General features: G+C 40.6%; 2 protein-coding genes and 1 long non-coding RNA gene across 3 annotated transcripts; 1 reads left to right on the top strand and 2 right to left on the bottom strand.

Moving 5' to 3' along the window:
- The first annotated feature begins 27,505 nt into the window (after positions 1-27,505).
- Positions 27,506-69,519, top strand: LOC124148801 (cell surface hyaluronidase-like). The gene is made up of 35 exons (XM_046520098.2): positions 27,506-27,865; positions 29,161-29,327; positions 30,515-30,659; positions 32,184-32,357; positions 33,713-33,937; positions 35,885-35,989; positions 36,340-36,524; positions 37,200-37,272; positions 38,713-38,831; positions 40,131-40,303; positions 42,155-42,224; positions 42,808-42,954; positions 43,633-43,787; positions 45,226-45,297; positions 46,153-46,296; positions 48,690-48,885; positions 50,015-50,227; positions 52,370-52,472; positions 53,761-53,866; positions 54,534-54,704; positions 55,950-56,115; positions 57,211-57,261; positions 58,322-58,403; positions 58,808-58,913; positions 59,616-59,791; positions 60,068-60,234; positions 61,046-61,208; positions 63,067-63,168; positions 65,222-65,367; positions 65,822-65,906; positions 66,458-66,532; positions 66,949-66,981; positions 67,439-67,529; positions 68,366-68,460; positions 69,224-69,519. Exons 1-35 carry the CDS (start codon positions 27,517-27,519, stop codon positions 69,424-69,426), a joined length of 4,833 nt encoding a protein of 1,610 aa, XP_046376054.2. The 5' UTR covers positions 27,506-27,516; the 3' UTR covers positions 69,427-69,519.
- An 8,208-nt stretch (positions 69,520-77,727) lies between these two features.
- LOC124148771 (A disintegrin and metalloproteinase with thrombospondin motifs 9-like) lies at positions 77,728-102,325 on the bottom strand. The gene is made up of 7 exons (XM_046520061.2): positions 102,239-102,325; positions 100,322-100,679; positions 99,426-99,516; positions 98,464-98,637; positions 82,773-83,050; positions 81,094-81,261; positions 77,728-80,579 (listed from the first exon to the last, which is right to left on the bottom strand). The coding sequence occupies exons 2-7, from the start codon at positions 100,640-100,642 to the stop codon at positions 80,421-80,423; spliced, it is 1,191 nt and encodes a 396-aa protein (XP_046376017.2). The 5' UTR covers positions 100,643-100,679; positions 102,239-102,325; the 3' UTR covers positions 77,728-80,420.
- Positions 102,326-115,017: 12,692 nt separating this feature from the next.
- LOC124148779 lies at positions 115,018-143,699 on the bottom strand. The gene is made up of 2 exons (XR_006863016.2): positions 143,578-143,699; positions 115,018-115,517 (listed from the first exon to the last, which is right to left on the bottom strand). It is a non-coding gene; the product is annotated as an uncharacterized LOC124148779 (long non-coding RNA).
- Between the last annotated feature and the right edge of the window lie 480 nt (positions 143,700-144,179).

The raw sequence follows: 144,179 nt of genomic DNA, 5'->3' as shown, positions 1-144,179 counted from the left end.
GAAGCCCAGGCAGCTACAGTGGTTGTCAAAGTCTCCAGGGCGTCGACAGACGTAGTGAACAGAGATGTGCACAGCAGAATTTGGGGCACAGAAATGAGCGCGCACTTCATGATCATTCTTCGGGTTGTGCCAGTGATATATTAACCAACATGTGATTAAATGACGTAGATTTTAAGGCCGCTTCACTACATTTAACCTTGGAGGAGTGAAAGGGTATGGTGTGTCTATTATTTCATAATGTGTAAAATCAGAGTTTCTTCCAGAGGTTTTATCCTTCAAGACTGACCACCATAGTGTTCAGAAAAAGTTTGATTGACTCTGAATGAAACATTTGCTATCTGCTTTTAGGAAAGTATCACATACTCCAAAATGTATTTGACCGTTCGGATGTGATCTTAAGAAATATAACAGATCTAGACCGATTACAGATTTCAGATATGTGAACAGTCACATCCGAGTGCCTAAATTTCGATATGAAGATATTCCCTACCCACAACGTTTTATATCAGCTGGTAATAATATTATCCATGGGATTTAAATTACGGGTTTCATCAATTTCATTAAATTCCGATTCACGAGGAGTTCCAGACTTGTCTCACGTGTTGAGTATTTCTGCCATCTAGCCTCACATGTGTCAAGGATCTGTTGTCCAATGATCAGGTATGTCATACAATATAGTGACGGCGGCTTACCTAGGTGTCCTTGTAGTGTCAAGGATCTGTTGTCTAATGATCAGGGGTGTCATACAATATAGTGACAGTGTCTTACCTAGGTGACCTTGTAGTGTCACGGAGCTGTGGTCCAATGATCAGGGGTGTCATACAATATAGTGACAGCGGCTTACCTAGGTGTCCTTGCAGTGTCACGGAGCTGTGGTCCAATGATCAGGGGTGTCATACAATATAGTGACAGTGTCTTACCTAGGTGACCTTGTAGTGTCACGGAGCTGTGGTCCAATGATCAGGGGTGTCATACAATATAGTGACAGCGGCTTACCTAGGTGTCCTTGCAGTGTCACGGAGCTGTGGTCCAATGATCAGGGGTGTCATACAATATAGTGACAGCGGCTTACCTAGGTGTCCTTGCAGTGTCACGGAGCTGTGGTCCAATGATCAGGGGTGTCATACAATATAGTGACAGTGTCTTACCTAGGTGACCTTGCAGTGTCACTGGCTGTGGTCTGATGATCAGGGGTGTCATACAATATAGTGACGGCGGCTTACCTAGGTGACCTTGCAGTGTCACTGGCTGTGGTCTGATGATCAGGGGTGTCATACAATATAGTGACAGCGGCTTACCTAGGTGACCTTGCAGTGTCACTGGCTGTGGTCTGATGATCAGGGGTGTCATTCAATATAGTGACGGCGGCTTACCTAGGTGTCCTTGCAGTGTCACGGAGCTGTGGTCCAATGATCAGGGGTGTCATACAATATAGTGACAGCGGCTTACCTAGGTGACCTTGCAGTGTCACGGAGCTGTGGTCCAATGATCAGGGGTGTCATACAATAAGAATAAAGTGATAAAAAAAACGTGGTAATAGGTTCACAGGTTTATTAAATAACCACTAATTGTACTATTGGTTGACACTTAAAAATGAATCCGCTCACACAGATCACAAATTAATTCTATTAGCGCAAATATACAACCAAGGCTTAGCCAAACAACTGTATTACAGCTAAAAGAAGGAGGGACAAGATACTGACCCGGTGCGTCGACTGCCATTTAAAAAACTTCTGCTGCGACCATTTAACACCTGAATCAATTAACTCCGCACTCTAATGAGTGAATAAACTCGGCTCAGTAAACAAAGGGGAAATAAACACCGAGAGCTTATCCCCAAAATGAGTCACTTAGACTACGAAAATAGACGATTACGTCTGAATATCAACTAGCTTTAAACGACTAAAGTTTCTATCCCTTTGACTGAACCAGGAAATACTAAAGTTCTGAAATAGTTAATCACGGGAAGGTTGGTTATCCACGGATTACTAGAAAAACAAAGTATTGGAAACACTAGTCACCAAGCGTCTAGTCAAACACGGGAAGGTTGGTTATCCACGTATTGCTAGAAAACTGAGTATTAGAAACACAAGTCACCAAGCGCCTCGTCAAACACGGGAAGGTTGGTTATCCACGTATTGCTAGAAAACTGAGTATTAGAAACACTAGGTACTAAGAGTGTAGAAATCACGGGAAAGATGGTTATCCACGGATTACTAGCAAAACTCGGTATTACAAACCCTAGTCAAGCACATGGTCAACACTCCTGCCTGGAGGCTGCCATTTTTGTTCATATGGAAATTGGAAAATGGTAAAGGAAACGAAATCAAATACATGTATAACAAAAGTGGAATTAAACAACGAAACGAAAAAATAGACATTTGGGCTCAAAAGGTTTTCTGACACTAGAAACTAGTTCAGTACAATCAGTCTAAGTCAGAATATAGATCGACATAGACCCGAACCCACTTACTGACGAAACCTGAGTTTCGAACGTGACCGCCCAGTAGCGAGACAATCGTGAACGATTTAACGAAGCCTGGAGGGTGAAGATTGGGATCATAAACAGACCGCGCACAGTCCTAAGGGAATATAATCCGACGGGTGTTTTTAAACACGGGGAAACACGAATAGAAAACTAACTACTATAGCTACACCCAAGACGTAAGTATCAAAATAAAACGCTGAACATAAGCTACCCAATGGTATCATTAAAAAATCACTACAAGCTATGTACAATTATTGACGGGGCAAAAATGACCATAAATACATGAGAATTATCTGAATGATATAAATTCCCCTAACGTGTGCAAATTTTAAATATAAAAATATTTTCAATACAAGAATATGGTAGCGAACATATGAGAGACAACAGACATCCAGTCATTAAAAATAATTAGGCCACAAGTTCTCTAACACCAAATGATCACACACTGTACAATGACGCCCGCCGGAGTTTACCGAGCAGTGTCGGAAATAAAGTCGGGGAACGTATCGGCACTGGACCATGACATGGATAACATCGATCCACGGTGACATCAGAAAACTGACCCAAATAGATTCGAGCATATGGGAAACAGCCTTTGAGTTGTGGGTAACAATAATCGCCAAATCGCAGGACATTCACAACTGAGAAGTCAGCTTGTCCCAGCTGAACCCGCGGTACGAATGGCAACTGTTCCCGAACTTATTTAAGCTCATCACGTGGACAGGTTCGCTTCGATAGTAAACACACAACAACGCATGTATAACAGCAGGTTCTTATAGCTGGAGTATTGGTGAGTGCGGCGTTAAACAACAAACAAACAAACAAACAAAACCAAGGCCAGTGTGAAACAGTATATCATCTGTAGCAGAACGTTTACAAAATCCACGCCGATTTAACTTCAAGACTACTTATGTTTTCAAAATAATTCAAAAGTTTGATCTGCAGTACTTTAAAAACATACATTACACATATTTACAGTAATAAATCTAATTTGAGAAATGATATGCCTTTTGTCAGTGTAATGTGCAACGTTTTTAGGGGGAAGGGTGTTGCTTGTTCGGTTTGTATGTTTGTTGTTTACCGCCACACACAGCAATATTTCAGCTATATGACGGCGGTATGTAAATAAACGAGTCTGGACCAGAAAATCAAGTGATTGACATCATGAGCATCCATCTTACGCAATTTGGATATGATGACATGCATCAACCCAGTCACCGAATCTGACCACCCGATCCTGTCAGTCGCATCTAACGACAATCAGGGGTTGCTGAAGACAGGTTCTAACCCGGATCTTCTAAAGTAGACGTACAATCGGAACAGCAAATTGTATCAACATGCAGGTAATTAAAATGACTCCGCTTGAAGAAAGAATGACCGCCTCCGTGGCCTAGTGGTAGAGGCTCCGCTCGGAGGGCGGAAGGTCCGGGGTTCGATCACCGGCCGCGTCATATCAAAAGACGTTAAAAGATGGTACTTGTTGTTACCCTGCATTAAGAGGCTAAAACAAGGACTGGTCGGCTCGGGGTAAGTATACTGTGTCTGAGTAGGGTATTCATGTTAAACTGCGGCATGGTATCTCAGTGAGCTAGCACTATAAATCGGCATCAGTCCGGACTAGTACAAGCAGCCACACGCACGCACGCACGCGCGCGCATGCACGTCGCCAAATAAGTGCAATATTTTTGGACGCGACATTAAACCCCATTTCACCTCACCTGAAAAGAGGAGGATAAGCTGCAGTTTCAAGTGTTCGACTCAACGCCAAACGCCATGCTCTCCCAAACGAAAAAATATGTTCACGTCCCCTTCCACCCTGAAGCGAGCCATTATCACGGAGATATGTCTACAATGAAATTGTATGCCAATTCTCAACAGAAAAGTTTGACGTAACAAAACATTTATTATAAATATTGTTTTGCTTGTTTTCATTGTTTGACTAGAGAGGCCTATAGCAAATGGATGTCGTGTGAACACAAACAGCGGCAACACCATATCCAATAGAAATAGTACAATTTATGAGCATGTGTTTATGAATAACTATCAAATAGTGATGATAACAGGTGTTCGCGAAAAGGTGAGCGTATCCTGCCCCACCGATGGCACCTGTCATAAACACACGCAAAGGCAAGTCAATTGTTCACCTAAAAAAACACGGGAACATATGGTACAAGTCAAACAATACGTCACAACAATACGCGTGGATGTTGAGATATTCAAGATAGGAAGTTGCTGACAGTGTCTACCCCCTCACATTTCCAAATGGAATTTGAGGACAATTTCCGAAAGAACCTGTACAAGTTCTATGACAACAAACGTGTCTTGATACCTGAAGAAAAGTATGGTAAAAGTATCGGCGAGATATAAGAAGCCACACCTATGCAGACCCCCAGCCAGTACTATCTTTATAGTAAAGGGGGCACGGATGGCCCAGTCGTCAAAAGCGCCGCGATTCGCTGTGCAGCGTTGCGTCCCTTGGGCACGCCAGAAACCTATGATTGTGGGTTCGAATCCCGATTCGTCTCGATTATGTTTCTAGGTTTGTCAGCACCATATTCGTGCTCGAGGGTTTCACCGAAGTGGTTCGGGCTTTCCTCCCACATTACACTGACACGCCGTGATATAACTGGAATACTGTTAAAAGCGGCGTTAAACCCAACTCACTCACTCACTTTATAGTCAAGCGGAAGCAAGCCCAGATGCAGCACGCTGAACGAATGGTGAAGTGCAGTAAACGTGTTTTGGTAGGACATGCTTACCCTTTTTTAGGACACTTGGTGTCATCACTGATTTTCAGTGGTCCATTCATATAATTTCCACAGCTATTTTGCCCTTTAAGCCAAATGGAATCTGTTTCAGGAGAAAATCTAGGCTGATTATTCTCTTGCAATGACAATCTATATTAATCAGCAGTGCAAGTTGGTGACAATGTCACTGCCAATTCCCAAAGTGACCGGGGCCGTTCTCATCCCAGAAACCTAATACCTTGCGAAATGCAGTGATAATGGCTTATGCATTATTGCAGTGAAAGGTGGAATACTGAATGGGAAGTACTCCTGTAACCCAGGTGACACGTGTGCGACAGTACTCTAGGCAGTTGAACATCTCGTTGCTGACAATAACGTTACACTTTGCCAGGCTGTTCAGTTTGAATCCAAGGCTTAATCCATGGCTTCACCCGATGTAACTGTGTTGGCACCAAGAAATTAGTCTCATTTTGAGAACTTGCGTCTTACTACAAAATTGACATTATTGCGTTTGAAGTAGTTTGTACTGATGTGTGCTAATTATATATTTTATCTTTTGTCAATAAGTCTTTTTCTTATTAATAAACTCATGAACATTATTATGTTGATACTAGAGTGAATAATTGTTCTACCAACCGTGAATGAAGTAGGTTCAGGGATAATGTCTTAAAGCTTTGTTGCTAAATCAGGTAATGTGTAGACTACCTGAAAATATTAGGGATTATGTATATTTCCTGTGTGAATCAAACATTCCATATATTCTCTGAAATTTTAGGAATAATACATATTCCCTGATTTCACACATTCCATGTAACATATACATCTAATAGCTTGTTCGAGTAACTCATTTTACTTATCTTTTCCTGAATATAATATTTTTTAACCACATTAGCAAACCCCATTTATTGAGTAAACATTATGTTGTACCAGCTTCTTGTTGTGTTCCATTTATGAACTTCAGTTCATACCTTAATGTATCAGATTGCTTCTGAATTAGAATAATAGAATTATACACTATATTGTGATACATATTGCAATACGGCCTTGTGCATTGCAATATATTGTGATTGAACCTCCAATACCCATACTTATCAGATACATATGTCCAGGCATTGTAGGCATTATTATTTTCATTTGGTATCATGAAACACCAGAGGTTGGTAACAATCAATACTAACGTCATAACAACTAATGTTGTAGAAATATAAAACGTTATTCAACGAAACAGATTCCATTAGGCGTAAAATACAAAATAGCGGTGAAAATGATGTGAAGGGTTCACTGAAAATCAGCGATGACACCAGCTGTTCGTTGTTCGCAAAAATCATGCAAGTTTATGCCGAAACTGTAAGATCAAAGAATTCTTGTCTGCAAGCCGGGACCTCGTCAATATCCCATGTGAACAATATATGTGCGTGTCCAACGCATTGACAGAGAATATATCTATCTGGAAAGGTTTCTCAACACGAAGTAGACCTTTGGGTTTCCAATTATGCACACGAAGTTGTTTCGTTTTTAAAGTTTTCCTGTGTTTGTTTGAAAGCAACATGCACTTTTACAGACTATTATTAACCCGACATATACACACGCGCTGAGAGAGGTAAGTTGGGTAGTTTGATCTGAAAAAAGGCAAAACTGAAATAATCCAAGATCAAATATTCATGAACCCACTATTCGATAATTTCCCCAAAAAGGATGTTCTGAAAAAGGAATTTATATTTTTGTCCTGGCCCTCCTGAAATTATATGCACAGGGTGAGAAATACATACACCTGGAAATTAATGAAGCACCACCCATTTTTTTCATGAGTCAATTTATTTACGGCCTAGTGCTAAAATGCTTTCGAGACTACAGTATTCAATGATATTCACTGCTCACCAATCAATTGCATTTAATGATGTAGGCCTTCGGTCCATGACAAAGTACAATAAATATATGTGCATCCAAAGACGTATAGGTTCTGATAGTCTTCTCTGATGTGAGACGCGCATATTGCCACAGCAGGTGAGTGAGTGAGTTGGGTTTAACGCCGCTTTTAACAGTATTCCAGTTATATCACGGCGTGTTAGCTTAATGTGGGAGGAAAGCCCGAAGTGATGAAGGTCTCAGACGTTTATCACTTCGGTGAAACCCACGAGCCCGGGTATGGTGCTGACAAACCTAGAATCATAATCGGAGCGAACCGGGATTCGAACCCACAATCATAGGTTTCTGGTGTGCCCAAGGGACGCAACTCTGCACAGCGAATCGAGGCGCCTTAGACGACTGGGCCACCCGTGCCCCGTCACAGCAGGGGTTTATCGGCCATCTGTATGCGCGCATGGCACCTTGGGTAATTCACTATCGCTAGACAACAGAGCGCAGGCATTGTGTTTGGATTTGTACTGATTGCAGCACTTACGTAGCAGTTCATGAACTGAGGGTAAGAATTATCATTACTTATAATGTGGAAGAACGTTACCAATGTCTTGTTTTAGTGATTTAACTTTTGTCCTTGGCTAGATACCACTTTTAAGTTTAGCCAGTCATTACTCGTGGCGCCGACTTCGAAACCAAGATAGTGGACACGTGCAATCAGCAAAATTGTAAATTATGTCCTATTCGTGAACCAATTTATGAAGCGGGGGATGCAGGCAGTTACTTTGGTCAGATGAAAGAACAATTTATGTTTTACCTGTAGGTGAATTTGTATCGAATAAATTATATCTTTATTTCGATATTTTCACTCTCAAATATCATTTGACATTTTTGGTTATATTGATAATGTAGCGAAATCTTCCATAATCGATTTTTAACACCAATTTAAACAAAGAACTACTGAACCAATTTGTCCAGAAATAATTATTTCGATAACTTCAATTTATGTTTGTTCGACTGACGAAGAGTTTTCTTTGTTTTCAGTCAAGTTTAACGTCAAAATGTTCAAATAATAACAACCATTTTTATCCTAGATTCTAACGCTCTCTGTCCACCCATCTCCATTTTTTCAAGATAATATTTGTCATTTTGATCAATATCTTTTATAAAGATCTAGATTCGTGGATAGTCTGTCTATGTGATATCAAATGTATGTATATATATATATGCATTTCAATATTGTATACTATCCTAATTATTTTGGTTGATGTAGGAGTTCAGCTTATGATGTTTTAAATTTTTTCTAAGATCGAACACTGGTAATATTTTAATAAACATGTGTATTGTAAAGGTCCAGATATATATTTACACAATGAAGATTCTGAAAACAATAATTAGAAATCTATTTATCTAAATTATGTCTCTTATCCATCACATAGCAGTGGTAAATTTATATACCATTTATTAGAATTGTTGTGAGGGTTTTGTTAAGTTTATTTTGTTATTATCATGTACATTAATTAAGTTTAATCATATACGTCTTTTGTCTTTTAGATGCCCCGTTTTCCTCGGCCTGTGTCAAGGAGAAAAGCAATCGGTCCCAGAAAGAAAGGTCGTCGACGTAGAGTAAAGCTAGTTGATCAGCATATTGCAGCAGACAACTGCTATTCAACTGGCAGAACCCTAGGTCCATCTACCAATCACATTCCATATTATCCTGGAATATTACGACCGGCCAGCTTTCAGAGTTATAGCCAGTTATCAGAGTTATGCTTTCCAGAGGGCACTACAGTGTGAGTAGAGACAAAAGCATGCAAATGACAGATTGGTTGACAAAAAAGTTAGGTATTCCATCATAGTTGTAAAGTATTATTGATTTTTTTTAATAAAGACAACTACGCCATAGATCGCTAAAAACACTGAAGAACGAGGCATGTGTATTTCATGATAAACAGAGTTCCTCTATTACACGATGTCATGCTTATTAAACCTGGTAACAATTTTAAAGCTTGTAAATTTTATTAATATACTTACAGCATGTATAGTGGTGCAAACAAATATTGTCATCTTTAAAAGAAATAAGGTTCGCTTTCAATAAAACACACATTTCATTAAATGTTAAACAAATCCCTCATGTAGTTTATATAAAATACTACTTTTAAAAGATATCATGTAATGTGTATGTGACGTGATCTTTATTTAATGAAATTATAATTTCAGAAAAGACTGCAATTCTGGATGGAAAACAGCTTGGGAGAATTTCTATGTGAAAGACAGCAATCAGTCAGCTTCCATCCCTAACAGCTACTACAAATCGGTTACTGATTCCGACAACTGTTCTGCCAATGAGTTTTATGTTGTACTTCACAAAGTATTCCAGTATGCCGCTGAAGATGAGTTGGATGTAGTTGTTTGTAGATTGCTGACTGAGAGGGCATGTGAACACTATCGTACCCTTCTGGATGAAGTCACACTGAATTGGAGAGCCTCTGGTGGCTTAACGTTTTTCAGCGCAAATCGTCATGGAGTGAGATTTATTCAAGCATATGATCATGAACCTAGCCAGGCAATGAGACTCAATTTGATCATCAGTCAGTCATTACAACCTACATTGTATGTCCATGGCAAGAAAGTTGACTGTGATCATGATTTTTGGACCGGTCTTCCACATATATATAAATCTGTGAAAGACATTCAGAAGCTACAGTCAAAACTGGAGCGTTGGGACATTTGCATGGGAAACTATGAGGCTCAGTATGTGTCTATGGTGCAGTCAGGTGTTGGTATTCACAAGAATGCAAGTTTGGTCAGTGCTGTTGCCTACCGGGAAGATATCGATGCTGTGAGGGGTGACATTCAGTACGAGTCAACAATACGGTCAACCAAGTGCTGTCTACTGGTTCTATCAAAGAGGAGATGCAAACACTGTGCCTTATACAGAAACACTCTCAGGAAGAAGGCGTCCCGTCAAAAGGCCCAAACTGACTCTACTTTTTCTTTGAAAAATACACCGCATAGTATGATGAACAGTCCATCTGGTTAAGAAGATTAACATTAAGAAGACATGCATAAGAACTATCACCTTTCAAATCGCATCGTTTGTGTTTGTTGACGTCATGACCCCTGAACAATGATACGGACAAATACTGTTTCAAGCATATTCGACACTTGTAGACGTTCGTCTTTGGTGTAGGTTTCGCTGGGGTATCCGTCTCTGTTTTCGATCGTTTGGAAGAGCTACAATCCTCCTCAGACCATGAATCAGAGCTAATATCTAATTCATACTCCATCCATTCACCCAACATTTCCGATAAATCAACATCGGAATATTTATATAATAATCATACAACCAATATAAATAATCTAACATCGTGTTCGCAGGGTAATTGAAATAAAAAATGACTGACAAACACATGGTAGACCTATATAACGGTCGTGTGTTTATTACATACATAATAAAATCGGTAATACACCTGCGGAACATGTGAAATGCATGTGCACATGACGTTCTCGTTGAGTAAAATTCAGACGCGCTATTATCCGGAAGTTTGGGTAACAAAGGAAGTCGATAAATGAGGCATTGCGCAAGCGCCACTCTCTCCTCACGGCAGGGGGCCTTTCACACGTGTTGGCGATTTACTTGGTCTGCTTGCGCGGCGCACATCGCCAAAGCTATCGCTGCAGGCTTCCCTTGTATATACGTCTTCGGTCCATCAGACACATGCGCTAAGACAGTAAGTTACAGCAGGTCACAGCAGGTCATAATGTTACGCTCACTCAATACACGCCGCCTACTTTATTTAATTAATATTTAATAAATAACAGTGACATTCATCACTTGCTTAGAAGCCATCAACAGGATAAAAGTTTGTAGATTACGATATTTACAACATCTTAAAGGAATGTATTTTTTCTAATAGAAAACAGTCAATATACATTACAAAAACTGAAATTCATCTTCATGGGGGTTTGTACCAAACGTGTTACCTGATCCAGTGATGGTATAGGGAAACAGGCGACTTTCTGTGGGGATTTTTTACCTTACAGCATTCAAGGGCTTAGTACAGGTTACAAAACGTTTTAAAGTAGACATGTTGAGGACATTTCCATATTTGACGCATCAGTGACAAAAATGACATCCGATGCAATTCCCTATTTTGACTTGTGCATGGTTTTTTCCTGGTGAACAATTGACTTGCCTTTGCATGTGTTTGTGACGGGTGCCACCGGTGGACCAGTATTCGCTCACCTTTTCGCAAATCATTACTTTTTGATAGTGATTCATCAACAAATGCTCATGATATAGTCGGTATCGTACAATCGATTCTTCTTCATGCGGATATTTCTACTGGATATGGAAAGGGTTTTGTCGCCTTATTTATATTTATCCAAGAGAGCAAGAACTGCTTGCATGTTCATTGTTGTTTGGTAAGTTATAATTAGAATGAAGGCAATCTTTAGACGCATCAGTGTTGACATGGTGGTGACATGTCACACAACTGGAGTAAGATCACTTACTGCTCTCTGAACTCAGCATTTCTGATTCTTTGACATTGTATTTGTTAATTTCATGGTAACTTGGTCTCTGGAGTGGAACCATGATTTGATTATCATAAAGGTGACAAGGTAACCACTTGTTTGTTTTCATAATATTTGACAAACACTCGCATGGTGTAGTAGACTTTGGATATTGCGCAGTAGATGTTCAAGACAATAATTGCACAGTGTCTGTATAGATAGAGTTAGTATCATCGCAATCGGATGGATCAGTTTCGCATTGTGACATAAACATATATGACTGTCTGACCATTGCAGATTTACCTCATCATAAAGAGTTAAGTAGTTAATAATATGTAACTCTTTCCTACACGTAAATTGAATACAGTTTGAACTTTCCTCTAATAGGTAGTCGGCGTCATGGGAAAATATCAGTGAAAATTATATGAATGGACCACTGAAAACCAGTTATTACACCAGGTGGTCGCGAAAAGGGCAACCATGTCCTACCCTACCGGTAGTACCCGCCACTCACACAATTTGCATACACTTTCTGTCATTAATTAATGAGCTATTTCCAACTAACTGCATCTACAATAAAGCCTTTTGAATCACGACCCCACTGCTGGCTTGTGTTTAGATTATCGAGACCGCCTCCGCGGTCAAGTAGTAGAGCGTTAGCCCGGTGAGCGGAAGGTCCGGGGTTCAATCCCCGGCCGCGTCATACCAAAAGACGTTAAAAGATGGTACTTGTTGTTACACTGCCTGGCGCTCGGCATAAAGGGGCTAAAATAAGGACTGGTCGGCTCGGAGTCAGTATACTGTATCTGAGTGGGGTATTCGTGTTAAACTGCGGCATAGTATCTCAGTGGGCTAGCACTTTAAATCTGCATTAGTCCGGATAAGTACAAGCAGCCACACACACACGTGCATGCACGTTGCTATATAAGTGCAATAATCTTGGACGCGACGTTAGAACCAATTTCACCTCGAAAGAAACCCAACTGAAATCGGACCCGCTAGGGACTCCAGGCTGCTTTCATTTGGTCGACTCATAAGGAATTCCAGTGTCACCAAACGAGGGGGGATTGGCTAATTTTAACACAAAAAATGTGGAGGGGAATGAGTGATATGTACTTTTCCGTGACGTCATACACACAATGGTGGTACAATATAAAAATATCAAAAGGGCACGGACTATTTTGGGAGGGAAAACAGTGACGGGTGTGTGGCTTATTTGGTCATAAACATACGTACGCTATCGCACCCCCACCCCTTCATCAGATGATTATGCTAAATCGTTCAGTATCACGAATGAAAAAATGAACTTCATTATTACAGATTAAAATAGAAAAATGCAGCAAAGAGGGTTTGGGTGATCACACAGCCCAGACAGCGAATGGGACTTCTCCCAGGAAGCACTGCCTGGTGGAACCACCCAAAATGGAGATTGTGGAGACTCCCCAACACTGCTGCCTTCTGTATTACCAAACTTGGCCCGTTCATTATTGACTGAAATATAGCTTGTTTGTTTGTTTGTTGTTTAACGCCACACTCAGCAATATTCCAGCTATATGACGGCGGTCTGTAAAATAATCGAGTCTGGACCAGACAATCCAGTGATTGACATCATGAACATTGATCCACGCAATTGGGATCGATGAAATGCATCAACCAGGTCAGCGAGTCTGACCACCCGATCTTACGACAAGCATAGTAGTCGCCTTTTACGGCAAGCATTGAAATATAGCTGTTAACCTACTCGTACTCTCATATCGTATAACAGCTGTCAGATAACAACCAATACGGAAAGCTCTAATGAGTATACTTAGTTACTTCCTTCGTTAAAAATTCACCGAAACAGTTTTTACGTACTCGGTACCTGTATTGTTATGTTCTGACTTTATGTGAAGTTGTGCCCGGTTGACCGACCATGCGACTTTGCATTGATAGCTTCGTACGTAAACATCCCGGTCGTAGATGATGTCGCAGAAATAACATTGTGAGGGAACTGATGTATTTTCTAGATAGTATTCAGTAACCAACAGACCATTACCAAGTCGGAATATTGCGTTGTCAGCTGTATGTTTTATCGCTCGGAAAATCGAAGTCCATTATGTACTGCTGATATTCTGTTTAGAGAGTAAATAGAATGTGGTGTGAGACCGGGTTCAGTTTTAACTGTCACGCTCACTTATGTAGGTGATCATATTGATTCAGACAGACAGACAGGTTTATGCTGCATTAAAGGCCAAGTGACATAAAGTACAAAACTTTTTACATCATAATTTGAGTTAGCCCATGAAGATATACAGACTCAAATTAATAAGATTGTTAAGAACTTGGTAAATGGCAATAATACATTAATATCGAGCGAGGTACATTGGATTTTAAGTGAATAATACTGCTAATTTGACAATTTAGGTAATAATAGTTTAAGCTCATCTTCATAATGTTTTCAGACATAAACAACATGAATTTCATCTTCAATTGCGCTTCAATGTTCACACAGAACATCCTCATCAGTTGGTGTTGATACACCCCTACGTAGATGCTGCACACCCAAAGAATTACAGCCAATTCTAAACTTTGTTAATAGACGTTTGTACTCCCACCGCATTTGAAGAGAAACATATTTTTCACAATCTAACAATGATTTCTGGGTCTTAAAAAAAGTTAATACATTTGAGTCTAAGGAGGCGTTTCACTCTTGCAAAGAACAGTTGTACACTCTTTCTTTAAACTGGGTAATAAATAGCTTCGGATCACCAACATCCTGTGAAATCCAAGCGATACCAAAGCCGTAGGAAAATAATAAATTTCTTACATGTGTTGCCCAGTTGGGGCGTTTCCTATCCGAGGAGTTTTCGACTTTTATCAACGAGTGTTGATATAGAATCAAAATGAAAATAAAATCTTTTATTCTCCTAATACAACAAAGCGATGGTACAAGATCATATGTGTACGGTTATAGACCGATATGTAGACAAACGGGCAAAAGGTGATGGAAAAGGTTGATAATTCGTCTTCAAATATCTTCGGAATGGGAGTTAGTATCTTTTTCTTTACTCGGTCATTCACCTTGGCCTTAAATGCATCGTAAGGACGAGACCTCTTGGTGATTGTGGTCATCGTTTTCAACTCTGTGAAGTAAGTTGTTAAATATCATAAGAAAGGCACACAATGACCCGACACACTTCTATTTGGCCTTGTCTTCGCCCTTTCCCTATGTAATTGGGGGTGGGTGGGGGCAGTCGTCTAAGGCGCCGCGATTCGCTGTGCAGAGTTGCGTCCCTTGGACACGCCAGAAACCTATGATTGCGGGTTCGAATCCCGTTTCGCCCCAATTATGTCTCTTGGTTTGTCAGCACCATACCCGAGCTCGTGGGTTTCAGCGAAGTGGTAAACGTCTGAGACCTGCATCCCTTCGGGCTTTCCTCACACATAAAGTTGGCACGCCGTGACATAACTGGAATACATGTACTGTTAAAAGCGGCGTTAAACCCAACTCACTCACCCACTCAAATTGTGCTGCTGCTTTCTCGCAACGGCTTCAACTTACTTGATTAATTTACTAGCACCACAGAGTAGAGAAATTATAGAAACAAATATCCGTATTGTGATAGGGGACTATTATCCCCCGTAACCAAGTTGGGCGGGGGATAAAGGAACGGGGCTCATCCGGGCGTTCGCATCTTTCAAAGGGGGGCGGTCGGGTAGCCTCGTGGTTAAAGCGTTCGCTCGTCACGCCGAAGACCCGAGTTCGATTCCCGACATGGGTACAATGTGTGATGCCCATATCTGGTGTGCCCCGCCGTGATATTGCTGGAATATTGCTAAAAGCGGCGTAAAACCATACTCACTCACTCACTCACTCTTTCAAAGGGGACAAATTTTCTCAGAGATATAACTTTTACACGCTGATGTTACTGGTCATGATCTCAAATGAGTTCTAAATTTAGTGTCGTAAATTATTTTTGTACAGAGTTACGGCCCTTGATCCATGTTATTTTACTTGGTGCTTAGTGTCTGCAATTGGGACACGTTTTCGCAGAAACTACTGAGGTCAGCTTATCTATGAGATACTGAGTTATTTTTCCAGATTACATATGTATGGAATACTGTAAGGGACATTCTCGCGATCTCGCATTCTCGCGATCTCGACCTTTGGAAACGAAGTAAATATGCCCAAAACACGAGAATGCGAGATCGCGAGAACGCGAGATTTGGCCAAAATCTCGCGTTCTCGCGATCTCGCATTCTCGTGTTTTTGGTACATAGCACTTTTTGTCAAAAGTCGACAACGCGAGAATGCGACATTTGGACATGATGCAAAATCTCGTAATCTCGCAATCTCGACTTGTCAAATTAGGCCACAAAAACATGAAATCGCGAGAACGCGAGAATGCGACATTTCATTTTCTCGCGATCTCGCGTTCTCGTGTTCTCGCGTTTTAGACGCTGTCCGTGCGCATGCGTAATATCACAAGGTCAAGGCCCATGCGCACGTTAGAAGTCCTTTGGTCATGCTTCTTTCGTGCTCTTCATTCTCCAAGTAGCATTTAGCAAACTTATGACTTGAGCTTGAAAATGCTATGTAATTTACATACACAAAGTCTGAGTCATCTCCCGTTGTTACAGTTTTCTAGGTTCTTTATGATAAAACCCTCAACAAGCTCAATATAATTTAACAAAAGAAATTGTGTACATGAATGTCCAATGATAGTGAAAACATTAATGTGTCCGAAAGCTGGAAACAAAACTATTACCGTCAGTGAGTGAGTAATATTGCTTAAAGCTGCACCAGCAGTACTACAGTTACAGAAATAATCACAGGCCAGTGAGTTTCTCCATGAGGCAATGTTATACACGGCTAGCATATTCATGAAAGGCAAAATTCTCATAGACCAATTTGAAATACAAAATTAATTATCATATTTTCATCCGCTCCAACCTGACTACAAAACATCCCGCTTTACATTATTTTATAGTTAAAATGGATAAAATTATCATTAAACCGCCCGCATGTTATCATAAATGAGCGGGCCACTGTTAAAGAAATAAACGACGAGTGGGAGTACAATAAAACACTGCAGGGAGAATAAACCATGAGGGGCTAGTGTTTTATTGTACAATAAACAACAACCACGAGTCGTTTAATGATTATATGAGATATCAACATTATGTACAGCCTCTTTAAGGATGTTGATAAAATGTACAAGGTTTAAAAATATTTACCCCTATTTAAGGCGGGTATTTCCTGCATATGCTCACACAATCCTCAGGTCGATTACACGTACCTTTTCTCCCAAAACCGATTGTCATATTGTAACCGGGGATTGTGAAGGAAAATACAATTTCAAACATAGGCTACGGGTGTGAGTGTTTGTTGACAGAGTAGATAATGACATCCTTTAATGTACAAAACAATAACATTATAAAAACAATACTGCATAGGTTTCATACACATACATATTCACACAATCATTCAGTTCATATAAACATACGTCTACATTCTGTACATGAACATGAACTTAATAATCAATGATATACAAAATCATTATCTTAACCTTATAATAAACAAACAATTCATCAAGGGCGATAACTCGATCCCGACATCACTCATAAGATACAATATAAACCTGGTCCATGTTGTAAAATACACTTAACATTATAATTACAATTACCACTTTCTTGAAACTGCTGTATTTATTCAGTACCTCACCATATATTTGGCACGATTCACTATTTACAATTCATATTTCGAGACACGACAAACATGTAAATTACCCGTACCCTGTGGGTGACACTGGGATGTTTATCGTCTTCATGCAGCCGCCATTACGATAGGAGTGCCACAACATCCATGGAGAGCAACCTGACGGTCACTTCCCTCTCACAATTAACGTCGTCACTCACTGCATTATAATGTTACAAGATCACAATCGAATCATCAGAAATGAGGTCATGATCAATCGTATAATACATCCCGCTTCGTTCTTCGATGTTCTTAGCGATTAAACGCGTAGTCATCTATAGAGTAAGTGCGAGAGTTGGGTTTAACACTGCTTTTATCAGTATTCCAGTTATATCACAGCGTGTCAGCGTAATATGAGAGGAAAGCCCGAAGTGATGCAGGTCTCAGACGTTTACCTCTTCGATGAAGCCCACGAGAACGGGTATGGTGAAACAGGAAACATAATCAGGGCGAACCGGGATTCGAACCCACAATCATAGGTTTCGGGCGTGCCCAACTGACGCAACTCTGCACAGAGAATCGCGGCGCCTTAGACGACTGGGCCACCCAAATGAGTGTTTATATATTTGATGTCAGACCGCCGTCATATAGCTGGAATATTGCTGAGTGCGGCGTTAACAACAAACAAACAAAATCTTTCTGAAAAATACCATTAGGCATCCATGTTGGTTATTTGACTGTTAGTTGTCAGACAATATTTGTCAAATTCAGTCAGTTCACAGGCAAGAAAGGGAGCGTGTTCTTGACTTTATTATGTTACCAGTCTACATATATATATTTCTGTATAATCAAAAGACTTGGAAAATGTGCAATCTGACATTGTCAAAAGTCACGTGATTTTGAGCAGCCATTTTGAAATAAACTGCATTAATTTGCAAAGCAGTAATTTCTATGAACCTTGTGGTTTCTTTCGTCGTTTTGATGTCAAAAGACACGTGCGTGAGATTTTATTCATCATCCAACATCATTCTTCCAACTTTTTGAGTTTGTAGACAGTAATAAGCAGTGTCTTAAAGATGTTGGATACAATGGTTCGTGCGCACCTCAGTTCACGCCGTTGCACGCGAGTTAACCGTGACGAATTACCTTACAAAATAGTTACATACAACTGTATAGGCAATTAGCACAAAAACACGAGAACGCGAGATCGCGAGAATTGACCAATCTCGCAATCTCGCGTTCTCGCGTTCTCGTGTTTTTGAAAATAGTTACATACAACTGTATAGGCTATTAGCACAAAAACACGAGAACGCGAGATCGCGAGATCGCGACACTTGACCATCTCGCGTTCTCGCGTTCTCGTGTTTTTGAAAATAGTTACATATAACTCTATAGGCAATTAGCACAAAAACACGAGAACGCGAGATCGCGAGATCGCGACACTTGACCAAGTGTCGCGATCTCGCGTTCTCGTGTTTTTGAAAATAGTTACATACAACTGTATAGGCTATAAGCACAAAAACACGAGAACGCGAGATCGCGACACTTGTCCAATCTCGCAATCTCGCGTTCTCGCGTTCTCGTGTTTTTGAAAATAGTTACATATAACTGTATAGGCAATTAGCACAAAAACGCGAGAACGCGAGAACGCGAGATTGCGACATTGGCCAAGTGTCGCGATCTCGCGTTCTCGCGTTCTCGTGTTTTTGTAAATAGTTACATATAACTGAATAGGCAATTAGCACAAAAACACGAGAACGCGAGATCGCGAGAATTGACCAATCTCGCAATCTCGCGTTCTCGCGTTCTCGTGTTTTTGAAAATAGTTACATATAACTGTATAGGCAATTAGCACAAAAACGCGACAACGCGAGAACGCGAGAACGCGAGATTGCGACATTGGTCAAGTGTCGCGATCTCGCGTTCTCGCGTTCTCGTGTTTTTGTAAATAGTTACATATAACTGAATAGGCAATTAGCACAAAAACACGAGAACGCGAGATCGCGAGAATTGACCAATCTCGCAATCTCGCGTTCTCGCGTTCTCGTGTTTTTGAAAATAGTTACATATAATTGTATAGGCATTTAGCACAAAAACACGAGAACGCGAGATCGCGACACTTGACCAATGTCGCAATCTCGCGTTCTCGCGTTCTCGCGTTTTTTGTGCTAATTGCCTATACAGTTATATGTAACTATTTTCAAAAACACGAGAACGCGAGAACGCGAGATTGCGACATTGGACAAGTGTCGCGATCTCGCGTTCTCGTGTTTTTGTGCTGATTTCCTATACAGTCATCGTGGGCCTCAGTCGTCTGAGTTGTCGCAATTCGTTGTGTAGAGTTGCGTCCCTTGGATGTGCCAGAAACCTACAATGGAAGGTTTCCTCTCATTTTAAAGGGACACTGATCTACAGAAATGCCCCGAGACTGGTTGTTGCCTTAGTTATTTTACAAATTGACTGAAAATCGGTCAATTTCATCACCCAGTGACTGAAAATGATAGGATTAAAAGAAAACAAAATTCAAAGTACGTTTCTATAGTTTTGGCTTCTAATACTAGCGGGGCGGTCGGGTAGCCTAGTGGTTATTGCTGAAATAGTGCTAAAAGGGGGGTAAAAACAAACACACTCACTCACTCTAATACTAGGATAAATAGTCTATTTTTAAGCCCTTTTGAACCTCTTAAAAATTGTTAGTCAATCTGGACTTGGATTCAGTCAATTTCTATATTACTGAAATATTTAGACATTCTATAAATTGCCTGAGTGAATCACTTTTTACACATTGAGTGTAATATACATGTATACATGCCTACAGGTACAAGAAGAACAAAACTGATTCTATCCAATGCAACAACAAATGAATGAAAACAAAATGCAAATATCATAATTACGACCCACCGCAGTTTTATGTATACATTTGGGCAGCTTCCTTGTTCGAGGAATGTATCCGTGAATATTCACATACAGGAACAATATCCCATACGTCTGCAGCTGTACAAATAAACTTATTCGACGTCACATGGCTCTGTTACATTCAAATGTTAAAATATATACATATAGCGTTTCTGGATATTATAACCCGTGTTCGTTTCGCAACTGATCACTAAGTTTCTTTCAGATGTTTTTACAAAGGTGTCAAGTCTCATCGGTCAGCTAAGATAGCACGTGTGACAATTATGTTCAGGATGTCCATGGTGCTTTAAAAATATCCATGGAGTTGATGAACAATCAATAAACGTATTATCGGCTAATCCTTTGAACCAAGTATGTTGTTTTTACATCGGCACTTCACGCCATGATATGAGTGTATTCCGTCTGCTTTAGTAAACCTACACATGTAAACACTTACAAATCCACTGTGCAAGATAACAGTGATTAATCAATGAACGTATTTTCTGTGGAACTTTTGATGGCGAGGAATGATCCGTGTACAAAAAAGTAAATGAACTGATCACTCCTCTTGCTGGGCTGCCACGTGAATATTACATAACATACATTTCACCTCAATTCAAACCTGGATTCAGATGAAATAATTACCCCAGACACAAGACATGCCAAATGGGAACCGTTGTCAGGTAATCTGAGTAGTGCTACTACTAACTATACCTGTAATAGATTCATTAACTGAGCTTCTAGTGAATGGCAACAAAGACACAGGTGTAGGGTTATGCCCCAAAACGTGGATGACAACAAGAGATAGCAATCGTATTATCCGCGCAATCCAAAACCCGAAAATGCTTTCACAGCTGGGATACTATAAAAATAAACTGACGGCCAAAAGAAACGTTACCAACGATATTTCTAGGATAAAATATGACCAAAACAAATTGAAGCAGCGATAACAATTATTGTATTGTAGAAATACATCATTCAGAACAGTAAAATGCGAATTTACTAATTCAACAACAAAGTCCTTGACCTCCAACAGGGACATTTCTTGACAAGGGGTCATTCGTCCAGTATTCGATCAACAACATTGGTTACAACTTTAAGGTGACGACGGCCCAGACCGTTCAATACGGGATATGACCTCAATGAGCGGCAATGCATCTTTGAATGCGGCGTTGCACTGAGTAGACAAGGGTCCTCACATCGACTGCAGGTTTCAGATTCCATTCCTCACGGAGGGCAACGATCAACGCTTGTCTCGTGATGGGAGGATGTTGACGTTTCCGAAGACGACGCCCCAGCTGGTCCCAGAGATGTTCTGTGGGTGACAGATCTGGTGATCGAGCTGTCCGCGGCAGGACAGTCACGTTGTTGGCGTTGAGAAAGTCTCTAGTAATACGGGGTTTATGGGGTGTGGCGTTATCTTGTTGGAACACCGTCCGTTGTTGACGCTGGATGAAAGGAAGAACCACTGGCCGTAAGATATTGTCAGTGTAGCGTTGTGCTGTCAGATTGCCTTCGATGATGACAAGTTCCGTCTTCTCGTCTCCGCAAATGCCGCCCCAGACCATCACACTTCCGCTCCCTAAAGGTTCCACCTCCTGGACACAACAAGGAGCCGTACGTTCACCACGTCGTCGATACACTCGCGTCCGCCCATCAGGTTTGAAGAGTTGGAACCTGCTCTCGTCACTAAACAGCACTCGCCGCCATTCCCTTTGTTGCCATCGCTGAGTTGTCTGCACCACGTCAATCTGGCACGTCGATGTTGACGGGTCAAGGTCATGCCCTTGAAAGGGCGATAAGCCCGGAGACCATAATGTCGTAGTCGTCTGGTCACTGTTTGTCTGCTGACCGGATGTCCTATGCTGTTGGCATCTGATAACGTCACAGTAAGAAATCTGTTCCTCAGATGACGTACCCGTAAAAAGCGGTCATCCTGCGGGGTCGGGACCTTTGGTCTGCCACTCCGTGGTCTGTCTGCGGTTCTGCCAGTCTGTCGGAGACGTGCGACCAGTCTGGTAATGGTCATCTTGGAGCAGTTCATGTTAATGGCAACCGCTCTCTGTGTCGCTCCCATCTGCAGCATACCTATGGCTCTCTCTTGGCATGTTCGTTGGTGTTAATCATCGCAACCATTGATAGGGAACAGATCCCTGCGTAATTCAACCCGGAAATTGCACGATAATTTGGGGAAGATTGTTTTAAAAAAATGCTGAAAAACACCAATATTTCCCATAATCCGCAAAGCACGTGCAAAGAACGACAGAGAACATGAAGGCTGTATTCGTGAAATGTGTTCTTTACTGTTTTTGAACAGGTTGGCATCTTTGTTTCAAAGTGGCAAATCAGTTAATGTTGGTAACGTTTCTTTTGGCCCTCAGTTTATAACCATCTGGGGTATTTCCAAATAACGACATCCTATGAGCTTCCAACGTTCTTTTTGTCCGTTTGTTTAGGCTGAAGAAATTAATTAACATGCGCCCTTTGTCTGAGATTCAGAGATTACAGGTAACCAATCAATGTTCTTGAACACGGTAGTCCAGTCTCTTGTCACGCTCAATTGCGTCAGTGAGCAAATCGGCAGATGGTGAGCCCCAGCTGGCAGTGTTAGACAGCCGAGAAAAAGATTAGTGCCCCTTTAAACCGACAAGCCGGGATATAACTAAAATATACACACTGTTCAAAGCAGTGTTATGCCAAACTCACTCACTTATTCAGAGTCATGCCGGTCCCCCAGGCTGGATATTGGGGGTACTTTTCCAGTATAAGCATGCCTGTCATTTGAATGTTAAGGCCGCAATAAAATTAATAGTTACAGTTTGATTGATTTTTTAAAAACATGGGAGACAGGAGGCATTTTAGTTTTAACGTTTTGTATTTTGTTCTTATCGACCTACTTTAGGCATATGTGTACAATTGCAGTCGGCGGATGCGATTCGCATGCATCATGTGTGCTCAGTAGGGCTACGTGTACGGAGTATTTTATCAGGTAAAGAAAGTAGGAACACTCATATTAACGATACTTCTATTTCTAGGAATTTGAGGGCATTAGAATAATGTAAGGCAGGATGTTTGTTGTCAGGCGGCAGCGGATGAAAATCAATTAATTAAAGTAGCGAATATGGTATCGTATAAAAAAAAAAAAAAAAAACATCATCGGACAATATCATTTTATCCGAATGCTACAAATTGGTCTGTGAGAATTTTATTTTAATGAATATTCTAGCCGTGTATAAAATTGCCTCATTGAGAAACTCACAGGCTTGTGATTATTTCTGTAACTGACAGTGTAGCCGCGAATAACTGCAATACTGCTGATGCGGCTTTTAAGCAATATTACTCACTCACTCACTGACGGTAATAGTTTTGTTTCCAGCTTTCGGACACATTTATGTTTTCACCATCATTTGACATTCATAGACACGATTTCTTTTGTTAAATTATATTGAGCATGTTTAGGGTTTTATTATAAAGTACATAGGAAACTGTAACAACGGGAGATGACTCAGACTTTGTGTATGTAAATTACATAGCATTTTCAAGCTCAAGTCATAAGTTTGCTAAATGCTACTTGGAGAATGAAGAGCATGAAAGAAGCATGACCAAAGGACCACTAACGTGCGCATGCGCTTGACCTTATGATATTACACATGCGCACGGACAGCGTCTAAAACGCGAGAACACGAGAACGCGAGATCGCGAGAAAATGAAATGTCGCATTCTCGCGTTCTCGCGATTTCGTGTTTTTGTGGCCTAATTTGACAAGTCGAGATTGCGAGATTGCGAGATTTTGCATCATGTCCAAATGTCGCATTCTCGCGTTGTCGACTTTTGACAAAAAGTGCTATGTACCAAAAACACGAGAATGCGAGATCGCGAGAACGCGAGATTTTGGCCAAATCTCGCGTTCTCGCGATCTCGCATTCTCGTGTTTTGGGTATATTTACCTCGTTTCCAAAGGTCGAGATCGCGAGAATGCGAGATCGCGAGAATGTCCCTTACAGTATTCCATACATATGTTTGTGTGCATTATTTTCACACTTAATCATTTTTCTGATGACATGGCTATCAACAATAAGACGGCCTCACTGCACACTTTGGATAGCGGAAATACAAAATATAAACACAAACACGGTTTGAGCAGCAGTTGTAAGAAGTATATAACAAAGTCTTTCAAAGAATAGAAATTACACAATGGACATTCGGTGAGTTATCACTGCTGGGGTCAAGAGTTCTACCCACTCGTGTCAAGCTTGTTGACACCCTCCTGCATACCAATCAGTGAACTGTTTTTGGTTAAATATTTTACTGCCTTCGAACTTCCTTAATGCCAGTCAACAGAGTGAACATATAAAGTGTATGTTGTTTGAAGGGAAAATACTGTTTATTGTTTTTTACGGAAGTGACCTACTTAGTGCTAATAAGCGGTGCTATTTGCTGTTTGATTTGATTAAGGTAAGGATATGAAGAGGAAGAATGAAGAAGAAGAATGATATTTTATTAAAGTGTCACATGTTGTACATAAGCAGATCAATTATATTTTTCTTCCACTGGGGATGGCACTGATATTGAGTCGCATTTTTGGCTGGGGGTCAGCAGTCGTAGTACGGTTATAACGAACTCAAAGGGACTACTAATTTTAGTTCGTTATAACCGTAGTTCGTTATAAACATATATACAGCATAACTACAGCAAATAGTCGGGACCAAAAAAGTAAGTTCGTTATATCCGTCAGTTCGTTATAAGAATGTTCGTTATAACCGTTGTTTACTGTAATTTGGAGACGGATTAATGTCTAAAGGCTTTACACTATTTTATAGTTTATAGTCATTACTATATGAACAAACAAGATTCTAATGTGCCCAATGTCAGGGGATTGTGATAGCGCTGTTTTCTTGTTTACTTACATTGTTTAATTACTAACTCAAAGAATAAAGGAGAGAAAGAATAGACTTCATGATCAAAATACATGCTTCAGCTGAGATGCGACCGCCTCCGTGATCGAGTGGTAGAGCGTCCGCCCGGAGAGCTGAAGGTCCGGAATACCAAAAGACGTTAAAAGATGGTACTTGTTGTTACCTTGCCTGGCGCTCGGCATAAAGGGGCTAAAATAAGGACTGGGCGGCTCGGAGTCAGTATACTGTGTCTGAGTGGGGTATTCATGTCAAACTGCGGCATGGTATCTCAGTGTGCTAGCACTATAAATCTGCATCAGTCCGGACTAGTACAAGCAGCCACACACACACATGTACACACACACACACACGTGCATGCAGGTCACTACAGTAAACTACGGTTATAACGAACACGCTTATAACGAACTGACGGTTATAACGAACTTACTTTTTTGGTCCCGACTATTTGCTGTAGTTATGCTGTATATATGCTTATAACGAACTGCGGTTATAACGAACTAAAATTAGTAGTCCCTTTGAGTTCGTTATAACCGTAGTTTACTGTATATAAGTGCACTAATCTTGGACGCGACGTTAAACCCAATTTCACCTCACCTCATCTCACCTTGGCGTACTCCTAAATTACGAAAGAAGAAATTACGCATGACTTGGATTGGTACTGAGCAGATGGTTGAGAAACATCTCTGTTTTTCTGTATACATATACCGTTACGTGACTGTAAGGATATTTTTGTGAAGACCTAACATATGTATGGGTGTCGATCGCACCAAGAATATGTTCCATTCCCACATGTGTAATGTCGTGTTTACCATGCATCAGTCACAATTCAAATACAAGCGACAAAACCCTTTCCCAAATCGTAAGAAATGTACAGTTGTACAATTCCGACTGTATCATGAGCATGTGTTTATGAATCACTGTCAAATTCTATGAGACCAGGTGTTCGCTAAACTGTTTTATGTGTAACACCTGTGATTGTATACTCAACACAACCTCATTAATACACCACCATTATTGAAAAGATATAGCCAAAAAGGACACAATATATGGATAAAAACTTCTTTTTACTGTAATGGCGACTTTTACGTATAGATCCTTACACCGTTGCCAAACAAGGACAAAGATATAAGGATCTATACCGAAACGTCGCCATTATAGTAAGACAAGGAGCCGTTATCCATGAATTGTGTCTACTTTGTCACCCGTCAGATGCCTATTAAACAATTCAATATATAGCCAGGAAAATAGCCTCTAAACAACTCGTAAATCATCAACTGAATTCTTGCACCCACACTATATTGCACCAATACGCACCAGTAACAGCCCCTCAAAGGAGCTTGGCATTTCAAAAACTGAAATGGGGAAGATTAAGTTAGTTCCAGAATACAGTCAAGCCTCGTCCATCCGACACTCGTTAATCCGACGATCGGCTTTATCCGACACAAATGATGGGAACCGATTAAATCAGTGCTATTTAGACCCGTTAATCCGACAGTCTCACACTCCGACTCCGATACACCTAATTTGCAACAAATTACCGAAATCACTCATTAATCAGTCTCGTTAATCCCGACACAGTGATCAGCGTACTCCGTGGTCATCTGCCGTGAGTACACAGCCCGTGTTTTGATGCGAGACGAGTCGGCGAGTAGCTGCATATTTCAACGGCTGTAGAGATAAACTTGCTTAACAATAAACAATTACTACTTTAAATATACAAAACAGGATTAATCATGCCTAGATTACCTCAATTTAATTAAAATCGGATACAAGTTCTCGCTACCGCTGAGGACATCCCATTACAGGTCACGCCAGAATGAACTTTCGCGAACTTTTTAAATGTTTTAAAACATTGCTTCAGGTTTTACAAGAGAAATCGTTCACTGGATGTGCTGATCTTGTACAGTGTATCTGGGTCTACCTTTCAGAGAAAGAAATTGTATTTCTTGAAACTCTGTCAGAAGGAATATTCTGTCTCCAACAAGTCACGACCAATGAAGTGAATGTGCTCACCGTTGCGCATAATGATGAGGATGATACACGCAATCTCTCTCCAATAACAGCTGTAAATACAGATTAAAATCAGTTAACAATGGATCTGGGAAATATGAAAATAAAAAGATCCTGAAAATCTCCATTACTAATGAACTACACTATTTTATCCATACATCAACTCTACTGAAATAATGACCGTGTCCCTATTTCCAAATACGACACCTCATTACGGATATTAAGTCAACACGTGGCGGAATTATGCTACAGTGATAATAGTATGATTTATAAAATACATTTCCGTTTTCCATCAGAACCAGCGGTATTGTTATTAAAAATAATCAAAGTCGTTCCCAACTGTTATAAATACCAATCAATAGTGCACACTCTCTATAAATACCAGGTGCACCAGGAGTTTAGACAAGGATGCTGCTGTACGTGATCGTGGCATGGTGCTCTCTGGCACATGCTGCTGCTGCAACTTGTTCACACAGCGATTCCAGTCTTCTAGATTGGGACTCGACGGAGGCTTGGGATGGGGCGGAGAACATACCCGAGGCTAAAGAGGTAGCCACCATAGCTACTGGGAAGCACATTCGCCTCAACGTTATCCCGCCAGACCTAAAAGGAATTGTTATTGAGTCTGGGGCCAGTCTTGTTTGGGGCGATGTTAAGGATCTTGTCGTCACGACGGACTACATCCACGTCAAGGGCAAGTTTATCGTCGGGGATAAAGATTGTCCTTTTACCAAGAAGGCTCATATAAGATTGACAGGTAATTATAATAATCATAAAAAAAGTATTCACTTGAAACTTGGACTTGATGAAAACATTTTTTTACAAATGTTACTAGGCTGAAAAAACTCGCCGAAACACTGCAAACTTACGATCCAAAACGCAACTATGATACCCGTGTCAAATACATCAAATACATCGCCACCGAATTTCATTTCTTGTTCGTTTCTTTTTTAGCCACCATCAAATTGAACATGCGTGTATACTTCCGCCCTTCAGTTCAGTATATATCTGATGTCATTTTCGTGAATTGATCTCAAACCTTATTTCGTTTGTGAGTACGCTCATGCGTCTCGTGTCATCATTAATTGTAGGGGACACGGGTGGCCAAGTCGTCAAATAAACCGGAATTCGATGTACTGAGTTGCGTCCCTTAAGCACACCAGATGTTTTTCATTGTGGGTTCGAATCCCGGTTCACCCCGATAATGTGTCTAGGTTTGTCAGCACCATGCATGCTCGTTGGTCTCAGACCTGCATCACATCGGGCTTTCCTCCCTCATTAAGCTGACACGTCGGGTTCAACTGTAAAAACCAGCGTTAAACCCAACTCACTCACTCATTACAAATATGTTATTTAATGGAAGGTTCATGAATGTGTATTATTTATTTGAAATTCTTTAACTGAAATACTGTTAAAACCCAACTTACCCACATACTGATTTAAGAACCATTATGTAATGTGACGTCATAATAAGATACAGTAAACTACGGTTATAACGAACTCAAAGGGACCACTAATTTTAGTTCGTAATAACCGTAGTTCGTTATAAGCATATATACAGCATATATGCAACAAATGGCCGGGACTAAAAAACAAGTTCGTTATATCTGCAAGTTCGTTATAAGCGTGTTCGTTATAACCGTAGTTTACTGTACATCAGAACATGACCTGCTTACTTCAGCCTATCACATATAAATAAAAGTGAGAAAATCCTTTCAATATTCATAGGAAATCTCTTCCAAAAGTAGAGATTAATAGTACTGTTCCGACTATATCATGAGCAGGCCTTCATGAATCACTATCAAATAGTGATGACACCAGGTGTTCGCGAAAAGGTGAGCGTATCCTGCCTCACCGGTGGCACTCGTCACAAGCACACGCAAAGGCAAGTCAATTGTTCAAAACACGGGAGCATATGGTTCAAGTCAAAATAGGGAACTGCATCGCACATAATTTTTGTCACTGTTGCGTCAAATTTTCGAAGTGTCCTTTACATGTCTACCATTAAATACATATTTCGTCGAAATGCTCATATCTGCGTCATCTATGCAGGTAAATCCAATACTGGAAACAAAGTGCCGAAATTCGGCATGAAGGTTATAGGGGTAGACGAGGGTGGCACGATAGAACTCCACGGCGCCGTGAAGAAATCGTGGACACAGCTCATACAGACAGCACTGCCGCCCTCGGAAACATGTGGAGTCGTCTTTGATTTCCGGGTAAGTTATTTTCGTTCAAATTAAGAGATTGTGAAAGCTTCAAGAGTAATTCAGAACAAAACATCTTCATATTGATAATACGTTGATGCAATTCTCTGTGCAGAGTTCCGTCCCTTTGTTGACCCAGAATCCTATGATTGTGGTGTCGAATCCCATATTATTGTCCTTGGTTTGTCAACATTAATAGCTCGTAAGCATCATTAGTTTCATCCAAGTGGAACATCTGCAGGACCTGCGTCGAGCATGCCTCCCACGTCAAGCGTCCTGATATAATTGACTCAATATATGCTTGTCGTAAGAGGCGACTATCGGACTACGGGTGGTCAAGGCTCTGTATTAACAACGTCAAGTTGGCGCGGTAAGATGACGCTGCGCAATGAATAAATACCCACCACCGGCTTCTATGGGAAGAAAGATTAAATCGTCTTGATTGTAAAAATACTTATCTTAGGACATATTGAATACACTCAATACAGACCCGTGAACATCCTTAAGGGAGCATCCTCTAAATTTGTGTGGGAAATATATTTGAGAAAATATTTTGGTTCCCCAACCATTTCCAACAAACTATTATTTACTGAGCACCATCAAACAGTTATTAAAACAAACATTGAACAATCAAACAAACTCTTCTTTTTTGTTACCACTGTAAACAAGCTATTCATTTTTAGCATATTTCTAAACAAACTATTTATATGAACCATAGACGTCAAATGGATGCTTCCTAAATGAAAGATATTGTTTGATTTTCGTCAATCATGCCGAAAAATTGAGGTATTAATTTTCAATTTCAATTAATTTACGACCAGCTTGATTCAGTCGAGGGGGCACGGGTGGCCCGGTGGTCTAAGGCGCCGCGATTCGCTGTGCAGAGTTGCGTCCCTTGGACACACCAGAAACCTATGATTGTGGGTTCGAATCCCGGTTCGCCCTGATTATGTTTCTAGGTTTGTCAGCACCATACCCGTGGGTTTCACCGAAGTGGTAAACGTCTGAGACCTGCATTACTTCGGGCTTTCCTCCCACATTAAGCTGACACGACGCAATATAACTGGAATATTGTTAAAATCGGCGTTAACCCCAACTCACTCACTCACTCACTCACTGATTCAGTCGAGTTTACTCTTCAGAGCTATGCACCTCATACATATGGGGTTTATATTGAATGAAATCTGCGTCCTTTGTAGGAAAGTCAGTTCAAGGATGAGAACGGGAAAGGATTGTTTGCCATCGCCTTCAACCTCGACAGTAGCGTTTACGATGTTGGCGTCTTTAAAACAGCAGACGCAAGAGACACAACAGCTGAAGAAAGATTTGATGACTTTATCCGCAGTAAGTTTAGTTGTGTTAGTTAACGTCCTGTACCACAACCACATAGGACTAACGGGATCGAGTTTCTGGTTCGCCTTGATTATGTTTCGAGGTTTGACATGCCCGTGCTCTTAGGTTTCGGCAAAGTGGTAAATGTCTGAGACCTGCATTACTTCTTTAGACATTAATCCGACTCACAGATATAACTGAAATAATGTTCAAACCAGTGTTACCTCACTCACTCACTCACTACTCACTCACTCACTCACTCACTCACTCACTCACTCACTCACTCACTCACAAGATCTGGCTGCCCGTGAAGATCCAGGGTAGAAAATGCCTTCAGCAACCCATGCTTGCTATAAAAGGCAAATGTGCTTGTTGTAAGAGGCGACTAAGGGTATCGGGTGGTCAGGCTCGCTGACTTGGTTGATGCATGTCATCGTATCCTTATTGCGTGGGTCGATGATCATGTCAATCACTGGATTGTCTGGCCCAGACTCGATTATTTACAGACCGACGCCATATAGCTGGAATATTGCTGAGTGCGGCGTTAAACAACAAACAAACAAACAAACACAACCACATAGCTTGCATGAATATGATATCTGTTTTACCACGACGTTTTAAACGCGATATATTTAAGTCTTTGTTTTTGAAAACACTGTTCAAGGAACATGGATTGAGTCAAAGGTTGTGAACAGGTTGCCATCCTCCAGCAGCGTGGGTGATGACGTAAATCCTGCTGGGGTATCATGCAGGAAGCTGGGGCACCGAAATCCCATGATCCCTGCGAGGTGGCCTAGCTTTGGCTGCTTGTGGCTTGAAGTTGTGAATAGTTGTAAACGGTATTATTATTCAGGATATGTTTGACAAATTTGCTTTAAATATAACTTTGATGTATTTAAATGAAGATTGTAAAATAAATTACGATCTCTAAATAATGCCGATGCGACGTTACGTCTTAACTCACTCACACACACACACTCACGCACGCACGCACGCACGCACGCACGCACGCACGCACGCACTCACCCACTCACTCACGGAACCATCCGCCATCGCCACTAAACAACGTGTTTGGCTAGGGGACAGAAATGTATTTTCCTTCAAGTATGCTAAATGTGCGGTTATGAATTTTAGTGTGACACCAAGAACAGTATTTTTATGCATCTTGGACATCGAACCATTTCACCATGAACTAATATGCACACTTTCTATCATTGAAATATACGTGTATACCATTTCCATTAATAATACTCTAAAAATGTTATACCAGCGCAGTGTTATTGTGATTTGAATTTTCTGATTGACCGATGACATTCGAGAATTCCCAAAAGACATGACAGCAGAATTAACTTTTGACATATTCTTACAATTTCATTGAAACTCGAACTTGAATAATGGCATCATCTCTTTAGTACTTGGTTTGCGGATCCGACGATCCAAAATTCAATATTTTGAGGACAGCTTTATTTCAATTATGAAAAGCTCTTCAAAATAAGTAATGAACAAAGCCTTATATAGTGTTTCTGCTTTTCTCAGACATACCCGACGATAAGATTCTGGTCGTCGCTGTGAACAGATTCCTCGGAAGGGGAACAGTGACACGTGACTGGGACACGATCTACGCAGCCGTGGAAAGTGTGGGGGGTCTGACTTCATCGCAGCTGAGGAACGTCCGGGGTCAAGAAGCATATGCCTTTATCACGAGGACAGGTTTGTCATTCAGAATTGACTTGTTTGTCTGCAGTAAGGAACGAACATAGTTTGAAACAGTAGCATTGAAATACTGCATCAGTACAAGGAATGTCTACCGTGCCCTGTGAGCCATTGTACAAAACGATCTTAGCGCTAAGGTAACTGCCATGCCTAAACAATGACAGTCGCAGCACTAAGGTTGTTTAAACAACGGTACCATGGACCTCAGTTTATCAATACCCTGCCATTCCTGGTACATTAATGCAAGACAGCTATTGTTATCATAAGAGACCTGCGTCAACTATGCATACCAATTTTGTTTGTTTGTTTGTTGTTTAACGCCGCACTCAGCAATATTCCAGCTATACGACGGCGGTCTGTGAATCGAGCCTGGACCAGACAATCTAGTGATAGTGACATCATGAGCATCGATCCACACAATTGGGATACGATGACAGGCATCAACCAAGTCAGCGAGCCTGACCACCTGGGCCCCCTTGCACAAAGCGATCTTAGCGCTAAGATGATCTTAACTCCCATACTTTAACATAGGCTTACAATAGTCGTAGCGCTAAGATCGCTTTGTGCAAGTGGGCCCTGATCCCGTTAGTCGCATTTTACGGCAAGCATGGCCATGGGTTGCTGAAGACCTATTCAACCCCGGATCTTCACGGGTCTACATACCAATTAGTAATATACGATATCTATTTTTATTTTTATTTATTTTCATCTTGATGTTTCGTCTATACTTCACGCGACTGTGTTCACTACGTTCGTCAACCCATTGGGTCGATAAGCGGCGGCATGGTGACGAGTGCATATTTTACGTTAGTTAATGAGATTTGGCCGTGTTTAACTCGCGGAAATCAAATGTGCCCTACTCCATGCACGAACCTTGTGCGAATCGTACCATTGCCAGACATTGGATCAGCGTGTAGAGCCGATATCGCCAGGTAACGGCACACGCTGCAACACCGCATGCAGTCCCGTGTCATGGAGGAACATAGTATGTGAGAGGTGAGGTGAAATGGGGTTTAACGTCGCGTCCAAGATTATTGCACTTATATAGCGACGTGCAAGTACGTGTGTGTGTTTGTGTGGCTGCTTGTACTAGTCCGGACTGATGCCCATTTATAGTGCTAGCTCACTGAGATACCATGCCGCAGTTTAACATGAATACCCCACTCAGACTCCGAGCCGACCAGTCCTTGTTTTAGCCCCTTAATGCCTACCGCTAGGGAAAGAAAAAATTCAAACGTATTGATCACCCTAACATATGATTTACACAGCATGTATTGCAGTGTGGTGAGAACCATTGTATCTTTACATTAATAAAGTGTTCTTACTGTATGTGCGTTCACTTTGTGTTTTAGGGGATGCAAGTTCTACTCTGGAAGAACACGCCCGCAACAGGAACAATGAAGCGTCTGTTTCCACTAGCGAGCTGGCCATATTCGACGACACCAATAACCTGAAATTCTCCGTGAAAAGCACCGTGTATGCCACGATGACCAGGGGCCTTGACATCCGGGTTCTAGCAGCTGACGTAGCACGGCCTAAGATTAAGCTCAACGATGACGTCACTTCATGGGTACCCGGTAAGAGACTTTACCTTTGGTAATATGCAAAAGTCTTCCTCAGATTTACAATGTGTAACATGTATTCCAGAAGGCGACATCAAGATGGCCCAGAACAGTGGTCAATCCAAGTTTCGTTTAAAAACCCTTTACAAAATAAACTGCGGGGCAAAGGAAAATATACACCCCTGTTTGATGGTTAAAAATGAACCAAGCTAGAAATGGTGAGGTGAGGTGAGGTGAGGCACTTATATATCGCCGTGCATGCACGTGTATGTGTGTGTGTAGCTGCTTGTACTAGTCCGGACTGATGCCGATTTATAGTGCTAGCTCACTGAGATACCATGCTGCAGTTTAACATGAATACCCCACTCAGACACAGTATACTGACTCCGAGCCGACCAGTCCTTGTTTTAGCCCCTTAATGTCGAGCGCCAGACAGGGTAACAACAAGTACCATCTTTTAACGTCTTTTTGTATGACGCGGCCGGGGATCGAACCCCGGACCTTCCGCTCTCCGGGCGGACGCTCTACCACAAGACTACGGAGGCGGTCCAAGAAATGGTTATTCGATGGTATCATATGGTACGGGTATCATGGTTGTGTTTTAACACTCAACTTTCCAGTGTTTCGGCGACTGTTCCGACCCAGTAACGTTTTGATAATGTTTGGAAAATTTTGGTCAAATCCAATTTTCCAGTGAATATTTTCCTTTGTTAGGAAGTTTAGATCATTGAAGGTAACTGAAGACATCTTCGTGAACGATTCAATTACTGTGTTGTACTTCAAATTCTTTTTCCGTTTTCAATTTAGGAATATATTTGCTCGAAGTTATCGGAGGCACGGGAGGCCCAGTTGTCTAAGGCGCGCAATTTGCTGTGCAAAGTTGCGTCCCTTGGGCACGACAGAAACCTATGATCGTGGGTTCGAATCCCGGTTCACCCCGATTATGTTTCGAGGTTTGTCAGCACCATACCCGCGCTCGTTTGTTTCACCGAAGAGGTAAACGTCTAAGACCCCTCATCACTTCGGGCTTTCCTCCTACATTGAGCTGACACGCCGTGATATAACTGAAATACTGTTAAAAGCGGGGTTAAACCAAACTCACTCTCTCACTCTAGTTGTTCTCTACTTAATTACCGTGACCATTAACAGTGGGTGTGATATGCATCATACAATTTAGACTGCCGGTTTGTTAGCTTATTCTCCCCTTTTAACACATGTTGTTGAACATGCTTGTAGTGAAGGCTACTGAAAAGACAAATCAGATTGGGTTATTTGGTATGTAAGTTTGGTTAAATGCCGCTGTGAAGAATTAAGTTATATCATGGCGTGTCGCCTGAAAGTTATGTCACAGTGCTTAAGGAGCGGTCGGGTAGCCTAGTGGTTAAAGCATTCGCTCGTCACGCCGAAGACCCGGGTTCGACTCCCGACATGGGTACAATGTGTGAAGCCAATTTCTGGTGTCCCCCGCCATGATATTGCTGGAATATTGCTAAAAGCGGCGTAAAACCATACTCACTCACTCACTCAATCACTCACAGTGCTTAAAGTGATGGAAGTCGTCGACGTTTACCCGTTTGCGAAATCCACGAATCTGCACATGATCCTGACAGTCCAAGATCCATAATAGAACCAAATCACTCGGGTCTGAAGACGACTGCTGGTACGACTGAGCAACGAAGCTTTTCAAACCAAAGTGGCCAATGGGCCAGTTGTGCTCATGGATTTGATCGGAGCAGAGCTATGGTTTACTGAGTATTGACGTCTTCAGATGACATTTATGTTACAATGTGAAATATTTAGAAATGTATAAATATGTAGAAATGTGGGGTTAAGCAGTGATCATCGTCTATCTTTTCTATAATGTCCATACGTCGCCGACTTAAGAAGGTTTGATAGGAATTATGAACAAATAATGATGCTTTCTATATAAAAGACATTTATGCCCTTTTCCTTCTTTCATAGGTGACGACATTGTCATAGCATCAACCGATTTTGACTGGAAACAAGCAGAAGAGTTTACACTGGTTGAATGTAGCGACTGTCAAGCCAATGAAGTCCGCCTAGACCGTGAGTTGATTAAACTTTTTTTGTAATTTTTTGGGCAATTCTATATATTTTTCATCTCTTGTGGTCTTCCTTTTCGTAACGAGCAAACATATAACCCTTATTAATCAAACAACATGGAACATCTTCATATCAGAAACCACGTGTAGATTGTATGTCATGGGCATATATACTAAACACTGAAAGTGATTTCAATGCACATCAGCAGACCTTTTTCAGACTTAAAACAACGTTAACAATCCGTGTATACATCCTGATATAGATTGATGCAGGGCTCCGATATCGTATAGAATAGTGACAGCTGCTTCGTCAATCATTATCTAAGATTCTGACATGTTTTGCCCTGAACAAAGATCCCTTCGAATATCTTCACTATGGGGAGGTAACTGAAGGAGTAGATGAGAGAGCGGAAGCTGGGCTCATGACTCGTACCATCTTGATTGAGGGCATCATGGAGGATGAATGCTACGAGTTTGATGACAAGGACAGGTTTCTGTGCAACATTTTCACGAAGGACGTACACGGGGGACATCTAAAGGTGAAAGTGTGCCACTGAATTTCTGATACCATAGCTTGGATAAATTGATTACGTGATGCTATTTTAATTGATATTTGAAAGTGCAAATATTATATTATAAAGGTGGACATTTCCGTGCGTGATAATAGCTATGGGAGAGAGTGAGCGAGCTGGATTTAACGCCGCTTTTAACAGTATTCCACTTATATCACGGCATGTGAGCTTAATGTGGGAGGCTAATAACTATAAGAAGATTCATGGCACCACTCAAGGAATATAATTTCTTGAGACGCAGATGATGATGATTTTTTCTCCCAGAATCTTTAGAACCGAATTTGTTGACATTCTATGATGAGATGGATGTGTCACAATTTCAACAAACTAAATACGTTCAAAATGACAACTGGCAAAAATAATATTTGAGGTAACGAATGTTTGTATGAAGTTATTCTTTATATTATCAGTTTATCATTTATCCGGAAAATATTTTGATATCAAATCATCATCATCTGCGTTTCAAGAAATTATATTCCTTGAGTGGTGCCTCGTGACATGTTTGCTATCAGCAACTCATGTCAAGAGGCTGTCTTTGTTGACATTTTAAGCTGTCAATAACGTATTCAGGTGAGATGCTGTGCAGTGACACAATTTATTCACACATGTTTCGCTAATATTCCAAATGTCTTCGCTATTAAGATCATTCGAGGATTTACTGCTGCTCACATCGAAGGAGTTGAACTTTATCATATGGGACAACAGAAATTCGTAGGTAAGTTACGAAACATTTCCTAAGAAATTAATAGGGTGACAAGACTCAAATAGACTCTGCTGTATCTCATTTTTTATACAGTGGAGGATGAATCAACTACTTGCTTAACGAAACAGTCACGTCTGCTGAATACAAAACATTAACGTCAGAGAATAATCTGTCTCAAGTATCTACCAACACAGAAGGTAAAATTGTCATGAAAATAATATGAATGGATCACTGAAAATCAGTAACGAGACCAGGAGTTAGCGAAAAGGGTAAACATGTCCTGCTAAGGGCATGAGGATACAAATATGAAACATTGATATTATATATTATTTATTAACTTGTTTGCAGATGATATGATTAGATTTGTATGTTCCAGATGAACATACAAACCCAGCTAAATAGTAACAAATGTTACTCTTTGTAAAGTACAGATTCTTGACTTTTGGGGTTTGAGTCCCATCCGGGATTCGAACCCACACTGCCAGAGTGAGACACCTTATCGCCAGCACACAATGACAGCGATTTTACTCGCTCAGCTTCCACCGAAATGAAAGTTCGACAGTTGATAGTCTAGATCACGTACATTGTGTACCCCTCTGATCAGCTTAATTTGTTAAAAAATGTAGTTGTTGACTGCGGTGTACGTTGAACACTGGCAAAACCAAATTCATGTTAGTAGAAAGCTAAAATAGAATGATAACTTGGATTGGAGTTGCATTCATTCCATGTCCCGTGTCCCATGTTGTTTATGCCCCATAACAAATGGGAAGATACATACATAAAACAACTTGAACAAACTTGACATTGATAGAATGTACAGAAAATAGAGTTGCCCTGATATCGCCATATGATACGAAAACATTTAAACGAACCATTGACATCGTCATCTACGCTGTCCAAACAGTGAAAACATTTCTCTATTCTGGACAGGTCCGCTCGTACACCTTCATACCGACCGGTTTCCACTCGAATAAAAGCCACGACACACCTAAACTTGGCTAGTGTCGATCTAAAGATTCTAGGCTTCTTATTTAAAACATAAAATTCTGTCCCATACACTTGCTTGTAACATCCATACACTTGCTTGTAACATCCGTACACTCTCAATTTGTTAAGCCCATTTCGCCACACCCATTTTCTTAACACATCACTCCAATGGGTAACATACTAATTCATACGCCATTGTTCCACCTGTGTTTACACAGAAATGTTATCTACAGAACCTGTTGCTTTCAACAGGTGTCCTTAATCCATATTTCTGAACCCTGCCATTCCAATTGTTACAACTATTTACAGCCTTGAAACACGGTTGTTTAACCTACTAGGCATATTCTAAGTGCAATTTGGACGCGACGTTGAACCCAAATTTCACCTCACATCGCTTTATGTAGTGCTGACATAATCTGTGTATTGAACAACAAGGGGAATGACTCCTGTTTTCCCTGACTGCAGGAAGCTACCCGCTTCACTTTCACATGTGCGATGACGTGGAAGGTAACTGGTTCCGCAACAACTCCATCCATCACTCCCTGACTCGCTGTGTGACAGTACACGGCACCGACCATGCCGAGGTGGGTGTCTTTCTCATAAACACTTCTCCATTCCTTGGCTGAATATTAGGAAATCCTTGTTTCAAAGTTTAAAATAATTCCGGACGTCAAGGCTTTCCAAATAGGACCACAGAGAGACTCACTCACTCACTCACTCAAGGACAATCGTAATGAATCAATCTCCATGGAAACTTTTAATATTCACAATTTATATATGCTCCTTTTGTAATGTCGAAACCGACTGTCTAAATGTTGTTGAGTAACATGTTCCGACATGATTTTGAAGAATACTAGATCAAGAGTGACTGGTTGGGTTTGTGGGTTGGTTGGGTGAGCGAGTTTGGCGGAGACCTGCATTTAATTCAGTCAGGTCGTACATTGTAACCATCCTGTTCGAAGTGTCATGAGTCGGCCCGTACTATCATTCTATCCTGGAATCCATGCAGGATTCATGTCTTAATTATAAGTTTTGATTCAGCAATATTCGAGCTCTATCTGAAACAGAAAACAAAATCAAAGCGACAAAACCTTTTCATAATCATAAGAAATCGTTGAATAAAAATCATTCCAAATATCAACACCAATGCTTCAAAGTACCAGAAACTGTCCGGACACGGCGATAACAAAATAGGTTTTGTCTGAAACATACTTTTCAACTTGAAGGTTCTAAATAACAACGCTTTCAGTAACGGATACCACCAGAATGCATTTTCCACGATATACGTGTTATCTGCCAAATACACTTAACTTTCTCATCAGAGGTTTTAAGCAGTCCAATAATCTAGAATATTTTTTTTCTCCGCTCTCAGCAATATTACAGCTAAATGACGGCCTTCTGAAAATAATCGAGTCTGAACCAGACAACCCAGTGATTGACATCATGAGAATCGATCTACGCAAGTGGGATATGATGACATGCATCAACCAAGTCAGCGAGCCTGACTCCTCGATCCATTTAACTGCCTCTTACGACAAGCATAGTCGCCTTTTACGACAAGCATGGGTTGGGGAACTACAGTCTTATCCGGAATACCATCATGCTTTTGTGCGTGCATGCGTGCGTGCGTGCGTGCGTGCGTGCGTATGTATGCCAAAATTGATTATGCCTAAAAAGACTTTAAAAGACTACATTAATTCTTATTTTTTTTAAATTAAAAAATAAAGATCCCTTACTGACGGTGATTTTAAACAAATAGCTTGGGTTACTGAATATAATTTCCAACCCGATTTTTTGCGGGATTCTGGAATAGTTAATGTTGTCACGTAACAAAACACAACCACCAAGTCCGGAAAATGAGGATTTTTTAAACTATTTGACAGGTTAGCGACAACATGTGTTACCTGACACATGGGCACGGTTACTTCTTCGAGGACGGCGCCGAGCAATGGAACATCTTCGACGGTAACCTTGGCATCGGTACCCAACACGGCACCCACACTCTTGCAGACATGCGAGTAGACTGGTGTAATGACACGATGAAGCCCTATTGCGAGTAAGTGACGACATTAAATTACCTGGGACGTTGAAACGTTTGCTTGATTTGCCAAGCTTGGCTGTTGTTCCATTGATCCATGAAGCTCTGTGCATAAAGTAGACCCGTGAAGATCCGGGGTAGAATAGGTCTTCACCAACCCATGCTTGCCGTAAAAGGCGACTATGCTTGTCGTAAGAGGCGACTAACGGGATCGGGTGGTCAGGCTCGCTGACTTGGTAAAAGCATGTCATCGATCCCAATTGCGTGGATTGATGCTCATGATGTCAATCACTGGAGTGTCCGGTCCAGACTCGTTTATTTACAGACCGCCGTCATATAGCTGTAATATTGCTGAGTGCGGCGTTAAAGAACAAAAAAAAATTTAGATATGCCGAAACGAAGGGATTGTTCTATGCTTGTTCATTATGTTTTACACGCAGACAATAACACACTTGACCCAAGAGGAACCTAATATCGTAGATATAACGTTATTATCACTTAATACGTTAAAAGTCAAGATATGTCCGTTGAATATAGACTAATATGATAAATGTTATAAACTTTTGACGTCACCTACGTACGTGGACTGGAAGCGATATTAGTATGTCTGAATGTATGGAATCTCAGATAAAAGATCGCTCCACAATTATTGAACGCGTATTCCATGGTAGCCACAAGTTATGGTTAACAACTTCTTTAACACTGTAAAGACGACGTTTTGGTATACATCCTTATACCGTTGTCAAGCAAGACTGATTGAGGGACATAGTACAGAATATATAGTAGGGGGATTAACAGTAACAACAATTGCATACATTAGTGGGATGACAGAAGGATAATGCTGTCACAACACGATGGACAGAGAACACATAGGTGGAAGACAATTACAGTATTAAAGTTGTCATCCGTCAACTTCTAAGTAATACCGGGGTGGTCGGGTAGCCTAGTGGTTAAAGCGTTCACTCGTCACGCCAAAGACCCGGGTTCGATTCCCGACATGGGTACAATGTGTGAAACCCATTTCTGGTGTCCCCCGCCGTGATATTGCTGGAATATTGCTAAAAACGGCGTAAAACTATACTCACTCACTCACTCACTTTAAGTAATACCTATCAAACAGCGTATTCCATGTACAGCATTAATTAAAGCTCAAAAACGTGTAGAAATATATAGTGCAAATAGAAATGGAATAAGGTTGCAAGTTCTTTATACAATATTTAGAGTCGAAATACAAAAGGCTGATGTTTTTCTCTGCCAGCCTGCATGGTAACCAATGCCAAAGGCAATAAAGTGGACCCTCACCAAGCAAACTGACCAAGTTCACTGTGTTATCTCTTCTGGTTAAAAATCCGTTGGGTTCCGGGTATCAATATTGGTCACCAGAGTCCTATGCGTGTCATAAGAGTGAATGAGTTCGATTTTACGCCGCTTTTGGCAATATTCCAGCAACATCACGGCGGGGGGCAGCAGAATTGGGCTTCACACATTTTACCCATGTGGGGAATCGAACCCGGGCCTTCGGCGTGGCGAGCGAACTCTTTAACGACTATACTAAACTCTCCCCCCCCCCCCCCCCCCCGTGTGTCATAAGAGACAACGAAATGGATCATGTGGTCAGGCTCGATGACTTTCTTGGTTGCGTGTTGTCGTATCTCAATTGCACCTATCGATGTTCATGGCGTCAGTCACTGTCAATCTGGCCGCCCAGACTCGATTATTTACAAACCGCCGTAAAATAGCTGAAGTATTGCTGAGTGCGGCGCTAAACATTTTGATTTTGACGTCTAGATTTAGACTGTAATGGTTCCAGATTGGTGAGCCTTTAGCCCCTTTAAGATGTGATTCCAGTTTATGATTTGGGATTTTCAGTGCTTTGTCTACCTTCTGGCTGACACATCCAAACAATTACGTGAGGAACAACGTGGCGGCCGGCTCCGATGTAAGTGAACAAACAGATGCTGGAGTGGACATATTTTTTGCATGTCTGATGTGGATAATATATGCAAAGTCTCGTCAAGCATATGTCCTAGTTTTGTAAGGCGGGGTTAAATAAATGGTCCGTGCTCAACACCATTAAGAAGAAACATAAAAAACTTGAAACTTACTTACTTACTTACGATGAGAAACATGCCTCGGACCATGTGTTAAGCTGTTATCCAGCTTGACACGGATATAAATGAACATATTTTGAGAAAGCATCACTAATCATTAGCGTTTTGCATCATTCTGGTTATCTAGCTCGGTCCAAAGACGTGAACACATTGTCTTAAATAATGGAAGATGGCGTCAGTCATTGTTCATGTCGTCATAAACGATTCAAACTCCAAACTGCGCTGATGTCTCAACTGGTGACACCCACATTTTTCAATATTTCCTCATAAAAAAGACTGCGTACTTTTCAGAACAACTTACTCGCAATACGGAATAAATAAAACCACATTAATTCACTCGGGACAGATAATCCTTATTTTCTCCTAGGGTATACCTCAGTTTGAAAACACTGATCGTTCCTTGTTTCACAGAACGCTGGCTACTGGTACCTCGTCTCATCACTACCCCTTGGGCCCTCTAGGGCTAGACAGGAGGAGAGGAAGCTGGTCGGGTTCAAACACGCTTTCCATTCCAAGATCCTGGAATATAATAACAATGTGGCTCACTCCTGTAAAGGGGTAAGTTGTAAAATTGCTATAAAACCTTGGAGCAAGTTAAGAATGAAATATGACTGGAGAGAGTGAGTGAGTAAGTATAGTTTTACACAGCTTTTAGCAATATTCCAGCAATAACACAGAGGGGGGCACCAGAAAAGGTTTTGACATTACAAAAGGAGCATATATAAATTGTGAATTTTAAAAGTTTCCATTGAGTAGCAGATTGATTCATTACGATTGTCCTTGAGCGAGTGAGTGAGTGAGTGTGGTTTTACGCCGCTTTTAGCAATATTCCCGCAATATCACGGCGGGGGACACCAGAAATGGGCTTCACACATTGTACCCATGTCGGGAATCGAACCCGGGTCGTCGTCGTGACGAGCGAACGCTTTTACCGCTAGGTTACCCGACCACCCCAAATATGACTGGAATTGTGTAAGTTATGAGGTACTAGCATATGCACCGACATATCGCATTTAAAGAATGAAAAGGAAGTTGTAATCCACAGGTGGATCGTGCCGAAATGCTACACTTTCTAAGGGCCATTGACATATACAAGTTCGCGTTCCCAATTTGTTATACTCAGTCATACCAAGGCAGTTAAGGCTATATAACCTAATAGTCCATGTTTGTTGATAAATCGTATGCTATGCTGACGCCTGTATGCATGGTTAACCAAGGGCTATTTCCGTCTTACAGCGAGGACTACGTATTGATGACCGTCTGTCTGATGGCGAGTATGATGATAAAGGTGTGTGGGTTCCTCAGAATGGGGTGTTCCAGGCGCAGACCACCCACGTGCCTAAAGACCCCCCACAACCTGATGGGAAAACCGTTACCTCCTATATGAGCAGGTATGACAATGTTGTGTGAGCCGCTGTCATATCACACATGTATAAAGTTAAATAATAGACCGTCCGCCTCCGTGGTCTAGTGGTAGAGCGTCCGCCCGGAGAGCGGAAGGTCCGGGGTTCCATCCCCGTCCGCGTCATACAAAAAGACGTTAAAAGATGGTACTTGTTGTTGCCCTGTCTGGCGCTCGGCATTAAGGGGCTAAAACGAGGACTGGTCGGCTCGGAGTCAGAGTCAGTATACTGTGTCTGAGTGGGGTATTCATGTTAAACTGCGGCATGGTATCTCAGTGGGCTAGCACTATAAATCGGCATCAGTCCGGACTGGTACAAGCAGCCACACATACACGTGCATGCACGTCACTATATAATCTTGGACGCGACGTTAAACCCCATTTCTCCTCACCTAAATAATAGACCAGGCAAACCAGTACTTGACCAGTGGTTGAAACGATCCACAACGTCGGGTCACATTGACAAACAATCAGCCTGGTCACACATTGTCACCAACGATCATATTATATAACATTGCCACCAACGATCATATTATATAACATTGTCACCAACGATCATATTATATAACATTGTCACCAACGATCATATTATATAACATTGTCACCAACGATCATATTATATAACATTGCCACCAACGATCATATTATATAACATTGTCACCAACGATCATATTATATAACATTATCACCAACGATCATATAATATAACATTGTCACCAACGATCATATTATATAACATTGTCACCAACGATCATATTATATAACATTGTCACCAACGATCATATTATATAACATTGTCACCAACGATCATATTATATAACATTGCCACCAACGATCATATTATATAACATTGTCAACAACGATCATATTATATAACATTATCACCAACGATCATATAATATAACATTGTCACCAACGATCATATTATATAACATTGTCACCAACGATCATATTATATAACATTGTCACCAACGATCATATTATATAACATTGTCACCAACGATCATATTATATAACATTGTCACCAACGATCATATTATATAACATTGTCACCAACGATCATTATATGAAGCATTATCATCTACGATTATTTGATCAAACATTATCACCGTCGATCTTGTTTTATAACATCGTCACCAACAGTCGTTTCGTGAACTATTGTCACCAAGGATCAGTTTATGAAACATTGTCACCAAGAATATTTTTACGAAACATTGTCAACAACGATCATATTATATAACATTGTCACCAACGGTCATTTCATGAAATATTGTCACCAAGGATCAGTTTATAAAACCTTGTTACCAAGAATCATTTTATGAAACATTGTCACCGACGATACCTCCAACACTATTATCAATACTATCAAATTTTAAGGGAATACATGTGATACAAGAACATAAATGTCATGTTGTTTTTTTAACCAGGTCCCGTTTTTATAAGAATTCGAACCAGAATGTATGGACTAAAGGCGGGAATCTGGTGATGAACCGCTTCACGTAAGTCAACAATTTCAAGACTCTTCATTCATACCTCAAGTACATATACACTTCGTTCATCTCTACTTTACTGTAACACTTTCTAAGAAAGGAAATGTAAGTGCTCCAAATAATTCTAGGGTAATTTCTATATTAAGTATATTTAGTAAGATATATTTCAATTCAGAATTCTCGTTTACCGTTTTAGGCTGATGAATATGAAACAATTGTGGAATTGCAAGCAGGATTTCGCAATGGATAATGAACCACTGATACTATATGTATGCTGCAATCTCTTATTAATAGATTTTAAAAATAAAATGCGATGTAAAATGTATGTTTTGTTCATCGATTTTTCTAAAGCACTCGATTTAATTAATAGGACAAAATTGTGGAATGTACTCCAGAGATGATTGTTTAAAATGTTAAAATATATCCAGGCTATTTATTCTAAATACCGTTCATGTGGAACATATAATAATATTTATTCAGACTTATTTTTAATGTAACATCGGTGTTCGCCAAGGTTGTGTACTCAGCCCATATGTATTTTTGATGTTTTGTTATGAGTTTTCTTATGAAATTGAATGATCCTGTAGTCACGGTATCCAATTGCTACCAGACATCGTATATTCGGCGTAAAACCATACTCACTCACTCACTCACTATTATACGTATTTCTGACATTATTGGTGGATTACAGAGACACATTGGGGTCCTAGAAAAATGTAACTGTAACTCTAACTATCAACTAACTATTAACTATAATGTATATTGGTTGGTGGAAATCGTGTTCCTAGCTTCCAACCTATCTTGAAAAGAAGTGCAGTAGCTCTGATGTGGCTAAGAACAATGTAACATTACGTTGATTTTCAGGATAGCAGATTCGGTTCGTGGACTGACCATGGCTAGAAGCGACCCACATACATACACAGAAATAAAGAATTCAGTCTTTGTTGGAGAAACTGGCAATCTTGGTCTTAAACAGGAGCCATTTGGTCGCTCCCGGCCCGCATTGGCGTGAGTTATTTTCATGTCAGTTTTATAAAACTTTTGAAGGTTCACTAAGATAGTATGTTGTAGTAAAAAAGGGCGAAATAGATCCTTTCAATAATCATTATAATTTTCTGCAGTGAATAATTTCTAAAACAGTGATGGTACTAGGTGTTTGCGTAAAGGTGAGCGTAGTCTACCCCACCATGTAAAGGCTAGTTCACCTTGATATATTGTTAAGTCAAAAGTCAAAATAGGGAATTGCATCATTTTGATCATTGATGCGTCGCATATGTAAATGTGTACTGCACACGTCTATGGACCTTACCCAATGTCGATTTCGTTCCGCTATTTTGATTGGACTATGCAGACTTGTTAGCCCAGCTAAAAGTAACTCCATAATTCCAGCCCAACGGTGGAAACTGGACGTTTACAGTTAATTCCCCTTTAAAAGCTCTGCTAAGGCCTTGCTGTAAGCTGATCAAACAACATTTGAGCAAGAACGTATGTGCGTTGAAAGTTGTGAAATGTAGACGCCAACATATATATTTGCGTTCTACTTCAGCAAAATCATGATTTGACTCGTGATGCCACATTCATTTGGCGTTGATTTTCATATACAGTAAACTACGGTTGTAACGAACACGCTTATAACGAATTGACCGATATTACGAACTTATGTTTTAGTCCCGGCCATTTATTGTATTTAAGCATTGACTGTGTATTTTGTTTCGGTTCATTGAGGAATGAATCGAAAAACCGATGTGCAAACAAAAGTTATACATCGGTTTTTCGATTCATACCTCAATGAACAGAATAAAATACACAGTCAATGCTTATAATTAAATTCGACAACGTAATACATGTTTTATCTACAATAGTTTAACCAAAAACAGTTGTATATATCAAAACAGACAAAAATGACGGGATTGATAAACATTCAAGGTGTAGGAATACATACTGTGGCGTGACATGAATCAGGTGATCGTTTAATTTATGCACATAACTTGACACGCCTACACAGTCAGTAGCCAATCAGTGGAGGGTAGGATCAAAACAATGTTCATTGGACCTGTCTATTAAGGCAAGAGGCGAAAAGAACTGCAACAGTCAGACTGGAACGAACCGGAAGAAATATGTCCGGGGGAAGGCGGCTGTTTCAAATAAAATGGTCAGTTACCGCCAAATTCAAACATTACTTCCCTGATTACGGTAAAACACAGTTCGAAAAATTCTAGTTAGAAATGAAACCCGAAATCATGAAAGTGGAACCGAGGCGAGCGGGAAAAAAAACAGGCGAGCGACCCTGCACGCTTGTTGTTTCATTCATTCTCGGCCTTCAGTTTCAAAGGGTAGTTTGGACAATGAATATGCATGTAAGTCGCTAAATGTCCTGTGCATGACGACACACGTGAGCAGAAAGGGAATTCCCTCGACTGTAATATTGGGATTCCCCGGCATTCCGCAGTAATAAAAGTAGTGCGCCTCGGTGGGCGTGGCTTTTACATTCATTGGGAAATTAATGCAATAACACGTGACAAATTGAGCCAATCAGAATGCAGGAATTTCAATGAACACAACGGAATTTTAATTATATATACTTATAACGAACTACGGTTATAACGAACTAAAATTAGTGATCACTATTAGTTATAACCGTAGCGCATGTTGCACGGCGTGGAGTCGATCCAGAGATCCTTCAAATTTGTGTTGTGTGTTGAAATCTGTGTTGTTACATTTGATATTCGAATTGCCCCAAGGTATTTGTCATAATCTAATAGAAGCACTAGCTGGTTAAACGACGATGTAATGGTCAAGGACAACTATAAATTATGTCAAAATGTACGGAGAAATAGGCATATACAATTCGGACACATTGAAGAGAAGTGCCTGATATTGTCAGAATGCCTCTGGTATTGACAGAATGTCTTGCCGACAATTTATACAAATGTCAAACATCCTCCTCGTTCAACATAATAATGTAACACAGACATATTAACATACATGTACAGTAAACTACGTTTATAACGAACACGCTTATAACGAACTGACGGATATAACGAACTTACTTTATTGTCCCGACTATTTGTGGCAGTTATGCTGTGTATACGCTTATAACGAACTACGGTTATTACGAACTAAAATTAGTGGTCCCTTTGAGTTCGTTATAACCGTAGTTTACTGTATACCTATCACAAGGAGGTATTACCAATTTCCTAAATGTTTCCCGCGGTATTTAGCGATCCATTGGCAATGATCATTTATGTTATTCTTTGTACAGTGTACGAATTAATTATTCTGAAAAAAAGATATTTTGTAACCGGAGTGAATGCACATCCGTGGAGTCATGACGATGTCATGATCCCGATATTTCGATCAATATGTCTTATTGGCAATACGTCCCTGTTTCAACCATACAGAAATGAGGCTCTCCAGGGGGTGAGGTTCTACCAAGGTCCCGCCTACGTAACCAACTGTTTCTTTAACAAGTTCACACCCTATCAGACGGACAAACTGTTCAGACCAGCGGGAGCAATCAGCATGAAACGGATAACCCCCTACCCCGCATCTCCTACCACTGGTGTCTCGGGCATCTCCTTTGGATTTTGTGACAAGGTGGTTTCAATATTTCTCATCCGAATCAAAACAGTTAGCTTCCAAATCTTTGTCGATATTTTCACAATCAAATGAAAGAAATCGATTTGCCCAGTAGCTAAATGTTATTTTACATCCGTCGAATATTCTCTCAATTCCACTGCTGAGCAACGAGGCAACTTCGGGACAGGATGGAACACAGTCATACCTCATAATTCGGCTTAAAACGGGGGTTAAAGCGTTTGCTCGTCACGTCGAAGACACGGGTTCGATTGCCGACATGGGTACAATGTGTGAAGCCCATTTCTGGTGTCCCCCGCCGTGATATTGGTGGAATATTGCTAAAAGCGGCGTAAAACCAAACTCACTCACACTCACTATAACAAGGGGTTGGTTTGGTTGGTTTGTTGTTTAACGCCGCACTCAGCAATATTCCAGCTATATGACGGCGGTCTGTAAATAATCGAGTCTGGACCAGACAGTCCAGGGATTAATATCATGAGCATCGATCCACGCAATTGGGATACGATGACATGCATCAACCAAAGTCAGCGAGCCTGACCACCCGATCCCGTTAGTTGCCCGTTACGACATCCATAGTCGCCTTTTACGGCAAGCATGGGTTGCTGAAGACCTATTCTACCCCGGATCTTATAACAAGGGGAAGCAGGGACAAACCCCTGAAAAATCTGTTGCCTTTCGCGATATCTTTCTCGAACTTTTGTATATATAGCTTGTTCCAAAAAGTCCAAGTCACGAGGACGCGAGAATCCCCCTTTCAGTATTCCATATACTACGTACGTATGGTTTTAAGTGCGCCACGATATGTGTATGTATGTTAATATGTATATCTTGTACTTGTACGGTGATGATCGACGCGCCTTATAAATACTTATAACCATCTGCCTTTTCCTTTCTCAGTAGACAATGTGAATGTAACGCCTCCAAAATACGGGCATTACTTCCCTTTAATGCAATTCATCCAATCAAAATACTCTCGTGTTCTTCACGTGTCATGTTTTAATAGCTTGGCGTCCCCAGATGTACTGCCAGAGTCATTCCTACACTTTATTAATAATGATCCATTATGTTCAATATGCATTTTACCTGTATATATGTTTGTGTTTATGCTTTTCGTCGTTGTTTCGAGGTTGGCGGCAACTGGGTCTACAATGGCAACCTGTCCGTGACTGGGTTCGGCAACCGAGACGGCAACCGACAAGCCAGTTTCCATGACTACGACGGCAGCGTGACCGGAACAGCTGGGTCACAGGTCATCATGAATGACAGGTTCTTAACGACGTCCAGGTGCCGGTACGAGGACGACTGGAACATGGCAGTCTGCCCCTACGAATATGCCCGGGTACGTGTGGGGTAGATACTGTCAGCGTCTGCCCCCCCCCCCCCCCCCCCCGAGGTATTACTGGAATATTGACGAGAAACACATACAACCAACTCACTCGCTCATTCACAGGGCGATCGGGTAGCCTAGTGGTTAAAACGTCAGTTCGTCACGCCGAAGACCCGGGTTCGATTCCCGACATGGGTTCAATGTATGAAGCCCATTTTTGGTGACCCCCGCCGTGATAGTGCTGGAATATTGCTAAACGCGGCGTAAAACAAAACTCACTCACGCACTCACAACTTGGGCATTGTAAAGTGACCGGGTGTAAAGTGGCCACATGTTTCCGTTGTGGTTCTTGCAGCCCTCTTGACCACTCATTGTGTTGTCGTTGCCGAAGGGCGTTCCAACCACAAACGCCAGCGTCCCTGTTTCACTGGATGAGGAAAGTAAAGAACGAATGTGGTACAAGATAAGATGTTTGCAATACCAGCAAGTCCGATTTAAGTAATTTGCTATTTTACGTTCACGAAAATTTTACGATGTACATCAATCCAACAAATTAGAACCTCAACAAAACTCTGAATTTTTTTCCAATTAGACACCAGTTACGTCTATGCATTCACGTATATATTAGTGTTGGGAAAAAAATTGATAAACGCCTTCTTGTTTGAAATAATTGTCACATTGTGTCAAAACAAATTACAAAAATGGGCCAATCTCATAAAGAAATTGCATGGTGTGACAAACCTTCCACATGAGGTCGCGACAGACCAACCCTGAACTTGACCGCTAAATTCAAAGAAGAACGTGTCGGTTAATCCGATGCAAGGTATGAGCCTTGAAGGGTTCGGCTTCATTCCGTTACCTCCTCAGTGTGAAAATGTCGATCTTAGAAAATGTATTACCTGCGCAGAATTCGACCAACAGAGTCTTTATAAGCTCTTCATGTCATCGTAATGGAGTAAAATATGTGATTTTTATGGAGCTTGAACATGTGGAAACATCGTCATTTCTGTCTCATGACATTTGCCAGAAAGTGCTGAGTTGACCCCTCCATTTATCAGTGTTTTATTAACTAATATGCAGATCCTGGTATAATATTAGCTCAGTCGAACGTGGTTGTCCGGGGCTCGCTATTCTTGAACTTTGACCATCGTACCTGTTTAATGCCCCCATTTTCACTACGACCACGAATATCCCGAATCACCCCGAATAGGAAATATTTCATGTTCGTAGATAAATCTCAGTCATTCCTTGAAGATTTTAAATGAATCTTATTTGATTCCCAAACATTCGTACAGTTTTCGGGAGTTCGTCGAATCGGCGAGAAAGTTTTTGTTTGTCAAAAACATTCGTGGAAGGGTCCCCGAATTGCAATTTCGTGGCTGTATCGTAATCCATTCGTAATTAATTCGTATGTTCCGTAACAGCTTCGTAATCGATTCATTTGCATTCTTCGCTATTCTAAGCGATTCGTGGCTCCCAAAATTTCTTGTCCTCAACCCGAAAACATCCCGAAACAGCCACGAATGTCCAGAATCAACTACGAATTATGTGAGAATTAAGTAAGAACAACACGAATCCCCAAGGACCAGGACCAGAGCAACACGTGCTCTCCGTTGAACCTCCATGGTGGCCAGCCTTTCGGGCCCAAGAACATGCCGAATTGTCAGGAAAAGTACCGATTTTCGCAAACTATTCGTAAATATGTCGTATGTTATTCGTTGCGATCGTCCTGCATTCGTACATGCATTCGGTATATTCGTCACTTAGTCGTAGGGGATTCTTACAATTCGTGCATGATCCGTACATGAATCTTGTAATTCGTACATGTTTCTTAATCCATTCCTGGCATTCTTCATGTTTTTCAACCCGATTTGCCACGAGTTTTCGTAACCCCGTTGTACTTTTGTCGTAACTGCTTCGTACCTCCTGCCGATTCTCCACGAAAGTTTGCATTATTGGGCGAATCATCACGGATTTCGAAAGCTTCCGATTCGGGGTGATTCGGGATATTCGTGGTCCTAGTAAAGGGGGGGGGGGGGGGGGGGGGGCATAAGCATGAAACATTTTACTCCGTTATGTATCATTATATCTAAGAGTGAAATGTGTGGGGTGTACGGTTATGAACAATACTGAATTGTGTTTGTTCTTCTCCAGGCTATATTCAAAGGAAAAGGAGGGGTTCTGGAAAAACGATCGAAAGACTACGCAATGTACATGAGGCGGGACGACAGACCTGATGAGGACTTTCGGTTGATTGGTAAAATATCGTACCAACTCTTCGACAGTAAAATAATTACATACTAGCCACGAGGAATAAAGGATTAACCGTCCCTCGTGAATTAATGTTTAGAGCTCTAAGTTCCTAGGTAGGTCAACTGTAAAATTCCGAGATACAACTTAGAGTAACATGGCCAAGCCGCTTAGGCCTCCTCTGTACCACATCCTTTTGAGAACTACCTGTATTCATAAAGCTGTACTGTTTTTCGAGTGCATATGTATCCTGTGTATATGACTGAATAAAAAATTATAAAAACAACAACAACAAAAAAAACAAAAAAAACATGGCCAAGCCGTATCTGGCGCCACAATGTCTTGTCCTCTAGACGTGCCTGGGACCAATGGTCGTGGGTTCGGCACTGATATTATTCCTGGCCAATCGCTTGTCGTCACCAATACATACTGGTTGCTTTCAACAAATTGGTACACGTCTATAACGCATAACTTCCGGCACACATCAGTTGATCATGACGGCCTGTTATGTAACAGCTGGAGCGTCAAACCCAGCTCACTCTCATTCATAAAAATGTAGTTTGAGTCTTATATTAACAATAAAATATGATATGAATTAAGATGATGATGATTATAACCCAGTCAATGTGGTAGCATTTTCATATGAAGAGATTCTCGGCACGCGATACACAGTCTAAATCTAAAATTATTTGTTAGGGATTCTTTGACGAAGAACTTGAAATCATACGCGCATTTTAATTGCTTTGTCGTATTTTAGCACATAACATTCGTAATCTGGTAATTACTATTATTGTTTGATATATATCGCCGTATATCTGACTTCGAGTTTAAAATTCTCGAATGCAAGGTATCATTTTGGTGACTGATTGTCTTTCATTTTTAGTAGCAGGGGCGGTCGGGTAGCCTTGTGATTAAAGCGTTCGCTCGTCACGCCGAAGACCCGGGTTCGATTCCCGACATGGGTACAATGTGTGAAGCCCATTTCTGGTGTCCCCCTCCGTGATATTGCTGGAATATTGCTAAAAGCGGCGTAAAACCATACTCACTCACTCACTGAGACGACGCGATGTGGCATCTGTACCATGCAACATTATGAATTATTATCGTGACCTTTGTATCGCGATACGTATGGTATATCGTGACCTTGCTTATCGTTTCGCCTCTAGCCTAGGGTAACTCTCCCGATCATACTGGTGCCAGATTACATGACGGCAGGCAGGCCGCTGCTGTGTGACACTGTTGGCAGACAGGCATTATCTTGCTATGTATTGGGTACATACGGAATCATGTTCCAGGTGAAAGGGGCATGGACTATCTTCTGATCAAGAACATGTCCTACACCGCTTACTTCAACGGGTCAACTCCTACAGAACTCGAGGTCACCGGGCAGAATTTGAAAAAGTAAGTATTTTTTTCAGTTCAGCCAAAAATAGGGAATATAATGTAGAACAAATGATGAAGCGAAGATAGTGTCCAACTCTTTATTGACCGAGTCCTTCGTAACAGTAAATAGGTTCTGAAAAATGAAATAAATATACTCCTTAGTGATAATAAAGCAAATAAATCAATTACAGTTCTTGAAATGTATTCAAACATTCATAATTATCACCAAAGAATTACCACAATAAAGTTTACATTACAATTTGAAACAAGGATTTCTCCCTAAATTTAACTCGCTCGAAAATTAACATTTACGGTAAATAAACATATTCTTGGACTGACATTTACGCAACAAAGAATAGTAATACCATTTAGGCGATATAACAATACTTGAAAACATTAGAAATACTTTCAACATATATTTTGAGCACTCAAAGATGATCGAAAATTGAACAACATGCTCTTTGAAAAATGCAAAATGAATTATCGATAAAGTTAACATATTTTTAAAAAAACTTGCGCTTATGACATGATAATATATTAAACAAAAAACTGCTAACTCTGCAATGCACAAAAATTCTCACACATTTGACCATCGCGGGTCACTCAAACTTGCGCTTCGAGTCATTATGAACTCGTTTTCCCGCACACTTCCGTCAGTCGTACCTTCATGTTTGTTTATTTCTAGGGGCGATTTCATTCGTATCGGGTTGTGTTTCCCGATTGATACAGAAAGTTTTACCTTCAAAAGTAAGTTTCCTGAGATAACTGCCAGTTTACCGGCAACCCGACTGAACTCCATTTCCGAGCTTGACAAGGACAATTCTGGAACAGCCTACTTCTGGGACAAGCCAAGAGGGTAAGAACGTTACAATATATTAGACATGCCCACAACCATTCTCAGTTGTTTTCCAACATTCCGAAATCGTTGAGGCAAGGACAGGTAACTCTTCCGTAAATAACCGGATTGTTTTGACTTTTTTAATACAAAAGCAAAAAATATTGGTCGCCTTAATAGAACTTCTGACGCAGTATTGTTTTAAATGAAGCGCACTGTGATTTGGTAATTTTATTTAATATTTTATTTCCTGACTGATATTGAAACCTTATTTGTCCTTGAACATAATCCGTTACTTATAGCTTTCAGCAGAGATATGTTATGAATGTGGAATGGGTTTGTCGCTTTGTTTGTTATAGACCAGACAAGAAATGTCCCACATCCATTCGTCCTGGGTAGGGACCAGAGTTAGAAAAGGTCTTCAGCTCTCTATAGTTTTCCAGAGAAGTGACTAAATTTGATGGGGTTGACAGGCTCGGTGGTGACTTGGTTGAATGCATGTGATCGTACCCTGACGGCATGTGACGTTGCTCATGATGTCAACCACTGGTTTGTCAGGTCCATATTCGATTGTTTACAGGCCGCAGTGTTATAGCTTGTGAACTGCTGAATGTGACGTAAACAACAAACACATTTCCCATGGCCATCCGCATGCTTGCCGAAAAAGGCGACTATGCTTGTCGCAAAAGGCAACCTTGCTTGTCGTAAAAGGCAACTATGCTTCCCGTAAAAGGCGACTATGTTTGCCGTAAAAGGCGACTATGCTTGTCGTAAAAGGCAACTATGCTTGCCGTAAAAGGCGACTATGCTTGTCGTAAAAGGCGACTATGCTTGTCGTAAAAGGCAACTATGCTTGCCGTAAAAGGCGACTATGCTTGCCGTAAAATGCGACTATGCTTGTCGTAAAAGGCGACTATGCTTGTCGTAAAAGGCGACTATGCTTGTCGTAAGAGACGACTAACGGGATCGGGTGGTCAGGCTCGCTGACTTGGTTGATGCATGTCATCGTATTCCAATTGCGCCACTTATAATGCCTGGTAAAAACAGTATACACTTGAAAATTGGTTTTGACCCAAAACATACAAACGCTATCAAATTTTACTAGTCGCCGAAACACTGACAACTTAAGGTCCAAAAGACAACTGTGATACCCGTATCAAATACATCACCATCGTATAACCATTTCTTGCTTGTTTCATGTTCAGCCACCATGGTGTATACTTTCTATACCGTTTAGTTAACCAATGTCCTTAACTCTGTCACCAGTCTACTGTTCCTGAAGATAGTTGGATCTGCCAACCGTATCAACCACGAGATCTGCCCCGGAAAGAACTGCCCCGCCATCACTATCACACGTGTGGGTGGAAGCAAGGCAACGGTAGACTGTTACAACGACGCCTACGTTGATGGACCATACACAAAGGAAGAGGATGTACGTATTCACTTAGAAAAAAGTTAAGCACATCTTGCTATATTTTTCTAAAATCGTATACTGTATTAATTTTCTGACGGGAATTGTTTTCAGTTTTGTTCATTGTATTGAGATACAGAAACCGAACTCTATTATTTTATAACATGTTATGTGGTTGTTCCATGACATTAGTTATTTCAATCGCTGCCTCTGCTTCTTTGCGGCATATGCCGGTCACTGCATAACATACAGTGAGTGAGTGAGTTTGTTGTTTAACGCCGCACTCAGCAATATTCCAGCTATATGACGGCGGTCTGTAAATAATCGAGTCTGGACCAGACAATCCAGTGATTGACATCATGAGCATCGATCCACGAAATTGAGATCGATGACATGCATCAATAAAGTCAGCGAGTCTGACCACCCGATCCCGTTAGTCGCCTCTTATGACAAGCATAGTCGCCTTTTGATGCATGTCATCGATCCCAATTGCGTGGACCGATGCTCATGATATTAATCACTGGATTGTCTGGTCCAGACTCGATTAGTTACAGACCGCCGTCATATAGCTGGAATAATGCTGAGTGCGGCGTTAAACAACAAACTCACTCACTCACTGTATGTTATGCAGTGACGCATATGCCGCAAAGAAGCAGAGCCTGACCACCCGATCCCGTTAGTCGCCTCTGAGTCTCACGTCAAGCATAGTCGCCTTTTACGGCAAGCATGGGTTGCTGAAGACCTATTCTACCCCGGATCTTCACGGGTCGTATGATATACAGTGACCTTATAGCAGGTTTAATAGGTTGTAGCTTGAACATTTTACAGCATGAAGTCATTGTCATGTGTAAAGTTTTCCATGTAAGGACGTTTGGGATATAATTAAATAAAGGAGTGGTTCTTAACCTTTTCCCAGGTGTGTACGTTGTCGCAGTAGTCTACGCGGAATTCTCAATATCTAATAAATCGCAGTTGTTAATCTTAAATTCACAGGCAAACAAAAATCTTAATTTCGAATATTTATAATATGAGAATTGAATTTGAACGTTTTTCTGCAGTACATGTCATTGATATAAAGCAAAAAATGAGTCGTTGATTAAAGACTGTTTGTTTCAGACATCAACGCCCATACCTGCCAAGGCTACCTGCAAAATTGGAACACCCAAGGTAAGATTCACTCTTGAGTTCACTTTGGTTCTCTGTTAACAAAATGGTTGGCGATAATCTACCATCAGACAGTTCATGAAATATGCGCTGTGAGATGAATGATCCGATTTAGTAAGAATGATTAATTTATTTTGCTTTATGTTGTATCAACCTTTTATTGAATTACATATGTCACTAGCGGGATGTAATGGACTGCTCGGGTTAAAATGGCTTGTATACCATGAGATCGAGTGGTTTACATGGAAGTTCAGGTCGTAAAATTCCGTAAACCCGCTGTTGTCACATGTAACGAATATCCGTTACGAATTCACATGTAACAAAGTCATGTCAGATCGAGTTTGTGATCGCGAACGAACTCTCAGTATGTTCAGCTGTGACATGGTCAGCAAGTGACGTCACTTCAAACACAAGACGTCATGATAACCATACTTATTACCTAAAGGGGCTCTCACAGTATGGACCCGAGCTGACTCGGGGATACTCGTATGGAGCTCGTAGCGAGGTCGTACTAAACTCGGGGTAACTCGGGATACCTCGTACTGATCTACGAGAGTTTTGGAACTGCTCAAAACACTCGGGCCGCCAGCCAACTCCTAACAAACTTGTAACACACTCGTCCTACTCGTAGTACCCTCTTGGCGACCTCGTGGTGCTCGTACAGAACTCGTGTTAAATCATGTGACAATTTCCAGCCGAATTATTTAGCAGCTCGTAGCCACCTCGTACCAAAGTCGTACCAAACTCGTACAGATCGTATCGAGATCGTTGTGCTCGTATGCAACTTTAAATAGACTCCTATTAGACGCCTATGGGACTCCTATGGGGCTCTCAACACACTCGTATAATACTCGTATATATGTAGTCTCTTCCCGAGTCTTAACCGAGTTGGGCTCGGGAGAGCTCGGCAACCACCTCGGCAAAGTGTGAGAGCTGCCTAATGGCTTTTTGCAAGGCGGCGGCTTGCCAATCATAAATGCAGATATAGCGTTACCTCAATAAATATTATGGTATGTATAAACTGTTCAAATGAAATGATCAGCCCACGTTTCACATATCCCAGGGTTTAGGAATGCCAATTGCGCCGAACAACTACCCAACAGAGACCTTTAAGCCCAGGTGTCCAGCTGAGCCGGAATACCCAGGTACGGCACACTTTAGTCTCATCTATTAACATTCGCTGCCTATAAATTCTCTGGCGTTGACGTTTTGAATCTACTTTTTGCTTGTTTATTGTTACATTGACAACTGTAACAGCTGTATCAGACCTGTGAAGATCCGGGGTAGAATAGGTCTTCACCAACCCATGCTTGTCGTAAGAGGCGACTAACGGATCGGGTGGTCAGGTTCGCTGACTTGGTAGATGCATGTCATTGATCCCAATTGCGTGGATCGATGTTCATGATGTCAATCACTGGATTGTCTGGTCCAGACTCGATTATTTACAGACCGCCGTCAAATAGCTGGAATATTGCTGATTGCGGCGTTAAACAACAAACAAACTAAACGAGGTTTTATTTTTAGGAGCCTGCTTTTATGTTGTTTTCAGATCCAATTTCAAAGGGCTGTTATAAGGATGTGTCTGACCATCATGATCTTCCCCATGCTAGGACAACTCTCTTCACATCTATGACGGTGGAGTTTTGTTCTCAAAGGTAACAGAAGGATAGGGAATCCATTGCGCACATAATAAAGACATACATGTTAAATCACTAATAGCTTTAATACTATTTCTGAGATCAAAATGTACTACTGAACAGCAGAACACAAGGTGGCTTCTCTTTGGACACAGCAATGTAGTTCTACATGCATCTGATCTTTACAAACAACACTGACTTACACAGAGTTACCACTTCACCATGCCGCTTCTGAAAAATAATAAAAATAATTCAAAAATAACACTTTCAAAAGTAGCAATTTTAATCTGGGTGTCATAGGACTTTCCAGGCGCTGCAAAGGCTATTGTTAGCTACTCGCATTACTTTCATGGAGTAGACCCGTGAAGATTCCGGGGTAGAGTGGGTCTTCAGCAACCCATACTTGCCGTAAAAGGCGACTATGCTTGTCGTAAAAAGGCGACTGACGGGATCGAGTGGTCAGGCTCGCTGACTTGGTTGATGCATGTCATTGATCCCAATTGCGTGGATCGATGCTCATGATATTAATCACTGGATTGTCTGGTCTAGACACGATTATTTACAGACCGCCGTCATATAGCGGGAATATTGCAGAGTGTGGCGTTAAACAAACAAACCAACCAACTTTATGGAGCCAAATGTTCCAGATTTACAGTTGATATGTTTATTTATATGTATACATATGTTGCTCTATAAGTACATCCCTACGCTGGTCCATAGGTGTTACCAGAGGAACTATGCCTATGCGGCCCTTCAGAACGGCAACCGGTGTTACTGTGGAAATACCTTTGGGGCGTATGGAGAAACTCCCGGCGACTGTGACAAGGACTGCACGGGAAATAGCGCTCAAACGTGTGGCGGCATGGATAGGAATTCTGTATATGCAACAGGAATAGGTACAGTTTTTAATGCAGTAATTTTCATTCCGTGTTAGTGTAAGAAAAGCTATACATGTACAGCTGTCCGAATCACGATCCGAAAATTGTCATGGGTGTATGTTTCATGTTCCGATGACTTGTATGCTTTGGACGTTTGGGTTTGACACTGCTGTCAGACAAGCTATGTCATCGTAAAATGTCGAAAGCGAAACATGATCTTGAAATCTAAACAAAATATTTTTTTACGAGCGTTGTAAATGGGATATATAAAATCCGTATGATTCTATCGTTCAGAACCAACCAGCGCTGGCCAGACAGCATGTGGACCTGACAATGCTGGTGTGGTGATCAACAACATGTGTTACTACTTGTCACCTGAGAAGGGCACCTACAGTGATGGCCAACGGACATGCGTTAAACTTGGAGGGAACCTAGCAACCATCAATACAGAAGACATTCAGGTGGGATGGTGATGCAATTAGCTTTAAATTTTGGAAAGAGCTGATTTTGTACAGAATTATTTGGTCTGGTTCATTCATTTTCAGATAGTTCCCTTCTCAGGAACCATCAGTCCAATGGCCTGTATCTCTGTGATATCACCAATACTTTACTGAAATATCCCAATGTCCCATCTGAATCCTTTTTTTAATGTAGCTCAATCATTATGCATTTAGATTCTTGTTTTGAGCATTGATTTTAACCTGTATAATTACCGACGTCACATACAAGACTTTCATTGTGTACAAGTATGAGTGAGTGAGTGAGTTGGGTTTAACGCCGCTTTAAACAATATTCGAGTTATATCGCGGCGTGTCAGCTTAATGTGGTAGGAAAGCCCGAAGTGATGCAGGTCTTAGACGTTTACTACTTCGGTGAAAGCCACGAGCACGGGTATGATGCTGATGAACCTAGAAACACAATCGGGGCGGACCGGGATTCGAACCAACATTCATAGGTTTCTGGCGTGCCCAAGGGACGCAACTCTGCACAGCGAATCGCGGCACCTTAGACGACAGGCCCACCCGTGGCCCCTGTACAAGTATGAGCATAGATGTAACATTATGTTTAGGTTGACAAAAATAAAATAACAATAGATAGTCGATTGAAGGTCACAAGGTCAGTCCGAAAGTGACAAAGGATTGTCTTCGACTCACTGTCAGATGATATATCATGATAAAAACGGACCTCGCCAAGGCCACCAATAAGAGCCTTTATCCTTCCTCCTGCAATTCTTCGTTTCCGATATCTCAAACGTTTTCACAATTTTACCAGAATGAAGTGGTACAATACATGCGACCTAAAAGGGTAGATGCTTGGTTTGGCCTGAATGATATCGCAGAAGAAGGCACGCTGGCGTATGTGGACGGAACTTCTTTCGGCAACTACGACAACACAATGGATGGTCAAGGAGGCAACGAGAACCAGGACGGATACGGTATGTGAGCACACAAAACCCATCTGGGCCCCGTTCCACAAAGCGATATTAGCGCTACGATTGTCGTAAGTCAGTGTTAAAGAATGGGAGTTTCGATCAACTTAGCGCTAAGATCACTTTGTAGAACGGGGCCCTGGTCACTTTACAATGTCCCTGGGGAGATTCCGGGCACCACTTGTCCCAGCAGCGAGTGAGTAACCCTGCCTTTAGCGATATTCCAGCAATATCTCAGCAGGAGATACCAGAAATGGGCTTCGCACCTATTTGGGGAATCGAACCCGGGCATTCGGCGTGACGAGCTAGCCTGTCGCCTGTTCCCTATGCTTGCCGTAAGTTCTCAATACTTACGATCGTGTGATCTCAGACGCGACTGTGTTGAGCGTTGTTCATTCTGTCAATGGTTACATGGTTGCATGAATTTCACTTGTCATACTGATGTCCAATCACTCACTCTCCAGGATCAGGATCGAGTTTTCGCCACATCCGTGTTTGAACAGTCAGAAATAGTATTTAAAAGTATTCCATGATTCACATGATTTATAACTGCGCTTTATCAGAACTTATCTCATTGTATTGTTTACGGAAAACATACTGGTTGTTGTGATGGTACCCTTGGTCCAAGACTGTACTGAAAGATAAGTCCATGGATGTGTAGTAATTCTATCATCCAAATAGGCAAGTCTAGTTAATGCGGACAGGACTCCAGTCTCTTATAGGGACATCTTGTTCTTATTTACATAGGGGCGGCCGGGTAGCTTAGTGGTTAAAGCTTTGGCTCGTCACGCCGAAGACCCGGGTTCGATTCCCGACATGGGCACAGTGTGTGAAGCCCACTTCTGATGTTCTTCGCCGTGATATTGCTGGAATATTGCTAAAAGCGGCGTAAAACCATACTCACTCACTATTATTGACATAATCTGGAAATTATCATTAAACTAATGATTATTGCCTTAGAGACTTGTGCAAGTCTATTATTATGGTTTTAATGTTGCCTTGATATCAATCTGTAATATAAATGGTTATCATGAAGGACGTTCCTACTTATAAGCAGTTGTCCTCTGCGATGTGAGGTAACAAATATACTCGAGATAAAACAATTTAATTCCCTATGAAGGATGAGAGTCATATACTTAATATACACTCAACACATGTAAATGTAGGATTACGTGATCCGAGGACAATATCAATGACAGGTATTAATGAAGGCATTTGCATGACACTATGGAAGGTTAATCACTTTCATACACAAATATAAATTTTCAATGCAAGAGAATAACCATCCTAGACTTTCTGCCGAAACAGATTCCGTTTGGCGTAAAAGGGCAAAATAGCTGTGGAAATGATATAAATGGATCACTGAAAATCGGTGATGACACCAGGTGTTCGCGAAAAGGGTGCGCATGTCCTGCTCTACCGGTAGCACCCGTCATTCACACAATTTGCATAAAAAAGTAAGTGTTGTTGCGTGACGCCGCACAGCAGGACTCCTTCCATGCGACGTCAGGGGGCACGGGTGGCCCAGTCGTCTAAGGCGCCGCGATTCGCTGTGCAGAGTTGCGTCCCTTGGACACGCCAGAAACCTATGATTGTGGGTTCGAATCCTGGTTCGCCCCGATTATGTTTCTAGGTTTGTCAGCACCATACCCGTGCTCGTGGATTTCACCGAAGTGATAAACGTCGCAGACCTGCATCACTTCGGGCTTTCCTCCCACATTAAGCTGACACGCAGCGTTATAACTGGAATAATGTTAAAAGCGGCGTTAAACCCAACTCACTCACTCACTCACCCATGCGACGTCAGCCTGTAAACAAAACAAAATTGCACGCAGCTGTGATGCCTTGTTCCGCTCTGTTTCAGTTATACAGCAAAGTGTGCTTTACAAATGGAACGATCGTTCCGTCAATGAGAAACAGAAGGCATTGTGTGAGATTCCCCTTGGAACCAAGCCACCATCAGGAGGTAATGCTTTGTCTCCAGTGTCATTTTTCGTATCTTTTATATTTCAACGCTCATTCTTATTGTCCTACTTATTGCCAACTGTATGTGCACTTTTTACAATTGTCATTCTTCTTATTCAACACAATTTAACCAGGAGATATTCTTAATACAACATTAATAAACCTTACGTGGTTTAGATTCTACCATCTTCTCGAGGCAAGGGAGTTCCCTGGCTGTAAAGGTCCAGTGTCAACCCTTGAGGAAATTGGATGGAATTTCTTGGCTCGATTGTAGCGCCACCAGTGGCTACTATGAGTTATGTCCCTTCTATGTTCTTCCTATTGACCAATCAGATCATCTCATATCATTTGTATTTGCTTCAAGTAAAATGACATCCCCAAGTGAAGAGGGCCTGATCGATAATCAAGATCTAATCTGATCGATAATAAAGATATTGTAATAAAACGGCTCTTGATTCGCGAAGTGCGTCAAATCACGTGAGCACACTGAAACATGAAAAGATTTGGAAAAAAGCTATTGACACTAAGTTGTAGGTACACATGCTTTGCAAATCCTGCAACCGGATGTCGATTTTGTTTCTCGATTTTGATTGGACTAAGTATAGACTCGTTAGTCCAGCCAAAATATAACTCCATAGTTCCAGCCTAGTTCGGCAAGGGTGGAAACAGGAGGTTTATAGTCAGTTAACTCCCTTGCCTCGGGAAGATGAGATTCTACTAATATATCTAATATCCATCAGGGTGATATGTGTGCATGCCATACAGATCCCCCAAACAGAAGACGTTTAGCAAAGCAACGCTAGTGGCGGAAAGGAGATGGATGGTCATCATCATCATCATCATCACCATCATCATTATTATTTACAGATTAAAATAAAAAAATCAAATCTTGGCCAATTCCAAAGAATCTTGTATTTATCATTTTTCATGACGCCCTCTACATATTCTGGGTCGTGCTATGGGTAGACCTCTGTGTCAAAACCACAAGCATGGTTTATGTGCAGTGTGTTGAGAAGATCAGCCATCCTGCAGAGTCCTTTGCGTAGATGAAGTCGTCTGGCCTGAAACGTGAAACTAAAGGCTTTCTGTTTGCTGCTCAGGACCAGTCACTTCCCACTCGAAACCGTCAATGTGTAATTTTTGCATCAAAATGTAAAAATGAAATGAAGATTAGGCAATGAATTAAATGAGACTGTCCAACACATTGTCAGTGGATGCCTAGCTTTGGCACAAACACAGTATCTTAAACGACATGATGGTGTAGCTCGATCATTTTATTACCGTCTTCGCCATGCATGTGGTTTTGACACAGAGGTCCACCCATGGTACGACCCGGAATATGTAGAGGGCGTCATGGAAAATGTTAAATACCAAATTCTTTGGAATAGGCCCATTTACAGCCATAGACGTATCCAGGCCAACAGACCTGATCTTGTCCTTTTTGATAAATCCAATGAAATCATTTATATCATTGAATCTTCTGTCCCCTTTGACACTAATGTGATTGACAAGATTGAGGAAAAACGTGGCAAATATGCGGACCTCGCTTTCGAAATGTCACGCTTGCATACCAAGTACCAAGTTGTCCGACTCCCCATTGTTCTCGGTGCCTTAGGATTGGTACCTCCCAATCTGTTGACTGACAATGGGAGAGTACCAGGGTTTGCTACCAGGAATACAGCCCTTCTGACATTCTGGGTAATACAGAAGGCTGCAGTGTTGGGGAGTCTTCACATTCTCCGAAAAGTTCTGTGTGGGTTTGACTAGGCAGCGCTTCCTGAGAGAAGTCCCATTCGCTGTCTGGGCTGCGTGTAGAGGGGGCAAGGGCCCTGGGCTGATGATGAGCCTAACCAGCCTGACTGTGCCAGGATCCCCCAAACCCTCTTTGCTGCATTTTTTATTTTAATCTGTAAATAATAATAATAATAATGATAATAATAATGTGTGATTTTGCATCAAAATGTAAATATGAAATGTAGAATATGTAATGAATTTAATGAGACTGTATTATTATTATTATTATTATTATTATTATTATTATTATTATTACACAGAGGAGTGTGGTGCTAACGGTCTTGGAAAACGATTTGGATCAGGGTCGTGCTACGCTGTGGTAAACACACTGGGCAGTCATTTTGAATCCCAGTACGCGTGTTACACAAGGATGGGAACTCTTGTCACGGTCACGGACGCCAACAGGGTAGGTCGAATTGCTAAATAGAACATCAAAAAGACACGACTGGATTTACATGAAGAATGTGTTTCACCTGTTTGTGAATGTACGTTTTCAATATTTCAGTGCTACTACACAAGAAGTGTTCATTACACACGAACATTTTAATTCACAAATTGATAGGCTGCTTGCATGTTGTGCTTGTGTATGATTTGAAGGGATGTGAATAGTATCAAACTTCACAAAAGGGTTGAAACGTCCATTCTTGCCAAATTGATGCGTTTTCGCATCCTCGTGTATTTAGAAGCCTGAATATGCGAGATTTTAGATTATGTGGCGTTCTAAAATTACAATCTTCTAATGTCCCGAGAATGTGTGAGCACGACATTTTGACTTTCATCGACTTTTCGATATTTCACGTTTTCAAAAGATTGCAACAGGAGCGACAGTATTCCATTTCATGTGCATACGATTTGTTTAGGCTGAAATTCTTCAACACATCTATATGTATGGAGACTCTGTGGATTACTGGACTGAGGAGAAGGCCCCTTTAAAGAAACGCTACGGCAAGTCCCTTGTTCATGAACATTGTAGAAAAATGCAAGCATTCGATGACAAATATAAATGTAAACCGTCACTGTTATTGGGTTTATTAGTTTTTGTTTTTAATTTACTTAAAATGAGTGCAATTGTGGTCAACATGTCATTGCATGGCTATGACGTCACAATGATATACGTCATCACAAAATGATATTACGTCACGTTGTAATTGTCAATGGGATAATTAACTCCTATATGGACCGATACAAAATGAATTCTGTTAATGTTAATGACATTCTAATTGTATTTACAATTCTAATTGACATTCTAATTGTATATATATATATATATATATATATATATATATATATATATATATATATATATATATATATATATATATGCGTTAAGTACAGTAAATCTATATTTATACTATATACTATATTTATGTCACAACCTTGGAAAGGTAATATTGAACAATTATATCAGTCACATATTGTTGAGGGAGGAGAAGTAGCCAGAGGCTGAAACATCGAGTGATTGATATCCTTTCAATCCCGTAAATATATCTTTTCAGAATTAGCTTTGAAAATGCTCTACGCCAAGGCGACTGCATCGCCTAACAAGAAGAACGGCGCCGTATGTTTAATGGGTATGTGCAGGAACTACTGAACTCTCTTAGATGCATTAAGGGGGATATAGGAATAGGTGCTGTCCTTCCGTCCATCCGTCATGTTTCGTTTTCGAAGCAAAACGAAAAATCATGAGAGATATCTTAATCAAACATGGCACATAGATACGCCTGGTGGAGAACTGGTGCCTTTTGGTAGTTTGGGATTTTTGAAAACTTTGTGATTCGAGTTTCCTTGGCAACGATGTCGACTTAGACCGGACATGTCATATTGGCTAGGGATATGAGTATTTCAGGCTTATTTTGCTCTTTTGTTCTAGAAGTCCCCTTTGGTTACTCGTATATTTTCACGTGTCAGATGAATGTCATTTGTATTCAAACATACATATTGGAGGTATTAAACGAACTCCAATAATATTGAATCCCTTGTTTTACAGAAACCGTTTCAACAAGCAAACCATGCTCAACAGGTGAGACTTTCGTGGCTTGTACAAATAAGGTCATATTAATTGATCGTCTATACATATATGTGCAGAAGATGGTTTAATCTAAATACAATGAAAATATTATTAATTTGACAGTTAATAATAAGTGAGCGACTGCTCTTTGTGTTTCGGGGGCGGTCGGGTAGCCTAGCGGTTAAAGCGTTCGCTCGTCACGCCGAAGACCCGGGTTCGATTCCCGACATGGGTACAATGTGTGAAGCCCATTTCTGGTGTCCCCCGCCGTGATATTGCTGGGATATTGCTAAAAGCGGCGTAAAACCATACTCACTCACTCACCAGTGTTTCGGCTTGAGCACGGCGTGAGCACGGGAATGGTGCTGACAAACATAGAAACATAGCCAGGTTGATTCCGGGATGCGAGTATAGAGCTCCAGATTAAGCCTAAGCACTTCTAATTTATTTCTGAGTGTTATTGTTCCAGGATGGAAGTATCTGGAAGCAACCAACAGCTGCTACCTCTATACCAAAGGTTTTGCCTCAAGCTTTGACAAAGCGTATGCATTGTGCAAACAGTAAGTTGCCATACACTTCATACTAAGTCGAATTAATGAATACAGGAACATTTTTAGACTTGCCTATCGCCATATAACTGTTTTGGCAGTATCAAAGTGGTTGTTAAACACAGAAACCATTCGTGGGTGGATTAGGGGTGCAAGGCGCCTCAGTTCGCTGTGCATGGTTAAGTCCCTTAGCGCTGAAAGGATTTGCTGATCGTGAGTTCAAATTACAGATTCGCCTCTGATTAAGATCATGTGATCTCCGCACCCCTGAAACAGGCCTTTTGGAGGATATTACTTTTTATTTTATCCTTCAGTGTGATAGACTGAGCTTTCTGAAGTTGAGACAAGTGATGTTTTCCATGCACTGAACATAACACTTGATAGGTCACTGCAGTGAACATAGCACTTTGACGGAACTATTGTTATAAAAGAACTACCTCCCCGCAAATTGTCCTTTGTTATCGTCAGTGTCTGGCCCGTACACAAACTATGTTAGTTCCACATTGCCAAGGCAGAATAATGACAATGATCATTTATGGAGTCAATTTCACTTCTTGCCGTTTGTTATTCTCTTGAAAATGTTTCGTTAAACTGTAAATTTCTCGTTTAACTCGTCAATCGAGACTGCCTGTTTTGCAAAGTGCCATTTTTGTTACTTGACCAGCGTGTATTCTTTCGCTTCCAACAGCGGTCTCGTAGGTGGCTACGCCACTCCTGAAAATATCTTCTTTTCCACGTCTCTCGAGGAGAGAAACATTATATTTCACTCGACACATGAAATATCCTCTATGTACTGTAGGTATCCACAATGTTGTATCGAGGACTAGAAATTTGTTGTTGTGTTTCAGAGGCGCCAGTGCCATGTTGACTGTCCATAGTCAAGCTGAAAACGAGTTTGCGTCCAAAATCGTGAATGACCTGGGAAGGAAAAACATCTTTCTTGGTAATACAGTCATTATTGATTAGCCGTAAAATATGCGACAGTTCCGATTACCCTATTGCACCATTTTGTGTTTTACATTTGGATCGCATACTTGATAAATGTGTTTTTTTAGGTTTAAGTTCATATGTTAATTTGGCCAAATCCATGGTTGTGATATCAAAGAATGTGTAAATAAATATATTTGTGCCGAACCTTCACAGTGATAGAGAAAATAGGTAGGAAACCACACCCCAATTCATTAGGGGCAGTGGGGTAGCCTAGTGGTTAAAGCGTTCGCTCGTCACGCTGAAGGCCCGGGTTCGATTCCCCACATGGGTACAATGTGTGAAGCCCATCTCCGGTGTCCCAAGCCGTGATATGGCTGAAATATTGCCTAAAGCGTCGTGAAACCATACTCACTCACTCATGCAGTACATCATATTGACTGTATCTACTGCTTCAAATGTTTTTAAGTTCTGTCACTTTAAAATTTTACATTGACGATATTCAAGAACACCTCACGTCAGAATGTTTTGCTTAGGTACTAGTATATTATCTTGTTTTATACAAGGAAATATGCCTTTTCCCCATCACACATTGTCTTTCATACAGTTTTCTTTAAATACGGTAAGTTCTTAGTTCGCTTCATGTATAGTAAAGAGAAATGCTATTCCATACGTTAAACTGAACGTTCCATACGCAAAACTATTTTTCAAGACGTCATAGCCATTACATGAACATAATTGGTTACTTCGGGTAAGAGTTTTATAACTACCTATTTCAGGTACCAAATATAGCTCCGACTCCAAATTGTTTGAGTGGGTGGATGGATCAGAGGGCGATTATGACAATTGGAAAGCGCCGGAAGGACCTGGCAATACGGTCAAAGGGAAGTGCGCGCGGTTGCGCTCCTCTGACGGGAAATGGTTCAACAGAGACTGTGCCAAGTCAGGGAACGTCATCTGTAAGGCTCCCGCGGGAGCGTAAATGTTGCAGTTGGAAGTAAATAAAGGTTTAAATCATATGTCAATATACCTGTAATGTGTAATGATAATAAGTCATGATAAAAATTCAAGTCAATTGCTTGCCACTCGTTTTTTGTTCGTGTCTCCTGCACCTCAAGTGTCTTCCATGGTGAGTCATGTTATCAAGCTTTTCAAAGATGGACACTGCCGATTTAAGCCTTGATTCGGCACGATTCCCTCAAAACAAATTCTTGATTGGATCCCAGTCAACATAGCAGACAGACGGTGGCCCATTCCTCGTTGGCTGCAATTCGCCGACACAAAACCTAGCATTCAGTGGTATTCGGTCGATGTCAAATGAAAACAAATTGTGTTTGTTGTGAGGGCTCTTGACAAAATTAACACCAGCAGAGCAGTTGGTTATCTTATTGTATATCTCATCTTTACGCATGCGTACCAATAACCGGATATGGTTACAGATTTGAACCATAGGTGTTTGGCTCCCGCATGTTTGCTAAATGCAGCAAACGCAGCTGTAATTCCACACAGGCGCATGCTCAAAGCAACAACAACAACAACAACCTTTATTTTCTCTAGGTGACAACCAGCGATTGTACATGAGCAATGCAATTCATTAATATTAGATATATATCACATGACATAGCAAGATGACGAGTGCATAAACACAATGATGGAGTTAATTCTTTTTGGATAAACTTTAACGTTGTGGATAATATTTTTTCGGAAAAACAATAAACTCTACAGATGATCCAAATAGTGTTACATGTTTTTAGACCCGTAGGTCTTCATTTTACTTTTTTTTTTAAATAATAAGGACCAGTGTATTATTGGGGTTTTGTGCGGACAAGTATAATCTAGCAATTACTAAAGGAAATCAACAACACAATGGATCTATCTTCCACTAAAATGACTATTCAGGAATACTATGAACTTCGATAGTTTCTTCAGAACAGACATGCGTTTGGTGGTCATTAGTTTAGCAAACTTAAAGATATTTGGCCAATCGTTATAATATTTATCAATCAAGACGGCTCGTTTATTGGACAGCGATTGACAATGGAACAGGTAGTGGAAGTCGTCCCCATGTGCATTTGTATCACAGAGTTTGCATCAGCGATCTTCATGAGGTACACCTGCCCATATCATCTACCCGTCTCTATTGGCAATTTATGGTGACATGTACGGACGGATAGTAAAGGTTGTGAAATATTTCGAGGCAGTAATTTTCAAATGATGGGTAGTCTTTAAGATACTTGTTGCATTCCCTTTTGAAGAGTTGACGACACCACTTCTCCATGACTCGATAAACTGAAGGCGGAGGGTATTCTCAAGTTGAAATAAAATATACGCTTTGTTAAAATCATCAGAGAATCAAACCTATACGTGAGGCCGCAATTATCAAATATGCTTTTCATATTTTAAGCCACGCCCTTACGTGCTTAACCTTAAAGCACGCCCTTACTTTCTTAACCTTAAAACACGCCTGTGATTTCTTAATCTTAAAACACGCCCTTACGTGCTTAACCTTAAAACACGCCCTTAGTTTCTTAACCTTAAAACACGCCCTTACTTTCTTAACCTTAAAACACGCCCTTACTTGCTTAACCTTAAAGCACGCCCTTACGTGCTTAACCTTAAAACACGCCCTTACTTGCTTAACCTTAAAACACGCCTATACTTTCTTAACCTTAAAACACGCCCTTACTTGCTTAACCTTAAAACACACCTATACTTTCTCAACCTTAAAGCACGCCCTTACTTTCTTAACCTTAAAACACGCCTATGATTTCTTAATCTTAAAACACGCCCTTACGTGCTTAACCTTAAAACACGCCCTTACTTTCTTAACCATAAAACACGCCTATACTTTCTTAACCTTAAAACACGCCCTTACTTGCTTAACCTTAAAACACGCCCTTACGTGCTTAACCTTAAAACACGCCCTTACTTTCTTAACCTTAAAACACGCCTATACTTTCTTAACCTTAAAACACGCCCTTACGTGCTTAACCTTTAGTCACATTCATTCATGCTTAACTTTACATCACACCCCTGCATGCTTAACCTTAAAACACGCCCTTACGTGCTTAACCTTAAAACACGCCCTTACTTGCTTAACCTTTAGTCACATTCATTCATGCTTAACTTTACATCACACCCCTGCATGCTTAACCTTAAAACACGCCCTTACGTGCTTAACCTTAAAACACGCCCTTACTTGCTTAACCTTAAAACACGCCTATACTTTCTTCATCTTAAAACACGCCCTTACTTGCTTAACCTTAAAGCACGCCCTTACGTGCTTAACCTTAAAACACGCCCTTACTTTCTTAACCTTAAAACACGCCTATACTTTCTTAACCTTAAAACACGCCCTTACTTGCTTAACCTTAAAGCACGCCTATTCTTTCTCAACCTTAAAACACGCCCTTACGTGCTTAACCTTTAGTCACATTCATTCATACTTAACTTTACATCACACCCCTGCATGCTTAACCTTAAAACACGCCCTTACGTGCTTAACCTTAAAACACGCCCTTACTTGCTTAACCTTAAAACACGCCTATACTTTCTTAATCTTAAAACACGCCCTTACTTGCTTAACCTTAAAGCACGCCCTTACGTGCTTAACCTTAAAACACGCCCTTACTTTCTTAACCTTAAAACACGCCTATACTTTCTTAACCTTAAAACACGCCCTTACTTGCTTAACCTTAAAACATACCTATACTTTCTCAACCTTAAAACACGCCCTTACGTGCTTAACCTTTAGTCACATTCATTCATGCTTAACTTTACATCACACCTCTGCATGCTTAACCTTAAATCAAACCCCCTTCTTTTAGACTGACAGAACATTCTTTTGTGGAACAAATTAGGAAAATATACCAGAACTGTTTTTGCAGTCTGTATCTTTAGTGTGTGAGTCGCCCTTGGAGATGCACTTGGAATCTTCTTCTGTTGATGCACGGCCGCCATGTTCCGTTGCGACCTGATCTTTACACAGTATAAAACCATTTACATTTTCGTTGTGTCTTGAATTAATAATTATGGGAACATACTGACGGGAATTAATGGAAGTATAGAGCCTTTGAACGAGCAGGAATAATTGACAACGGTCTGTCTCTCAACGTATTTGTTTCAAAGGTTTCGTAAATGGAAGCCGAAATGTCACTCAATTGATCTTGGGAAACTTTCAGACTAAAGACACACTTGAAAAATTAAATAGTAATACACGTATGAACAATGCGTTTCTCGAGACTATTCCATCAGCACCCATCTTTCTTTAGGACCACTTATCATCGTCCACATCCACCATTCTCCACTAAGTATTCTGTAAGAGGGGAAGTTATGTTATTTTAATAATGTAACAGTCTCCATTGAACATCCAGCGACATTCAAGTCAGTAAAGCGACCTTGTTTGTCTGTTAAGACCTATTCTTCCCTTGGAATATCTATTGGGATTGTCTTCTTTGAAATGTTGAGATACTGGTGTTTGTTGTCATAGAACAGCTAACATACGTAAATGTCATGATCGTTTGCAATTTGAAAATATGTCACGTTTTTCGGAGGGCAAGGGTAGTCCAAGCATCTAAGGCGCCGCGATTCGATGCGCAGAGTTGCGTCCCTTGAGCACGCCAGAAACCTATGATTGTGGATTCGAATCCCGCTTCGCCCCGATTATGTTTCTAGGTTCATCAGCACCATACCCGTGCTCGTGGTTTTCACAGAAGTGGTAAACGTCTGAGACCTGCATCACTTCGGGCTTACCTCCCACATTAAGCTAACACACCGTGATATAACTGGAATAGTGTTAAAATCGGCGTTAAACCCAACCCACTCACTCACTCACTCATGTTTTTTTGACATTGTAAATAAGAACATCTGCACGCAAAGAGATTTGAAAAATTGTCCATGATATACTTAAGTGTTCACTTTGACGGGGATTGTGAAAGGCTAGTACTTAATCAGCTTCTATGAGAATGTTAGAAAGCATGATAGATTGTGTATGATATATTTTTATGGTATGTAGTGTATGGAATAAAATTGACGTTTTTTTGATCGCGTAAGTAGTTTGTTTTAATCCAATCATAACATTTGATATACTGCATCTACGATAATATCCGAATGCGATTAAATCTGTTAATACTGAACTGAGAACTGTTGAGATTCTGAAATCGGCAATCGTCTGTAAAGTTGCTAAATGAATTACCCCCTTTAAAACCATGCAACTCTCCCAGGAAATCATACAGAGCACAGTGGTCAAGACATTAATGTGCGTGTATGTGTTAGTTGAATCGTGTTAGCGGTGGGGTGGCCTAGTAGTTAAAGCGTTCGCTCGTTACGCCGGAGATACGGGCTCGATTCCCATCATTGGTACAATGTGTGAAGTCCATTTAAGGTTTCCCCCGTCGTGATGTTGATGGAATATCGGTGAAGAAGGCGTAAAACCTTCTTTAGTTGAATCCTGAACATTTCTGCCATCAATCAGTAGTAAATTCAGCACTGCCGCATCTAGTATGCACCCCTGACAAGGCTGAGCCACTGTGACTCTGATTACTCCACCTGTATGTCACTTCCCACACGAAGCTTTGGGACCAGGTTATTAACCATAATAAACAGACCGCCTCCGTGGTCTAGTGGTACAGCATCCGCCCGGAGAGCGGAAAATCCGGGGTTCGATTCCCGGCCGCCTCATACCAAAAGGACCGCCTCCGTGGTCTAGTGGTAGAGCATCCGCCCGGAGAGCGGAAGATCCGGGGTTCGACTCCCGGCCGCCTCATACCAAAAGGACCGCCTCCGTGGTCTAGTGGTAGAGCGTCCGCCCGGAGAGCGGAAGGTCCGGGGTTCGACTCCCGGCCACCTCATACCAAAAGGACCGCCTCTGTGGTCTAGTGGTAGAGCGTCCACCTGGAGAGCGGAAGGTCCGGGGTTCGATCCCCGGCCGCGTCATACCAAAAGACGATAATAGATTGGGTATTCGTGTTAAACTGCGGCATAGTATCTCAGTGGGCTAGCACTATAAATCAGCATCAGTCCGGGCTAGTACAAGCAGCCACACAAACACACACACGTACATGCACGTCGCTATATAAGTGCAATAATCTTGGACGCGACGTTAAACCCCATTTCACCTCACCTCACCTCATACCAAAAGACGTTAAAAGATGGTACTTGTTGTTACCCTGTCTGGCGCTCGGCATTAAGGGTCTAAAACAAGAACTGGTCGGCTCGGAGTCAGTATGTTGTGTCTGAGTGGGGTATTCATGTTAAACTGCGGCATGGTATCTCAGTGGGCTAGCACTACAACATCGACATGAGTCCGGACTAGTACAAGCAACCACACACACACATGCATGCACGTCGTTATTATAAATGCAATAATCCCGGACGCGACGTTAAACCCCATTCAATTCTTTATTTCAGTATAAAGGCCATAGGCCAACGTACAAATACTCATTGAAAAATACAGTATGAGGCAGATGACAGAGGGTATTAAGTGACAGTATTTCGGATTGCAAGTGCTTCCAGTATATACTTAACACAATTAGTTACAATACTAGCGCGGTTACAAGATAATAGTGTATTACATTTAAATAAAGTAGGATTGGAAGAGTAATAAATAGGTAAATACTTATTTCTTAAATATCTGTAACATGGTCAGAAAAGCATAAAATGAAACTCATCTTCAATTTCCTGTAAATTACAAAATCTGCACTGCCTATTACAGTACTCTATACCGCATCTTCTACCTAAATTTACCATCAATGGTAACTCGCCAACTAACAAACAAAACATACGTCTATAATGACGGCTTGTGATTTCACAGAGATACTTTTCAACTGTTAACAATGACTTATATTCCTTATACATTGATAATTTACGTATTTCACAAACTTTACAATACCAGTCCAGTTAGTTACAGTCTTCTAACCTTTGAATAAATGCATTAATAAAGAGGGTCTCATTACCAACTTCCTGCGAAATCCACAAGTGGCCAAATCCATAACTGAATAATAATCTTTTGACACAAGCGATTAACTTCATCTAAAGATTTCAGCATTAAATAACATTGCTTAGGGTATCTATAACTGGGTAAAGATAACAATTTTAACCAATATTTAATACATCATCAATAAATAATCCACATCTACCACATTCGCCAAGGGCAGCAACATTTGTAACATGACTTCCAATTCAAAAGTAAATTTACAGAATTTAATCTGAAATTTTTCAATTGCTGCAATTTTTGAATAGCCCCATATTTCTGAAGTGTATAATAATACAGGCTTAATTTGAATGTCAAATATTTTAAAAAGTATATGTACGGGTATGTTCTTCAAACAATGCTGTAATTTCTTAACAACGAACAGAGCCTTATTTGCCTTCTGAACAAGAGAGTTGATACCAGTCGTCCAACACAGCCGATTTGAAAATAACAAACCTAGATAATTATAATAGGTAGATACATTAACATTAACATCTCCACACCTCTATTTCTCAGTACTCCTAAGTTTTCCACCATTTCTGAACACTAAAATTTCAGTCTTACTAAGGTTAACTTCTAAACCCCATTTAGTACAGAAAGATTTAAGGATATTAAGTTTTCGTTGGAGACCAACTACAGTATAATCAATTATGCACAAATCATCGGCATATAATAACAACAAAATGTCTAGAGATTCTTGACTTACAAATATTACCCTCTCGCCGGAGGACTGCAACATTGATTCTAATTCAACAATAAGCAAAGAGAACAATATAGGGCTAAGGGTGCAACCCCATTTCACCTCATCTCATAATAAATATTAGACACAGTATAATCGAGGATATAGGATATTTGTAACTGACAAATATTTTACACCAATTCCTACATGATGTTCTGACCCATAAAGTGAGCTTGTGTTATTCCATATATGGGTGGAGTGAACAGACAGTGAGCATGTTTATCTGCATCCCTTTATAACCACACAACGCTTTGGAAGTTGTGCATGACACAACACATCCCATCTGGAAACACACCCCGAGTGTGTTGGTTGGTTGGTTGGTTTGTGGTTTAACGCCGCACTCAGCAATATTCCAGCTATATGACGGCGGTCTGTAAATAATCGAGTCTGGACTAGACAATTCAGTGATTAATATCATGAGCATCGATCCACGCGATTGGGATCGATGACATGCATCAACCAAGTCAGCGAGCCTGACCACCCGATCCCGTTAGTCGCCTCTTACGACAAGCATACTCACCTTTTTCGGCAAGCATGGATTGCTGAAGATCTATTCTACCCCGGAATCTTCACGGGTCCCGAGTGTGTACCATCTCAGCATTTGTAAAGACTACTCTTGTTTAGAAATGAAATGACGTTGTCAAATAACGGATGACAGAGGAAAAACATGTAAAGAACAGCAGTTGTCATATACCAGTGATTATACCAAGAAGATTTCTAGGCTTTGGAATCTTCGACCATTATTTACGTCATACATTTGATGAAGGGTAAACAAGTGTTGCCAATATTGTTGTCGCTATATTGAGGAATTAAGATACATATGTAATTACAAGACATAAATAATATACCTTAATTACTAGATATTGATATGTCGTACATTTCATTCGCACATTAAAACACTTTGTTGTCGCTATATTGAGGAATTAAGATACATATGTAATTACAAGACACAAATAGTATACCTTAATTACTAGATATTGATATGTCGTACATTTCATTCGCACATTAAAACACTTTGTGTCGCTACATTGAGGAATTGTGATACATATGTAATTACAAGACATAAATAGTATACCTTAATTACTAGATATTGATATGTCGTACATTTCATTCGCACATTAAAACACTTTGTGTCGCTACATTGAGGAATTATGATACATATGTAATTACAAGACATAAATAGTATACCTTAATTACTAGATATTGATATGTCGTACATTTCATTCGCACATTAAAACGAGTAGTTTCAGTGTAAAATCGTACCCAAGGAGACAAGTGAAGGATCAGTTTTCAGTGAAGACTGATCCGAGACCATGGAAATGTCAAGGTTTACAAATATATTCAAATATTCTATACTAAAAGATACCGATAAAGACATGAAGTTTCTTATTAATCTGAGATTTAGCGATTAGCTCGTTCATGCAGGGGGTACCACAGTACCACCAACCAACACAATAACACAAAATCTGAGTGAAAACACAAGAGTGTATTAGCCACAGAGTGATGAATGTTTACAGTCAATTATAGAATGTTTACAATCACTTATAGATAATAAATATACAGATGTACACAGACTGGGTGTGTAAGTTGGGTTTAACGCGGCTTTCCAGTAATATCACGGCGTGTTAGCTTAACGTGGGAGGAAATCCCCACGTCAAATGCGAGAGGTGGTTCAAACGTTCTGAGCCTAACCACGAAGGATGTATGGTAAACCCTTAACAGTATAAGCATGTATTAAGTACAATTCTTTCCATTCTAACAGGCTGCATTTGAACCAAATACGCAACCATTTATCATTGTGAAAATAGGTTTTCTCTGTTAATGAAAATGGATAAAAAAACCAACAGCCATTGATGCGGACATGGTTTAGGGGATAATGATCCTTCCGCCACTATCAAGAGGTGGACAGCAGACTTCAAGAGGGGAAGAAAGAGCCGCAAAAGTGATCCAAGATCAGGTGGACCTTAAAGTGACACTACTATATAATTTGATAAAATAGATGACACGATCATGGATGATCGACGTCTCATCACAAGTCACATAGCTAATAAGTAGGCCGATAGGCATCTATCAGAAGGTTGTTGAGGAAATGAACGGGGCTCCGAGGCTTCTGACTCCTGGGCAGAAACACTGCAGAAAATTTGGGTCGTTTTGAAGCAGACCCAGCTGATGTAACTGTCGATGAGTGTTGGGTTCACCACTATGACTTAACAACAATCCAAGCTGTGGAAGCATCAAAGGTCTATGTGACCGAAGAAGGCGAAGTCTGTTCCATCAGCTGGTGAGGTGATAGCTTCCGTTTCAGGAAAGGTCAGACTATTAAGGGTCAATCTAATCAGGCAACTATGTGAAAATATCAAACATAAACGTCGTGGCAAACTCACTAAAAGTGCGCTGTTTCTCCAGGACAATGCACACATGTACAAATCTGTTGTCATGACTACAATGCATGAACCTGGATTTGAACTCATTAAACATCCTTCGTATTCACCAAATTTGGCAACGTCAGATATCAACCTCTTCCGAAACTTGGAGAAAGAACTGTCTGGTCTTAATTATGCAAATGATGATGACCTTATGATGGGAGAACTGTTTACACCAACATTGGAAGCCTTTCACACCCGTGGAATCCAGGTGCCAGCATCGTTGACAGTAGTGTATGGTCCATTGGTGGGGATGGGGGGGTGTTATGTTGGAAAATTATTAGCAATTACATGTAAATCCATCAACGCTCACATTAGGCTCAGAACCTTCCTCCCAATCCTTGTACATTTATACCACAGTACCTATTCACACACGATACAGTATATGTCTATCAGAATAAACTTGCCAATGTAAAACCATATATAAAGTAAAACAGGAATGACATAATCAATCTATTCACAACACAATTACAAAGAGAATTTCTAAAAATATAGAGATAAGAGAAAAAAAAATTACGAATGGGTTCGCATTTAGTACATGCAAAATTCAAGTCTTGAGAAGAAACAACTGTATCAAATGTCCAGCTAGAATGACCTATGAGACTCAATAAAGTACAATACATTACAGTAAAATATAAATTAAAACACGACATAAACTAACTAAAATACATCAACGCGAACACAGTTTACATTAATAGTTACATACCATCACTCCACAGCAAGCATTCATAACATACCTACACACAACATACATACACATACGCTGCATCAACGCCCCACCCTCACCGGACAAACGTACAATCACCTATACTTACAAAGCCTCCTTACATGCAAATGCGCCAAATGGTTCCGTACACATATGGACGTACGTGTATTGCCGTGGATGTTTAAAATAGTTATATATATCTTATACGAATCTGGGTGTTTAATTTAATTTAATTTTATTTGACAGAGGCACATGTGACTTAGTTTTTTTACCAGTGAAGTGATGAAGGATATAGTGGTAAACAAGTGAAGGTGTTTGAATTTGTTTTCATAATCTCTCATAATTCTGGATCTGTACTATGTCCAAACTGTGTAATCAAAGCCTTGCCTGTTAAAGGTACTGAAACGTGGTTTGCTAGTCAGGTGATACATATGATGTGTTTTGGGATTTGAGGGTGTTATTTAGTATCAGATGTCAGGATATTTCATTTTGAACCGACGGCGTACTTTTCACTACACCTAATCCCTAACTTGTGGTATTGTGAAATGTGTATTGTGAAATATGTCCAATGTTCCAATGGTTACAGTAGCATTATTTCTGTAGAGAATCTCACCTGAGTGTCTTTGATATGAAATATATTACCACAAGTCAATAAACATTTCTTGGCGAGTGAGATTTTATTTAGCATCCAAACTCATTCCAACACAAGTATCTCCTTTTCGGTAGTTAAGTTTTATAGGTTTACTGTTTCTGATTTCTGGGCACAATCTATCCTCAATACCCCATGCTTCTGTTGAGGGCCAACAGGATCGCTATCTTTTAATGTTAAATCTGGTTGATTTTTATATGATCCAATTCCTCATATAGTGGGTATCTTGCTTGCGCCGCTAGTTTGCCTTGTCCAGATGTGATCATTTACACACCGCCTCCGTGGTCTAGTGGATAGAGCGTCTGCCCGGAAAAAAAGGGTCGGTGGTTCGATCCCCGACCGCGTCACACCAAAAGACACAAAAGGACGGTACACGTTGTTGTCCTGTCTGGCGCTCGGCATTAATTAATGAGATAAAAGAAGCAAAACGGCGATAGAAAAAAAACATATTCTACACGCACGGAACCCAAAGGGCATATGCTGGAGTCATCAACCCACTATTGTAGCTTCACTCTTGTTTAGTTGAATCTTCATCGAGCCTTCTGGCTCACAGCCTCCGCAGTTCCCACCACATCGCAGATTAACCCTCCAAGCATCAACCCAGTCGACTGTTTGACTGGCACGCCAACCACTGGTAATCCAGGTTTGCTGGTGAACGAAAAAAGAGATGTCAAGTTTAGGACAAGGTGAAGAAAATAGACGTTTAAACACTTCATGAACATTCACGTGTGCAAACTGCTGACCTGTAGATTTTACATTCTCAAACAGTTTTGAGTCTTTTAAGCAATTGAAGTAGTTATGATGCTATTCAAAGATGACCCTGAAACATGCTGCCAGAAATAACTACAGTATTTGTGATGTGGCGATTTCTAATACTCTATCACTCAGTTACATATATATAAAGATATACATATAAAATATTAAGCTTGAAGGAAACTAAGAATATGTGTTAAATGCATTCATGTCATAAATAGTTCCTAAAGCGTTAAATTATACCAACTTTCACCGATTTAACGTGAGAAAGTCAGTGAGTTTGGTGGGTACTGAACTGAAAAAAGCATGAGGTGCCTGGACCACCAAACTCGTTACCAACATGTTATCATGTTGTACATGTAGTAGTGTATTTTGAAATCTAGAAATAAATTGAAATGTATGATTTCACCGAAGGATTCAGTTGAAATCCAGTTCCTGACAGATCGATACTGAAAGTTCCCTTTGGTGGACATGCTACGTTAGGTTGTTCCCCATAACAGTCGTAGGCGCCACCGTATGGCTTCAGTTTTGTTGTGCCATCCGCAAACGTCGTATCCGTCACTACCACAGTAAAATTCTGCAAATAGATGGAGTGAGTTTGGTGCAAGGTTGCTTTTAACAACGTTCCGATTATATGAAAAGCATAAACATAGTAAACAAACAAAGTTAGGGATCATGAACATTTTTTGGAATATTTTTATGAAATTGTGTACTCAGTCTTCACTACCAAAAATATTTACGATCCCCAACTTTATACATGACCGATTCATTCACGGTTGATTAACCTGCGTATGGTTGTCCCTGGTATTGCCCGTCATTCCGCCTGAAGAGCTACCCAAAGCTGGGCCAAGTTGGCGGGTGCTGGGTACCGCCCGAGAACATCACACAGATGCTCTATTGGGGACATGTTAGGGGACTTATACGACCCCAATGTCCGTATACCTTCTCGTCGGAGATAATCGGTGACGACTTGGGCATGATATAGTCTGGCACTTTAATCATACAGTTCAAATTTTCTGCCGATAATTCAAACGAATGGAACAGTGACGGGACGCAAAGTTTGGTCAGCGTTTCGTTGATCAGTCTAATGTCCATTCACAATAAACAAATCAGTTTCCCCAACAACGCGTACGTTTTCTGCTATCTGTGAATCGGAGGCAAAACCTTGATTCGTCTGTAATCGTGGCGCACAACCGCCCCTCGTGTTGCCTAGCCTACCCCAATCGTTGCCGACAATGGTAAACTGTTAGGGTCGACCACATCCTTAACAGGACGCCTTGACTTCAGGCTGTATGAGATGTTAAAATTCGCCTTCATGTTATTGTACGGATTTCTTTTGCTAACAGGAGCAGATTTGAATCTTTTGCAGTGCAATTAATTTAATGAGACGATCTTGTCTAGTTGTCGTCTTTTAGGCCTGCCACACCCAGGTCGCATTGCAACTCCACCCGTTTGACGGTACTTGTCCCACAGTCGAGAAAGTATACTTTTTGTGATATGCCCAACGTTCGGGCAAATTGGGATTTTGACATGCACTTTTCTATCGTAAACACAGTTCGCCATTTTGTGTGTTCACTGAGGAACTGTCACGGAGGCATTTTTGAGCTTGTGCTTACCTCAATGACATTAGTTATTGTCAGTTCCCCTACTGGCACACATACTTTGCCTTCTGTGTACACCTTCATCCCGGGCTGTTCACATGCAATAAGGGGGCACGGGTGACCCATTCGTCTAAGGCGCCGCGATTCGCTGTGCAGAGTTGCGTCCCTTGGGCACGCCAGAAACCTATGATTGTGGGTTCGAATCCCGGTTCGCCCCGATTGTTTCTAGGTTTGTTAGCACCATACCCGTGCTCGTGGGTTTCACCGAAGTGGTAAAAGTCTGAGACCTGCATCACTCCGGGCTTTCCTCCCACATTAAGCTGGCACGCCGCGATATAACTGTAATACTGTTAAAAGCGGCGTTAAACCCAACTCACTCACTCACTCACATGCAATATGCAATATGTTGGTATTGAAAGTGTATACATCAACAATACTAGAAATTCAAAATCATTGTTCCCTTACTTTGGTCGGTATAATTCCATACCTGTATGTCTATTCTTATCTTCTGGAAAGTTCTTGTTCCAGCAAACATCCTTTTTTCGACATTGGTCAAAGGAATCTCTCCGGCGCATTGGTTATTCTGGATATCAGGATAATAACCGCTGTTAGGTTTGGCCAAAGTTAAGAACTCTTGTGGGTTTGTCGACGTCATGTTGTAACAGTATATCCTCGCTCTTTGGTTCTCTCCAAGATAAAGCCAGAATTCGCCATCTGTACTAGAAATACCATTTTGTGTGACCGCTGCACAAGAGGTTGGCGCTGCTGAAATAGTTTACAAACAGAACCATTGATTTTACAGTTTAGCATTTCATTTTTGGTGACCCCACCTCCAAAATAACTACGTACATGTATATAATCCTGTTAGTTAATATTTTGTTCTTCTCCAGTAGAATTAGAAAAAGAGCCTACCCAGATTCCTCAAATTATTCCGTTATTTACGGAAATGTAAATATGACTATCGCATTCCATTGAAGTCGGATCGACTCACCAAACAAATGTCAAGTGGCAGAACATTAAGTTCTGCAATTCTGTGTAAAATATGTACAGGATAATACAGGTGACACACCACTTCATAAAGCAGCAGGACGGGGATCTACAGGGTGTGTTGAAGTGTCACTGGAGGCGGGAGCTAAAGTGAATGTACAGAATAATACAGGTGACACACCACTTCATAAAGCAGCAGGACGGGGATCTACAGAGTGTGTTGATGTGTTGCTGAAAGCGGGAGCTAAAGTGAATGTACAGAATATACAGGTGACACACCACTTCATAAAGAAGCAGGACGGGGATCTACAGAGTGTGTTGATGTGTTGCTGAAAGCGGGAGCTAAAGTGAATGTACAGAATAATACAGGTGACACACCGCTCCCAACAGCAGCAGGACGGGGATCTACAGAGTGTGTTGATGTGTTGCTGAAAGCGGGAGCTGATGTCAATGTACAGAATAATACAGGTGACACACCGCTCCCTACAGCAGCAGGACGGGGATCTACAGACTGTGTTGACTTGTTACTGAAGGTGGAAGCTAAAGTGAATGTAAAGAATAATACAGGTGACACACCGCTCCCAACAGCAGCAGGACGGGGATCTACAGAGTGTGTTGATGTGTTGCTGAAAGCGGGAGCTGATGTCAATGTACAGAATAATACAGGTGACACACCACTTCATACAGCAGCAGTACGGGGATCTACAGAGTGTGTTGATGTGTTGCTGAAAGCGGGAGCTGATGTGAATGTACAGAATAATACAGGTGACACACCGCTCCCTACAGCAGCAGGACGGGGATCTACAGACTGTGTTGACTTGTTACTGAAGGTGGAAGCTAAAGTGAATGTACAGAATAATACAGGTGACACACCGCTCCCTACAGCAGCAGGACGGGGATCTACAGAGTGTGTTGAAGTGTCACTGGAGGCTGGAGCTAAAGTGAATGTACACAATAATGCAGGTGACACACCACTTCATAAAGCAGCAGGACTTTTGTGGAGCCGTGAAGATCCAGGGTAGAATAGGTCTTCAGCAACCCATGCTTGCCGTAAAAGGCGACTAACGGGATCGGGTGGTCAGGCTCGCTGACTTGGTTGATACATGTCATCGTATCAAAATTGCGTTGATCGACGCTCATAATATTAATCACTGAATTGTCTGGTTCAGACTCGATTATGTACAGACCGCTGTCATATAGCTGGAATATTGCTGAGTGCGGCGTTAAACAACAAACAAACAAACCAAACAAACTTTTGTTTGTGTAATACCCTAGGCCTGTCACTAATGTTATACTGAATAAAAGCGTCAAACAAATAAATAATACTCATATCGGGGAATTTAATTCACTGATCATCCCATCACTGAGAAATATATTGCCAACTGTGTACGAAGTGTAGTTTCGCAACTAATTGTTCATGGCGTCACAAATGAGTTTATAGGACATGTTACAAACAATAGAGCTCATGTATCCTTATTTGCAATAAAATCTAAGAATTTACTCACAGCTGGGAATTACGACGTACGTGTTATTTGTCAATAAATTATGAAAGTATGTTTGCCCCAAAATATTATAAAGAATTTAATTGAAAATGGTATATTTCATCAAAAATTTGAATTAACATCTTAACATATAATTGAATCACGTGTGAATATTCATCGATCCCGGTTGTGTGGATCGCTACTTATGATATCAATCACTGGATTGTCTGGTCCAGACTCGATTATTTACACAGACCGCCGTCATATAGTTGGGATATTGCTGATTGCGACGTTAAACAACAAACAAACAAATAAAAGACATGTAAATATTGATCAATTCAAAAGATTTACTTGACGATATACAATCTCTTGAACAGGAAAGATTTTTAAACTTTGAAAAACGTTTGATTTTTCCAACCCTTACAAACCTATGAAAAATTGAATTAGAATTGATATTCTCAAACTAATACGTTTTTCTTATTTCCATGAAAGATGTTCGGAAATTTAATTGTGTTACATCGATTGACTGTGGATGTGGTCTAGTTGATTTGTTAAGACTGAAATTAACTCTACACAGATATTTTCGGATATCCAAATATGTGAGTTGCTTGATTTCCCTATTGGCAGTACAATTGTAAAATATGCTGATATGGCAATAAGACAAATAGTAGGTATATCTATGATTACTAAAGTAACTCTGCCCTCTCCCAGTTGATGTGTTTCTCTTTGCATTCGAATTTGTTTTTCGAACTCTTTTAGTTAAATGAAAGAGGAGACATGTTACAAAAGAGTTGAAGTAGAGGGGAATGTCCGAGTAACTCTCCATTCCTTAAAAATAATTGAGCAGAGGCCCCGCAGGGGCCGAGGCCCATAATTTTTAAGGAATGGAGAGTTACGAGGATATTCCCCTACTTAAAACTCATCTAAAACAAAATATTCTGTAGTTGAAAATATTTGAAAAATTCAAATGCTGCTTCAAGATAATGTACAGTTGACAAGGAACTCTCCATTCCTGAAAAATAATGGAGCGTTCAAACAATAGAATGACGTCACAGGTGTGTTTTAACTTCAGTTTCTGTTGAATAGATGTCACAATTTCTTTAAAAAATGCCAAGATAAATGTGTATCTTTGTCACGGTGAAGTGCTCCTGAGACCAGGGTGTCATAAATAAAAACAAAGAAATAATAGAAAACGGGTAACAAAAGCAAGGCAATCTAAAGGATCAAGGTCCCAAGTGACAGTGACAATGATCACTGATTAATAAACCAGAACACATATACAGTTGCTAAGCTACTGTATAACACATACCACAAAACTAAATCACCAAAATGCACAGAGACCCAATTAAGCGAGCTGTGACAAATAAAAAACAACAAAGAAAGAATAGAAAACGGGTAACAAAAGCAAGGCAATCTAAAGGATCAAGGTCCCAAGTGACAGTGACAATGATCACTGATTAATAAACCAGAACACATCTACAGTTGCTAAGCTACTGTATAACACATACCACAAAACTAAATCACCAAAATGCATAGAGACCCAATTAAGCGAGCTGTGACAAATAAAAACAAAACAAAGAAAGAATAGAAAACGGGTAACAAAAGCAAGGCATTCTAAAGGATCAAGGTCCCAAGTGACAGTGACAATGATCACTGATTAATAAACCAGAACACATATACAGTTGCTATGCTACTGTATAACACATACCACAAAACTAAATCACCAAAATGCATAGAGAGCCAATTAAGCGAGCTGTGACAATTAATCAATATGAATTAATGTCTGGACAATCCTTGGCGCACAGTCGCAAACGCGAACAGGAATAATTGGTTCTGGGACTGTGCTTGCTGAACAAAAACAGTTTGATGCAAATGTAGGGGATGCTATTGCTTCACCAGTTGACATACTATCTTCTGTAAAGTGTTATCAAGATGTATTACAGTGCGCTCGATCCAAAGTAGACTATGTTTTGGGGGCAGGACTATACTTGTCTCTGTGTAATAGGGAACTTAAGACTGGTAAAGTTGTAGGCTATAATGATAAAGTTGTTATTGCTTCTGATCAACAAAAACGAGGTATAAATTCAGATATTAACACTTAATTAATAATACAAACCATTACAGGCGCAACAGGAAAAGTAAAACCACAGTCATCTACAAAACCACGTGTTTCACAGTCACAATTGTCACGCCACATACTGCGACAAAAAATCAACAACATATTGATGAAAAAACAGTGCTTATAGTAGGTGGAGTCACGATTTGGATCTTTAGCATCTTTGAGTCTTTAGCGGCTACATACAACAGCCCAGCAATTGCTACTATCACTGCCCACAAGTGTTGACTAAGCCAAGTGGCGTTCTTGGCTAATAAATTAATAAATTAATAGAGCTATTATACCAGGAAGTGTAAACGTGGCTTTACCAGTGAGCTTTGCTAGTGCTTCTCCTAATGCCTTTAAGTGCATTTTTATCCACTCTTTTACATCGTCCTTATCACTAGGAGGCGTGCCACCGCCTCTACCACCAGTTAACGCGAGAGCTAAAGTTGATATAATAAATCCCAATGCGGTTAAAATACTGGTAATGGTTATCCCTGTTCTCTGAACAGTGTTTAATTTTTTTCAGCTAGTGTGGTATCATCGTTGAGGACTTGGTCAATAATTTCTCGAAATCGACTGATTTGTGAACAAAGTGCTTCTCTATTAGTGGAAGCTGCTTCCAAACAGGCTGATATTTCATCTTCTAAGTTATACAATCTTTCTGCAACATGGTGTCTACTGAATTAATCATCTGCCTGTGTAGGTTTTGGTTTCTCATAAGATATATGCTTGTCGTGTTCATCTAGCTTGGCTATATTATTGATGAGTGATGATTTGCAATTAGTTTGACTCCTACTGACCTTATCAGGGAGCTTGTTCAGAACATACATGTAGGTCATGCAATTGTAAAGAAGATCATGATTACAATTAGCGGTAATGATGTTTTGAGTATTGACGACAGTGATGTATACTTCTGTTACACGGATCTTTGGAGAAGAGCCAAAGAATGGGAAAACTTACAGCATCAAGGTATTGGTAATAAAAATGTAATGAGACTGCGTGTTGGTGATAATACCATCGTAGAAGATAAGGCTGTTGCTGATGTCGTAGGTATTCTGCTTGACTTTGAATTACTAGATAGTCACATGCCCTTCTGGCAAGCATCCCTAGGTGATAGGTTAGAATATGAACTCACTTTAATGACTACAGCAGAGTAATCAAAAACGTTGACATAGGTAGCCAATCCATTGTTAATATCTTACGTCAGTATGATATGATAACAGATCCTGAATTGGCCACACAAAATCGTAACCAGTATAGCGGAAGTTTAGCCATTTTGTACGATCGCCTTCTTCAGCACCGAAAGACTTCGAGGGACAAAAGTGATACAATGTGGAATATAAATCCAAAAGTGCCGCTAGTTCATTGAAGGGTATTTTAATGTTGTTCGAGGACCCTTCTGAATCATTTTCAAGAGATACTGAGGAGTTCTATAACCAAAAGATTACAAAAGTGTACAAGGGTGTGGCTAATGAACTATATAGTCAAGGCATGCAAACAGATTAACAGTGGGATGAGATTAAAAAAACTCCCTTCTGTAAGACGAGGCCCAGAAGTTATGGCAGTCACAAAAGATCTGGCTCTTGTTGATGTATCACTGGCTGAATTCCTTACCTCGAAGTATGCGCTATTGTTCGACATGCGAACCACAGCTAATGACCAAATACACGGTAATGAGCAGAGAATTGAGAGTGAGTGAGTGAGTATGGTTTTACGCCACTTTTAGCAATATTCCAGGAATATCATGGCAGGGGACAACAGAAATGGGCTTCACACATTGTACCCATGTCTGGAATCGAACCCGGCTCTTCGGCGTGATGAGCGGACGCTGTAACCACTAGGCTACACCGACCTCCCCCAGAGAATTGAGAATAGTTGTGAGGGTGTTACTATACAGATAACGAAGAAGGCTGAAACGGCTGGTAAATTAAACTAACATTTGTACATGATTATGGATGCTCAACTTAATATACAAAATGGAAGAATCGTGCAAGTGATCTATTAATAATGATCTTCTACCTAAAGAACCGTACTGCGCCATCATCTGTGGGCAAACAGGCTGCAGAAAAACAGATTTTATTCTAGATATTTTACAAAGTCATTATCACAATTGTTTCACCCATATTATTATTCTGTGCCAGACTATAAATGTTAATAAAACATACCTATCAAGAGATTGGGTAATGAAGGATCCCAAGGTGTACAAATTTGATCGTTTATGGGTATGCCACGAAAAATTCAAAGGAGAATCGACACTTTTCATAATAGATAACTCCAGTGCGAGTGAAGAACTTACCAAAAAGAAAGACATGCTTTCATATTTAGCATTCTCCGGACGACATATGGAGCATAGCGTTAGGGTACTTACTCAAAAATACAACTCTGTCCTGAAAGATCTCAGAGAGCAGACAAGGTGGGTTGCCCTGTTTCATTGCAAGGGCCGAGATTCATTCAGAGGAATGTCTACGTGAAAAAGATGTTATTTCTACCAATGTCGAGCGAGATAAAATCATCAAACTGCTAGCAGAAATGAAACACTCTAAACTAAAACTGACCAACCAGCTGCTTATGCAATTGCTAAGCAAATTTTAGCAACTGCTTAGCAACTGCTTAGCAACTGCTTAGCAACTGCTTAACAAATTTTAGCAACTGCTTAGCAACTGCTTAACAAGTTATAGCAACTGCTTAGCAAACTTTAGCAACTGCTAAGCAAAATTTAGCAACTGCTCAGCAAAATTTAGCAACTGCTCAGCAAAATATAGCGAAATGCGGTAAACTGAACACTAGCAGCCATTTATGTAATGATGTGGTTGGAAATCCTCATTCTTTTGCAACAGTTTCTTATTTTGGGATGTATTGGATATTTCATGTTTCATTTTGTTAGACTCAAATATCATCTTTAATGAGAGTTAAACCCTCATGAAATGTTATAAAACATGACTACTCCAGTTACAGACGGTAAAATGTTGGTAAATGCAGCATATCATTTAATATTTGTTAGGGGCTTAGCTATAGGCTATGCTCACATAGGTAAAATGATTGCTAAAGCACCACTACCCAAGCTAGATTGTAAAGGTTATGATATTGGTATGATGATCCTAGATGTAGGCCTAGCTATGGCTACTAAAGATATGCTAATCAAACAAGGGCTTATCCCAGAAGATATAATGAAATAATTAAACATTTGAATATTTATAAACATAGTATGGCATCAATTGCAATGATGGTTGGTTGAGCTATTGTAAATGCTCTAGCTTTTTGGGGGAGTATTTTTTTTATTCTCTACTGTGAGAGGAGAGGAGCAGAAACAACATAATAAAGCATTAGAACAACTTGAAACCACCCAGTCACAATGGGCCAGGAAAAGAATACAGAGGCTTGATTTTATTAATGATGAGCTGTGTTGGCAAAATCATTCATTTCAAACGTTAAAGGATGTTGAAACAGCCATGCATGAAAACTTCCTTGTTTACGGAAAGACACATGACCTAATTTGTACAAACCCACCACTCTCTTAGTTTTATACACCGCCAGAGGCTCAGATAGACCGCAATATAACATTTATTGTTGTGGGATTGTCATTGGTGGGTATAATTTGCTATATGCTTGTGACACGGTATTCAGAACCATGACGGGGCAGAGACTCGGCTGATTTGCATTTAGACAAATGATACGAGAGGTGTATTAACAGACATGATGTTAAACTGGTGAAGATGGGGAAACCACTAAACTGTAACAGGCGGTGTGTCGGCTTACACTGGGGGATTCATTCTTACTCAGTCAGACAGGGTACTGTTAACTACACAGTATGTATGCAGGATTGCGGTCAAATGTCATTACTGCTCATGCAAGACTCACGGCAAGATTAGAAACCAGATCATTTACAATTAACTAGAGGGATTACATCAATGAGAGGAATAGGCTGGGGAGAATCAGTGTTTAGATATATGTATAAAAACATTTAGAGATTTGTTTTATTTTCTGTATGCCATAACATCACAATGGTTTATGTCAGAGGGCTGAACAACGTGATCTACGTGGTGTTTCTCGGAGAATCTGAAGCTCGGAGAAGCTGAATTAATTACCTTACTCAGTTTTGAATACAACAATCCCCTCACTGTTAGAGAACTCAAAGCTCAAGCGAGAAACTTTACTGGATAATCAACCAGTTGTTACACAGTTAAGATTGTACCCACAGATCATGCCGTTGGTAAATATCTAAGAGTTTGGAAGATAGATATTAATTCCAACATGGATGTTAATAATGTTTAACCCATCATATCAAGCAAAATTAATGAGGAGTTAGATAAATTAAATAGTATATAATAGCAGCTAACAGTTCAAGTGTCATTAAGTAAAAATAACGAGGATGATAGCGTTGAATATACTGAAAACAAAAATTCAGATAGACCTCGCAAACTGATAAGGTTGAAAAGCTAAATAATTTAGCTATAAGTGTTTTCGGACATTTAAAAGGAACAGTTGTACACAGGTTGAGCCCTGCCCCAGAAAATACTCCCTGAATCAATTAATTTCTGTTCGGAAAAGAAGGGGAATATCATTATACATGGATAAAATGTTTAGTCAGGCTGTTATACGATCAGGCAACCCATAAGAAAAAGAAATATATCCACCAAAGATGTCTGCATGGATACAGCAGACAAGATATTTTAGAAGTGCATAAAGAAGATTGCAGAGGTGTTAGGCAGACTGCTATCAGGATAGATATGCCTGAAGAGGATAAAAATATATTAAATTTGGGCATTATTGTAATCAAATGCCAGTACCATACATAATTTATGCTGATTTCAAAGCACTTATGAAACGGATAGAAAATACTGAACACAGTACTGAATGTAGTTTTACATACAAAACTCAAGAACATACTCCTTGTGGGTTTGGATATATATACTGAACAATAAAAGTTCCTGTGACATTGAATAAGATGCAATGCAAAGTTATGTTTTTTTACCAAATCTGAAACAAGTTCGGTTTGCAACAGATAAAAGACTCCTGTAAGTGTTCAAATGGTTTAATTTGCCATACAGACTTCAGAAAAAGCATGATTTCATAAAAATACATGAACATGCCAAAATGTCAATTTACAAATCAATAGCGTGTGTGTCCACCTCTGGTTGCGATGCAAGCAACACATCTCCATCTCATGGAATGGACCAAACATCGCACAAAGTCCTGTGGGATATCTGTCCATATCTGCTGGAGCATGTTTCGAAGCTCCTGGAGTGTCCATCTCATCCCACATGTGCTCGATTGGTGAGAGATCAGGGGAGCGAGCCGGCCAGGGGATGACATTTGTGTTGTTTTGTTGAAGAGAATCCTGAACAAGTCGAGCAATATGAGGTCGGGCGTCGTCATTTTGAAAGGTAATGCCTGGGCCATGACGACGCAAAAATGGTAGAACAACAGGGCCAATGATCTCGTCGCGGTAGCGCTATCCATTGAGATTTCCCTCTCCCACTATCAAACGGGTCCTCTGTCTTGCTGTAATCCCACCCCATACCATAACGCTGCCGCCCCCCGAACTGATCTTCTTGACGTAACATTCACCTCGACGTCGGTACACTCGAATCCGTCCATCGCTGTGTCTGAGGTGAAAACGAGACTCGTCAGTGAATATAACTTGTACCCACTGCATGGCCGTCCAGCGTCGACGCTGTTTGCACCACTGTAGACGTGCTTGACGGTGGTTTCCTGTCAAAATGGGACGTCTTGCGGGTCTTCTGGCGAAAATCACTGCACATCTGAAGCAGCGAAGTATGGTTTGTGAAGATATTCGTCAAAGGCCAGGGATGCTTCTTGCAGTCACTGTTGCTGGCTGGAATCGATTTTGTAGGTGTGTGTTGTTTGAATCCAGTTGTCTTATCGATTATTGGTTACGCGTGGGCTGCCACTCCGAGGATAGTCTCATTCATCTGTTGCCAAGGTTGCCATAAACACCAAATGGCGTTTCTGTGGACGTTAAATTGTCTTGCAACATCACGTTGACTCAATCCTGCTTCAAGCATACCAATGGCTCGCAGACGCTGATTTTCGGACAGACGTGGCATTTCGTAATGTTGAATAAATTAGTAATTTTCTTGTTTTTCTTGTTGCTCAACAATGCATATGGAATCCTGTTAACGCATATGTTTTTATACCCATTCTTGGGTAGTGAAAAGCATGGGGCATGCATAAAAGTCAACTTTTGCATGGAATGCATGCTTTTCTGTAGCAGTTGCGTTGTTGTGACTTGATTCCATATATGTACTACAATACTGAAAACGAAACTTTACTTGTTTGAAAAATACACTAAAATATTGGTGTCACATGAACTTTTGTTGTTGAGTATTGTTGTAAGGTATGATGGGAAAACAAATGCGCCCGTGATTTACAGAGGTCCTGATGCAGCGGGAAAGTTCCTAGAATCTTCACAAAATGAAGAGAGAATAATCAGGGAACATTAATCACGTAAGAAACCCATGTGAATGACGAGAGATGATTGGAGGACCTATAAGAAGTTAACGAGTTGTCATGTTTGTATGACAAACCCCTGAATTGGGATTCTCTAAGAGATCATTGTCACGTCACGGGTAAGTACAGAGGAGCCGCGCATAATGAGTGTAACTTGAAACTTAGCATGAATTCTCAAACAATACAAATCCGCGTTGTGTTTCATTACCTTGGAGGATATGATTCTCATCTCCTCATCATGCAAGCTATCTCAAAGACTGATGGTGGTTTAACATGCAATCTTAATAATATGGAAAGATATATATCATTCTCGTTGACTAAAACTATACATTATACGGACAAGGATGGGAAAGCGAGAACAAAACAAACTAATGGACTTAGATTTATACATAGTGTACAGTTTCTGTTATCTTCCCTGGACAATTTAGCTCATGCAAACAATCCCGATGACTTTGCTATAACAAATCAATATACTGATTGTTTAACATGGCATTTGTTGCCAAGAAAAGGTGTATATCCTTACGAATATATGGATGATTGGTCCAGAATCGATTAAATTTAATTACCACCCGTTGAATCATTCTATAGTAACTTAACAGAATCGAAAATAAACGGTGCTGATGATAAACACGCTCTTAATGTGTGGGATAAATTAGGCTGCAAGAATTTAGGCGATTATCATGATCTGTACTTAAAAACTTATGTACTGTTACTCGCCGACATAAACTGAGGGCCAAAAGAAACGTTACCAACATTAACTGATTTGCCACTTTGAAACAAAGATGCCAACCTGTTCAAAAACAGTCAAGTACACATCTCACGAATACTGCCTTCATGTTCTCTGTCGTTCTTTGCACGTGCTTTGCGGATTTGAGGAGATATTGGGTTTTTTCAGCAATTTTTTAAACATTCTTTCCCAAATTATCATGCAATTTCCGGGTATAAATTATGCACGGATCTGTTCCATATCATTGGTTCTGATGTTTAACACCAACGGATATGCCAAGACTGACTGCTGTCCAGAGGGAGAGCGCAAATGGGAGCGACACAGAGAGCGGTTGCCAGTAACATGAACTGCTCCAAGATGACCATTACCAGACTGGTCGCACGTCTCCGACAGACTCGCAGAACCGCAGACAGACCACGGAGTGGCAGACCAAAGGTCACGACTCCGCAGGATGACCGCTTTTTACAGGTACTTCATCTGAGGAACAGATTTCTTACTGTGACGTCATTAGCTGCCAACAGCGTAGGACATCCGGTCAGCAGACAAATACTACGATGGGACCTGTTCATAAAACATGTAACATAGGGTTCGGCTGACAGCGAGTGTTTGAACAATCTATAAGTACGAAGTTTATTTCCATTTTGTAAACATCTATTATTCCACAATGCTGAATACCAAAGATATGCTCTTAACATTCCAGCAACAAGTGAACAATTGATTCAGGCTGATTGCATGATGGTACATAATAGCGCCAAGGGTCTTACACGAGACGTGCGGACGTCGGAGACGACAACCTCCCCAAGCTGTTCGGGCAAATGCTATACTACAGTATTGTTCTCCTTAAAATAGGGAAAACCCGATTAGCAAACTTACTACTGAAGCAATATTGGAGACGTAGAAGCATGAAAAAGTTTGCATACATCTATGAAATAACTTATATCAAATGAAAACATGACAAAAGTATGCGTTCTAGAGAATAAAATGTAAAGGCGACAAATTCACAAACGATACTTTAATCAACGCAAAGACACACAGCTGTGCCGGACGGACCCGAGCTGTCCCGACCGCCGGACAGTCAGACAGAAAGGAGTTGGGGAAGCGCTACGGTCACTTCTCCGGGACGACCTTAGTTTTACGACCCGGTGACAATCTTCACCTCACCTATCCACAAGAATTTTGGAAATCGAAGATATTAAAGAGAAACCCTATGCAAAGTCCTTTCTAGATCTGAGCATAGAAATTCAAAATGACAACAGCGTCAGCTCGACGAGACGGATCATTTCGACTTTTCAATCTTAAAGTTTGCTTAGTTGCTTAGGTACTTAGAAGCATATCCAGTTTATTCAAATTTGGTGGGAAAAGGCATTTTGCTTACAATCAAGATTTTCAATGAAGCTTTGACCATGAAAGGTCAGGTTGAGTAAATCCAGAAAAGTTATGGTAGACATTCTGATGGATTTACTCAATTTGACACGTCGCTTGCTTGTGTTTGTTTGTTGTTTAACGCTGCACCCAGCAATATTACAGCTATATGACGGCGATCTGTAAATTATCAAGTCTAGACCAGACAATCCAGTGTTTGACCTCATGAGCATCGATCCACGCAATTGGGATCGATGACATGCATCAACCAAGTCAGCGAGCCTGACCACCCGATCCCGTTAGTCGCCTCTTACGACATGCATGCTCGCCTTTTTCGGCAAGCATGGGTTGCTGAAGACCTATTCTACACCGGATCTTCAGCTTGTTTGTGACGGGTGCACTGGTTATGCATGATACGCTCACCTTTTCGCAAACACATGGTATTATCACCCCTTAATATTGATTCGCCAACACATGTCATGATATAGTCGAACGCATACAATGGACTTTCAGCAGAAATCTCGTATGATTATGGAAATGTTTTTTGTTGCTTTGCAGCTATGGATTTAATTAATTACTTATAATATGCTTTCGATATCACTTCGTAATATTTTGAGATCAGGTAAAATGTCATCGTGCATTAATTCCCCCTTTGCAACAATAGACTGGTTACGAAGTGTTAGATTACGTTTGGCTTTTTCTGAGTTGGGTTTAAATATTTAATGGTTAATGCAGTTGTTGGGAGGATTTGTTTGGGATCTAATTACAACCATCCCAATTATATTGAGTTTTATATATGTCATAGCACTATAAACATCACTGTGAGGAGACGATACTGTCAAAGCGATTTAGGGATGGCAGTATTGATTTGGGTATGTTGAATAAATAACGAGTGTGGGCAGATGTGTGGAGACGGGAGCCCAATCTAAATTGATGGCTAAAAGACACTTTACCACCTTATAATTGAAACTGCAAAAATTCAAAAGCACATGTTTAAACTTAATCAATGCAAAATGCAACGTGATGTCCTGTATCAGCATGACAACGCCAGACGCCATATAGCACGACCTTCTTTGCAGCCACTCCCCAGACTTGTCCCCCCATAAAACACCTCTGGGATGTCATGGATCGTCGCGTTCGACAGCGACCACATCATCCTGTCAACTGACAAGAACTGATCCAGGCCCTCTAAAGAGAATGGCGACGTGACTTCATCAGACAACTGACTTCTGTACGCAGGAGAGTTCGTGCGTCTCTTGTGGCGGAGGGTGGTCATACACGGTATCAATGTGACGTGTCATTGAAGTTGAGCGGTTTAAGATGTGTGTGCCCTTTGTCTTTACCTGGAAAGCTTGTGTTTGCTACCCACCTTTATTCAGGCAACTGTCATGCCAATATCGGATGCTGTATGACAATACTTTTAAATGCAGGATTTCGTTCTTGTCAATACATTTTACTTCATGTATCAATCTTTTGTGGGTTTTAAACTAGAGTGATTGAAAACTATGGTAAACTTTCTTTTGGGCGTCAGTTTAGATCATGCTTAACGTACTCGACATCTGTAACGAGTCTACAGTAGGAATGACCGCTGTTTATAAGGTTTTCCAACATACACCAAAAGGGACTAATTCACTAACTGGAAACGTTAGTTCTCGCACAGAAGCACAGCCGGGATAGCGGTTGGCTGTGTGCGTTTGAGAATGTTCAGATTAATCACGTTATGGCGACGAAGCAGCTGTCCATTTATTTTGTTATTATTCTCCAAATTGAATATAAACCGTCAAAAAGAAACGCATCTATACCCAGATCTTATAGCGTTGTTGATATAACTATTTGCAGCCATACTGTACTTTTCTCAGATACAATGTTTGGACTTCAGAATCATCTGAACACTCTGTCATCGTGATAAATGGACATTAAAAATGTTGTTAAAACTGAATTATTTGTCTTTAGAAAATATGGACCTCTGAAAAAATGTGAGCCTTAGAAATATAGTGAAAGAAATAGTATACAACAAATACGCGCACTGTACGAAATTTTAAGAACCATGAATAGTTTCGGTCATTTAACCTATGAAATGTTTTTCACAATATTCAACATGATATAATACCTATAATTGTGTATGGCTCTGACATTTGAGGTTTCAGGACGAATAAGTTTCAGACGAATGCAATACTGCTTGTAAAGTCTTGTTTTCACAAACTACACCTCATGTCATGGTGAATGGTGAGTGTGGTAGGTATCCATTTATTAATCATTCTTTTATTCTTAAATGTATTAAGTACAGGTTAACACTGATTGGCATGCCTCATTACCTTCTTACTAAAAAGACTTATGGAATGCTATACGTTTTAGATGTGTGAAAAATATTCTTGGGCAACTGGGCAATTAGTCGCTGTCATAACATTAAGAAAGAATGTGCACATTCTGGAACATATATATTGTTGAAGATGAAATCTATGTTATTATAAAATGTTCATTGTATATAGAGCTAAGAAAAAATGTTCCTAAAATATTCTATAACGGTACCTTCGAATCCTTCTGATGTGTGAAAAGCGAACATTTGTTGTAGCTAACTTAATGAAATTCTGTAAACATATGGTATTATTACGTTAACAGAAAACTAAAGATAAATTGCTCATTTTCAGCTGTACTTACTTTGCCTTTTCTGCTTTTGTGTGAAAAATGTATGTAAGCCAATGATCTTGAGTACAATAAACATATCTGAATTAAATTTAAATGTGTCTATATGAATTAATCACTTGGATTTACGCAAAGGAAGTTATCCGGAATTTCTTAGCTCTTCTTGCATTCAACAAATTATTAAAAAAACGAAACCTGAAGTGGAGGACTCATTTATCTGTAAAAGGGTATAAAAACTGTATAATTGTTATCACAATTTTCCCTTAAAGGCATATATTCGAGACTAATTATGTTCTGGCGTTGGAGTTTTGAATTTGGTACTAATGTATGTATCAGTTTTGCTTGTGTGTATAATTTTAGCTCTTTATCCGACCTTTCAAATCTAAAGAGATGACGCATGACTCACGTCGACACCTCACTGATGACCATGTTCCGTTGGGTAGACATGTCACACTACTTCCCTCCTGTAGAAAACCAGGATCGCACGTGTAGTTCATGGCGCTGCCAAAAGGGGTCTCTGCCAGAGGATTGGCTGTTGCTGGTAGTGTAGCGTTATCGATACCGGGGTGGTTCAGGCAACCTGACAATGATATTTATTCAAAAGCGTCAAGCAAACATTGTAAATATTTAGCTTGATTGACAATGTGTTTACCAGGCTCTTTTTCATCTGAAACAATCGACAATAAGGGATAGTTCCAAACATATTTATAATGTTGTTGATTAAAATGTTATGTATTTGATTCAACTCTAATTCGATGGCAATTTATTTGATGTCAGCCACCTGCGTCACCAATATACATGTATAAGCAAAACATATCCCGCATCCGGTCGGTCAAAGGAAAAATGTTTTATTGGTACAAAATAAACGAGTCAACATATTCTAATGAAGCTGAGGGGTTTTTTTTGACAAGAAACATATTTTCTTCAGCATATCTAATCCTGTCGTGTATTAATAGATGGGCTGAGAGTAAGTAAAACTATGCGAGTATAAAACTGGTGTTGCGTTTCTTTATTATGCGTGTGTGAATGCTGATAGAGACAACTTGGAGTAAGTGTCGTTAGACCAATCACTCCTTGACGGAGCCGAGCCGCGGCGGACAAGGCGAGTGGCAATGTCATGGCGTAATTGACCACAAGGACCAGGAACGGCAATACATTTAGTAACTGTATTAGGGTCGCACTGGACACCCGAAAGCAGTTACGACAGTAACAAAGGAACCCTTCGAGACGTCATGTCCTGTATGTTGATTGATTTACTGGACACTTACCGTCTCCAGCTATATACTGGGGTTTTAGGAAGATAACTAGCAGACTATTAGCAAGAGATAACCTCCACACATCTGCTACAAAAGGTTCCCTTGAGCTCACCTGTAATGATGCACTTGTGGTCTACTTTTGAGTTTTCTTGACATCTAGCATTGGGTGGACAGTCGTGGGAAGCACACACTCCTATGACACGCTGTGAAAACATGAACAAACATACACAGCTCACGCCTGCCTAATGGGAATATTAAACTACGAAACACACAAAAAAAATCACAACGGACATGAGTGTCTTGTACTTTGAGGTTTGTTATCGTTGATACCTATGAATCTAATCTGAAACAAAATATCTGACAAATTAAATTGTGGAGGCCTCCATTATGTAAAGAACCACTGACCATGTTAGCAACGTCATAGGGCAGAAGATAATGTTATAATTGAATTCTTATTTGAGGGAATATCAATAATTCGTAACACACTTTAACCTGACATTATGTCAGAGCTAATTGTAGTTATGCACCAAATATCAAGCTGTTTTTAAAAATAACTAATTACAGAATTAACATTTGCTACTATCCAATCTGTCTATTGGTCCAGTCGTCTAATGCGCCGCGATTCGCTGTGCAGAGTTGCGTCCCGTGGGCACGCCAGAAACCTATGATTGTGGGTTCGAATCCCGGTTCGCCCCGATTATGTTTCTAGGTTTGTCAGCACCATACCCGTGCTCGTGGGTTTCACCGAAGTGGTAAACGTCTGAGACCTGCATCACTTCGGGCTTTCCTCCCACATTAAGCTGACACGCCGTGATATAACTGGAATACTGTTAAAAGCGGCGTTAAACACAACTCACTCACTCACACTGGTATGTAACGCCATAATATAGAAGGGTGGACCGTGAGCAATAATCGACCTGTCATAAAACCCGGGAATTAATTTTCTTTTCATTTCATCCTTTTATTGTCTGTTTACATTCACTCACTCACTTTGAAGCATAACCATACCTGTGGCCAGTGACCAATGTCTGAGAAGACAGATGTTGTATCCGATTCCTTTTTTAAGTCACTTGAAGAACTGTTGTATGGTAATAAAGTGCACTCCCCACTTCCATGACTGAAGGCCCTACAGCGGCTCCGCAACAAACATTCCACAGCACACGTGATAAGACCGGAAGTCGCAGTCCGCAGAAAGTAAGGGGAGGTCACTCTTACACCGCGTTGTACTTGGTGCAGCATGTTGACGTCCGTGCATATCTGTGTCGCGGTGACAACGACCACCAGCAACAGCAGGAAATAGTACTGGTGTAGACGATTATCCTTCATCATGTCTGTGCGGTTTCAGGCAGACAACCTTACATGATTTCTGTTGATAAAATAATAATTTTAAGTACCAAAATCAAGTCAGTTTGGGTGTGTTCATGGAAGTGTACACGATTTAAAAGCCCTGGTTAAACAATGCGAACCTGCGAGGTCTTAAAATACTAAGATAACACATGGAAAATAAAATAGAAACACGAGTTAATTTTAAACAGTGAGAGTTCGGGGAAACTCCCAAAAGTGGTTCCGGCGAAAGTTCACACGATCAATTTCCCGTTTTTTTCACATCGCGTGAAGTTTTCTGACCGCGTACACAGGCGTGTGAAGTCGAAATATCACGTGACTACCCATTCGGCCAATCAACATGACAGAAAGAGTGTACGAAATTATTAAGCAGTGGAATCTTAAATAGGTGAGTAATGAACGGTTGTCTCTGATTTGTTACACTTGCAATTTGATACACACACTCATTAAGCATAAAATTGTAAAGGAGCTAACAAAAGATTAGCTGAGACTACCTAACCTGACAGTATGGTTGGGTGTTTGCTTGTGAGGGTGGTGGCTTGGGTGAGTGGGTGGATGGGTTGGTGGGTTGTCGGATGTGAGTTCATGGCGTTTTGAACAGTATGTAATTTATATCACGGTCTGATGTAGTTCGGCAGAGAGGACAAAAAACAAGAATTGGGGGATTTGTTTAAGTACACATTCTAGGTTATGAAATTGACTGATGACACTCTGTAATCTTTGGGCATTTTAAAATATTCAAGATGGCCGCCAAAATGGCCGCTAAAACATGAAAATATCTCTTCCGTGCTAATTGTATGGAATATGGGACTACTTTTGGTGCACATCACTATTGTTTTGCCTTCCACATATTGGAATATGTTTTTCTTAATAAAATAATTTGATTTGGAAATGTAATTAATAAAAAAATAGGCAATGTTGACTATGAAAACCCCCAAATCAGTATATATCGTTATATATATATATTTGTTATTAATATATTATTGAGTGTCAACTGGGATGCTTGTGAATTTTAAAAATTTATCCCCTAATTCTGGGTTGGGGGAAAATATTCATTTCTCTGCCGGACTAATGTGGGGTATTTATTTAAGATTGACGTGCCATGTTCCATGTACATTTTATATTCAATGTTAAGTGATGTTGAGATGTTGGGATGTTCATTGGAAGACATTAAATATGTTTGATATATCTTCATTCGGAACAGTGGGTGAGTGAGTGAGTATGGTTTTACGCCGCTCGTAGCAATATTTCAGCAATACCACGGCGGGGGACACAAGAAATGGGCTCACACATTGTACCCATGTCGGGAATCGAACCCGGGTCTTCGGCGTGACGAGCAAACGCTTTAACCACTAGGCTACCCGACCGCCCTCGGAACAGTGGAATCATTTAAAGTATATTTGTATGTACATAAAAAGATACCCTTTATTTCTGTCTGTTACCTTGGATCATTCCATGAAAATGTGCAGGTACAAGACAGAAGATTTGAGGTAAATGAACAATGTATTATTTGTAACTAATGGGTGATTACCATGTATAAATACATATATGAGACCGAGGAAGGATGAAAATGGCACTTACATTTCAATGATATAGTGTCAAGGAAAACTGACACAATTAAGCCTTGTGACGGCAGCCCTCTGTCTTCACTGCCACACAGGAAAGCGTTGCTGTCAGTGTCTGCAAATCATGCTGACTTGTTACGTCACAAATCAATAAAGTTGTCGGTAGTGTTTGTAAGTGAAAATTGATTCAGACAATTGGATACTTGACGATGCATTCAAACAATGAGACAAGTGGTCTTCTTGAGGGGAGAATAATGTAAGTAGTGCACCACCAATTAAATATTAATCGGGTACATCTGATATTAGGTTGGCTAGTGTTAGAACATGCACGTCAGTGACTGGCACAGTGAAACCTCACCAGTCCGGACACCGTTAATCCGAACAACCTTCAGGAGATGACATTACTCCGTTAATCGGAACAACAGCTATCCATTTTAAAATAGCGACAGGGGATGTGATGGGACATGGAGTGCAGGGGTAGCTCAGTTGTCTAGGCGCTTGTTATTCCTTGTAAAGAGTAACCTTACTTAAACGTACCACAAACCTACGGCCGTGGGTTCGGGTCCAAGGTTCCAGATTTTCAGGTTTGTCACCATATTCGTGTTCATGGTTTTGATCAAAGTAGTAAACCTACATTCTGTATTACTGGGGGCACGGGTGGCCCAGTCGTCTAAAGCGCCGCTATTCGCTGTGCAGAGTTGCGTCCCTTGGGGACGCCAGAAACCTATGATTGTTGGTTTAAATCCCGGTTCGCCCCGGTTATGTTTCTAGGTTTGTCAGCACAATACCCCTGCTCGTGGGTTTCAGCGAAGTGGCAAACGTCTAAGACCTGCATCACTTCGGGCTTCCCTCCCACATTAAGCTGACACGCCGCGATATAACTGGAATACTGTTAAAAGCGGCGCTAAACCCAACTCAGTCACTCACTTTCTCACTTTCTCACTTTCTCACTTTCTCACTCACTCACTCACTCACTCACTCACTCAAAGTGACGTTAAACCAAACTAACTCACTCTGCACTTTGAACACAATTATCCTTATTGTTGAACATCTACACAGTTTCAGCTTCACCACGAACTTGGACCGAAAACATACATGATGTAGTCGGAATCGTACAGTCGACTCTGTTTTGGCAGAGATCTCTTCATCTTCCCGAGGCAAGAGAGTTAACTGACTTTAAAAGTCCAGTTTCCACCCTTGCCGAACTAGGCTGTAATTACTGGGCTCGATCGTAGCGCCACCAGTGGCTATTGCGAGTTATGTCCTTTCTATGCCTCTCCTACTGACCAATCAGATTCAACCTCTCGTATCACTTGCATTTGCTTCAAACAAAACGGTGGGGCCCAGTCAAGACGATCTGATCGATAATCAAGATCTAAATTGTGATAAGACGAGTCTTACATCGTGAAGTGCATCAAATCACGTGAGCACCTTGATTAAAAACATGAATAGATTTAGAAAATATCTGTTGACAACGAGTTAGCGGTGCACATGTTTTGCAAATGCTGCAGTTGACCGAAATCTGCATGACACTTTACGAACCGGATTTCGATTTCGGTGCGCGATTTTGCATAGACTCGTTAGTCCAGCCAAAATGTAACTCCATAATACCAGCCTAGTTCGGCAATGGTGGAAACTGGACTTTTATAGTCAGTTAACTCACTTGCCTCGGGAAGATGGGCTTTTATAGTCAGTTAACTCACTTGCCTTGGGAAGATGAGATCTCTTATGAATATGGGCAGGGTTTTGTTGCTGTCATTTACCCTCAAAACATTCAGACGTCATGTATATTTTACGAACGTTTCGTTTGATTTGTATCGTTCTTGTTGGTACACTTTTCCCATCAAGTTAGCTCACATCCCCAACACTATAATTATGTTAGTAAAGTACTCGCGGAAATGAAAAACAACTTCTTTTTTTATCTCAGATTTTAAATAAATGCAGTTAATATACAAAATATATAAATATTCAAACAACTGAATTGGTACTAATTCGGCCTTGGCACAAATACAGCGTATCAAAGGTTTTTATGTCTTTTTACACGTAAAAGTGTGTAAAAATATGAACAAAACAGACTATTGTGAAACTGAACATAACCAGGTGTTAGTAGATCAAGGTGAATGTCCATGACCTATGACACCTTGACGACAGGTGAAAACAGGTGCTTGAAACCCACGTGCATGTGATTTGTCAGTGGTTAGTGATTTGTCAGTGGCATTGTGGGATAGTGAATCATCGTCAAAATATCAGAACGTAAAAGTAACATATTCCCTTCTCAAACAACAACTTACATGTCATTATTATAATGTACATAAACATAGCTGTTATTTTTATTGTTGTTTTGATCACTTTTTTTCCAGGCTAGTTTGCATAATGCCTATAGCCTGTTTCTGCCATGTCAATTTGGACTTAGTTTTATTTTTTAATGTTGAAAGTGCCTACAAATTACCTCCTGTAAAGTACATTTTGTATTGAGCACTGAGATAAAACTAGCAAATCCAGACTAGTACTTTTCCAGTTGTTTTGTTATTTCGTATTTACATCTACGTAATGCTTTGTGTCGATTATTAAATCCAGCAAAACAGGTTTGTTTCCATGAGTACTTTAGTGTAGTAGTTATAGTCGTAGTAGTAGTGTTGGTGGTGGTAGCAATAGTAGTACCGCTATTAGTATGAATAGTTAGTAATATTAAAAGTATTAGTAGACGTAGCTGTACTTGTAATTGTAGTAGAAGAAGAAGACCTTAGGTGTTCAGGGTCTCTGCGAATGATAACGTTTTTAATTGTGTTGGTCTAATCCAATGTTTAAGAGTATACTTTCTTTTGACCGGCGGTCGTGTTAGGTTGTGGTGGGTCTTCGGCCACAAGAGGGCTACATAACCTTGAGCATCTTAGCAACCGTCTGTGTGTAGTGTGCAAATAAACAAATGGACTTGATATTAACATTTCTTTGCTCTGTACCTTCTAACTTTCATCAAATTAAGCTATTTCGTCTATACAAGGGGCGGTCGGGTAGCCTAGTGGTTAAAGCGTTCGCTCGTCATGCCGAAGACCAAGGCTCGATTCTCGACATGAGTACAATGTGTGAAGCCTATTTCTGATATTGCTGGAATGTTGCTAAAAGCGGCGTAAAACAATACTCACTCACTCACTTACTCACTCACTCACCCAATGGTTGGCAAAGCAACTGTTCCTGTGCGCCACTGTGTTTGTACAGACATTGTGGTTGTATAGACACAATAGAAACTTTCAAACCTTTGTCCGAATTCCTTGAAAATTACGTCTTTGTCCTTAGCCTGCTAATTATATTGGCTTGACGTGCAGGTATAATGAAAAATAAGAGATTTGTCTACATCATTATGTAGGCAGTATGATGTTCAATACAGTGGCCGAGAAAAAACAGTGTGCGTTAACGAGGAGACGTGGCTTAATAAGCACGGCCGGTTTAAGCCTGCAAGTGAGAAGTGAGTATACAGGTTCCCCGAAAGTCGGGTCGGGCCGGGCAAAGACGGGCCAACGTTATTATTTTCTAATAACTCCATTATCGACGACCATATCTATTTATTATTCATGCAACATACACACATGACAATATTAATCAATCACAAACCAAAACAATGTGTAGCATAATGATGTTATTGCGAGTAAATCGTTTGAAAATCAGGAAATCAAGCGATTTGTGAACGAGGTTACATGTGTGCTGGCGATAAAGTACCTCACTCTGAGAGCGTGGGTTCGAATCCCGGCTGGGACCCAACCCAAAAAAGTAATAGAATTTGAACTTTACTCAGAAAGTGTTATCGCAATATAACATTTCATACATTTGACCACTTTCCAATATCAAATACTTCTATAGAATAGTACTGTCTCTGAGTGAAGGCCACTTTATGGTGCCATGAACGCCACGGTGCGTTGTATTTGAATCAGACACGTTTGTTAAAGTGAACCTAACAGCTCTTAATACAGCTCTATGCTGATGACACCGATATCATAAGTGATAACCGAAAACACGAAAATATTTTTAAGAAAGGGATCTCACATTCTTAATTTCAATAATTTCTGTGTTCCTTATATATTATTTTCAAATATTGACAAAAGGCCATTTTAACATGAAATCAAGTTACATTAATTTGATAAAGGGAATAATATGTTTTCATATGTGTTTAACTGTCTCAGTCGTTATCGTCATCAGGTATAAATCAATGATTTTGCAGGCGATGATCTTTGAAAGACGGGCCAAATTATCAATGCTGACAAACACCTAATTGCCACAGGTGTATTGGTGTAAAATACGTAAATGTAAGGCTAATGACAGGCTAATTGCGCTGCTTACATCTGATTTCAAGGTCTTAGAAATGATAGAGATGAAATACACGCCAAGCTTACACAACGTTATTGTATTCTTGCCAGGTTGAGGTTTTATAACAAGCAACACGCCTTCTTTTCGTGTATCCTGGAATTTCCATGTACCGTTTGTAAACATCTACTATATACCTATGGCTAAATGTTCTGTTTGATGGATGCAGTAAAAGTAGCCGTGTAGCTATCGCAATGGAACCGTTACAAATCAGGAGTATGTCACTTTCTGTACAAAAATTGTCATAGATCCAGTCGTGTCAGTCGTTTATATCTAGCCTCAATCAGAACTAGAAGCTTGTGTTCCGCCCCAAGACGTACAACACGTGTATATATGTCAACACCCATAGTTATATGTATGTGTAGACCGTCCAGACCATTTCCTGACACCGTCTGCTGCAACACTCATTCCCGAGGCTTCAATAGGTTAGCTTTTATCACAATCTTTTTTTCAGATCAATTCGGAATAAAAAGTATTCCTTTGATCAGTTGCAGCTTGCCTCTGAGCTGAAACATCCATGTGTGGTGCGTGCTTTTGCAACTGGACATCTTGGTATATCTTACTAACGTTTCTTGTGACCTTTCTTCACATATTTCTGAATATATTTCTTTCATATTTCTTCAGATCGCACTGAACATATATGTTGCAGGTGTGTTCATTCTGGTCCACTATATTCAAGATATATAATCATAACAAAAAACTAGTACCATCATCGATTTACATACACGACTCCCTCTCATATTGAAAAATATGCTGGTCATACTTATCTTTGACTTATGGAATCGAAGAAGGGACATTGTCGCGTTGTCGCAATGTCGCGCTTTTAATAATAACCTTTTTTTAACTAAAAGGGGACAATGCGACAAATGGCCAACACATCGCGTTGTCGCATTGTTTCGCTTTGGTTAATATTGACACTTTTTGCTTGTTTTTGTAAGGGCGACAATGCAACAACGCGGCCATGTGTCTTCTGGGATTCCATGGTAACTTGAGTTACAACTGAGAGATATAGTTTAAAGATCTCCATCACGCCTCAAGTGTACTTGGTTTGGGGTATCGTGTCGCTGTTCCGGAAGAGTGAGTGAGTGAGTGAGTGAGTGAGTTGGGTTTAACGCCGCTTTTAACAGTATTACAGTTATATCACGGCGTGTCAGCTTAATGTGGGAGGAAAGCCCGAAGTGATGCAGGTCTAAGACGTTTACCACTTCGGTGAAACCCACGAGCACGGGTATGGTGCTGACAAACCTAGAAACATAATCGGGGCGAACCGGGATTCGAACCCACAATCATAGGTTTCTGGCGTGCCCAAGGGACGCAACTCTGCACAGCGAATCGCGGCGCCTTAGACGACTGGGCCACCCGTGCCCCCTGTTCCGGAAGAAGGAAAGACCTTCTCTTTAAGCTTATATTGACATGACCTATACAAACGAACACAGGGTCATCACGAAAAGAACAGTTTATGTTGGTTTGTGTGCAAGTGTTTTGCCAGGTACCCGTCACAAACACATAAAAAGGCATGAACCCAATATTCATGTCACGAACCGAATATTTTCCCCAACTATGACGATGTATTCGCAGATATTTATCAACATGAATATTAATAACAGTTTGTTGTTCGAAAAGACATCGTAGTCATTATAAAATTGATTACTGGAGCATTTCAATTTTGTCAATGTTCTTCGCGTAAGATAATTTTGTTTATCTACAAATTAAGGTTCGGCTTGGTGATTATTTCTCATTCTCTAGAATCAGGCGCTCATTCATTCATTCACTCAACTAAACTCTGACTAAACGATCCACCCAAAATATTCCCAACCTCCTGAAACCGCCCATCAACAGTTCATCTTACTCTTCCTGCCCATCGCACCCGCCTGCAGACACCTCACCCCACACTCTCCCCACCCCCACCACCGTACAGACATCCGCAGCCACCCCTAAACACAGACACCTTGGCCGACGCCACCTAACCTAAATGGATGAGTAATCGGCTTCACATCAATGATGACGAACGTTAGTGTTATATTCTACTGGCACAATGATCCATATAACGTACTATCACGCGTCACCATTGAACAAGAGTGTAAATGTTCCCGTCCATAATGGTTAACGACTAAGACCTGCAACACTTCAGGCTTTCCTCCCACATCAAGCCGTGAAATACTGTTCAAACTCACTCATCTCAGTGGAGGATATTATCAGGATATTGTAAGTTATTTCTCTACTGTAAAATTACGAGAAGAAACACAAAGATGGGAAGCCATAATCATATATTATATTTGCATTCCTCACCGACTGTTTCACAGCGTGTGTGCACGTTTATGCAGGTATTTTCCACTTTTCGATAACGATTGAAATACATAAGGTGAGGAAATGATTGAGGGGTAAACATGTGACCTTTACGCTGCCTGACAGCAGGAATGCATGACAACCTGTCAAATGGTATAAATATTTACTGGAAACCGAAATAATTTGTCATCACAATTTACCCGAGAAAAATAATATGTTGCAAAATAAACTCATTTCGTCACCTCCTTACACAATAAATACTTGTTTTGAAGCAGTGATCGAAACATTCTCTCTTAGAATATCTCTTACAGTTTTCCATAGACCGCCTCCGTGGTCTAGTGGTAGAGCGTCCGCCCGGAGAGCGGAAGGTCCGGGGTTCGATCCCCGGCCGCGTCATACCAAAAGACGTTAAAAGATGGTACTTGTTGTTACCCTGTCTGGCGCTCAGCATTAAGGGGCTAAAACAAGGACTGGTCGGTTCGGAGTCAGCATACTGTTTCTGAGTGGGGTATTCATGTTAAACTGCGGCATGGTATCTCAGTGAGCTAGCACTATAAATCGGCATCAGTCCGGACTAGTACAAGCAGCAACACATACACGTACATGCACGTCGCTATATAAGTGCAATAATCTTGGACGCGACGTTAAACCCTATTTCACCTCACCTCACCTCACCTCACAGTTTTCCATGGATACACTTTGGTACAACTGAAACGACCAAAGCGAATAAAAGTACCCTTACACCTTTATGTGTACTTTAGGCCTATGTTGACCATTACTGAGCACAGTATCACGATAACAGGATCAACGTCCTTTTTTCGTACACGACTCTCATACACACACCCACGTGCAGGGATTAATTAAAATATAATTGAAAGCATCCACTTTGTGTAAATTGTTGACACCGTGAGAGTAGGTGTTCCACGACCATGATGTACTCTCACAACTGTCATTGTGATCCCGGAAGCAATCGATGTCACTGACTTCCCGTCGCTAACGAAGGACGCCCCTTTGAACCTTCGACAGTGTGATGTGACACTTAAACCCCGTTCACATGCACCTCTATACACATGTGTGCATATTTGCATACGTGTGTAGAAATGCATACGTGAGTATACTCACGTGAACGCGTTTACTCGCAGCAAAATTTGCATCATGTCTGGAGCAGGTGCAAATGTCAATGTAAATTTGCACTGTGTGTTATGTTGCAATGTGGACGTTTATGCCAACGTCAGAGGAGGATCTTATTAATATCTGTTCGTTTGCCAACACCAAACAAATTGTCAACAGTTGCGTACTTTTATGCGTATACCGGACAGTGTATTCTTTTGGTTTCAAGGAGTCAAAATTTTGTGTGCAAATTAAATCAGACACATGTTGCTTCACGCGAAAATTTTCGGTGAAGTATCTCTCTTCTCAGTCAACTTTGATTGGAAAACAACCTGTCTTGTGTTGAAAGTCGTGAACAGACTGACGAATATGTGTGCCTTACATAATCTACATACTTTATTTACACACCTAAGATGCTTTTCATGTGAACGCATAGTAAATTTACAAATACGCATGTATGTATAATTAAACATGTGTCAAATTACTTACGTTAGTAAATGTTGTGTAGCTGCGTGTTTACATCTGAAGATGTAATTGGCTGGAATGTATACCAAAAAAGTGTAATACAGTACTTTAGCAATTAACTTGCATACATGGATATTCTCTACCCTTGAATTGGGTTTAACGTCGCGTCCAAGATTATTGCACTTATATAGCGACGTGCATGCACGTGTGTGTGTGAGTGGTTGCTTGTACTAGTCCGGACTGATGCCGATTTTTAGTGCTAGCTCACTGAGATACCATGCCGCAGTTTAACATGAATACCCCACTCAGACACAGTATACTGACTCCGAACCAACCAGTCCTTGTTTTAGCCCCTTAATGCCAGACAGGGTAACAACAAGTACCATCTTGTAAAGTCTTCTTTGTCGCGGCCGGGGATGGAACCCCGGACCTTCCGCACTCCGGGCGAACGCTCTACCACAAGACCACAGAGGCGGTCCTCTACCCTTGAAGATCCGGGGTAGGATAGGTCTTCAGCAACCTTGCTTGCTGTAAAAGGCGACTGTGCTTGTAGGAGACGACACAACGGGATCGTGTGGTCAAGCTCGCTGCCTCGGTTGATGCATGTACTCGTTTCCCAATTGCGTGGATCGATGTTCATGATAGGTTATGTGAAAATCAGCTGAAAATGTGGCTCTACCGGCAATAGCAATTTCTGAATGTGGCTCTTCCGGCTAGACACCTCATGATATCCGTACCCGGAATATGTAGAGAGCGTCATGGAAAATGATAAATACAAAATTCTTTGGAATAGGCCCATTTACAGCCTCAGACGAGTACAGGCCAACAAACCTGATCTTGTCCTTTTTGATAAATCCAATGAAATCATTTATATCATTGAATCTTCTGTCCCTTTTGACAGTAATGTGATTGACAAGATTGAGGAAAAACATGGCAAATATGCAGACCTCGCTTTCGAAATGTCACGCTTGCATCCCAAGTACCAAGTTGTCCGACTCCCCATTGTTCGCGGTGCCTTAGGTTTGGTACCTCCCAATCTGTTGACTGACATTGGGAGAGTACCCGGGTTTGCTACCAGGAATACAGCCCTTCTGACAATCTAGGTAATGCAGAAGGCTGCAGTGTTGGGGAGTCTTCACATTCTCCGAAAAGTTCTGGGTAGGTTTGACTTGGCAGCGCTTCCTGGGAAAAGTCCCATTCGCTCTGTTGCTATCATAATATCGAGATGTTTAAAACACGATCGCTATACTATTGTCACAATTGTACAACTGTTGCATAATTACCCATTATTGTTATCAGTTCATGGACAGTTTGTTTGTGTGAAGTATTTGTGTGATGTATTTAGGGACTGTCGTCCTAAATAATCGAGTCTGAACCAGACAATTCAGTGATTGATATTACGAGCAACGATGTCCACCGTCGGAGTACAGTGGCACGCAATCAACTCAGTCTTCGGGCCTGACCAACCGATCTATTAAGCCGCCTCTTAAGATCAGCTTAGGTTGCTGGAGACCAGTCCTCACACATGCTATACTTCCTACAGCTATTCTATACACACTCCATCAGCCCTGAACATGTATCCGGAACTGACATCTAAACACGTGCAGAGTGACAAATAGTGTTTTAATATTGATGAACAGCATATTTCACAGCGGAGACAGATTACGAATGCACATCTGTACATCGATGGCGCCAAGATCATTTTGCTAATCTATTGGTTTCTTGGTCGTTATTCCTTGCGTTCGTTGAAGAACCTGAGGTTTGGTGTGTTTCCCAGAGCGCATGTGCGTCCATGAATAGTTCATTACTAGATTCCGTGCCTCATGTCTATCATTATTTTGTCGCGAACCTTGAGAATACCTTTCTGACACAGGTCACTTAGTTGTGTCTGTATTGAATAACAAAATGTAGCGTGCATCCTAATTGCTGATGTTGTGTTATTTACCATTCATTCATCCGCAATGACACAAGCACACGTCTAACATAAGCTGTGGTGAAATCTAGCTCCGAAACGTCCCTACATGTCATACAGCGTATTTACGTTACATTTTTTAACACAAGATACCAGAGAGTAAGACATGCCGCGATGGTTCTCCGCCATCCTTGACGTAAATAAAAATGACAAAATTATTTCCATATCCAAAAGAAATCTCTGTCAAAAGCAGAGTCTGTTGTATGATTCCGACTGTATCATAAGCATGTGTTTATGAATCACTATAAAATAGTGAGGTCGCTCTTTGAAGTCTTCGAAGAAAGACCATGTTCGATTGTCTGGTCCAGATCGATTATTTACAGACCGCCGTCATATATCTGGAATATTGCTGAGTGCGGCGTTAAACAACAAACCAACCAACCAACCAACGATTGTACATTAAATTGTGAAATGTGGACACCAAAGGCTTGAGCTGATGGAATATTGCAGACATAACGAGACATTTGACAGTTGGAAAGTCATTACACTTGTCACACAGTGCTGTGATTAGATTTTTGTCACTCTGAATCTTTATGCACTAGCCGAAATATGAATCAATGGAGGCAGTTTCACTTGTCACTTATATTGCTGGTTCAGGGGGGTAAATCAGTGGAAGGGAATTAGCTATTTGATGACTTTTGAACGGTATCATATCATCGATATACCTGAAACTGAAACTTCTTGACCCGATTCCCTTCTTGTATTGCCAATCCAAGAGGAAATTCTGATTCAAATGCTTAAGAAACAGATCAGCAATGAGGGGAGCACAATTGCTGCCCATGGGGATGCCCACTTCTTGCCTAAATGAGGTATCCCTAAATTCCACAATGACGGTAGCAATGAGGAAGCCCTCAGTAAACTTCAGATGGCATTTGATTTCATTTTTTATCAATTGTCCAGAACCTCTGAAGATATAAATATATCCATGGTCACCATGAATCAAGAATTGAATGTTTCCTCAAATTTGTCGGGAGGGATAGTTGTGTATTAAGTTGAAAAACCAAACGTTTTGACAGAAGTGAACGTCTTTCAAATAGATTGCAAAAAATCAATCTGTAAATATGAAGAATGTCCTTCCTTGGTTGTGTTTAGGATTATGGAATTGCGTCAGGTGTGATCGGACGTGTTCACGTCGAGCAGATGAAAAGAGTTCCAAATGGACTAAAACACATCAACAATAACAACGAAAACACGGTGAAATATACACAAAACGTATGTGAGGACAGTAGTGACGAACGTGTTTAAATTAATTACAATTTAATGTAGTTTTGAGAAGAAATAGTCTCACATCATCAGAAGGCAATCGCTTGTCAATCGCTGTCACGCACCAGTCACCCGTGACAATCACTGATTTCACGTGCAATATGGGAGACTCGCTTGAATGCTTGCGAGGCCGTATCGGGTGTTTTACACCATGTCGACGCAATCCACGTCGATTATTGAAAGAACTAAAAATATCGGGATCATATTTGACAAGACATTTGAAGGTATTGCTCATGTTGAATTTGTTTTTACATTTGAGTGAATGTTGGATATCTTATCATGGTCAAATGTACACCAGTCAGTTTGACAAGGCAATGTGCAAGATATCATGTGTTGGTGAACGTTTATGTCTGTATTTACATCCCGCATACACCACGACTCTTACAAATATGTTCTGACGTGGAGTTGAACCCAGGCCCGCGGTGTCGGGACAGTGGCGGTAGGAGTGCTCGGAGTAAGGCAACTAGACAGTCTACTCCAGCGTTCACGAGTGACGGTAATTCAAACAACAGAGATTCTGACCAATACGAGAATGACAGCACTGATGTTTTGAAGCTTATAAGATCGGACATAGGTAAACTTAATAGAAGGTTTGATACAGACAGAAATGACATTAAAGAGGAATTGTCCAGAACCTCTGTAGATATAAATATATCCATGGTCACCACAAAGCCCCATGAATCAAGAATTGAATGTTTTCCTCAAATTTGTCGGGAGGGATAGTTGTGTATTAAGTTGAAAAATCAAACGTTTTGATGAAGTGAACGTCTTTCAAATAGATTGCAAAAATTCAGTCTGTAAATATGAAGAATGTCCTTCCTTGGTTGTATTTTGGATTATGGTTAATCTTTGTGTGGTGGTCCATTACTGGTTCTTACAGTATCTCTCTATTTGTGCGGATTGCTATGGAGTTCCGTCACTCACTACAAGTCAAGTCTAAAACATCTAACAATTACACATATGCTACAGTGCCCTGAACATATTCATAATGTTTAAGTATTCTCGAGGCAATATTCGAATAATTGCAATCGACAAACCCTTTCCATAACCGTAAGCGATATAAGTCCATTTTACGATTCCGACTGTGTCATAAGCATGTGTTTATTAATACTAACAAAATAGCGATGATACCAGGTTTTCACGAAACGGCGAGCGTATTGAGACACAGCGGCGTCACTCACCACAAACACATGCATAGGCAGATCAAGTGTCACCTTCAATAAACACGGGCTTATATGGTTCAAGTGAAAGAAGGGAATTGCATCGTCATTACTTTGGTGACTGCTGTATCACATTTCGAAGGGTCCTCCACATATTTATCACAATCCGAAAAAAAGAAAATATTAGACGAATAGGCGATTTATTTCAACATGAATTTGAGATAGTACAAAGCAAATAGATTCACATTAACCTATTCGAATGCTACCAAAAAGATCTGTGTGGGGTACATTTGGTTGAAAAACACTGTTTGGTTCGAGAGGATTTTACAACATAACACCATGTCCAGCAAAACAATAGCAAGTTTCTTCGAGATGCCCCAAGAAAGGCGTTATTGTCTTTAGAACCTATTGCAAGCCTGGTTCCTTTCTACCTCCTTCTTGCATTGGCAAGTTCGCACAAACTGAAGAAGTTATCATGACACATGCAGCAGTGTTCCAGCACTGGTCCGTACATAGCACCGCAGCCTGCACAGGTGTTCATCCTCGACATTATCTTGGAGTCAGAAAAGTCATCTAGTGTGCATGCCTCGCACGGGTATAAGGGGAGGTGCTGTGCTGTTGCTGTAGCTGCCATCATCACCATCACTACCAGCACGGTTGCTTTCATTGTCTGCATGTTGTTTCTGAAAAAAAAAGAATTTTACGACTTAGTCATGCTAAATGTATTAATATGTATTTGTCATCATAATAATAATGATAATAATGCTTATTAATGGAGTATGGGTGGTCCCAGTGCCAGTGGCGCATCAATCTACCTTGCAGTGTTACGCCAAGGATCCGAAGTTCGAATACGATGGCCCTAGATCTGGCAGCACCAGGCTTTTAAAAATGTGGTAAGAGCCTTGGATCTGCTTTACTTTAGGGTGTCCTTCTAGACAGGTGTGTGTGGGGTCGGGGGTGGGGAGTGTGCCCGTTGATTTTGGGGTCATTTAGTGGTTTAAGCATTCGATCGTCACGCCAAAGGCCCAGGTTGGATTCTCTACAATGGTACAATTTGTGAAGCCCATTGTTGTGTTACTCACTCACTCACTCACTCACTCCTAGAATCTGCTGACGCGTTGTCATTTTACTGAAACACTGCTCAAAGCATGGTTAACCTTCACTCACTCCCCTTTAAAGAACAAGGTTTCGACAAGAGGTCGTGTTATCATAGATATTGCTGTGGGCAATGTGAGGGTGTAACACTTGTTTGAAGAACAGGATCTCTTAGAAGGCATAGCACCAGTTTAAGACTGATAACGTCATCTGTTTTCGTGACCTGTGACAGTGCCATTGGTTTGAAGAAAGTGCGAAATTGTACTTGAGTACTGATGACAACTACAGGTTATCCCCTTCTCTACATGGCTTATCTAATTTATTTATTTCTCAAAAAGAGTTTCAATATGAAAATCGTCTCTGTGCAAACTACCAAGAATACAAAAAACCCTAGAAAACGTCATCGCCAAATAAAAAGCCAGTCTGGATTATCCGCCGAATCAGATGCAATCTGTCGTAAAAGGCAATTACTGCTGTGACAGTTATATGAATGGATCAATGAAAATCACAGATGACGCCAGCCGGTAGATGATATAAAGACTGTATAGATACTCTGTCTGCTTCTTGATTGTGGTGTATATTATGAAAGCATAGACGAAATCCTTGACTCCAACTGCTTGTTGGTTGTTGTGTACTTGTTGAAACCACAAGAGAAGATTCATCTGCAAGTTTAAACTTCTAGAAGCCTTGTTCAAAAAGGTTAGAGGAGGGTATATCTGTTTGCGTAAATGTTAGTAAAAGACAACTATCTGTCATATCAGTTTCATTCAACAACATTCTGAATACAGTACCTCTGTGACATTACACGAATACAATATGTCGGACATTGACACTCCAAACGTCTTTAAATCCGTTTAAGTCAAAGTACTCTGATCTTGTATGTGTTTTTAAAACCAAAATGCAACCACCACACGTCCGTTATTCACGTTGAATCATCCGTTACACATCAGCCACATGAAACTTGGTTAATTCGTTGGGGATGATACATTGTAACGAGTAATTAGCATTGAAGCAATGATCTCGGTGGCTTCAGATGAGTATTGTCAAAGTGATTAAGCTCAGCTTATACGATTATGGCACAGCATTAATTACTTAAGATTGTCGGGTTTGGAGTGATCTTCAATGTGTTAAACGGATAGTTGAATTACGGTGTCAGTGAACCACACACTGTAATGAACCAAAAACGTCTGAAGCACTTATGAAGAAGATGAAAGATTAGCCTCGTCTCTCCATCGTGCCGTTCCTACGGTCCTTCACGTACATAACATTGTATATAATTTTGAATGTGTGAGATTGTTTGTTTTAACGCCGCAGTTATTAACTATAATCCATGGGACTTGCAAGTGAAACATTGCTTATATCTATTCAAACGGGAATACGCCTACCCGCTTATATTTCTTTCTTTTTTCTTGCAGTATTTGCTTGTGCATGACAAAACTTTGTGTCGTGTTATAACTATGATGTTAATAGCTTAAAAATGGAAAGACGAAGGCAAATATTTGATTGCCATCCACATATAGTCTAAGAGTATATTCAACAATAGGCAACTGACTATTTAACATACATTCTTAACTGTCTTTTCCGCCAGACTTGTAGATACGTAATTATGAGACAAAATCGAACTTTAATGGCGAATATGGCGCTAATTGGTATTTTGCATGTTCAGTCAAAATATACCTGGTCTGCCCTTCAACCCATTCACATAGGGAATCATCGATATACACATGCGTCGTTTCTGTCCAAAGGTCAAGGGGTTTTGGCGAGGACAAGTCAAACCCATGAATAGGCACGACCCTCAAAGGGACGATCGGAAAGTTCAAATTACCTGACATGGAAAGAGCATGGATACTAAACAATTAACTCTGGTCACCACTTCCGATGTTGTCAAGGGTTTACAGGGCCACATCTGCGTAACCTTGTTAGCATGAGGACGGAAAGCAACTGCAGCAGCGTGAGTACAGTGTTATGGACTGTCCATGATGGTTACAGACCATTACTGTTTAACAGCTTGTAGGTATGTTCTACAATCATCAACACTTGGTTTCATGATAGCCGAGAATCATTAAATAGTTTCAGAGGCTGATTAGATTCTTGTTCAATCCATGCTTGGACTGCCATATCTCCCAATGTCTGACGATTGTACGTATCCTTGTGTTATTCACACGTCAGTCTCACAAACTATGGCACGTATCAATTGGACACATTTCCATTTTGGGGGCGCTTAACCTCTGTGTCTCTTGTCGGCCATACCAAGACGGATACTACGGATTGGCGGTACATGGCATTTGCATTGAAGCCCTGGATCTGACTTTAATTTCTGACTGTGACTGAAATAGTTATTTTGATCAAGTTGTACACTGCATTTTACTTGTATATGTGAACGTATTTTAAACGTAATGATATAGTCGCATCAAATTGATTGTATCAATGCAGCATGCTGCCTATATCTGCCTAAAATACTATTGCAAATTGTGTACTACTTTTGACTTTGATGTCTTACACACATTTCCATTCCATGGTATAGTAATATTAAAGCGTCTGTATCAATGCTAGCTTGTTCACCATTTGCGAAGTTCGCATTGCAAATTAGCGTATTTTACTCACCATACAATATTAACATACCAACGCGCTATCAGGTATGATGGAAAACATCAGTGTAGAACGTTAACGAAAGGTATTCGCATTACTAACCCAAATGTATATCACTCATCATCTAATAAAACGAGTAACGCAATATTAGCTTGACAGTTTTCTTTTTATTTACGTTACATTTCTGAAATATATTTGTATATTGATACATGTGTAAAAGTACAATGAATAATAGGGAATATCATGTCATTCTTTACCGCCTCCCGGACGCGTCATACGAAAAGACGTTAAAAGATGGTTGACGCTCGTTATTAAGGAGACTCAACAAGGAGAAGACCGCTCGGTGCCAGTATACCGTGAAGGAGAAGGGTATTCATGTTAAACTGCGGTATGGTATCTCAGTGGGCTAGCACTATAAAACCGTAATTAGTTCGGACTAGTACGCACACATGTGCATGCATGTCGCTACATAAGTGCAATAATCTTGAATGTGACGTGAAACCCCATTTCACCTCACCTCCTCACGTCTGTCGTAAAGGTAATCTATCGTTAAAGAAAAGAAACCCAATGCAGATTTAGCAGTTAATTCCACAGTAATGCATCAGTAAAGTTAATTATAACAAAGATATGAGATACATTGCGGATGACATAATCTTACAAAACTGCTTAATTCGACGCAACATGTAACATCCACTTGATGAAGGGGAAGGAAGTAGCTCTCAAACGTCGTTGAAAAGAATACAAGAAGTTGTTTATCAATAAAAAGTGTCATGTATTCATGTTCTTACTTCCAAATGCCAATCCAAGACTTTAAAACACGTAAGAGATCGTAATGGGTTCTACCTGCCTCATAATATCGGAAACAGATGAACCACAATAGTAACCTACATTACGTCACAAGGAAGCCTGCAGTCTAACGTGTTGTTGGAAGTGGCATCCTTTGTTACCTCCTTGAAGAGACTGTTTTGTCGGGGGGACATTTCTCGTGACATATTCATTTGTTCATGTTCGTGACCGACAGTGCATGTAGCTAAAATTCAGGTTCCAAATCACCGGATGAACTAGTATTTATATCTATTATTATTAAACGTTCACTAAACGTAAAAAGCAAAGGCTTGATAGTATTTGTCCTGTCTTAGATATAGAACTGCTTCGTAGCGACAAGGTTAGTTTAGCCTATTAACGCGTGGCCTCGTTACGCTGAAGGCCCTGGCTCTGTTCCCCACGAGTATACATGTGAATCCCATCATTGATGTCCTCCGCCTTGATTTGTTGGAATAATACCAGACGCGGCATAAAAGTCAACTCACACACTCTTAGCGACATATGTTTTATATTTCAGTCACAGATCAGGTCTATTTATGTACATTTGTATGTAGTTGTTAACCCTGTGTACTTAAGTAAAAGTCGTCTCGAAGCTATGTGTACGTGTCTAGGTTTGTCAGCACCATACCCGTGGGTTTCACTGTCTTGGTAAACGCCTGAGACCTGCATCACTTCTGGCTTTCCTCCCACATTAAGCTGAATACTATTCAAAGCGGTGATTAACCCAACTCACTATTGCAAAAGTTATATTGTCTTCCATGTCTATCGCTTTCCATTCTAAAATTACACGTTTCCATCTTTGACATATAAGAACATAGACGCACAACATGATGGCTTTGTGTTATTATTTCTATGGACAGTTCAATGAGCACTGGCTGAATGAGAGCTCTCAGAAGGATATTTTTCCCGTTATAATGATAGCCAAATGTAAACAGTTTGCGAATGAATGCAGGCGGATAAGATGGGTTCAATCCACATGTGTATGAAGATGAGACTTTGCGAGACGATTCTTATTAGTTTCAAAAATATGTATATCATTATCGTTGTTCAGCACGCTACAGTTTCAGGGCTCCGTATATCAAGTAACATTGTTGTCATGTAGACTGACGTAGTTAAATGGACCGTCGTGTTTTGGTTTCAGGGGGAATACAATGTTACAGGCCGTAGGTTATGAGAACACAGTGAAGTCAACCACAGTCCCATAAGAAGAGAGGAGGGGTATTTTAGCAATGACCAGAACAGTTTGTGTGTAAAACACAGACCGTCACATCCATTGAATCTCTGACCAGAGACACTAACATGTACGCTTGTGTTTGGCGAGATCACGTCGATATCAATAGTGGAACAATATTAGCTTCAAATGCCGAACAAAACTCTTTGCTCAATACTGGTCACCTCATAAAATGATCTACCTTATTATATCATGCATATTGGGAATGGAATTAGTTTCATGTGGAAGTACGTCATACACCAGATACGACATAAAAACTAAAAGGTTCCAGAGCCATTTAGCCTGACTCCATTTGTATTATACGGGCAGTGATTATTTTTTGCAACCAATAACCGTTTGAACTGATTTGAGAATAACTAGAATGTACACAACTTTATATCTGCCTAGTATTATGAAGGTATGCTGAACCTTCTACAATACATGACGCCACAAATACTACTGTTATGCGTCACCTAGGACTACAATGTAAGTTAAAGTTTTCATTGCACCTGAAGAGCCGTTGAACGGCAAAAGATCTTGTGTGGATAAAGGAGTTTTGACAAGCACGAATATCTGGACTCTTTTTTTTTCTATATTTAATACTTATACACCTGAAGAAATCACTTGTATATATATATAAAGTTGTTATACATTTCCAATATGTTATCTGTTATAGAACAAAAGAACTTCTACACCACTACTTGTCATTGCAAACTATTGCAGACGGGTGAAACTTTCATTGCTTTTTCTTCTTTTGTCATTACTAATAAAAAGATAGATAACTCTATCGACTTGTTGGTTGCTTAACAATCAATAGGCAATCACTTATATTTGCATTTCTCTTGAAATGATGTTGCATTCATTCAAGGAAGTAAATACTTGACATGTGTTATTGATTGACATCTTCTCCGAATTAGAGGTCTCGATGATACAGCCAATATTCAATTCTTTATCTAATCGGATTGATGTGTGACAAGGGTTTGGAGTATTCACTTGAATAGCTGACGTTCTCGTTCTATCTGCGCAATGATTATTTCCAATGACAGACCTTAATTGTTTCCTGCAAGTACTTGTTTGAAACGTATTTAGTACATGAACCTTTTCTAGTCGTACTGGAAATGAAAACATAACGTATAAATGGTGGTGTGAACAATTATGTCCATATATGAATGTGTTGCATTTCAGATTTCTGACATTCTGTTTTCTTACCCAAGGTGTTAGGAGAGTCATTTTTTAGTCGTCAAATGTTGGGATTTGATAAGAGGCTAAGATATAAATATATCCAAAGAACATTCAAATACGCAGTATATGTTTTTGAAATTCATTTTCAATTTTCATAAACGTCTGTACATTCAAGCACATGGCAATATTGATCATGTCACTTGTATTTTTTCTCCATGCGAAATAATAGTCTTGAATAACAATAGTTTTACCCATATTTAATTTGATAAGAAACGTGTTCGATATCAAAGAGAGATAACAATATCGGGATACATATCCAGGTTTCAGCCACCAGAATGGGAAACTGAGAAACATGATATTAATGTATGAAACAAAAGTCACGGCCCAGTCAGTTAAAATATGCTAACAATTAACGTCATTCATTCGTCTATGTCCTCTTGGGTGAATGATCTATTTTTGTGGCTAAATGTGATACATGAAAATGTGAATCATTGAAATCATATTCACCACAGTGAAATAGTAAAGCTTCCGTGGTCCTTTTGACGTCATACTCTGCGGAGATTAATTCACTTTCTCCTAAATGTATCTTATTAGTTCAAATACATCGGCATTTCGAGTTGCAAATGTGTTCTTTCCGTCTATATATCGCCTTGGGTCCAAAGATACAAGTGTTTTGTATTTAAGAATGAATATATTTCCTTGCATATTTAACGGTTACTTTTGAATTTCTACTGTGCAGAAACATTCCAGACTAAGAATTCACTTGCTGTCAATCTACACGGACTCTAGATCTGTGTGCACCTGAGTAGTCAAACTGCACTTAGCGGTTAACAAATAGAACGTGATCATGTTTAAATAAAGCTGATACACGACATTGATCATTTGTACAGATGGGTTTGAAAAGATACCATTCGTGATGGCGCATTCTTTGTTACATAAATACAATGTTCGACATTAACAACGTTTATCCTTTGTAGGTAACCATAAAGTTAAAACCTTTCTTAAAACCTTGAATCTGCTTTCCGGTTACTTAGATTCAAAGACAGTCTAGATTCTGTTGTGGCGCTGAAAGGGATTGGTGGTAGCTTATTGGAGAGAAACAATGAAAATCGGGGTTTTTTTTGTGAAAGTAATACTTGAACTCATTACATTGTCTGTAATTTCAAAACTGCCTGTTATCCATCCGATCAGGGACCCATTACCGTAAATGTCGAAACAATAAAAATGCTTTGCTTAAATTACGTCTGTAAGCAATGCCATTATACTAAACTCTGTCAGTAGGTCATTCTTTCTTCACAGAGCTTGTTTTAAACGTGGTTTCAAGTTTTGGTCCGAGCATCGACACTTCATTGTGAAGTGTTTGCAATGTTGAATACTTACTTACATGTTAAACATGTAAACTACCATTGTCTTTTTTTGGAGTGTGGTTTAACGCCGTATTGAACAATATTTCAGTTAGATCACTGAGTGTCAGCTTGATGTGGGACGAAAGTCAGATGTGATTCAGGTCTTTGACATTTTCCGCTTTTGTGAAACGCACGGACCCGGGTAAGGTGCTGGCAAACCTAAAAACATACTCAACGCAACCAGGTCGAACCGGGATTCGAACCGCCGACCGTAGATTTCTGACACGCCTAAGGGATGCAACTCTGTATAGCGAAGTGCGGCAGGGTAGATCGGTGGTCCCCCTTGCGCAAATAGAGCCATCACGCTTGTACGTATACAACATGTGATATATATCTGTACGTGTCGTGAGGATTGGCACTTCTGAACAGTCATTACTGTTTAATTTTGTACTGCAACCACAAAACATGTTTACTAACAATAACACTTTCTTGATGATAGTTTGTGTAACTTAGATCAAATGAAATTGTATAGACATCAAGGCATTCCTTTAAGGCCTTCATATCGGTGGTATTGGTGTATGAATAAACAATGCCTTTTAGAAAGTGGTCAAATTTGACAAGTGTTATATTTGGGATTACAATTTCTTAGTAAATTACCATCTTACCGAGGCAAGAGCGTTAACTGACTATAAAAATCCAGTTTCCACCCTTGCCGAGCTAGCCTCGAAATTCCAAGCTCGATCGTGTGGCTATTACGAGTTATGACCCTTCTATGTCCCTCCTATTGACCAATCAGATTCCATCACTCAGATCACTTGCATTTACTTCTATCAACATGGCGGCGCCCAGTTAAGGCGATCTGATCGATAATCAAGATATATACTAGTATTCATATGTAATAAAATGAGTCTTAACTCGCGAAGTGCATCGAATCACTTGAGCACCTCGATTAAAAACATGAAAAGATTTGCAAAATATCTGTCGACACCGTGTTGGCGGTACACATACTTTGCATATCCTGCAGTCGACCGAATTTTGCACGTTGAACCCATGTTATTTACGAAACGGATGTCTTGCTCATTGCGCGATTCCATAGACGCGTTAGTCCAGCCAAAATGTAACGCCGGAATTCCAGCCTACTCCAGCAGTAACGCCCTTGCCGCGGGAAGATGGTAAAGTACAGATTCTAGTACTTTTGGGGGTTGAATCCAAGCCGGGATTCGAACCCACTCTCTCAGATTGTGGTTTCGAATCCCGGATTGATGTGAGAGGTGTCAACTTTTTAGAGCAGCTGGTAGTACGATTGGGCGACGGGCATCACAGTAAATCTCTGACGCCTTTTCATACAATCAGCCGAATCTGATAGTAAAGATACAAAAACAGATAGTGTGTTTTTACATTAATGTCACAATCAGTGAAAGTGTACAAGCGACAAAGCACTTTCCACATTCACCAGAAATATCTGCTAAAACCAAAGCCGATTCTACGTTCTACATATGTATGTCTGGTTTGTAAACCACTTCTAAAATCAGTGTCAAGAGATTTATTCCACATACTTCTCACGGATCGTGTAAAAAGTACATGAGTTATAAAATAGTTCGAAAACGTGACGCCTAACACTCAAGATGTTCACCCACGTTTGGCTCAGAAACGTGCTGGATAAGACCCAAGGCTTAGATAACGTCATCATTTACACTGTTATCCAGATCAACCATGTAAGTGCTGCTGCTTTCGTGTCAGCACTCACACAACCCAATCCAAGGTTGAAGTGGTGTACATGAAACGTTTGGATTACGGTAAGGAGAATCTGCTGCCATCACAGTGATGTTGATGTCTTGAGCACTGTGTAACCTGGGTGAGCTACAGTAAACTACGTTTATGACGAACACGCTTATAACGAACTGACCGATATAACGAACTTATTGTTTAGTCCAGGCCATTTGTTGTAATTATGTTGTAGATATGCTTATAACGAACTGCGGTTATTACGAACTAAAATTAGTGGTCCCTTTCAGTTTGTTATATTCGTAGTTTACTGTATTTGGCATTTGAGGGTGGGAATATATATGATGTTTAGGGAGGCAAAGATTCACTCTGAAAAAGTTCCTATACAGCAAAACCATAAATATGAAATCCTGGTTTACGGTCGATTACTGTGGCTGAAGCATAATTACGACATTTTTTAATCCACTGTATATTTCACTTAATGCGGTGCCATCGGGATTGACGAAGTTTCATGTGTATTAGTTTGCTTGTTGTTTAACGCCGCACTCAGCAGTATTCTCGTTCTATCACGGCGGTCGGTCCAGTCTGGACCAGACGGTTCAGTGACTGACATCATGAGCATCGATCTTCGCAATTGTGATGACATCCATCACAAGCTTGAACTCCCGCTGCCGTAAGTCGCCTTTTACAACTTGAGCCTAACAACGGCCATTACAACTGAAGTCCGTAAACATAAGGAGCATTCTTTTTCAGATCAGACACGGCAATGAATGTGTTTAATTATGAATTTTATTAAGACATTAACCAGAAAGACAAACTGATTTTTATCCTTTCAAAATCGCTATAAATCAGTGCGACTGTACGTTGCTAAAAGCATTGATTTGCACCTTGCACTCCATTGGAAGGAAATAATTACAACAATGTATTTTGTCCAAAAAGATATAGTGACAATGCCATGAGGTGTTAAATCACAGTTTCGGCAATAGAACAAGAACCAGTGCTCCTAAGACACAGTTACGTGCGTCCGCAAGTTTGAGTGTTACAAAAGAACGAGGATTAAAGACCAGGCAATGTGAAGTGTGTGCACAATGAATGTAAGTCACGATCCCGAGAGATCTGCAGAGGTCTTCGTGTCACATTCTACTGTATTTTCAGGAATTTCTTGGACAGTTTGGCGCCCGCGTATCTATTTCTAACCCACGTATAACATTCTTACTGGGTTTCGGCAAACCACTGTAGATGTATTCAAGTGTTATGGTATTGATCGTATACTGACTGTTAAATCGTATTTATACGTTCTATACGACTGAGGTTTATCTTGGAGTATTAAATACAATGATGTGAATCATTTCTGTTGAAACACGTCCTCGTTCAGTAATACGCTCTTAGAGCTTAAGGCAAAGCTGGGGTAGTAAGGTAGCGGTTAAGCGTTCCCTTGTCACGCCGAAAAGTCGGGATCGATTCCACATGTACAATGTGTGAAGCCCATTTCTGGTGTCCCCCTCCGGAATATTACTGGAATATTGCTAAAACCTCACTCACTCACCAGATATAACTCTGATTGTAATGATTATTGATATAGGCGCAACGTCACATGTTTGATTATCAGAAATTAACACCAACACAGCGGTTCACAAAGCGAGAACGCGATGCACGGGATAATATGGAAGTATCCAGCCACGCAATGGGATACCAGTAATGCATCACCAGTAATTAATCAAATCAAACCATTATTTTGTGACTTCGGTTTTCCAATTCAACTATATCAACTTTATAATTTCATTCTCTGCGGTTAAGCCCATTTTTGGAAATGGCGTATTTAGCTGTCTTTACTGTTCAATGCATTTACCTCAAGACAATCTAACCGATTAAAATGAAACCTTGACGGCGCCAAGCATCGTAACAATACAAAATGAATGTGACATTATTCCAACTGAAATCACAAAACAGCGTCGCAGTGGAATTTGAATCAATAGGAACAGGTTCCACATGTAACTTTTATCACACCATACATGGAAAATAAAACTATCTCTTCATTGTCAACTAGTCAGCGAGCCTGACCACCCGATCCCGTGAGTCGCCTATTACGACAAGCTTAGTCGCCTTTTACGGCATGCATGGGTTGCTGAAGACCTGATTTTACCCCGGATCTTCACGGGTCACATATTTCTTTTACAATACGACTTATTATTTGTGATGGTACTAAAAACAAACTCATCAAGCTATGCACTTAACTGCGGCCTAAAGGAAATAATACACCAATGTTTGATGGTGCTAAAAACAAACAAGAAATAGTTATTCAATCATTGTAATGTTTTGGATCTCAACCTTTTTTCGGCGTTTTTAGCCTGGTAAAGTTTTGTCAAATCCAATTTTCAAATGTATACTTTCTTTGCCCAGGAATTTAAGGTGTCGGTCAAAAATCAGATGAAATAACGAGATGTGGACTGCAAGTTGAATGATTCATGGTGTGTCTTGAAGGCGAGACATTTAATGCTAGATAATACAAGAGAGTTGTCTGATTAATCTCAATCCGCGGGCATAAGAAGACATTGGAATATGTGAATAATACCTCAATGTCACAGTGATCTGTACAACCGGGAACAGTAAAATACAAGAATGTTAAGTATGATTAATCATGAAACACTTCTGGGTTCTTGGAAAATTATACAGTGAGTGGGTTTGGGTTTAATTCCGCTTTAACATATATTTCCTGTGTCTTATGCATGAACATACCATTGAGGCACAAGTTGTTTGTCATTTGAAACCCATGAGACTGTCCGGCCAGGGGTCATGCTCGCGGTGAGTCAAGGAGTCAAACCAGCTGATTCTAGCTCTGCAGTAGGAAGAGTAATGGCGTCAAAGACCACTTAGACACCCATGCATCCAGAAATAGAAAATAAATTGAGCAGAATACCTGCTTACAAGTCATACGAGAATCCACGACTCAGAGGTATCAAACCAGAATAACTATCACCTTACTAATATTTACCGATTATCTATAAAGTGTGACAGTTTGTTTTTGGCATTTTTGCCGACAAACACAGATTCAAGTGCGGTCGATGAATGATATGAGTAAAAATACTGATAATCTGACACTGCCCGTTCTGTTACGAAATGCAGCAAACATTAATTTTAGAATTGAATATTTATGATCGATGTCCGTATTTTATTGCTAAGATGCAATCAGGTAAATTAATATTGCTACTGTTTCTTCCTTCGTGTTAATTCACCGAGTTGTTTGGAGCACCATTCAAATCATGTGAAAACAAATCTTTGCCATGAAATGGGATGGGAATCGATTACTAAATAGCTTCACTGTAAGCTGCAGTGGGGTTCTTGTAACTTACCAGGTCATGTGACGACACAACATTCGTTGAATCCCAATACTCACCAAAATGTCCGTATGTAGTATAACTTGTCTCATGTTACAGATGAGATGAACCGACTGTGTGTTGTTACATAATATTTGATATTTCTTCATTTGTAACTTGAAACAGCAGGCTAACACAATATCTGTATCTTCCACTAAAACGTATCAGGGAGCACGAGATGATTCAGTAGCCTGTATTTTTGGAACTTTTGTGAAAGGAACAGAAACAATTTAATCGAAATCCGAATCATAACAATCACCATGTAACATATGCTTCTTGAGTTGAATACTCAATTCTGGTAAAACAAGGGTCATAATCAGCGCGAATTTGCTTTTCGAACGCCACCGAGACGCAACACTGCCTACCGAAATGCGGCGACTGGACTATCCATATCCAATCTTAACGGGTGTAAATTAATTCCATAATATTTTGAGTGAGTGCGTATGGTTTTAGCAATATTCCAGCAATATCACGGCGGTGGACACCAGAAATGGGCTTCACACATTGTACCCATGTCGGGAATCGAACCCGGGTCTTCGGCGTGACGATCGAACGCTCTAACCACCAGGCTACCCGACCGCCCCCATAATATTTTGAAGCAGTACGGAAACATACATCATAAAAAACAAATACGGTTGATACGAATACGTCTGAAAAAAATATTTAAGCAGCGATGTCATTGTCTCAAAGGATGTGTGTACAGTAACTGTTAAGGAAACAGTATTGACATTAGCATTGCAAAGAGATACTGGACCTTGACAGAGACAATTCAGTTACTGGGTCGGGGTCATCATTTGGCGAATACTAATGGACACTGATAGAATCAATGTTGTTACTTTCTCTGGTATGTCACTCAAACTGGATGAATGTCAAATAACAGTATTTATAAGATCAAGAAAAACGATTCGATCTTGTCAATTTGGGCAAGGAATGGTCAGTAAATGTTCTCCACATACAAGAATGACAATGAATAACCGACATGGCCTTCTTAATATTGCACAGTCATGCATTGTCAATTTCTTCATACAGAAACGGTTGACCTGGGCAAACATATCGCCTTGACACATGATCTGTATGGGCGGCATGACCTGCATGATCTGTATGGCCTGTATGACCTTCGTGATCTGTATGATCTGTATGACCTGCATGATCTGTATGACCTGTATGGCCTACATGATCTGTATGACCTGCATGATTTGTGTGGCCTGTATGGCCTTTATGGCCTGTATGATCTGTATAACCTGTATGATCTGTATGATCTGTAAGACCTGCATGATCTGTATGGCCTTTATGGTCTGTATGACCTGTATGACCTGTATGACCTGCATGATCTGTATGGTCTGTATGATCTGTATGATCTGTATGACCTGTATGACCTGCATGATCTGTATGGTCTGTATGATCTGTATGATCTGTATGACCTGTATGACCTACATGATATGTATGACCTGTATGATCTGTATGGTCTGTATGATCTGTATGACCTGCATGATCTGGATTGTCTGTATGATCTGTATGATCTGTATGACCTGCATGATCTGTATGACCTGTATGGCCTGTATGACCTGTATGACCTACATGATCTGTATGACCTGTATGATCTGTATGACCTGCATGATCTGTATGGCCTTTATTGTCTGTATGATCTGTATAACCTGTATGATCTGTATGATCTGTATGACCTGTATGACCTGCATGATCTGCATGGCCTGTATAGCCTGCATGATTTGTATGGCCTGAATAACCTGCATGATTAATTTTGTATGGCCTGTATGATCTGTATAACCTGTATGATCTATATGATTTGTATGGCCTGAATAACCTGCATGATTAATTTTGTATGGCCTGTATGATCTGTATAACCTGTATGATCTATATGATTTGTATGGCCTGAATAACCTGCATGATCTGTATGGCCTGTATGGCATGTATGACCTGTATTACTTGTATGGCCTGTATGGCATGTACGGCCTGTATAGCATGTATGGCATGTATGATCTGTATGACCTGTATGGCATGTATGGCCTGTTTTACCTGTATGTCATGTACGGCCTGTATAGCATGTATGGCATGTATGATCTGTATGACCTGTATGGCATGTATGGCCTGTATTACCTGTATGGCCTGTATGTCATGTACGGCCTGTATAGCATGTATGGCATGTATTGCCTGTATGGCCTGTATGGCCTGTATGGCCCGTATGACCATTCATGATCTGTATGACATGTATGACATGTATGGCCTGTTTGATCTGTATGGCCTGTATGGTCTGTATGACCTGTATGGCCTGCATGATTTGTATGGCCTGTATGATCTATATGGCCTGTATGATCTATATGGCCTGTATGATCTGTATGGCCTGTATGATCTATATGGCCTGTATGATCGGTATGGCCTGTATGGTATGTATGGCCTGTATGATCTATATGGCCTGTATGATCTGTATGGCCTGTATGATCTGTATGGCCTGTATGGTATGTATGGCCTGTATGACCTGTATGGCCTGTATGATCTATATGGCCTGTATGGCCTGTATGACCTGTATGACCTGCATGACCTGCATGATCTGTATGACCTGTATAGCCTGTATGGCTTGTATGGTCTGTATGACCTGTATGACCTGTATGACCTGTATGACCTGTATGACCTGTATAGCCTGTATGGCCTGTATGGTATGTATGGTCTGTATGACCTGTATGGCCTATATGACCTGTATGACCTGTATGACCTGTATGGCCTGTATGACATGTATGATCTGTATGACCTGTATGACCTGTATAGCCTGTATGGCCTGTATGGTATGTATGGCCTGTATGACCTGTATGGTCTGTATGACCTGTATGGCCTGTATGATCTGTACCAAACAGAGATCTGTATGTCTTGGACTAGGTCTTGCATTCATCGCTCATTGGGGAGTGTCGGTGTAATATTCACTTGTTACTGTAAAATTGTTTCTTATAATTGTATTCAGACGTATAATCTGTTCATTAATTTTTTTCTACATTCCAGGAAATCACTTATTTAGTTTAATAAATATAAAATGCTAAAGCCAGAGAGTAACCAATATCAAATGTCCGGCGAAACCGATAACATATGGGCGTAAAGAGGAAAATAGCGTTGAAAACTGTAATCAGTGCTGACACCGGGGAAAAAGGTAAGCATGTCCTGCCCTACCGGGAGAACCCGGCCTGTCAACAAAACCAGATAATCAAGTCAAGGACCAGAGTGAGTGAGTTTTGTTTTACGCCGCTTTTAGCAATATTCCAGCAATATCACGGCGGGGGACACCAGAAATGGGCTTCACACATTGTCGGGAATCGAACCCGGGTCTTCGGCGTGACGAGCGAACGCTTTAACCACTAGGCTACCCGACCGCCCCGTCAAGGACCAGAAAATCCAGTCTCACGATAGCCTATTAACTGATTTTGTTGAACCCAAAAAAGATTGTTAAAAACATGTTCAAAAGCACTACATGAAGTCATTTCTCATAAGCGTGATGACTTAAAAAAGTGAATATCATCTCCATGTCTAACTGATGTGTGTTCTTTTCACTCATTGTGTAATTGTGCCTAAATATTACGTTACATTGAAACTGACATTAACACTCGTCAGATGACACAAGTAGAACTCGATGAGGTCGAACTATTTCAATCAGCGTTTGGAGTAATGTCAAGATCAAGATCCTCTGTCGTGGATAAATATCGTTAAACATCTTGAACATTTCAAATCCGAAGATCCTCATCGATCGACATCATCCATAACAAAGATGGAGTGTCGTCCTCAAGCCTAATACGCATGTGTTTTCTCTAACACACCTAGTGCACCACTGCAATGCCAAGTGTTAAGTTTCCCCTGTTTTAATAAAGAATTTCATTTAATAATAAAGTAGAATAATGTCGAAACTGGTTGTCGCAAAGTTGGCGAACGCAATAGAATATAGATGAGAAAATTATTGACATATACTGCCGTTCAAAAGAAAGTATACACCCATGTTGGCTAAAAATGAAAAAGACAAGAAACATTTATTCGATAGCGATGTGACTGAGTGAGGTTTTACGCCGGTTTTAGCAAAATTCCAGCAATATCACGTCGGGAACACCAGAAATGGGCTTCACACATTGTACCCATGACGGAGATCGAACCCGGGTCTTCGGCGTGACGAGCGAACACCTTAACCACTGGGCTACCCGACTGCCCCTCAATGGGGATATATTTACTGCGGGTATCATAGGCGATATTACAAAGACCATATACCGTGTATGGTTTCCGATGCATCGTGTCACGAGTATCTCACAACAGGTTAGCCTTGTAATCTTTTGATGACGTTCGTAATCTATTGGTCAAATCCCATTTTCTTGTGTATACTTTCTTTCGCCCTTTCACAGTCAGTGAGTGAGTATGGTTTTACGCCGCTTTTAGCAGTATTCAAGCAATATCACGGGGGGGGGGGGGGGGGACACCAGAAATGGGCTGTGTACCCATGTCGGGAATCGAACGTGGGTCTTGGGCGTGACGAGCGAACGCTTTAACCACTAGGCTACCCGACCGCCCCCTTTCAGAAGTACATATATGAGGTTATATTCTGGTTTGGACAAAAGATACGCACACCAGACCGTTTTATACAGCAGAGTGACGAGTGCAACCGGTGGGGCAGGCCATCCTTACCTTCCCTTTTCGTGAACACCTACTGTCGCTACTGATTTTCAGCGATCCATTCACAATTTCCACAACTATTTTGCCCTTTACGCCCAGTGGAATCGGTTTCGGCAGATAGTTGAGACTGGTTATTCTCTGGCATTGACGTTTTATATCTGAAAGACATTTACTTTCAGGGAGGACATTCCCAACAAGACAACCAATCATCTTAAAATCAAACATCATATTACTGCTGAGCAACACTTGAAAGAGTTACGCGTAGGTTTAAATATATTTCGAGTAGCCCTTGCACGGTTTAGATGCACGATCTCTTAATTGAGATTGGTAGACGTGGGGATGTTAAGAGTTTGAATGACACTATTCCTCTTTTCCACATTGCCTAAAAGACCGCTTGCTCCAGGCCATGATAAGTTTGTTTTGATGAGTCACTGAAGTACCGACCGCCTCCGTGGTCTAGTGGTAGAGCGTCCGCCCGGAGAGCGGAAGGTCCGGGGTTCGATATCAAAAGTGGTTAACAGATGGTACTTGTTGTTACCCTGTAATTCGGCATTAAGGGGCTAAAACAAGGACTGGTCGACTCGGAGTCAGTATACTGTGTCTGAGTGGGGTATTCATGAACCATGAACTGCGGCATGGTATCTCAGTGGGCTAGCACTATAAATCGGCATCAGTCTGGACTAGAACAAGCAGCCACACACACAAGTGCATGCATGTCGCTATATAAGTGCAATAATCTTGGACGCGACGTTAAACCCCATTTCACCTCATTTAAGAAAATCAATCCACTTCTCAGACAAATGCTTCTATGCATAAGTTGTAAACTATGAGATCTTTATTAAAGCTGACAACGCACGGGTGTTCTTATTACTCTGTAAGATCTGGCTTTCAATCAGAACATACGCATCTTAAAGTCTAGATCTCGTCAAGTCGGGGATCGACTTGACCACAGCCATTTGATACGTCTGGGTCAAAGCCCTTTGTGCAACGTATTCAGCTGGATATGGAGATTCGTTACCAAGGGCTCAATACACGCAACTTGATATAGGGGACAGCAGGGTGACTGGCGATGCCAACGGGCAGTAGTCAGCAGAATGAGTCTCACCAAGAGGGGATGCTGTATCATTGAACAGCGTATCGTACCACGACGTGTCTGCGGGGCATGCTTTGTGTCTTCTTCCTCTCTTTGTTTTATCCTTTTCCACAAGCCGTCTATTAGCAATGCAACATGATATGGAAATCACCGTAGGAAATGTTTTACAAAGTAAGTGCGCGTGGGTAGCCCATTGGTTAACGTGTTCGGTCGTCTAGTCGAAGGCTGGGGTTTGATTCCTATCATGGAAACAAAGTGTAAAGCTCATTCCTAATTGCCATCGCCATGATATGCCTTGGGTAATGGTAAAGTAATGTAAAACCAAACTCGCTCAATAAATAAAACGAAATTGATATAATATCTTTGTTTTATCTTTGCCACAGGTTGACGGGATAGGCCCACCTTACGTCTGTTATCGGCATTTGATAGTGATTCATACACACAAGCCTATGATATAGTCAGAATCTTACAATGGACACTGGATGAGTTGCATCCGAGTAATAGTGAAACCAATGAAGAAGTTGCTATCTACATATGATATTATCACACATCCGTCAGAATGATGAGATCTGATTGGCCCACGTGATCTTGATAAAATATTCAGTAACCCGCCTTGGGGGGTAAAAATAATTTCTCAGCGGGGAATAAATCCCGCCACGAGCAAAACAGGCTGCACGGGGATTTCTCAGAGGCAGAATAAATCTCTTGTACCCCGCCACGAGCAGTACAGGCTGCACGGGGATTTCTCAGAGGCAGAATAAATCTCTTATACCCCGCCACGAGCAGTACAGGCTGCACGTTGATTTCTCAGCGGCAGAATAAATCTCTTGTACCCCGCTTCAAAGCAAAAAGCCAAACACACGTTTTCGAGTCACGTGATATAGCACAACTTAACCTCAGCTCAGTCGAACAGCTGTTTTCTATCAATTTTGAATTTGTGTCAATTCTTTTACAATGTCATTGAAGCAGGATCACGAGGGGTATATGAGGTTTTATGCGTCCCACGTTTTACACCACTCGCATCCGGCTCGTTGTATAAAACTTAACGCGGGACGCATAAAACCTCATGTACCCCTCGTGATCCTGCTACACCTTATAACATCTATAACACAAGCCTGGCAACTTTCTCTTCTAATCATCGTGGGGGCACGGGTAGCCCAGTCGTCTAAGGCGCCGCGATTCGCTGTGCAGAGTTGCGTCCCTTTGGCACGCCAGAAACCTAAGATTGTGGGTTCGAATCCCGGTTCGCCCCGATTATGTTTCTAGGTTTTCCAGCACCATACCCGTGCTCATGGGTTTCACAGAAGTGGTAAACGTCTGAGACCTGCATTACTTCGGGCTTTCCTCCCACATTAAGCTGACACGCCGTGATATAACTGTTATGCTATTAAAAGCGGCGTTAAACTCAACTCACTCACTCTAATCATCGTTATGTATTGTTTTTGAAAAAGACAGAATGACGAATATATCATATTTCTTGAAGGTAGCTGTCTTCAATTATTTTTTGGGGGTCCAATGTAAGTTGACGTCCTGGCACACGATGAAGCATGTGAGGAGTGGCGTTTGTCATAAACAGGAACATTACTGCAAAGAAAACGTCTCACTTGAAGACGTATTTAGATAATGTGTGACTGTCCCTTCGTAAACTATACTTTAGAACTTAAATGACACACACTCGAAAGCTAATTGGACAGGAATCGTCATGTAAGTTGCCTGTGCTTCCTAAATGACTGGCAACGAAAGTGCATGTGGACTTTATGAGAGCAATCAGTGTCAGATTTCTCGGATGTTTGTACTTGGCTTATCAAATATCAATTACTGCATATATGTTTTATGTGGTTCTAGTCAAATCATGATTAAAGTCAGATTTAAACGACAACCGACCCAAAATCTCTGACGCAGAATTAATTCCTAATTTGGAAGAGCATGAACAGACATTGTTTTCGTGTATGATCAAGTCAGGCATATATCAAACAATTTAACAACGACACAAGTAGTGTTTTCTCGCAATCTAAGGGTAACCAGACTCGCTTGAAAACTTCTAAAAGATTCTAGACATGTAATCATTATGATGGGTTGCGACAACGCAGCGATTCTATTAAACCCACGCGGCAAAAAGTGATGGTTGTCTTGCATAACGCTGGACCTGATTCGTTTAGACTTCTATTGTACATTGAATGACAATAGGTTCTCGGTGGCTAACTAAGGTGTATTAGCAGTTTCCGTTGGGCGTAAGTCGGATGATGGTTCCGCGGCACTAATTACCATGTCTCTTTCACAAAACCAGAAGTGCATGGCCAATATTCTATGAACATGATCCCCTGTTGTTCATTAAGGAGGTGACAGAGCCAGGTTAATATTCAAACGCACACTTTAGGTACCAGCGTCTCATTAGTGATATGCATGCTACATGATACGTGTATTGATTAAGACAATTGCTACATTGCCTTATGTCTGTGCTGACACTGGGCTTTTTTTTGCTGGGGATGCAAGCCAATCAGGAAAGGTCATGACCTGGATCACAATACATTTCCAGCGAACAATTGTTGTTTTTGTGCGCCAAACATGAGGCAAACTTTTTTATTGCTCGTTTCTTTCGGGAACAATATTGATAAAAAAAACTTGAAAAATTCAAGTCCCAAACCCAGAATATACTCCCAAACCTGGAATATACTCCCAAACTCTTATAGAGAGTTGACGTTCCAGCATGGAGAGCACTTTCGTGAATATGGGGAATCACATCTGGTGCATGTGGTCCACGTTAAAGGAAGAAAAACTGTTAAATAGATATTTCCACCCTGTTGGGTCATTTTATCACTGAGTTAAATTCGTTAAAACTCCAAATGACGCACGAGACGTTTACCACTTCAGTCAACAAACAAACAAATGGTATGGTTTCAAAATAATAATGATCACAAACATGGCATATCTCATAGTCGCACCAGCGACAAGGAGATCCTGCAATGCATAAGGGACGTAACTCTACATAGAGAATTAATCCGCCATAGACCACTTGGCCACAGGTGCAACGTACGGCGTTATTAGCGCATTGTTCACTTGAACTGAGGGCGAGTGTCACTCAGATTGTGTTTTGTTTAAATGGTGTTCAGGGGATAATTTGCACTTAAACTCAAGTTCTGGAGAGCTGTCTTTCAACCAGGATAATTTCTATATACATAAATTTTAGTCTATTAAATTCCTAGAAAGTGATTTCATACTGTGTCTGTGTTGATTCAGAAAGGACGGAGACCAGGAAGATCACGTTAAATAACAAATGAGATACAGAGATTATAAGTAATATCTTTAATACGAATTTTTAACATACTGAGATTGAGGATTAAAGACGAGCAACGCAGTGGAGATGCTTTAAGCTTGACATCAAGTGACTGGCGTTCGTGCTTTTAGTAACTCCAGTGTAAACTCCACACAACCTACCTACAACCTTACGTTATCTGACCTGCTGGGCATTCGGATTGGGTACTTGGGAACCGAATATGTTCCCAGTAAGCGGAATTCATCAGTACGCTTCAAGAGGAATCGAAGGTTATCTCTAAGATACATCAGCATGATAGTCTACCGTTGATAGTCCAACGTCACATCGCGTTTTGGACATCTTTGCATATCTGAATGAGGTACGTCCAATTCCAAATTACATGGGATTGGGGTAATTTTGACAATTATTGCAAGTTTGATTCAAAATCTTCTTTGAGTGTAAAGTGTATTTATATCTATCTAGCAGTGATGAGTACGTTCATACACAGATAAAGTTTAATGTCTTTGTTTGACACAAATCACAATGTCTGGATCAAGACTGTAAATGGATGCAAGGCTGTGCAGCATTGTTCTCGTCAAGGCTGTTTCAAAACGCTTGACGTCAATAACCTACTGGGAAAAATGGGAGAATGTCTGTATCATTGACATTTATTGCTTTTTGTTGAAAACATTGTCGAGTCATTACCGATGGGATACATTTGAGATAAAACACCACTTTACTAACAGAATGAACTTTTCAGAGATTGGCGTTGATGGCATTGATATGTCACTTCAGAGAAGACTATATCGGGAAATGATGGACATCGCAGGATCGGTGACAACATGCTGTGACAGCGTGTACAACGACGGTGTACTGTGTCGCCACAGCCAGTTTGGTGTCACGTTTTAAAGATGCCACGCCAGTGAACGTGATCGTATATCTAAGATTCCACGTGTGAATGAAAGACTCTGCCTGGTCATTCCGCTGCATTATCACACAGTAGGAACTGAATAAAGATGGACTCTGCTCTTTAAGTATGGAGCCCATTTCGTGGGTAGCCTAGACGTTGTAATAGTCAAAAGAAATCTCTCTGCTAAAAGCTCAGTCCATTGTACGACTATATCATAACAGCAGGTGTAAGCGAACAGGTGCGCGTATCTCGTCCCATCGGTGAATCAGGAACTGCCAGTTTCCAGACGTTGTACAAGGGCTGCTCTTACCCTTTTCCACGGACACCTGTTTTCATCAATAGTTGATAGTGATTAATATACGCCTGCTCCTGATAGAGTTGGAATCGTACAGTTGGCTTTTATTTTTTACAGATATTTCTTGTGAATATGGTGAGGATTTTTGGTCAGAACTTATTGTTCCTCTTTAATACACGTATGAAAATAGATGCGACAAAACGTTTTCCGTATCATAAGAAATCTGCTAAAAGCACAGTCCATTCATTGTATGCATAGTAGTGATATCAGGCGAGCGTTTCCTGCCCCACCGGTGGTACCCGTTACCGGAAGACCGGTGATGAGTCTAGTTAGACCGGAAAACATGCTTACCCGTTAATTTGAACAATTGAGAAGAAACCAGCATCTTCCAGAATAATGACATGTCTCTTCGCGAATTTTTTGTGACCATGTAATGCATGCGTTCATTGGACAAAGCTGACTGCACCCACAGAGGCGTGGGAGGCACGTATGGTCGACAATAGTGTCTCGCTTTGTTGAACTCTATGCCAAATGTGGATACTATGTGTCCATATTTCTTATTGTTTCCCAAATTTAGTGTTTGACGGTAAACGCCACAAAATATTTGAGTCTAAACATGCAGACAAAGGATGGCAAAGGACATGGATATGAGATTCGATCGGATTCTTGATCTAAGGGACATAACTCTGCACATCGTGTAGTGGGTCCTTACCCTTCCACCCTTGCTCTGTCGTCGAGCAAATAAAGAGAAGAGCGGGTGAGTCGGGTTTCAATCCGCTTGTAGCAATATTCCTGCCAAATCACGGTAATGGAGACTACAAATGGAATTCACACATTGTACACGTGTGTGGTAGCCAGCGTGACGTGCGTACTATTTAGCGTCAAGTCTGCCCAGTCGCCCATTACACGATCAAACATTACAAGAGATATGTTTTGTTCTCTGTGGAAACACGTCGTGTGTGTATGTGCCCTTGAGTAAGTGAGTCACTGGGTTTGGTTTAACGCCGTTTTAGAATCATTTCACCCATATTACTGGGGTGGGGATACACGGGAACCGCCTTTAATTTATCATTAAATCGTCCGGTGTGCGCGTGAGTGTGTGTGAGTGAGTGAATGAGTTAGGTTTTACATTTAGCAGTATTCCAGAAACATCACTGCTGGGGACACCATAAAAGATAAAATATCTACCCGAGCCTAACCTAAAATGGTACGCGAAAGTAAGGTAGGTCGTAGGTGTATTACCCAAAAAATTGTCAAACGTTGTACCCATGTGGGATCGAACCCGGGCCTTCGGCATGACGAGTGAACGCTTTACCCACTAGGCCACCTCACTGGTCCTATGTGCCCTTGAAAAAGCAAGAACTTCTTCGAAGCTGACGACTGCGTGGACACATGGCGACACGTGGTCAGTAGGAACCCCTATTGATACTATCAGCTGCCCACATGAACACATGAATCATACCAGATCGTATCTGTCATCTTCAATACTGTAATGACAGATCGAATATATCCATATAATGACGTCAAAACCAGGAGTACTTTCTCTTGTTGCTCGTCACTTATATGACCATTCATTCAAGTTTATTTGTTTGTTTGTTTGTTTGTTTATTTGTTTGTTGTTTAACGCCGGACTCAGCAATATTCCAGCTGTATGACGGCGATCTGTAAATAATCGGGTCTGGACCAGACAATCCAGTGATTGACATCATGAGCATCAATTTTCGCAATTCGGATACGATGACATGCATCAGCAAGTCAGCGAGCCTGACCAACAAAACCCATCTTCCCGAGGCAAGGGCGTTAACTGAGTTTCCACCCTTGCCGAACTAGGCTGGAATTTCCAAGCTCGATCGTAGCGCTACAAGTGGCTATTACAGTATTACAGTATTACAGTTACAGAGTGATGTCCTTTCTACGTCCCTATTGACTCCATCACTCATATCACTTGCATTTTCCACAAACAAAATAGCGACACCTTGTCAAGACGGCTAAGATCTATATTGTAATTAAACGAGTCTTACCCCGCGAAGTGTTCAAATCACTTGAGCACCTTGATTAAACAAATAAAAAGATTTCCAAAATATCTGTCGACGGCCCCTTGGCGGTACACATGCTTCGCAAATCCTGCAGTCGACCGAAATCGGCACGTTGAATTCCATTTTGTTTACGAACTGGATATCTAGTTTTGATTGGACTATGCATAGACTCCAGCCAAAATCTAACTCCACAAGCCCACTTTTACAGTCAGTTAACTCCCCTGCCTCGAGAAGATGACCTGATCCCGTCAGTCGCCTCTTACGACATGCATAGTCGCCTTTTACGGCAAGAATTGGTTACTCCAATTCTAACCTGGATCTTCTCAGGTAATTCATTCAAATACCAAATCTTTTGGTACCGACTATAAATATTCTAAACATAAAATATATTTTACATCTTCATGACTGCGATTTGAAACTTTAACTACCTAAATTTGAAATGTTTGATATGATGACATTCATTATGTCAACAGGATTTAATTATTCCAGTTCACATGGGAATCATTGTAGATCAGGGACTCATACTAGTTTAAGGTAACTTGTCCGTGGACGGTGATATAAAATATGACCTCGACCAAACTCGTCACCCTGTTTACCGAGTGATCTGTGGTTTACACAGTCTTGAACGACATTTCAGTTTTAATGCGGCATATGATGAGGTGATCCCGAAGATATGCTGGTTTGAACATTTACACTGTATGGTGATGACAAACCAAGGTTCATAATCGGTGCGAATCGGAATTCCAACCAACGTTCACAGGTTCCTGGCTCCCCTAAGGGACGCAATTCTGCACAGGTAATTACCACGCCTTACTCGACGGGACCATCTGTGACCCAATTGTAATAAAAACTACGAATTACATATTTATTTGATACGTTCCTTATGTCGTGAGGTGAGGAGAATGTCGCGTCCAAGATTATTGCACTTATATAGCGATGTGCATGCACGTGTGTGTGTGTGTGTGTGTGTGTGTGTGTGTGTGTGTGTGGCTCCTTGTACTAGTCCGGACTGATGCCGATTTATAGTGCTAGCACACTGAGATACCATGCCGCAGTTTAACATGAATACCCCACTCAGACACAGTATACTGACTCCGAGCCGACCAGTCCTTGTTTTAGCCCCTAAATGCTGAGCGCCAGACAGGGTAACAACAAGAACCATCTTTTAACGTCTTTTGGTATGACGCGGCCGGGGATCGAACCCCGGACCTTTCGCTCTCCGGGCGGACGCTCTACCACAAGACCACGGAGGCGGTTTTATATCGAGTAATGTATCTGAGTAAATAAATACATTACAGACCAACAAGGGCCATCAATGGGTAGCTAGTTTTATGTATTATTTGCTCTATACCTTGCAAAATTGAATAAGAGTATGTTATTACCTACATGAAAAATGTATCCATGCCCGCAGTATGTTGTTAAGATACACACAATGACCGAGTATTTATCTTGAAGAATACATCAGGACTATAACGGTGTAATCTTTTATGAATAATGATTCCTCACTAAAGAGACAGGAACAAGTCTCTCTGTGTCCTTATGTCTCATTCGTACAGACACGTCTGAAGGTAGAAGATGCTGTACAGCATTCAACGATCAAAAGAAGCAAGGTTTCACTGGATCATTGACCATCTATGGGATACTACACTCGAAAGCCGTAGCAGAAACATATAAGTACAAAACCCTCGGTTCGTCTATTGGAATCGCAGAGTCCCGCGGGGGCAAGGGAATTCTCATTCACGAGCCTACAGTTACTCTTAGTTCTCTAGGTTAAAGCACATCCCAACTTTCTACGATTTCTCACATCTCCAGTTTTAGACTTTGTCCCAACATTCTTTTTTGGAAAATATTCTGTGTGAGCCACTCTTGCATGATGCACGTGAACTACTTTTTCTGCATTTGATGCACTTGCTCCAAACTCTGCACGCCGCGTGGTACAAAAGTCTTTACAATTTCGCGGGGACCTCAACGAGTATTTTATCAATCGTTTACACGTTTTGAGAACATGCTAACGGGAATGACAGGAATATTAAGAGCTCTACACAAGGATCTGTTTATTTGGCCTGCAGTTTAGTTTTTCTCATCAAAGGGTCACCTGGTTACTTACCATGGACATCGTTACAAGTAACTTAATGCGACACAACACTTTACATATTATTGTCTGAGCCTTTAAAGATTAAACAGATATCTTAAATATTATGTTAATTTCACACAAGTCTGTCGTGTGTTGCCGGATTACTCATTCTGCCATCATACGATGTGGGTTCGAGCACTGCTGGCGACAAATCTTTTCCGACAAAATTTGAAATCAATCACTTCAGCGTAAGAATACCAAGAAAATTTTATTTCAAGTGTACATTCATGTAATCGGTGCATGGTGAATAATTGGCAACCACCTGACCATTCATGAAAAGTAATTCATGGATAGTGCAAACAATACAGTGGCTTCAAAGGTGTTCTTAATCTTTGCTATTGTACTACATCGAACAGAATACTCCATAACTGTAACCGACAGTTAATCGTAAGATTCTTTTACATCCAGGAGCATCTGTAATGTCATCTGATACACGTCTGGCTTCGTACATACATCGATCAGTTCACTTCACGACTTTCTGTTCGGCTCTACATGCTAATAACTCAACGGAGATCTTTCTGTTCGGCTCTACATGCTAATAACTCAAAGGAGATCTAATTGCAGTAACTTTTACAAATTTGATTAAGAAGGAAACCATAAGAATGCTGTCGACATCTTACCATAAGAAGGAAATGCATCATTAGCCAAGCTTAAGCCACGAAAATGGTTTCAAATAATACAGCTTTAAATATAAAACGTATATAGTTTCAGTCTCAATTATCTGCCGAAACAGATTCAATTGGACGTAAATGGCAAAATAGTGGTGAAAATAATATGAAAGGTTCCTTGAAAATCAATGACACCAGAGAATGCAAAATCCCACAAATTAACCTTTTTAAGTAAATCTTTATAGCTTTCAGTTAAATTTACTAAATCCGCTAAAAGTGTACCTATAATGGATTCATGGGAAGGAGAATAACAACAACGTTCGGAGAAAGTAATATGATGCATGTACTTCAGTTGAAACACGCATTACTCTTAAGAGACAGTGCCCTAGCATAATGAGAAGAGAAGAGACCTCACCTTAGCAACGAGGCAGCGTTCCAGTAGGCACAGGAAGACCTCGACTCACAGCAGTCCTTTAATATAGTCTATTCTACAATGAGTGGGGGGACTGAATGAGAAATAATAAGTGCTTGCAAAACCATGAGTGACAGAGTCTTGCGATCACGTGTCCAGTGTATGTAGGTGGTTTCGCATTATCATGGCCCTGGCGTGTATGAATATGTTGATGTGTTTACGCTCGCCGGTGTTGTTGGGAAAACATTGCGTGAACGTGTCAACGTTCATTCTGTCGTCCGATGATGGAGTAGGATTCGTACTCATTGGATAAAGTTGTATTGGCAATGGCGAAACAAACACGAAGGCACTTAATAATTTGAATAACAGATGAACCATCTTCTTTTAAAAAAAACAATGTTCCTATCTCCTTCGTTTTCGTTTGTTGTGTCTATTTATTTATTTTGAATGTATACGTTTAAGAAATAATTCACGCATTTGCTTCTCTGTCTAAGTTTCAAAGTGTTCTGATAAAACCTATCTTGGAGACAATGGTTCGATTATATGTTCAATATAATTCTTGTAAGATTTGGATTACCTGTCACTGGTGATGTTTTCATTTTCAA

Source organism: Haliotis rufescens, unplaced genomic scaffold, assembly GCF_023055435.1.
Source record: "Haliotis rufescens isolate VD_foot unplaced genomic scaffold, xgHalRufe1.0.p SCAF_6, whole genome shotgun sequence".
NCBI classification, from domain to species: Eukaryota; Metazoa; Mollusca; class Gastropoda; order Lepetellida; family Haliotidae; genus Haliotis; species Haliotis rufescens.
Note: the sequence above shows the minus strand (reverse complement) of the source record. Positions and strands in the feature narration are given on the sequence as shown.

Bases quoted from the DNA above. Each gene is read 5' to 3' on its own strand.
- LOC124148801 (XM_046520098.2), top strand. From the start codon at position 27,517: ATGCTGCTGTACGTGATCGTGGCATGGTGCTCTCTGGCACATGCTGCT. The intron at 59,792-60,067 runs GTACAGTTTTTA...TCTATCGTTCAG, and splicing joins TGTATATGCAACAGGAATAG to AACCAACCAGCGCTGGCCAG. The intron at 65,368-65,821 runs GTAGGTCGAATT...CGATTTGTTTAG, and splicing joins CGGTCACGGACGCCAACAGG to GCTGAAATTCTTCAACACAT.
- LOC124148771 (XM_046520061.2), bottom strand. From the start codon at position 100,642: ATGATGAAGGATAATCGTCTACACCAGTACTATTTCCTGCTGTTGCTG. The intron at 98,638-99,425 runs GTGAGCTCAAGG...TATCATTGTCAG, and splicing joins CCACAAGTGCATCATTACAG to GTTGCCTGAACCACCCCGGT. The intron at 81,262-82,772 runs GTATGGAATTAT...ATCTATTTGCAG, and splicing joins AGATAAGAATAGACATACAG to AATTTTACTGTGGTAGTGAC.